At 41.8% G+C, this 143504-nt stretch overlaps 7 protein-coding genes across 14 annotated transcripts; 3 read left to right on the forward strand and 4 right to left on the reverse strand.

Annotated features, from left to right (window-relative positions):
- The first annotated feature begins 13977 nt into the window (after nt 1–13977).
- LOC148102905 (uncharacterized) lies at nt 13978–15865 on the forward strand. The gene has a single exon (XM_087840257.1). The coding sequence runs from the start codon at nt 14067–14069 to the stop codon at nt 15804–15806; it is 1740 nt and encodes a 579-aa protein (XP_087696383.1). The 5' UTR covers nt 13978–14066; the 3' UTR covers nt 15807–15865.
- Nucleotides 15866–20924: 5059 nt separating this feature from the next.
- Nucleotides 20925–28469, reverse strand: LOC102793778 (V-set domain-containing T-cell activation inhibitor 1-like). The gene is made up of 5 exons (XM_087840258.1): nt 28367–28469; nt 22965–23303; nt 22731–22766; nt 21204–21488; nt 20925–21082 (listed from the first exon to the last, which is right to left on the reverse strand). Exons 1-5 carry the CDS (start codon nt 28467–28469, stop codon nt 20925–20927), a joined length of 921 nt encoding a protein of 306 aa, XP_087696384.1.
- Nucleotides 28470–39194: 10725 nt separating this feature from the next.
- Nucleotides 39195–64182, reverse strand: usp7 (ubiquitin specific peptidase 7 (herpes virus-associated)). Of its 4 annotated transcripts, none has more exons than XM_006798033.3 (31): nt 63152–64182; nt 59156–59260; nt 58308–58506; nt 56251–56389; nt 55950–56038; nt 55716–55824; nt 54761–54891; nt 54554–54608; nt 54365–54445; nt 53917–54007; nt 53716–53798; nt 53271–53380; nt 52413–52569; nt 51576–51720; nt 51258–51388; nt 49893–50027; nt 49336–49437; nt 48729–48834; nt 47901–47993; nt 47710–47777; nt 47364–47464; nt 46845–46998; nt 46549–46616; nt 45486–45594; nt 44595–44672; nt 44403–44503; nt 43693–43792; nt 43225–43344; nt 43057–43128; nt 42854–42944; nt 39195–41199 (listed from the first exon to the last, which is right to left on the reverse strand). In XM_006798033.3, exons 1-31 carry the CDS (start codon nt 63237–63239, stop codon nt 41093–41095), a joined length of 3318 nt encoding a protein of 1105 aa, XP_006798096.1. In that variant the 5' UTR covers nt 63240–64182; the 3' UTR covers nt 39195–41092. The 4 variants fall into 4 exon arrangements, with proteins under 4 accessions (XP_006798096.1, XP_006798095.1, XP_006798094.1 ...); XM_006798032.3 differs by having other exon boundaries at nt 45486–45588; nt 52392–52569; XM_006798031.3 differs by having other exon boundaries at nt 52392–52569.
- A 2313-nt stretch (nt 64183–66495) lies between these two features.
- hapstr1a (HUWE1 associated protein modifying stress responses a) lies at nt 66496–74280 on the forward strand. Its single transcript, XM_006798035.3, has 5 exons — nt 66496–66943; nt 67974–68054; nt 68471–68538; nt 69251–69461; nt 70684–74280. The coding sequence occupies exons 1-5, from the start codon at nt 66748–66750 to the stop codon at nt 71001–71003; spliced, it is 876 nt and encodes a 291-aa protein (XP_006798098.1). The 5' UTR covers nt 66496–66747; the 3' UTR covers nt 71004–74280.
- A 1174-nt stretch (nt 74281–75454) lies between these two features.
- dctn5 (dynactin 5) lies at nt 75455–77936 on the reverse strand. The gene is made up of 6 exons (XM_006798036.2): nt 77770–77936; nt 77534–77602; nt 77326–77444; nt 77020–77131; nt 76326–76428; nt 75455–76217 (listed from the first exon to the last, which is right to left on the reverse strand). Exons 1-6 carry the CDS (start codon nt 77815–77817, stop codon nt 76120–76122), a joined length of 549 nt encoding a protein of 182 aa, XP_006798099.1. The 5' UTR covers nt 77818–77936; the 3' UTR covers nt 75455–76119.
- Nucleotides 77937–79126: 1190 nt separating this feature from the next.
- Nucleotides 79127–82172, forward strand: ndufab1b (NADH:ubiquinone oxidoreductase subunit AB1b). The gene is made up of 5 exons (XM_087840259.1): nt 79127–79371; nt 80161–80280; nt 80615–80702; nt 81785–81898; nt 81985–82172. Exons 1-4 carry the CDS (start codon nt 79201–79203, stop codon nt 81874–81876), a joined length of 471 nt encoding a protein of 156 aa, XP_087696385.1. The 5' UTR covers nt 79127–79200; the 3' UTR covers nt 81877–81898; nt 81985–82172.
- A 1372-nt stretch (nt 82173–83544) lies between these two features.
- Nucleotides 83545–120683, reverse strand: tnrc6a (trinucleotide repeat containing adaptor 6A). Of its 5 annotated transcripts, XM_006798037.3 has the most exons (28): nt 120517–120683; nt 119066–119115; nt 112014–112109; nt 103939–104225; nt 103212–103259; nt 100155–102092; nt 99858–100056; nt 99279–99751; nt 99037–99168; nt 98810–98833; nt 97962–98105; nt 95834–96028; nt 95528–95688; nt 95311–95388; nt 94144–94311; nt 93351–93500; nt 92441–92560; nt 92200–92328; nt 91981–92055; nt 91714–91888; nt 91340–91480; nt 90966–91136; nt 90741–90881; nt 90549–90656; nt 90205–90432; nt 89898–89968; nt 89640–89779; nt 83545–89305 (listed from the first exon to the last, which is right to left on the reverse strand). In XM_006798037.3, the coding sequence occupies exons 5-28, from the start codon at nt 103255–103257 to the stop codon at nt 88957–88959; spliced, it is 5556 nt and encodes a 1851-aa protein (XP_006798100.2). In that variant the 5' UTR covers nt 103258–103259; nt 103939–104225; nt 112014–112109; nt 119066–119115; nt 120517–120683; the 3' UTR covers nt 83545–88956. The 5 variants fall into 5 exon arrangements, with proteins under 5 accessions (XP_006798100.2, XP_035766722.2, XP_006798101.2 ...); XM_035910829.2 differs by lacking the exon at nt 103212–103259; XM_006798038.3 differs by lacking the exon at nt 93351–93500 and having other exon boundaries at nt 120517–120682.
- Nucleotides 120684–143504: the final 22821 nt, after the last annotated feature.

Here is a 143504-nt window from a genome sequence, read left to right on the forward strand (position 1 = left end):
TGAATCACTTCGAGCCCGGCTCCAGCATTATGAGAGGTTGCATAAGAATATCAGTGTTGTGCACAGATGGTGGAATTGACATTTAAAAGAAAATGTTCATTATTTCAGTCTCACGTCAATTTGTATCTCCTTTACATCACCGTATGAAGACATACCTGGAGAAAACTGGCCTTGGAGGTCAGTCTTTGATGGCTTCTCTCTGTATTATTTATGTATTATAGTTTTCAGTCACACTGTCTTACCTCAATATTTTTTGTGACTTCTTTTACAGAGACTGCCTCTCTGGCTGATCAGTTCAAATATGACTTGGTCCCAGATACAGGCTCAAAATATTGAGATCAAACTGAGCAAGGTGAGCTCAAACACTTCATGAAGTAGCATGACAAGAAGATTAGGAATCAGAAGACCACTCAGTTTTGTTTGTATGCATCGTAAAGAAAGCACTGTTAAAATAACTGTGTATCAAAGATCTCATAGTCAAGCACACTCAGGGTGTGGCTGTTCAACACATTTATAGGTTTGTAGTTGATGATGCACATGTGCAGTTATAATAGATCTATGACGGCAAATAAAAACGCTATCTTTAAAAAGCCCTACTTGTGCCTGACCTTCCTTTATTTTGCCTCTGTGATATAAAAGCTGTCATATAAAAGCTGAAGCCCCACATAAACAGACCGTACATACCCAACCTGGCCCATCCTGTGTCTGAGATCGGAGCCATAGCTACTGTACAAAATTCTTTACACAATAACACATCACCAAGATCATTCATGTGATATTCCCCAAACACCTGTGGAAAAAAGATTCTCCATATATCCAGATTTTCTATGAATAACAGTATAGCTATTATTCCAGACTGCTGCATTATGTGGTGTGAAATTGTGCCTATAAATCAATTTCCAGTAGACAAGAACCTGTTGATGAAAGTCAGAGAAAGTGGTTGGCAATCTATGAGATTCAAAGTCAAAGCGTACTTAAAAGTCTATTCCTCCAGAATTTAAAAATATTACATGAGGCATAATGAACCAGAATGACTGTTTGCTATAAGGAAAGGACTTTACCCATTTAAGCTTTAAAACACCATGACACCAAAATAACTTGTTAGTTGTATAGAGTGCTTTGAGTGCTCAGATACAGTAAAAAACAAAAAGCGCTATATGAGAACCAGACAATTTACCATAGATAAGCCCAGACAAACAGCACATCCTTGTCTTATCCCTTTTTGATTTCAAATATCGGACATGCTCCATGACCTAAAGCTACTGAGCTGTTGATACTGTTATATAGCATCCCAATTACCTGGTTTTAAGGAACAAGTGAATAAATCACTGTCGTCACGCAGATGAGAGGCTTTTTATTAATCTGTATGGATCAGGTAAAACTGCTCTTCTTCCCACCTTCTGTCCCCACACACCTAACTTCCTTTCAGATTTCCTCCACCAATCACAGGGCAGGGAACAGAATGCTACCAGGTGCTACTCCGTACATGAATAGGTGTATTTTTTTTCCATTACTGTCTTTGTTTGCCATATCTGTGCATCCTTCAAGTTTCCAAAAGCAGCTGTTCGATCAGCTTAGTACAATTCAATATGAGTCCTTAACTACTGCACTGCTGGTTCACAGAATGCAGGTGGTCGCCCTCTGGTGGACTGTGTGGGAACTGCATCTTGTAATTAGATTAACAAGAAAGACGCAAAGGAATAAAGCAGTGAGGTTTAAAATGTTGATGTTAATCTTCATTTTCTGACTTGTTTTTGATCCTGAACTTATATCTCATCTTAGCTGAAAAGAACTAAAATGGACCAGTGCCTGTGACATGCAAGAAGTAAAGCTGTTACTGGAGAATCATCCTTAACAAGCAAATCATCAGTGGAACAAAAAGAAAACAGAAGCAAATCCTTCATCTTTATCTGCTGTGATGATCAATATCTGAGCTACACAAACATAACAGCCAAACAAGTAGGATGTTGTTGTTGTTTTTTATTTAAAAGAAAGAATTACAATTTTTACATCATGAATTAGATCTTTTCTATTAATTCAGTAGTCAAAACATAATATAAATAAAACACACGGTTAAACATAATCAGCATTTTGATTGTAGCTTCGCTTTTAAATACATTTCATTAGCATTATCAGCTTTAAGAGTACAAAGATAATTCTGGAAGTCACCATTTCTATTGCTTACAATCTTTTTAAAGTCACTTTTACGAGTACAGACCAACTCTCCTCAAACAAGCTTAATCAACAGGAACACGAAAAACATAGTAAAGCAGAAATAAAAGAGAATCTGATCAGGAATGTGTTCAAGTTAAAATACAGTCACGGCAGTTTTGAGCAGCTTCTGGCTCATACAAATTGAGAAGCTGAGTGATACTGTAAGAACGAGCGGTAGCTGATTTTGTCTCCACTTTTTAAAAATCGGTACAGTCTGGTTCCCTTGGATGAAGACTCTCTGCTGCACTCGCGTTTAAACCCTCTCAGATCTATAAAAGTAGAATCTGTTACTTGTGCGGCATCACCATCACCTTCACTCCGGTCTCAGTCACTCATCAGGGCCTGATCAATCACCAATCAATGACTTTAAACCATTTTCAAAGAAAACAAACAGCTGCCATCACTAAAACATTTCATAAGCAGCCTTTGAGTGTTACAGGTTCACGTTCTGCTGATTTTAAGGCACTGTGTGGTGAATCCACAGCTCAAAGTCTCTCATGATTTCTCAGCGTTACTGTTGTCTGTGGTTTGAGTCCCTGAGCTTTTGGAGTTTAACACTTGGAGATAAATGGCTGCAAGTTTCTGAACTCACTGTTGTGGGTCTCACTCACCAGGTGAGATCTCTGTTCACTTGGAGAGTGTCCAGTGCTGCCTTACTGACTGCATGTTAAGCCCATCACCCCCCACTGGCCTGCCCCTGGTGCTGATGGGACACACCATTAGTGATCATTAGGGCTGCCACGATTAGTCAACTAGTCACAATTACGTCGACTATCAAAATCATCGAAGACTAATTTAACAGTCGACGCGTCGTTTGAAGCTTTGTAAGATCCCAAAAGACGCAGGAATAAGTAGTAGGATTTAAGAGTGTAATAACGGACTGAAACAGAAGATGGCAGCACTGCATGTACAAGGATGCCAGCTGCCGTTAAACCCCAAAGAAGAAGAAGTAGCTGTGCCCGCATTTGTAGTAGTGATGGGATTTGCGGCTCTTTTTAGAGAACGGGCTCTTTCGGCTCCGAACCGGCTCTTCAGGTTGTTTTGTTGCTTTAATTAATTTATTATTAACAATAATATAAAATTATGCACAAAAGGAATTACTAATGTAAAAAAAAAAAGTGGTTTTATTTATATATGTTTATATATAAATATATACGGTGGCCCCTAGACACAAACCACGTACAAACTCCAAAACACATTTCTAGCGTTAACTGAACTTCCAAAACAGAGCTACACAGATCACTTAAATTACACAGTTGAAAGCATATGTGTATTATTTGTGTATTTATACACAAGCACTCACCAACATGTTTGTCATGAAGTCTAATTCACTAGTGGTATTTTATTTTTATTCACATTTCACAAAGATCTCAGCTGCTTGCTTGTTTATCACAGTTTGAGCCCAAAGACACATGCTCACAGACTCCCTTCATTTACTCCAGCAGCATTTCATTTTACACTAGGGGCGATTCTAGGATCAGAGCTTTGTCCAGCCAGGCAAGATAAACTTTACTCGTCACGATGAGATTTCTTCCCTGTCTCTGTCAGTCCCTGCATCCCTAAATGTCTCCAGTTGTCCCGAGTTCTTTCTGACTGTCGCCTTGGTGCATTTAAACCCCTGTTCTGTCCACGTCGTCTGTCGTTTTCGTCTCCATGATCAGTCGTCATAATTTTACCATCTCTATTCAAGTCTACAAATTCCTTTATTAAATCATAAGCTTATTAAATCCATCAAGTCTCTCTGTGCCTGGCTCATCATCACAAAACATGACATCACTGTTCTGTACATTTTAACACAATTTAATCCCCACATTTGTGAAACAAAAGCAAATCACCTGAAAAACACCTGAAAAGTCTGTAACAAAACCATCAAATCTCATCAAGGTTATTTAAACGCTGCAAAAGAAGAATGGATTGGAATAAAAAAAATGAATATCCTAACCCTAATTACTGGGGGAGAATAATGAATGATGCTCATAGTGAGTTAAAAGTAAACTGAGGGCATTTTTTGGACAGAGATTCACTTTTAATGTGTATGTATAATATAATACAGATACATAAAAATACACTCCAAAATAGAAGAGTCCCTAAAACGTACAAAATATTACTTTTAAAAAAATATTTTAAAAAAATGGAGGCAACTTTGCCTATGGTACAATGTACACTATGTATGAAAAGATATTTATTACATTATTATTATTATATTATATTATTTTTTATTTTATTTTAACCTATTTCACCTCACCTTGAGGTTGGAAAATCTGTCTATCGCTTTTTGGTGGTCAACTCTCACAAACAGTTTAGCAGTTTCTGTTTTGCTGTCACTAGTCATTGTCAGTCCAAAGAGGGAGAGAGGAAAGAGGGGAGCATGAGGAGAAAGTGCAAGGTCAGGAAGCACCAGGTAAGAAAACAGACAAGGAACAGTGACAGGCAAAACAGAAATTGCTAAACTGTGTGTGAGAGTTGACCACCAAAAGTATTTGCCAACTTCAAGGTGAGGCGACACAGGTTAAAATGAAAGGAATAAATCTGCAGAGCCATAGTAGTATCTGCAGTAGAGATATTTTCATACATTGTACCATAGGCAAAGTTGCCTCCATTTTTATAATTTTTTTATCAACAATTTGTACATTTCAAGGACTCTATTTTTGGAGTCTATTTTCATATATCTGTATTGTATTATACATACAATGTAGCTTGTCATCACCAGTGTGTGAATGTGTGTGTGAATGGGTGGATGACTGGATGTGTAAAATGCTTGGGGGTCCTTAGGGACTAGTAAAGCGCTATACAAATACAGGCCATTTACCATTTACCATACACATTAAAAGTGAATCTCTGTCCAAAAAATGCACTCAGTTTACTTCTTACTCACTATGATCACCATTCATCATTTTCCCCCAGTAAAGTAATTAAGGTTAGGATGTGTGTTTTTTTGTTGTTGTTGTTTTAATTCCAATCCATTCTTCTTTTGCAGCGTTTAAATAACCTTGATCAGATTTGATGGTTTTGTTACAGACTTTTAAAAAAAGTGTTTTGCTTTTCTTTCACAAATGTGGGGATTAAGTTGTGTTAAAATGTACAAAACGATGTGTGACGAGGACCCAGGCACAGAGAGACTTGATGAATTTAAGAATCTTATGATTTAATAAAGAAATTTGCAGACTTGCATAGAGATGGTAAAATTATGATGACTGATAACAGAGATGAAGACAACAGACGATGAGGCCAGGGAGGAACAGGGGTTTAAATGCACCAAGGAGACAGTCAGAGGGAACTCAGGACAACTGGAGACATTTAAGGATGCAGGGACTGACAGAGACAGGGAAGAAGTCTCATCATGACGAGTAAAGTTTATCTTGCCTGGCTGAGCAGCTCTGGGTGCTCAGCACCCCGAAAGCTCTGATCCTAGAATCGCCCCTGCTGTATACATTTCAATCGGAGCAACAGGACGGTCAAATGTCGCTGATTTCACAGAGCAGGACGGATTGTAAGGTAGCAAAAATCGTCGGAAAACACGTTTTCAACACTGCAGGTTGCCTTGGTGTAATGTTTTACAGCTAAGAAGAAACATGGTCGGACTCCTACTGCTATATAAAGAGTAACTGCATTTTAAATGCAGCTAACATGTCCTGTTTTAAGCCAGGCACTCACACCTCCGCTCCGCTGCGTCACAGCCACGTCTCTGCTAATTCGGATTGAGGATTGAACCATTTAACATATAATATTGTTCTATTTTTGGTGCCTATAGACCTTGAGAATTTTAGTTTTGCAAACTTGAAAATTTGATGTGGGAAGTTTTATTCTTCCTGTAAAATGTTGGCTAAATCTTACAATAAAATACAATTTGTTTAGGTGAGATTTTACCTTTTGACTGTCACCGGACTTCCGGTAAGAAAAACGTTACTGCCAGTTGTTTACGGTGTGGTTGTCGTCAGGTTTCCGTGTGACAGCAGACTTTCAAGGCGTGTGTTACAAGCAGCAGCGCGTCTAGCCGGGCCCAAGCGGATAAATGAAGAGCGCGCACCCCGCGTTAGGTGTCGCGCAGAGACGGAGGAAAGGCAGAGTTGATGTTCGAATCTGTTGTTTAAAAGTACACAAGAAGCCGTGGAGCCGATGACGACACAGAACGTGCACGGTGACGTTTAATGACAATATTTTGTTTTCTTTGATGTCCCTAAACCCTTAAGTAGCGGTTCATTTGCGTATTGTTTATTGTATATCATTGTATAGTATTGTTACTGTTGGAGTGATACAGCATTTAAAAAGCAAAAATGAGTTCAAAACTTAAGAAAGAAAGGGATGTTAATATCTTTGTAGCAGTCCCCCGGACCAAGGAAGAAATAGAGAGAGCCTCGACGGGTGCAGTAATTTTTACTTTAAGATTCATTCAGAATCTAACAGTGCTGAGGTGCGCCAATGCACCGTGAAAACTAAACAGAAACACAAAATACATTTTCTTAGACGCTTATTACAAATATGAACTCAAATAAAGCAGAAAATACAACAAAATATCAACTAAGCAAACAAATACAACTTAAAACATGTACCTCGCTCCGCATTCCAAGGGCTGCAAATTGTTAACTTTGCTCGAGTCCGGTATCACGCTGCTTCACGCTTCATCGAGAGCTGCCTACTGGGACATGTGCGCCACAAAACCGGTCTGAGCTGGAAGTGCAGCTTGCCGCTAACTAAGCAACAGAGCCCTCTACTGGACACTACGCGTAGCTGTTCAGGCTTAGGTCAATAAACAAAACTGGACCTTTACACTCCCACCAAATCATGTATAACAAACAACATTCTTTACATGATTTCCAGCTTTAACATATGGACATTACTACAAGAACGAACACAATTTCAAGTACATCATCAATAAACTTTAGCAAAAATACGTCTGATGTGACAGTATTGATTGAAACATCAATTAGTTATTTTCTAATAGAACTACAAGCTTTTGAACAGGTCGCTCAACTATGTGAGGTTTGTGTGCTGTTCCCTGCTTCTTTATTAAGCCTCGATCGCCAACTTGAAGCTTGACTCTGCGGACCAAACCGTCATCTTCTTCTGGTGCTAAAACCACTCGAGCCAGTTGCCACTGATTTCTGGGAAGCATCTCTTCTTTGATAATGACTATGTCATTAACTTTAAGATTTCGACGTGGTACGTGCCATTTCTGTCTTATAGATATGTTCAGAAGGTACTCTCTTTTCCATCTACTCCAAAACTGCTCAGTGAGATACTGGACTCTGCGCCAACGTTTCCTTGCATATAAGTCCTCTTTCACAAACTTTCCCGGTGGAGGCAGTGCAACCTTTGATTTCATCAATATGAGGTGATTTGGAGTTAGAGGTTCAAGAGATTTAGGATCATTGATTCCATCGACGCTCAGTGGTCGGCCATTAACGATAAACATCGCCTCATAGAATAGAGTTCTTAGAGAGTTGTCATCCAGCCTGCCTTGGCATTGAGCAATGGTGGCATTGAGAACATTGCGGATGGTTCGAATCTGTCGTTCCCACACACCTCCGGCGTGGCTAGCAGATGGGGCATTGAAGACGAACTCACACTGTTTATTGGCAAGGAATGCTTCTAAGGCATCTGTGTCACATTGTTTAAGAGACTCTCTTAGCTCATTTTTGGCTCCAATAAAGTTCGTACCCTGGTCACTGTACAACTTACAAACAGCTCCTCTTAAGCTGATGAAACATCTCAGAGCGTTGATGAAAGAGTCAGTAGAAAGATCCTCAAGCATCTCAATGTGGACTGCACGTGAGGAAAGACATGTAAAGAGGAGTCCATATCTTTTATGCTCTTTGCGACCTTGTTTTGTGACAAATGGTCCGAAACAGTCCATTCCACAATACATGAAAGGATCTGAGATTTCAACTCGTTCCTTTGGAAGTTCAGACATGCGTTGTTCTTCTGGTGAACGTCTTAGTTTTCGACATTGAACACATTTGCTTATTAGTTTTGCAACTTCCTTGCTCCCACCAATCACCCAAAATCCGTTCGATCTGATTTCCATGAGAGTTTGGCTTCTACCTTGATGACAAATCTGTGCATGAAAATGAGCAATGATCAACTTTGTAATGTGATGGTCTTTCGGGAGGATGATGGGGTGCTTAAGTCCCTGACAGAGTGTTGACTTCTTCAATCTTCCTCCAACACGAAGAAGTCCTTGATCTAATACTGGATCTACTCTAAAGAGGGGACTTGAACTCGGAAGGTTATCTCCCACCTTCAACACTTCCATCTCTTGAGAAAAGGCCTGCTGCTGAAGGAGCTTTATTATTGTGTCACCAGCTGTTTTCCGTTCGTTTACTGTTACAAAGTTTCCATACTGAGCTTTGCTGGATCTCAATCTTTTTATCCTTGCAACCACTTTAAGGAGCATTGACCAACTTGAAAACCTTGACAAACGGCTGAGGATATTGTCTTGTTCACTTGTTTGAGTTGTGAGAGCTTTGACTGCTTTGACTTCTGGATCCCCTACTAACAACACAGCTGAGGGGCTGGGTGCATATGAAATGTCATGTTCCCACAGAAACTTTGGACCAGACAACCAACATGTTGACATGATTTCTGATGCACTGAGCCCTCTAGAGGCATAATCTGCAGGATTCTGAGCTGTGTCAATGTAGTGCCACTGTTTGGGATCTGTAGTTTGCCTAATTAACTGAACACGGTTGGCAACGAAGACGTGGAACCGTCGTGCCTCATTGTTAATATAGGCTAAGACTACTTGGGAGTCAGTCTAAAAGAACTCTTCATTAATGCACATCTGAAGCTCTGCTTTTAGCATGCTGCTCATTCTGGCTGATGTGACTGCGGCTGAGAGTTCTAATCGTGGGATACTTGTGACCTTGGTAGGTGCGACTCTTGCCTTACCCATAACAAGACTACAGTGGACCTTCTCGTTGCTGAGGTACCTAATATAGGAGCATGCACCATATCCTAAATCACTAGCATCGCAAAAGTGGTGCAGTTCCACCTTTACAATGTCTGTTAGTTCTGGTGGGTGGTAACATCTAGGCACTGCAACCAATTTTAGTCTTACCAAACCATCTTTCCAGTCCTCCCACCGTGAACGCAAGTTGTCAGGAAGGGGGTCATCCCATTCAGTGCCTCTGCGACACAGTTCCTGTAGGATACCTTTGCCTCTTAAGGTGAAGGGAGCTACAAACCCTAGTGGGTCGTACAGGGATGAGATCACTGACAGTATGCTCCGGCGAGTAGGAGGTTGGTCCTTAGTGTTTATTTTGAAACTGAAAGTGTCATTTTTGATTGACCACTGGATGCCGAGCACATGGCCTTCAGCTGTTGTGTCAGGTTTGAGATCGAGCGGTTCTGTGGTGTCTGCTCTGTCTGAGGGTTCCAGCTGGGAAAGCGCATCACTTTGGTTTGAGTTGAACTTGTGCAGATGTAGACCGCCAAGTCTACAAAGTGCTTGTGTTTCGGTGATGAGTTCTTGTGCCTCTTTGACTGATGGGACACTAGTTAGACCATCGTCTACATAAAAGTTCTGTTCAACAAACTCTGAGGCCTTATGATAGTCTGCTCTGTACTGTTGTGCTAAATATTTCAGGCCGAAATTAGCACATCCAGGGGATGAACTGGCACCGAATAGATGTACAGCCATTCTGTACTCCCTGGGTTCTTTGTCTAATTGTCCATCCTGCCACCACAGAAATCTCAGATAGTTGCGCATGTCTGGACAAACAGAGAACTGGTGGAACATTCTCTCAATATCACAGATTATGGCTACATTTTCCTTTCTGAAACGACAGAGTACCCCCACCAATGAGTTGATCATATCTGGACCTGTGAGAAGAGTGTCATTTAATGAGACACCGAGAAATTTTGCTGAACAGTCAAAGACGACTCTTAGCTTGGCTGGTTTTTTCGGGTGATATACCCCATGGTGTGGGATGTACCATGCAGTCTCACCGTCGGTCAAAGGAGGGGCTAATTCTGCATCACCACTGCTGATAATGTCTCTCATAAAGGAACAGTAATGTTCATGATATTGTTTATCAGCCTTTAGCCTTTTCTTCAGGTGTTGCAGTCGGACTGTGGCTAGCTTCTTATTGTTGGGAAGCGCTGGTGGATCGTTGCCCTTGAAGGGAAGCGGCATCTCATAGTGCCCATCTGGTCTTTGTTTTATTGTATCACTGAGGATTTGTATGAAGCGAACATCATCCTGTGATACATACTTATCCTCATAGTTTCTCTCATTAAAGTCAGACTCTAGGACTTTGAGTACATCTGTGGCTGATGGTATGGGCATTTCTTTGACTGTGATCCTGTGCACATAACTCTGGTTACCTTCTCTGTCTAGGTGAGGATTACCAGAACCAATAATACTCCATCCTAGTAGGGTTCTTTGTGCGAAAGGTTCGTTTATTTTGCCTGTGACGATCTCTAGGGGGGCTAGTGCTGATGGGCAGTCATAACCAATCAATAGACCTACTTCACAGTTCTGCAATGGCTGTAACTTGTTAGCTAAGCCTTCAAGGTGTGGCCACTGAAGTGCAGTTTCCTTGGTAGGGATATGAGACTTGTCAACTGGGATAAAGTCACGAGAGTAGACTTGTTCTATTCGGACACGAGTCTCAGAGTCAAACCCACGCACCTGTAAGTTGTTGGCAAGTTTACTTGCAACGACTGTGTCGACGGAAGTCATGGTGCTAAGCTTCAACTGCACTGGTTGGGCATCTACATTTAGTTCTGAGGCCAAATCCTCTAAAATAAAGGATGAGTCACTCTGGGTGTCAAGCAGGGCATATGTAAGTATTTCTTTCTCAGGCTCAGATGCAACTGACAGAAATACTGGTACTATGCTGGATGTGGAAGATGGTTTCCTTGTTAGTACATGAGTCATAACATTATGCACTTCCTTGTTTGCACCTTCATCTGGGGATTTAGAATCCTCAGTTTTCCTTTCTTTAGGTTCACTCACTCTTTCTGTGTGTAGACAGGTGGGGTGACGCCGACCACACTTACTACAGGAGTGACGTCCTCTGCATTCTTTGGTTACATGACCCCTTCTCAAACACCCAAAGCAGAGACGATTTTCTTGAATGAAAACTTTCTTGTCATCTCTAGTTTTCGCTGCAAAAGCAGGACACTTAGCTATGCCATGCGATTCTTCTTTGCAAAACAAACATGGGGGTTTAGGCCTAGAAGTAGATACTGGGATTGGTGGAGACTTTGGTTGGATGGTAGTACTGAGTGCCTTCGCTCTTTTAACGTGCCGCTCTTCTGATGCCCTTTCGTTCATTAGGAATGGTGAGGCAACAGGATTGCAAACTACTTTAGCTTCATTTTGTATGAACTTTGTAAAGCGAGAGAAGTTGGGGTAGTCTTGGCTTTTGTCTAGCTCCTCCACTACAATGCGGCTCCATCTCTGCACTATCCACTCAGGCAGTTTTCTTAGAAGCTTGTGATTTTCCTCACAATCATTAAGGATCTCTAGGCCTTTGACTTGAGGGATAGCCTCTGCACAGCTTTGGAGAAAATCTGCCAACTCCCTCAGTGCTATAGGATCATTGGCAGGTATTTTAGGCCATTTTGTGAGTTTAGCCCTAAAGGCTCTTTGGATAACAAATGGGCTACCATACCTTTCCTCTAGAACGCTCCAAATGCCTGCGTATGCCTGCTCACTGTTGCGGAAGAAATATCCCTCTACTGCCTTTCGTGCTTCACCTGCAAGATAGCTCTTTAGATACAACATTTTCTCACACACAGGTAAAGGTTTGTCACCAATTAGTGCCATAAAGGATACCTTCCAATCCATAAACTTTAAGGGGTCGCCACTAAAGATGGTGGGCTCAGGTACAGGAAGCCTGTTTAGGGTAAGAGAGCTTGCAAGAGCTTGAACTAAGCTAAGTTCTTCTCGTTCTGGAGTAGTATTGTGAGGTCTAAATGTCGGTGCTCGTGGATTTAAAGAGAGCCGTGGTGCGCTGTTGGGGAGATTTGCGGAATTTTCTAAGTTGTAGCAGGACACTTGATCATAGCTTTCAATGTCATTTTGAGCGCTAAGGGCTCTTACTCGTGCGGCTGCTACTTTCACTTCACTGTCTGCCTTTAACTGTTGAAGTTTAGTCTTTTCCTCCTCCAACTTTGCCTTTGTTTCCACTTCCTTTATTTTCCACTCATTTTCCATTTGGCTGATCTTGGTTTCCTGTGCCAATATTTCTTGTGTGGCCTTTGCTTGTTCCACTTTGGCTGCAAGTTCAGCTTCTGCTTCCACCTCACGACTGCCAGTAGAATCTGCCTTTGAGCGTGCGACTGAACCCTCTGGGAATGACGTTTCAGTTTTTGTATCACCAAACACAGAACCATAGTCCCCTTTGTTTAACATCACTCGTACTCTTTCCTTTTCAAGGCGATCGTTAAAGAGCTGATCGATATTTTCTTGTCGTTTAGCAATAACTTCACAAATGTCAGTTGTAAGCACTGCACAAGCATCCATTCGCTTAACAATGTCTGGCGTCATGGATTGGCTGCGGCGAATGGGTTCATAATGCTGTTGTACTACAGCGTGCTTGTCTCTTATGTCATGACTGGCATTGTTTAGCTCTTCAGGTGAGCAAAAAGTTTTCAGCTTTGTTCTGATTTCTTTAGCTGCCTTCTTCCAAGTGTCATAAGCTTTGTTAAATGCCTTCTCATTTTTCTTTGCCTCATATTCCTGCATTTCTTTACCTTTTTCAGTTAAATGCCTTTCACGATTGCTGGATCTTACTCCTTGTTGCTCTGAGTCATTGGCTTCTTCAGCAGGGTTCAACATTTTGTTACTGTTATGTGTATGTTGCTCTATGCGATAACGTCTGGACTTAAACTTACGTGAGTGTTACTTTTTGAAACAATGCTCACATCAGACGTTTACATCACATAAATAAACAGATTAGCACCCACATATTAGACAAAATGTAACTGTAAATACTGCTGATATACCATAACGTTACTTTCAAGAAGAATAAACCCATACAATTTAAAGATTGTAATTACTTAGTGCAATGCAGTATACCTTTAAAGCTGTAACCACAAAATATTTAAGGCAAGTAACTCTGAATTAGTGTGCAGACATTTTAACTTTGTTATCAGCAAAGTCCTTAATGGGCATAATACCTGCACCTCTGTAAAGTGACCATCAGAGTTCAAAGTGGAGGTAGGCGACGAAGCAAAGATGATCTTGACTGGTGTAGAAATCTCTCACAGCTGACACACGGACCCACCTCGTGGCACGGGCTGCACTCATCTGGCACGGGAGCTAGCAAGTAGCCTTCACTCAGCATCGAGTTTTCACTGTAGCAGTCCCCCGGACCAAGGAAGAAATAGAGAGAGCCTCGACGGGTGCAGTAATTTTTACTTTAAGATTCATTCAGAATCTAACAGTGCTGAGGTGCGCCAATGCACCGTGAAAACTAAACAGAAACACAAAATACATTTTCTTAGACGCTTATTACAAATATGAACTCAAATAAAGCAGAAAATACAACAAAATATCAACTAAGCAAACAAATACAACTTAAAACATGTACCTCGCTCCGCATTCCAAGGGCTGCAAATTGTTAACTTTGCTCGAGTCCGGTATCACGCTGCTTCACGCTTCATCGAGAGCTGCCTACTGGGACATGTGCGCCACAAAACCGGTCTGAGCTGGAAGTGCAGCTTGCCGCTAACTAAGCAACAGAGCCCTCTACTGGACACTACGCGTAGCTGTTCAGGCTTAGGTCAATAAACAAAACTGGACCTTTACAATCTTGAAAAAGACTGTTAACCGTTTAAAAGGCAAATCTCAAAAAGAAAAAAACACGTATGCCAGCCAGTTTGACCAAAGACTGCAACCAATGATTGATGAAGTTGAAAAGCTTAAAACAGAACTTGAATACTTAAAAAAACAGCACACAATCAAGAACAAGAAGAATCAAGAACAGATCGAGGATTTAACTAAAGAAAACAAAGAACTTTGGCAGATTAATAAGATGCTGTCTTCTGTCGGGGACGACAGGACCAGTATCTCTGACAGGTTGAACTCCATAAAAGATGACCACGAAGCTCTCATAAAGTTCCGCGCAGAGACGGAGAAAACTCTGGCTGAACTTAATAGGAAACATGAAGAAGATGTTGAAGTGCTGCAAGCACTGCTGGAAACGGAAAAAGAAAAAGTTGCGCGTCAGCAGTTTCACAACAGCCAAGTCGTTGACTTACTGGTGAAACGCCACAAAGAGGAGAAAAATCAGATGCAGCAATTTTATGACGAAAATGCATCAAAACTCACAGACAAAGCTTATGCTGCAGAAACAACGTTAAAAATCGTCATAGGCATTTATGATAAATATATTGCAAAGCTTGAGAAGAAAATGGAAATTGGCAAAACTGTGACAATCAATGCAATCAAAGAACGTGAGGAGGAACATCAATCCTCGCAGTTTTGGATCGAGGGCCTTTTGACACATAATGCAAAGTTACAGGACGAAAACGAATTAATGGGTAAAACTGTGAAAGATTTAACAGACGAGAAAGATCAAATGGGGAAGACCATCGACGAAAAAACGGCCCAGCAAATGGCGATGAAACAAAAATGTCAGAGAAACATTAGGGCTCTGGCCTTTGAAAAGAAAATGAAGGCTATGGTCGAAGAAGTAGTTGTTTCTCTGACAAAGAAAAATGAAGACCTAAAAAAGGGCATAAGCAAAGAGAAGGAAGAACACAGAAAGACAGCAGTGGACAGATATAAAGTGAAAACGGCACACAATCAGGCACTGGCTGAAAATATCTCGCTGGAAGAGCAACTGCGCTCCACAATAAAGCAAACAGAAATATTCACACAAAAAACGAATTGCCTGGAAAAGAAAGAGCGCCACTTCCAAGAGGAATTGTACCAGTGCGCTTTGTCCTTTGAAAAGGCATTTCCACATGCAGGTCACTTCATAGAAAAAGAAAAGGTGGAATTTAGGGATATGTTCCTCAACTTGAAAAAGAAATACGTAGACGGTGTGGAAGGCATCCCCTTTGTTGGAATAACGAAGGAGTTTCTTGAAAAACAGCTGACCTGTCTACGTACCAGATGCAAGGATCAAGATGCAGCTTTACTACATAAAACACGGGAGCTGGAATCATTTGAAAGGAAGTACAATAATATGGTAAAGTCTTCCGAATACGCTTTATTCAAACAAAAACAGGAGCTCATTGGACCAGTGAACCAGATGATCAAAAAGACTTGCAATGAAGAAAAAGAGATAGGTCATCTAAAATCTAGAGTGAAAGACGTTCAACTGGAGCTTAAATTAGAAAAACAGAAAGGCCAAAAGCTCGCATCGTTGGTCCATAGAAGCGTGATGGGGAGATGTTATGGGGAGACTCCGACTCCGTCTCAGATCTTTCCACAGATTAAACGTCATCCACCTCCAGTGCAAACTAAATTTATTCAAGTGCCTCCAAAACACCCTGGCAGACGTGTAAGAAGGCCTTCCCCAGTGTATCCCCCTGTAGAGTCTCCATCAACACCACCTTTCCTCAATTCTGATGATGGATTACCATCCATCTTAAGTTGCAGTCCGTTTGGCCTCTCAGGGCCACCGTACTAACCTGACAAAAATAGAAAAGAAAAAAATGAATGAATAAATAAAAATCCAAATCACAAAAACCTTCTGATTTCTGTTGTGTTTTATTGTGTTGTATGAAAGGACTTATATTGCAAGGTAAAATCCCCAATATATCAAAGCAGAAATCCCAACAATAGCAAGTCATTTCACACTTGCTAGAATTCCAAAAACGTCCAAATCTTTTGCGTCTGTGTGAGTTTTTGATACAATTTTATATCAGCTTCAAAAGAAACCGAGCGATAAAGTTTTTCTCTTGAGTTCTGCATCTCTCTGCCCTTTTACAACACTTTTGTTTTGGTGGCTGAGTGGCAATTTCGAAAGCTAGCATGTGATTGACAGTTTCCCATTGGCTGAAAGAAAAGATTTAAATTAAGTTTGACAAAACTTTATCTGGTTTACGATGTTTGTCTGTAGATCATAATTTATGCTGCTAGTTTGGTGAGTTAAAGTTTATGACGCACTCATCTGATAATTCATCGAGATAACTTTTGACTTCTTTATTATTATTATTATTATTATTATTATTATTATTATTATTATTATTATTATTATTATTTAAAGGAACCTATTTGATCTTTTTTGTAATGAAAATCAATCAATAGTAATTGTCAATAGAATGAAAGTCAAAATGGAATTTCTTTACAGATTTGTCATCAGCTCTTAAGGATTTACGTATTACATGATTTATGACTCATTACATTTTGGTTATGATTTATAATGTATGCATAATAATTTATTATAAAAACCTGCATTGAATTAAGTAGCAGAATGAAACTTTTGCAAATAAATTAAGTTTCAAAATTGAAGCACAGACTTCTTATTCAGCTACTCAGCACCCTTACCGTAATCTCGGTAATAAAGTAGCAACCTTATCCGTATGTCGTATGTGTATTTTGACTTTTGTTGCCACGATGCCAGGTTTCTCTTGGAAATGAGATTTTTAGGTTTAAAAAAAGGTTTAATAAAAAACAAATTCAAGGTGACTTTGGTAATTGCACTCAACAGACCAGCTTTTCTGACTTGACTTGACCTTTCTGGACTACACAGCCGGGGCTGAGCAGCCGCCTCCTTCTCAAAAATGCGTGTGCTTTTTTCCAGCTCGCTCCCGGCTTGTAACCAGCACGCTCTGCCGCATCATGTGCCAGAACCTTTTATTTAGAAAAAAAGGGCGCTTGGGGGATCCAAGAGGAAAGAGGCAGGTGCTCAAGCCCCCTCCACCCCCTCTATACGTGCCTGTACAGACTCCACTATGTTATCACTGGTGGTGTGCACAAAGTGTCCACCAATAGCTCATATTTTAAATATCTCACCTCTGACAAAGACCTAAAACGCTGGCTGTCAGCGTGCACACTTCCCAGGTTGGATATCAGCTGGAGGAGAAAGATAAATTGTGGAGTAAGTTTGATGAAGTAGTAGAGAGTGACCACAGTGGTAAGAGAAGGTTGATGGAGGTAGCATAGGATGACAGGTTGATGTATCATGGTGGGGATATGTATGATCATGTGGATTCAAGAAAATCAGAAATAAATTCAAACTTGTGCACACAGTCATTAAAGATGTATGCTCTTCCTCCCTAAGAAAAGTTCAGTTGAGAGAAATCATTAAAACTCCAAAAATGACCCTGACATTCAAGGGCATGATGGATGTAAACATCTGTCCACAGCTGTAGGTTATGTAATAACCAAACCCAGTGAGGAAAAGGGGGAAATAAGTAGCTTAACTTAGTTAAGCTACTTAAGTATAAAAGTTGATAATGACACTGGGGCTGCCATATTTGAATACACATTCTGCAGTTAACCTTCATTTTCCTTATTCTCAATGACACCTCTGTTCATTTCATCATATTGTTCCTGCCCCCACTGCACCAGTTCTCTAAAATAAACCACTTTGTGATTTATATCAAATAAAACAAAAAGAAGTAGACCAATGTTTTTATGTGTTTTTACATCTAATATATTTACTTATATTAGTAATCAGACTGTAGTGAACAGGATTTATGTAGGAGGTTGTATATAAAAAAAGAGAAATGACCTATTCTTGAAGTATCTTTATGACTTATCATGATTGTACTCATATTGTCATCAGTCCAGTCCTTTTTCGTCACTTCAAGTAAGTTCATAGAAGTGTGAGGTTATATTTTTTACAATTTCTGCTGCCCTCTTGGCTAGATCGATCTTGAAAAACACTTTTAAATGTTAATGACACTTTCTACCCAGATAAATAAAGGATATGTAAAAGTCACTTGTCATTTCTGGCTCTACATTACTTGATATTTTTCATGATATATGATACAGCTATTTTAGGACAGATTTGAGGTCAAGTCATTTATAACAGCTTAAATTTCTGCAGTAATTTTTTGGCAAATACCGGGAATCGCAGGTCGCACACTGGCATGGATAAGCAGCAGAGGTGTGTCTATTTGTTTTTATAGAAAATTTTTATTCAACATACATTTTCCAGCAAAAAGGCAATATACAGGAATAGTTGTCGTACACTGCTGCTACACTGAGGATTTTAAAGTGGAAAAGATCAAATTAAGGTGTGATTCTGCAGGTCATCTCTGTACTGCACTTCTTAACAAGACAAACCAATGCAGTTAGTTTTTAAAAGAAAAACAATCCAAATGTAACAGAGGGGGAAAAAACCTGTCAATGGTACATCTCTTTGGAGCTTTGTTGAAATGATCCAACCCTAGCCAGGGGCGCGGGTGGGACATGCTACCTGCACAGGAAGACACATCAGAGAGGCCATTAGGAGGAGTGACAGCGCCACCTGCAGTACAGAAACCACATGAACAGTAACAGGAGCAGTGGAAGTATTTCTGCAGCCCGCGTGACATCGACATTGCAAACTACAATGCAAAAGTTTTGCAATTTCTTTTGCAATTTATGACTGCGTTATTTTACGTACTCTTGTGTTTTACGTTATGATCAATCCTGTCCTGCTCAACAATTTTAAAAAGGTATCTAAGGAAGCTAAAGTTGAATCTTATGGAGGAATGTTCACATTCTCTAGGTCGAGATCATGAATATTTATAACACTTATTTATTTATAATGCTTTTAATTCAGCACTATCAGAATATTTGTATGAAGGTTTGTAATTTGATTAAAAGAAATACACTTGTATTTCCTCTTCAAGTAGCAATATTTCTAACCTAGATGATGCTAAAAGAAAAAAAAGTTCCATACATGTCAAAGCAATTAAAAAAAGACAAACTTAAGTATGTTCTGTAAAAATTATAAAAAGAAAAAGAAAAAAATATTGGGGGGAAAAGACAAAAAGGCGTATTTCTAATATCACAGTAAATCGAAATAGAACATAATACAATCATTAAAATAATGTATGTATCTGTATGGGAATTATCATTTGAATAAGATGGTACTGATTTAATTACACTTTGAATATCTGTGTCTGGAAAATTACAGAAAAATTAACAATTTTTTCCCCATTGTTAGATTAATCGTTCTTAGTGACACTGATGCTGTTACATCCAACCCTTTGCTACAACTAGTTGAAAGGAAAGAGCAGAACGGAAAGAAAAGGAGTCCTACAAGGCTGTGTGGACTGACTAACACTAAAACTACCACTTCATCCAAACAAACAATAAAAAAATAACCAAAACATCAAATCTCTTTCACCATGGATCAAACTCGCTCACACCTGTATGAACCTTTCTTCCTCTCAGCATCTTTCCCCACACACCAAACTTCCTTTCAAAATTCCTCCACTAATCACAAGGCAGAGAACAGAACGCTACTCCCTAGATGGATAGGTGTATTGTTTTTCCATTACTATCTACTGTCTTTGTTTGCTATATCTGTGTTTCCAAACCAGCTGTTAGCTTGGTACAATTGACTTCCTTATTTGCTGCACACCACAAAGTGCAGGTGGTGGTCTTCTGGTGGTCTATGTGGGAACTGAGAAGTGGTCTGCTGTCGTAAACTATAAAACTAGAAGGTTTTAGGATGTAGAACAAAGCAATAAATAAGTAAACAGCTAAAAAGGTGCATAGTCTGTGTGGAGCGGTCAGGGAGCCGTCTGGACGTGGCCGCGCCATCTTCCAAATCATCAGTGGATCAAAAAGAAAACAGACAGAAGCAAATCCTTCATCTTTATCTGCTGCGATGATCATTGGCGTGGCTAAAGGTCTGCGTGTCTGCAGAAGGTTTCTCACATTTCAAAATGAGTGAAGTGTGGAAATATCTGAGCTACACAAACATAACAGCCACGCAAATAGGATGTTTGGGGGCTTTTTATTTAAAAACTGCGATACAAATTTTTCATGTCGTGACTTAGATCTTTTCTATTAATTCAGTAGTCAAAACATAATAATGATTAAACACATGGTAAAATATAATCAGCATTTTGATTGTAGCATTGCAATTAAATACAAGTATGTCATTAGCATTATCAGCTTTAACAGCGCCAACATAATTCTGAAAGTCACCATTTTTATTGCTTGGAATCTTTTTAAAGTCACGTTTACAAATCCAGACAAACTCTCCACAAACAAACTTACTCAACAAAAAAAACAACAACAAAGTAAAGCAAAAATAAAAAGAGAATCTGATCAAGAATGTGTTCAAGTTAAAATACAATCACAGCAGTTTTACAGCTTTGAGCGGCTTCTGGCTCACACAAATTGAGAAGCTGAGCTGTAAGAATGAAAAGCAGCTGATTTTGTCTCCACCTTTTAAAGCTTTTTAAATTATGTACAGTCTGGTTCTCTTGGGTGAAGACTCATAAGCTGCCTTTGAGTGTTACAGGTTCACGTTCTGCTGATTTTAAGACACTGTGTGGTGAATCCACAGCCCAAAGTCTCTCATGGTTTACTGTTTTCTGTCTGTGGTTTGAGTCCCTGAGCTTTTGGAGTTTAACACTTGGTGATGATCACTAACCAGGTGAGACCCACAGTAGTTCACTGTGAGAGTGTCCATTGCTGCTTTACTGACTGACCCCAACCGGTCGTAGCAGATGTCCCCGCCCCTCCCTGAGCCTGGTTCTGCTGGAGGTTTCTTCCTGTTAAAAGGAAGTTTTTCCATAAAATCCATCCATAAAATACTGAGAATTTTACACCTCACACATACTGTATGTCAAAATTAATGCTGAATATGAAATCCATCATTATTCTCACCTCTCTGCCCTCTTCTAATGTACTTTATAACTACAAACAGAACTGCAGTACTCAGAGCTCCACCACAAAATGCTGCTACAACCACGCCCACTCCACAGCAGGACTTCAGCTCAGCTGTTTTCTCTGAAACACATTGAACAAAAAGTTAATGCAGCACAGAACAGTAGACAGAACTACTGTTAAACAGCGTCTATTTAAAACCTGAAAATTCCACCAAGGATGAGAACAGAAGAAGAAATCTTACCACAGTGAGGCACGTAGATCTCATCATCAGTAACATGGCTGATCTCCTGCTGTGTGGCTACACAGCGGAAGACGTTGGTGTCTGTCTTGGTCACAGCGATGAGGAGGGTGACGTAGTAGCGGTCTCCTCTGTACGACACCTGCGGCTCCTCAGCGGGAAGGATGTTTCCATTGCTGTCCTTCCACTCCACCGAAGGCTTTGGAAAAGCACCTGGAACCTCACACTTCAGCAGCGCCCCGTCCTCCGTGATGTTCAGGATCCCAACAAAAGGCTTTGGAGCTGCACCTGTGAGCACAGCATGAAGCTACAGCTGCAGCACAAGGTCACGGAGACTAATATACTGTTATATTATATACTCTGTAATGTTATTATAGTTTTCTTCCATGAAGGTGGATGAAAACAAAATCAGTTTATGAAATTTTACTTAAATTAATCACCATAAAAAACTAACTCACAGTCAATTAAACCAAAGTAAATTAAACAACAGAACTATAGTCCAGTACTACAGTATACTGCAGTTACAGTACTGTTACAGGTGAGTGTTATCACATGACCGTAACCCACAGCGTCTCAGACTAAAGACAGAGGTGGAGAAATCAACAGGCTGATGATGTCACTGATGTTTACATCTGCCTGTGTGCTACAACTCTGCACCCAGAGGCTGTGCACCATTCACTCATTTACACACAGAACTCTGAATAAAGCTTCAAATTCAGGTGTCACAGAGAGACAAGGCCACACAACAACCTGTTCACATTCTTCATGTTGCTGCTAACTGTGAGCTGTTCTGATTTGCAGATCTCACAAACCCATATTTCATTCCCAGCAGAACCCAGATTTGATCATTTTGAATTTGATGGCAGTTCCAGAAAATCTGAAGAAATCTCTGTGGGCAAGGGACCTCAATAGAGTAACATATTGTCCAGTCACAGGCCTCTTATACTGTACTTCTCCAAGATCATGCTAAACTGCACACTGGATCTATTAAAAAAAAACATGGCTTCGTAGTGGCAGAGTCTGAATACTGAACTTGGCAACATGCGGTGCAGATGTTTCACCAACATTCCTGTCACAAAGTCCAGCACATGCTCTCCTCAGCTCCCAGATGTTTATGGACCGCTGTTAAAAGAAGAGAGAATGCTGCACAAGGTAAACCTGACGCTGTCCTTCCATTTTGGAGACATGTTGCTGCCATCAAATTAAAAGACCCCCTTTTCTTTTCCTAAAATATAATTTTTTTGTCAGTTTAAACATCTGATATATTTTCTGTGTTCTATTCTGAATGAAATATTTAATGAGACCTGAAAGTCGTGGTATTTTATTTTTATTCATATTTAACACACATTGGGATTATAGATCAAAAACAGGTTTCAACACCGTTTCTCCTGATCTGTGTTTAACAGCAGAGCATCACAGACTCTGATTTACTGAACTGTTTATGCTGTTCAGTATCAACACTTCTCAAATGATGCTCAGGCCTGCAGAGCTGCAGCACACGTCACGGATATAAATGACATCATCACTCACCTGTGACGTCACCTGATCGGTCCTTAAAGACACGTTCTGAAAGGCAACAACAACACGTTTTCACTCTGCATCATCAGCTTATCTCCTGCTGTTTGCTTCGTAGTTACATTTGTACAATCTAACAGTGAGAGCCACCACATCATAAGTGCAGAACTCAGTACTTGCATTATTGGACTGATTAAAGCAGCGATCTTAGTCGTGTTTTCAGGATGTTTTCAAAAATGAAAAACTCACCAACGATGAGTTTAATGTTGAAACTTTGTTGCTTTGGCTGAAGATGTGGAATAATACAGGAGTATTCTCCACTGTCCACCAGCTTGGTGTTTCTGATGACTATGGAGGCGTTACCAAGCTTCAACTCTTCTGGGAAATGTGAGACCCGACCTTTGAACTGCTTGTCTTGTCCCGGACGTCCGTTATTGTATTCGTCGCCAGCAGAGTACAGGAACACCTCCTTCTGACCATCTTTCTTCCAGTCAAAGACCTCATGTTGAAGGCTCAGCTTGGTGCTGAGGGAGCAGGGTAAGATGGCATCTCTTCCTTCTGGGACCAAAACTGTGACAACTCCCCATCCTGAAGGATGAAGCATGTTTTAATTCTTATATTTCAATAAGTCAAAAGTCCTAAAACACATGTACGTAGCCTCCATTACTCTAAAAACACAGTTTATAAATATGAAAAAGATTTATTCAATGATTTCATGTCATACTTTCTGAAATGACCACGAGACTCGTTTAGTTTTGGTTTTGACAGGTCAGTGTGTCACAATCATCACACATTTTACACTTTTTAATATTGTGTGTTTTACTTGTGTTTACACAAGTCACTCATCAGTCCTACAACCTAGACCAATGTCTAAAAGACGTTTTTCAAAAGTAAAAAAGTAGATCCAAGATAATTCCAGTTTTTTAATATAAAACAATATTAAAAAAAAAAAACGATTCAATTTGTCGTCACAAAATTGAAAAAAAAATGTAAATCTACTCCTGAAGAGCAGCAGAGTCAGTCGTTAAAAAGATGCTTTTTGCGTTTTTCAGTTTGATGTAATTTCACTTTTTTTCTCAGTCACCTGCAGTGTTGGGTAAGTTACTTTAAAATAGTAACTTAGTTACATTACTAGTTACTTCTATCAAAAGTAACTCAGTTACTTCAAGTTACTCGTTACTTTCCCTAGTAACTAGTTACTAGGGAAAGTAACTTTGGTTTTACTCAGAATTCTCTTGTTAATGTGTTGCTTCCATAACTTTGCCAGTCTTCTAGCTTGCTTACTTGCCACAAGTGCACTGTGCCACCTACCAATAGAAAGGAAAAGATAATGTGCATATTTCCACGAGAGAAATCCCACGCCTGGACCGTCATTGACCGCTGCCATGATTCTAGCCTACGTCACAGCGTCATGTGTGCCTTTTACATCCAACACAAAAACTGCAGTTGTGGTGCTTTGATTGTACTCAGAACTCGGAAATTCTGCCTTCTGAATAGGAAGATGTAGGTAACACCAGACTGCAGATGAGCTGCATACAGGGCTGGACTGGGACAAAAAAATCGGCCTGGGCATTTTGACTAGAGACCGGCCCACCATTATAGGAAAGATCATAAAGCCTTTGAATGAAAACAAACGCTGTTGTGACAGTGATGTACACTGTTTTGATGGTATATATGCATCAATCTATCAATCCTTTGTTGTAAGACTCAGATAATTCTTTTTTAAAAGTGAGACATTTTAAATGAGAATAAGAAAGAAAAGTATTTCCTTGTGCCCCCCTCTCCCTGTTAATGCCCAACCTGGCCCCCCTGGCAAAACTTTGCTAGATCCGCACCTGCACAGTTACCAGCTGTCAGCTACCTAAAAAAGGATCCTGGGGTTATTTGTCTCTCAGAAACAGTTCATAACTTCCCTTCAACTCATTTATGTCACCTAAAAGGTAAACCTGTTTCTCCATCACCGGTTCAGCTCTGATGATTCAGTAAGGACATCTCCTGGTTTCATCTTCATGTTTCCCTCTCACCACATAACCAAACCGATATCATGACCAGCAGCTTTTTTGCAGCTGTGGCTCCAGCAAACATCAGCTGATAATAGAAATTAATATTAAATAAATTCTAACAACAGCTGATCAAGCTTAAACGTGCTGCTGTTGTTTAGCGCGACATTCGCTAGTTTCCTGTTTCTGGCGCAAAGTGGGCGATAAACAAGCAAGAGAGCCGATCAGCTGATCATTGATCAGTTTTCATGATTGAAGTAGAAACGGGAGAGGGAGGGGGGAGAATGAGAGAAGAAGAGGCAGCTGTGCAGCAAAGACACAGAATAACTCCAGCTTTGTGCCTTTTTCATTGTAGCTGAATTACGGGACAAACTGTTCCTTTTCACCTCAATAAGAAACGCGTAATATTTTCTCTGAATACCAGACGGGACGGTTGGCAACTCTAATAACTTATGAACAAAATAAAGTTCAACATCATTAACATCATAGCACCCACCCAGCTGTATAGAAACTCCGTCATGCTAGCTAGTACGCAGTACGGAAAAAGTCAGAATAACGAAAATAAACTCCACCTAAACTTGGTTTATATCTGACCCAGATAGACTGCAGGTCATAACTTCTTACCTGAAGTTCACACTTGGACCGGCGGCTGCCTCGGGTCTCTTTTCCTTCTGCGTCCCCTTTCCCTCATTCACCTGCTGGCCTCCACCAATTGCTAATGTTACAGAATCTGTGGAAGCTCCGCGATGCCGCCACACGAAGTAACGAGTAACGACCCTATCTAAATCCCAGTAACGACTAATCCTTCCTGATTTTGGCATAATAACTAGTTACCGTGCTCGTTACCACAATAATAACGTAGTTACTGTAACGCGTTACTTAATAACGCGTTAGTCCCAACACTGGTCACCTGGTTACCCAGCATGCCTCAGTGGTATAAATTTGTAATATGACATTTGTGTCTGTGGTTCTCCCTCATTCAGGACACAGCAGACTTGAGTGCAGAGGGTTGTTTGTTTGTTTGTTTGTTTCCTTCCACTGGCCAAGGGATGAGTTTCCTTCCTCTGACAGAAAGTATTTTTCTATAGTGGAAATACACAGGACTGATACAGTAAACTCTTAATTCACTTAATTCACAGTTAAATTTGTCCAGTTGTATATACTTCTATTATTACTACTACCAATACTACAACAACTAATAATAAGAAGAAGAAGAAGAAGAAGAAGAACCACTATCCTCTCTTTTCTCCCTAAAACAATAAAGAGAGCTGAGAAACGTTGGAAACTATAAAATCACACATATTGTTGTGGTTGATTAGCTGTTATAGTTTGTTCTTACCTATGCTGCTTCTTCTGACGTACAGTTTTCATTGTGGTTGAAAAGAAATGTTAAACCGCGAGTGAATTTAAGTAGTACAGACTTTACTTTGTTTTGGTCCACAGAATTACCACCACCTGTAGGTTGGAAAGGCAAAAACGTCCTCTTTCTGGCACTGTGGAGTGCCAGAAAGAGGTTCTGTGATATCCTAGGATTAAGGAACCACGGAGACCATGTTTAACTCACAGTTACTTCTTTATTAAGAGAACCGGGGCATGCGCCCCACAGACTGAAAACTCTCCAACAACTGTTGCCCCCTGGTGGATAAATCCCTGCCACAACATAACAGGTTCTATCCAATAATCTGAGTAATCCAGATTCCCTTATCTTTTATATTCTGGATTTATAAAATTAAAATTACACATTCGTAACATTTAGATTAACAGCACTGTATAAATTTAGCTGAAAATAAAATTTATGATTTTTATTTTGGCCAGCACAGGTGTCACTTTTGGCTTCCGACCAAATCGTCTGAGATTTTCCCTGGTGTGGAACATCTTGTATTTTTTAATAATACTTTGTACTGTAGCCACTGGAACTTGAAAACACTTAGATATGGCCTTGTAGCCCTTTCATGACTTTTGAGCAGCCACAATGCACAGCTGCAGATCCTCACTGAGAGCTGAGAAAAAAATTTTTTTCCACAATAATGCCTCTTGTACATTGTCTTATTATCTTTCGGGAGACACTTGTCATTTCCAGTCAAAACAAAACTTGCTGGTTGAATAAAAGTAATTTTAAGTCAAAATTTGCCATGGGTATGAATAATTATGAGCTTGACTGTTGTGTGTTTAATCATCGTGTTTGAAGTACAGAGTTTCTTCACTTCTGGTCAAGAGAAATAGCGCCCCCAATAGGTGTTCATTGCTTGTAAGAGGAAGTGCTTTGCATCCGGTGTGCGCACCGATGGAGGCACTTGTAGAACTTTGGCAAGCTCATCCGAGCCTTTTCGATGTGGCCTCACAAAATGATCACGACCACAACAACCGTGAAAATAGTTGGATAGACATTGCTGCTCAATCACAGCTGCCTGATCAATGTTTTTCATTAGCAATTTAGCAAAGTTGATGGTGGTGGTGTGCGTGTCTGTGTGAGTGAAAGACGGAGAGGGAGAGCGAGCGACAGAATTTCTGTTATAACCTTCATTGTATGGACGCACAGTGTGAGCACTCGGGTCGCATCAGAGCATCGGGTCGTATAGTGTGAGACCCTGCATCGTGACCTATGAACTTCTGTTACGTCAGCTTATATCACCTCTGAGGGTAATTGGTGGTCAACGAGGGCAGATGAGCAGCAGGTGTGCCCTAAAAGGAGAAGGCAGGGGCAGAGAGAGACAGGGGAGGGGCAGTAAAGAAGGAGGAGGAGAGGGAGAGGACAACACCACGCCCACACATTCCCGCAGCCTCACAGGGTGTAACAATTTCTAACCCCTGCGAGTCAATCGTACAGTTTGAGCAGGAGCATAAGCCCAGCATAACTCGCACACGCACGAAAGAAGACGCACTGCAAAAATCTGACCCAATAGGCTTATGTTATGTACTTATGTGCTCTCTTGGAAATTAGATTTTTATTCTCAGTTAGTTTTTTACCTAGATAAATAAAGGACTAATAAAACAAACAAACAAACAAACAAAAGCTGTCTTTTGAGTAATCCAGATTCCCCATTTTCCTCTACGATCTTTTATATTCTGGACTTGTAAAATCAAAATGACACATTTAAAACATTCAAATTTACACCACTGTATAAATTTTGCCGAAAATCGTATCCGTGTTTTTTATTTTAAATTTATCCGATCGCTAAATGAATGCTAAATGAATGCACCCCATGCATGTAGATGTTGCTGAACTGCAGAGCTCCTTCAGTGACAGACTGCTGCATCCTCGATGCATGAAGGACCATTTCCGCAGGTCCTTCCTCCCTGCAGCTGTCAGACTGTACAATCTGAACTGCTCCCAACAAACATAGATGTTTACATCAATGCTGTAACTGCAATAAGTTAGTTAATTAACCAATTCGCACTACAACCTGGTTTGCCTCTTACCTGTAATTATTTTTATTTAATTTAATAACTGTACAGTACTCTCTGTTTATAGTAACCATTGTCCTTAATGTAAATATGTAAGAAAAATTGTGTATGTTTCTGTTCCGTGTCCTGTGTACTGTTTGTAGTATATTTGTCTTTTTGGCTGCTGTTACAACCAAATTTCCCCTTGTGGGACAATTAAAGGATTATTCTATTCTTCTATCAGTTATTAAGCATGAGTCTTCTTACCGTTTTCATGTCCTTTCGCAGACGCAGTTACAAGAATAAGGCAGAAATACAGAAACTCCTGAATTTTCATCTTTTTAACAAGTCCATACAGTAAGATGCACATTTCACGAACTGGCGGCTCGCTCCGCAAATCGCTGAGTAAATGACTGGGCGCTGAAAGTGTGGAAAAAGTTCTGTTTCATAGCGTTCGTTTTGTGTCTCACAAAAACGGAGGGAGGGGCCAGTGCCTCCCTATATAATAGGCTGACATACCGTCAGATGTCATTCAAAAACCTCTTCTCGCTTCTCACAGAAGCCTGTAGACAACTGTGCTATTGGGTGCTAAAGCTAAACTGTCCACAGATTCGAGTTAACAACTCGGTCGCCGGGCGCTTTGTTCCCAGCTTTTCAGTTGTCCACTAGCAATACTGTTCGATAGCTAGTGCGGGTGCCATGCGGGTGCCAAGTAGCAATACTTTCACCCAGGGAAGTAGCAATACTTTCCGAAAGCGAAGTAGCAACACTTTGCTAATAAAGGTACCCCTAGCTTCACCATCAGGTAGCAATACCCTTCGACGCCAGCGGAGCTAGAAGAGGACATGACAACTAAACCAGATACCACAGTGTGGGAAGAAATCTGTGTTATAACTGACCACGTCCTCCGCCTCCACAAGGTAGCCATACAGGCTACTGGGAGAGCCATGGGCCTCATGGTTCTTCAGGAGCGAGCACGCTGGCTCGGGCTCACCAACCTGACGACCAAGGAAAAAGAGGAACTCCTCGACACCCCTGTCGTCCCTCAAGGTCTCTTCGGTGCGGCTGTTACATCCATGCAGAAGAGATGTGAGAAGAAAAAAAGAGACGATGAGGCTCTGAAACTCTGCCTGCCGAGGAGGGCCCAGCACGCCACCCCCAGCAGCACCGCAGTCATTCGCGCAGGCAGCGTCTCGCCCGGTCCCCGCTTTCAGGATTCCCAAAGTGCCTAAGACGCAGGCAGCCCCCGAGGCTGCCGGGACCCCTAAGAATCCATGGACTCGGAAGCAGTCTCCCCAGGCCAGACCTCAAGCGGTCCCTCCTCCTCCCCCCGCTGCCGCGATCGTGAGGAGGAAGAAGCGGCCGGCCTGACAGCCTCTCCTCTAGGCGGGAGCGAACCCAGTTTCCCCCCTTCATGGGCCGCCCTGCTGCCTCCCAGCTCCGTTCCAGAGCGAGTTCAACACACAGAGTGCTTAACTCGGGCCGGCGTTCCTGTCACCGGACCCGCCAGAGGGAAAGAGAGCCAGAGTTCACAGTATTGTTTCACTAGCACTTATTTCGTGCATTCTGTATTAAAAAAGCCCCGACACGCGCATCCAGGCAGTTTGCCGAGGGCGCTGTCGAGCGTTGCAAAACGCATGAAAAAAAAAATGTTGAAAAACAGCAACGTCTGCCATAACGCAGCCCGTGGAGACTCGCGTTTCCACGGCTGTGATGATGCAGATGAGCCCGTCACCTCGCTCGCCTGTGACAGAGGTGACGGGACGCCGAAATGGCGTATGGTTCGCGCTGCGTCCACAAGGGGCGCCAAAACGCCATCTTCGGTGGAGTGGCCAGTGAGCCCTCTGTCTCTCCACATGAAGAGCTGGGCCACCTGCACTCAGTCAGCATGGGTGCTGAGGACATTGGAATAGGGCTACAGGCTGCAATTCAGTGTCGCTCCACCACATTTCAAAGAAATCGTTTACTCTCGTGCTCTGGGCGAGTCAGCCAGTTTTCTCCTGGAGGAAATTTCCACCTTGAGAGACAAAGGAGCTATAAGAGTTGTCCCTCCCGAGGAAATGCACAGCGGGCAGTGGCCCCGCTCATGGAAAAGAGCACATTGACGCCAACTCAATGCATTACTTTCATAGGGCTCAGCCTAGACTCCATCTGGGTGAGGACTTTTCTGTCCCCGGAGAGAACAGCGGCCATACGGTCATCCCTAACACTGTTTCGCAGAGGCAACACAGTGAACCTCAAACAGTGCCAGAGGCTGCTCTGCCTGATGGCCTCTTCTCTAGTGGCGATAACACTGGGAGAGGCTTTCAGCGCTGGGTGGGCTTGCAGGGACTGGACCCTCACCAAGACAGCCACTGTCGCGTGAGAGTCTCTGCAGACTGTTCACTCGCTCTTCACTCGGGGAAGAGGCCAGGTTTCTTGTCTCAGGGTGTTGCCATGGGGGCAGTTTCAGCCAGGAAGGTGATTTCCACAGATGCCTCTCTTTCGGGCTGGGGAGCCAACCACGAGGGCAGAACAGTGAATGGGGAATGGGGCCCTCACATGCTCTCCACCCACATAAACTGTCTGGAACTGCTGGCGGTCCACCTGTCGCTAAAACACTTTCTCCCTTGGCTGAGGGATCATCATGTTTTAGTGAGGTCGGACAATTCCACCGTTGTGGCCTACATCAACAGACAGGGGGTTCTGGGGTCCCCCAAGTTACACACACTGGCACACAGACTGATAGTCTGGAGCAGTGTCCACCTGCTGTCACTGAGAGCAGTTCACGTGCCGGGGATCTTAAATTTTGGAGCAGATCTTCTCTCCAGGGGCAACCCGCTGTATGGGGACTGGAAGCTTCACCCAGAGGTGGTGAAGCAGATCTGGCTGCGATTCGGTCAGGCGACCGTGGACGTTTATGCATCCAGGGAGAATGCTCAGTGTCCCCTGTTTTACTCGCTGCACGATCAGAGAGCTCCACTCGGGGTGGATGCTCTAGCTCACGAGTGGCCGAGAACCCTCCTCTATACTTTTCCCCCAGTGGCCCTCATCTCTCCAACTCTGGCCAGAGTGAGGGAGAGAAGTCACTATATGATTCTGATAGCCCTGCACTGGCCAGGGAAGCACTGGCTGGCGGAGATTTTTCAGCAGCTGTGCAGCCCACCTTGGCCATTACCACTACGCAGAGACCTCCTGTCTCAGGTACAGGGGGTAATATTCCACCCCCACCCAGAGAGGCTAGCTCTATGGGCTTGGCCCGTGAGTGGTTTAACCTGAACACGGTGGGGCTCCCTCATAGTATTATTGACACTATTCAGTGTTCTAGAGCATCGTCTACTAGGGCGCTATATGAGCACAAGTGGCGTGTGTTTGAAAGCTGGTGCTTAGAATCACAGGCCATCCCTTTTCAGTGCTCTGTGGCTGTGATTCTGTCATTTCTTCAGGCCCTGATTGATAAGGGTAAAGCCTTCTCCACCATCAAGGTGTATCTGGCAGCAATTTCAGCCTGCCATATTGGTTTTGAGGGAAAGACTGTTGGCCAGCATCCCTTAATATGCCGTTTCATGAAGGATGCACGGCGTAAATTGCCTACGTCTAGGCCGTTGGCTCCATCGTGGGACCTTCCCACAGTATTGGCTGCGCTCTCCTGTTGCCCATTTGAACCCCTGGAACAGGTTGAGTTAAAATTTCTGTCCTTGAAGACGGCTCTATTAATTGCTTTAGCTTCTGCTAAACATGTGGGAGAGATCCACGCTCTCTCAGTGCATCAGTCATGCATTCAGTTCTCCTCGGATAATATGAGGGTCAGTATGCGGCTCAACCCTGCCTTTGTCCCGAAGGTTGTCGGCACATGTTCCCCTATAGAACTGCCGGCCTTTTGCCCACCGCCTTTCTCCTCAGAGGAGCAACAGCGGCTGCATACCTTGTGTCCAGTCCGTACTCTGTGCATTTACATGGACCAAACCCAGAGTGTCAGACAAAGTGACCAGCTGTTCGTGTCCTGGGCTAAACCACATATGGGAAAGCCTGCGTCTAAACAGCGCCTCTCCCATTGGATAGTAGGAGCAATTGCCCTGGCCTATACTAGCAGGGGCCTTCAGCCCCCTGCTGGCTTGCGTGCGCATTCCACTAGAGGTCTGGCAACCTCATGGGCTCTCTTTAGGGGAGTTTCTATTCAGGAGGTGTGTGCAGCTGCATGCTGGACCTCACCTCATACATTTGCTAGGTTTTACAGGTTAGATGTGACAGCGCCTAACCTAGCACATTCAGTCCTCAGTGCAGGTTCGTCCCGGGTGGGGGCCTCTCCCCTGTGAAGTGCTGTTGGGGACAGTTGTCTTCTTAACAGGCATGTCTGGCAATCCGGGAGTCAGTATTTCTCCCATAGTGAGACACGAAACGAATGCTATGAAAGAGAACTTAAGGTTATGTATATAACCCCGGTTCTCTGAGTAGCATGAGTGAGTTAGTGATGGGTCGTTCGCGAACGAAATGGCTCTTAGAGCCGACTCTTTGAAGTGAACGACGCGAGCCGGCTCCTGATTGGGAGCCGTGAGGTTTTTTTGGGGGGGTTTTTGTTTTTTTTCTCTTTCTCTCACCCTCTCTCTCGCCCTTTTTTCCGCTAAACTCCGCATGCGCGGCCTGTACTTTGCGCTGGGCAGAGGGGGGAGGGGCGTTAGTTACATTTGCAGTAGCACAGGAACAGAGCCAGAGAGAAAGAGAGTGAGGGACAACAACGTCACATTAGAAAGGTATAGTAATCATCCACTATTTTCAGTTGCAGATGATAAAGGATTCAGAAATCATGCAGGCTCATATGACAGAGAATGTGCGTCTTCTTTTTGTTTTAATATTTTAATTTATATTTAATTGTGTTGTGGTTTGCAGTGTTTTGTGTTGTTTCACGTTAAATTTGTTTAAAAGGAAAAAGCTGAAAATTTAAATAGTTAAAAGTTTAAAATGTAAATAGTTGTTTTTTGTATTATATGATTTATTTATTACTTTTTATGTGGAGTGAATAAATAAAGTATATTTATGGTGGACCTTAGAGACAAAGCACGTACAAACTCCAAAACACGTACAAACTCCAAAACGCGTAAAAATTCCAAAACACGTAAAAACTCCAAAACACGTAAAAACTCAGAAGCGCGTACAAACTCCAAAACACGTAAAAACTCAGAAGCACGTACAAACTCCAAAACGACAACAGAAGTGCTCCAGGTTTCTAGGGCGCAGTGTTGAGCTTTTGTTACCTAGTGGCTACACAAGCCAGGAAGTATCAACAACCGGATTTGGTGTGTGGTAGTAACAGGTAAATGAACTTTTTTTTTAAAATTATTTGAATAAATATGAGTGCTTGTCTATAAATACACAAACAATACACACATGCTTTCAATTGTGTAATTTAAGTGATCTGGGTAGCTCTGTTTTGGAAGTTCAGTAAACGCTAGAAATGTGTTTTGGAGTTTGTACGTGCTTTTTGGAGTTTGTATATGCTTTAGAGTTTGTACGTGCTTTGTCTCTAGGGGCCATATATAAACATATATAAATAAAACCACTTTTTTTACATTAGTAATTCCTTTTCTGCATAATTTTATATTATTGTTAATGATTAAATAATTAAAGCAACAAAACAACCTGAAGAGCCGGTTCGGAGCCGAAAGAGCCGGCTCTTTTTAGTGAGCCGAGCCGAAAGAGCCGGATCTCTAAAAAGAGCCGGAAATCCCATCACTAGAGTGAGTGTCTCACCAGACCGCCCTCCTTGCTATGGAAGCGAGGAAGAGGTGGGCTTGTTTTGAATGACATCTGACGCTATGTCAGCCTATTATATAGGGAGGCACTGGCCCCTCCTGACATGGGCGTCTAATGGTATTTGAGCTTCTGATGAGGTCACGCAGGAGGCGTTCCCATAGTGAGACACTCACTCATGCTACTCAGAGAACCGGGGTTATATACATAACCTTAGGTTCTCCTCCAGTGACTCAACTCGTGCTGGCTCCGTCGTCCCATCAGAGAGTTAATAAGAATCAAGATGTCTCTCTCAAGCCGGATGTTACTTTCTGAGTCTGTGAGTCCGCTCGGGTCGGAGTGATGACAATTTCGTCATTAAGCATTATGTCTCAAACCAGAGATCTCAAACCCGACGCGCTGCAAGTGCAGGGTGTGGGGCAGGGTGGCACACCCACATTAAGATCTTTTATTGTGGAAAGGGTTGTTGGAAAGATCCTGGCTGTGTCCGCACAGCGACCGCACGCTTCTTCTTTCTTTTCTTTTTTTTAACTTTATTGAGAACATGTATACAGAACATGTATACAACCAGAACAAAATTAACATATGCCAGGGGGTGTAAAACAAAGAATTACATACATTCAAATAATTTGTAATTACTACAAATAGTAATAGTTTTCATAGCCTTTTTGTTAAGTGATCCACGAATCAATTTTATGTAACATAAAACATCATTATAGTAATGTTTAAACTTAGGCTTTTGGTTACTGTATTTGCATTTGTGAAAATAAAATTTAGCTAAGATAACTAACAAGTTTATTATAAAGTAAACATCTTTTTTTTTTCTTGCCTTCGAAAGAAACAAAATACAACATTTTCCCATTTCACAGTAAAGTCTTTATAGAGATGTCCAGCAATGAATATACTGAAGTCTTTCCAAAATGTTCTAGCGTATGAACAGATCCTGAGGTGCTGCACAGTCTCAGGATGGCTTCCACAAAATCCACAGTTCACATTTATGTCCCTTTTGAACTTTGTCATATAATGATTAGCGGGATAAAATTTATGCAGTATTTTAAATGAGACTTCCTTCACTTTATTCGTTACCAGATACTTGTTTGGAATTGTCCATACTCTTTTCCAGTTAATGTCACTGACAAAGGAATTCCAATAAGAGACCACATGTGGAATTGTTAGAGATTCTGTCTGGAACAAAGCACAAATATTCTTATTACTTTTACTATGGTTTGTTTGACAGATTCTTCCTATGTGTGAATCCAAATGGTTGGAGAGAGAAACAGATGATATGCAAGGTTGAATACCTTTAAAAAGTATTATAATAGGTATTGCATCAAATAATATAGCATATTCTTTGGGTGTGGCTGGAAATGTATAGGTGTTTAAGAATTCTAAAATAAGACATAAGCTGCCCATTAGGATTAAACAGCTGATTCCTTGCTATCTGGGCCTCACTGTGTTTAACTACCATAATAATTCTTAGGGTACTGAGTGCATGCTTAATTAACATACTACTCCATTGCTATGTTTGACAGGCTGAAGTTGTCGGGTCACCTCCTAAATCAACCATCTTTTACAGGTGTTTTGTGCCAGAAAGGGAGTGTCCACTGAAGACTGAAAATATTGAATCTCTACGCCTTGCCATTGATCCCTCTTGTGCCTTCATCTAGACAAGAGACATTAACTTAACCACTCTCACATGCTCTGTACCTACATCACCTTCCCTGACAGTCGTAGTTTGGCTCATCTGAGGGTGAAATTATAAGAATGTGTTATTTTGCAAAGTGCTCTCTAGGTTTCCTAAATAAAATATGGCATTGAGGTCATTTCTTTTGAATTAATCCCTTCTTCTGAAATATAAGAACCTCTCCTGGTTTTAATGGCACTTTGGATTTACGTACTTTCTGTTCCACTCCCAACCCCAAATAGATGCTGACAAGCTGACACAGTAACATGGAAGAGGGAAAGAAGTTGGAAATGACTACTACAAATAAACCTAATGCCTAACAATGAAAAATGTAAAATAAGAACAATAATAATAATAAAGATAAAAGATGAAGTAACAAGTTTTTAGTTTTTTGTTTATTCCAAATGATCATCCAGATGTCTGTGACATGTGATGACAAACACCATAATGGAAGGCCTTTGTCATCACATGCTTAAACTCATCATATATTTTTGCATATGCTGAACAGTCAGTCAGACATGCTGTAACTGTGGGGTAGAAAACTGCATGAACACCATACGGCAGGGGTCTCAAACTCCAGTCCTCGAGGGCCGCTGCCCTGCAACTTTTCCATGTGTCCCTGTTGCAACACACCTAATGGGTCGTTAGCAAATATAGAACTTGACTACCTGCTGAGTTGGCAATTCAGCCATTTGATTCATGTTACAGCAGCTCATGAGTAAATGAACATGGTGCAATAAAAGTATTTTTAGAAGTATGTTTCCAAATACATACATTTACTTAAATTTACTTGAGTAGGATTAGGGGTTGCCGCCTCAGCATGCAGTCAAGTTCTATACTCTTGCTAATGACCTACTAATTGTATTCAGGTGTGTTGCACCAGGGACACATGGTGTCCCTGGTGCAATGACATGACACCGGCTCATGACACCGGCTCTTGAGGACTGGAGTTTAAGACCCCTGTCATACGAAATATGACAGGTGTGACTCTGAAGTTTCTCTTCTCTTCTGGCAGGACAGGAATGTAGCCTTGTCCTGTGAGCCACCGTAAGGATGTACTTAGAGTAGAACTGGACTGTCACCGGCCTCAGGCTCTTCACCTTTTCAAAGACAAAGCAGTCAATTAGATAAAATATTAGATATTGTTTACCTGTAAATGCACAAAGAGAATTTAAAAATGTGATTATTGTCAAGAGTGAACAAGCACTGATAGTGTAATCTACAGCTGTAGTCAAACATTTAGAGAATAAGAAGTGTTGTTTGTTTAGTTACAAAGTTTGCTGTTTCAGTGATAGTTGTATATCATATTATATCACTTCAAACAGAGGTGATCCAGTAATGCTGCACTAATGAATTAGACTAACTATTCACTTTAGCTAAAGTTATTAAGTTAGCTAAAGAGTTGGGATGCTGTGTAAGACATAAATAAAGCTAAAATACAAAGGTTTGGACACCGTTTTGCATGTTTCCCTACTGTAGGGGTCTCTGCAAGCATACAGGGCTCTGAGAGGGTACAAGATGACAACTTGGGAATTCTACTAGAAACAGTCGATCATATTTGTTTGTCAAAGCTGACTTAATATATTCTGAGGTAAGTTGATCTATAGTGTTACATCATATTCTATAAGGATGTTATGTGGTTTGACCCATTACCAGAAGTCAGCCTGTTTAAGGCTCTGATATCTATTCTGTATGACTGAAAGCAGTTATGACATGGTCTGATTTTCTCACCCAATAAAGGAATATTTCATATATCAGTCTACTCTTCATTCTGTCAGAAACAGTTATCACAGCTCGTACATTTTCTTTTTACACATATATGTAAGCACTGAGCCAAATGTAATAATGCCAACATAATAAACGAACAATATTTGTCTCTTATATATAATACATCTATAGATACACTGTCACAGATACTTGTCTTTGAGTGAAGATTTAAGGTGATAGCAAATATAAATAACTGCAACTTGAATGTTTACTGAAGCTCAGTATTTGACACAGAGTTCAAGTTCACTGCTGTAATAACTAATAATGTAAATATAATATTGGCCATATTATATTTACATTACCAAAGTGAGATGACTTTAGTCTCATGAACAACATTAGCTAATTGTTATTTACTAACTAATCCTAAAATGACTGTTCAGTACAGAAATGAAGCCCAACAATCATGTTTTACAGTCCTGTGGTCTCAGCCTCAGATACTTATCAAATCACACAAAGCTCATGTAGAAACAAACAAACAAAAAAACAAAATATGTTCTCCTTCATTTCTGTCACACAAAGCTGTATGAAATGTTTCCAGCGTTTGGTTTGGGCAGCGCGACAGAGGCTAGACCGTCCCATTTCACAAGCCTACAAGCCTCGCACTTCCCACTTCGGCCCTTGAGGACCGTTAAGGCTGCAGACCCTGAATTGGGATACAACCATGGTTACCAACCAGGAACAGCGCACTCTGTCTGCCTTTTTTAGAAAATGATTTCTGTGATGTTAATGTTCATAATGTGACTGATACAAGCCGTATCGTTTTATTAAGAAAAAATGTGATTAATAGTGTGATTAATATTTAAATGTTATTGTTGAGGGGCTCAGGCAGGACTCCACAAGCACACGCACATAAAAACAATACCTGAAGAAGAGGGAAATTGAGGGATCCAAGAGGAAAGAGGCAGGTGCTCAAGCCCCCTCCCCATCTGCCCATGCCCGCACAGACTCCACTGTGCTACCACTGGTGGTGTGTACAAAGTGATCACTAATAGCTCCTATTTTAAATATCTCACCTTTGACACAGACCTAAAACGCTTGCTCTCAACTTATATGCCTCACAGGTTGGATATCAGGTGGAGGAGAAAGATGAATTGTGGAGTAAGTTTGATGAAGTAGAGTGACCACAGTGGTGAGTGAAGTAGACTTCAGTGGACATGCATGAAGGGAACAGAGGCGAACATATGCTGCTTCTTCCCCGATCCTCTCACCCCACTGCCCTGTCCCAATAAAAGAAATGAGTACATCAGAGGGACAGCTCAGGTTGAGCACTATGGAGACAAACAGTCTCCTCATCATATTTCTAATATCCTCAATGACACCTCTGTTCATTTCATCATATTGTTCCTGCCCCCACTGCACCAGTTCTCTAAAACAAACCATTTTGTGATTTATATCAAATAAAACAAAAAGAAATAGACCAATGTTTTTATGTGTTTTTACATCTAATATATTTACTTATATTAGTAATCAGACTGTAGTGAACAGGATTTAGGTAGGAGGTTGTATATAAAAAAAGAGAAATGACCTATTTTTGAAGTATCTTTATGACTTTGCATGATTGTACTCATATTGTCATCAGTCCAGTCCTTTTTCATCACTTCAAGTAAGTTCATAGAAGTGTGAGGTTATATTTTTTAACAATTTCTGCTGCCCTCTTGGCTAGATCGATCTTGAAAAACACTTTTAAATGTTAATGACACTTTTTACCCAGAAAAAAATAAAGGATATGTAAAAGTCACTTGTCATTTCTGGCTCTACATTACTTGATATTCTTCATGAGAGATATGATTGACCCACTTTTTGACAGATTTGAGGTCAAGTCATTTATAACAGCTTAAATTTCTGCAATCATTTTTTGGCAAATACCGGGAATCGCAGGTCGCACACTGGCACGGATAAGCAGCAGAGGTGCGTCTATTTGTTTTTATAGAAAATTTTTATTCAACATACATTTTCCAGCAAAAAGGCAATATACAGGAATAGTTGTCGTACACTGCTGCTACACTGAGGATTTTAAAGTGGAAAAGATCAAATTAAGGTGTGATTCTGCAGGTCATCTCTGTACTGCACTTCTTAACAAGACAAACCAATGCAGTTAGTTTTTAAAAGAAAAACAATCCAAATGTAACAGAGGGGGGAAAAACCTGTCAATGGTACATCAGGAACGCAAAACAAACAAACAAACAAAAAAGAAACCTACACACAAGAAATATGAACACCTGGCTCCTTCTGTACCCAACAACAAAGGCGTGTGTTTCTCTTAAATTTTACACGTTCATATTTTTAAATATACAATTCTTAAATGTTGTCTGTACAGAGCCAGCTATGCGCTATTAGGGGTGCATTCCATCTGTGCTTTAAAAGAAAGAGAAGAAAACAAAACCTGAAATTAACAAAAGAAAAAAGAAATTCATAGGGCTTAAAGTGTTTCTTACAATGCTGGTTTTTTGTCTCCAAACAATCCTCAAACCAGTGGGGCTCTAAGTGTCTGCAGCTCCCTACCAAGCACAGCGCAGTTACTGCTCCCAACCACCAGGGGGCGACAGATTCAATCAAGAAAGAAGAGAGGTTGCAGCTTGTGTGTGTGTGTGTGTGTTTTACAAGAGGAATGACTGAGAGGAGGGGGGGGGGGGACAAACCTTTAGCAACCCCCCAGAAAACTAAAAAGGAAGTCATCAGGGAGGTAACACATATCTGTGCGTGTCTGTGTGTGTGAATGTTACCGAGCAACTCACAATCAGAAAAAAAAAGTACTTTTGCCAGACCTGAGAAACTTCTAAGATTAATTTCCAACGTTCAAGAGGAAATACAGACAAATCGTATTTTTCCCCATTTATTTTAAACAGATTCTGTTTTGCAGATTTTTTTGTTTTTAATAATACAAGGTTTGCAGAAAGAGACAAAAAAATTAATTTTTTTCCTCCAACCAAACTAAGTGGAAAAGAGAACTTGAATGTAAACTTGGAAATACTGATTTTTGTTGCTCTATAGGGATGGGAGCAGAAAATATAAGGAAACCTCATCATAAGAGCAAACCAGAGAACTTCAGGGTGGACGCCAGCCCGCAGCTGCTTTTGCAAAAATTATTAATAATTTTAAAACGACTGCATGTCTCCATCATTTTCTGCGAGTCAGTCCTCCAAACAGCACACTCATTGACCTCTGCGCACAGCAGTGTGATGCCCCTTTGAACAACTTTATTTAAAAACAACCCCACAAAAATTGTGAAGGGGGAAAAAAAGCTGTAAATGAGGTGGAAGTGAGAACTAAGCCTAGAAGTTCATATTTATATATGAAAATATTTATATATAGCATACATATTATATGCTATACTGTGTCGGGATTCCTCTTAATTTTTTTTTTTAAACCATAAAATCCAATTACACGTCTCCCATTTCTGAACAGGCAACAAAAAGCAGTCAACAGGCAGACAAGCCAGAAAAAATAACCGAACAGCCTCAAACGTGGAGGGAGACGATTTTTAAAAAAGGGGGAAAAAAGGGAAAAGAAATAAAATGTACAACAAAATAAACAGTCAGTGGTTGGTGCGGTTTATTTTGTGGTTGAATAATCCATCAGCTGCAGCAAGATCCCAATCACTGAAGACATAGTGCCGGTGTAGAGCTGTAGAGGTGTCCAGGCGGGGTGAAGTGATGAACACACACACTCTCTCTCAGTCTTTCTCACGCACAATCACACACACACACGGTTGTTGGTTACAGTCTGTGGTTATGGTTTGTTAAAGTAGGTAGGGATGAAGGCGGAGCAGGAGAGGATGAGGAGGACCAGGGGAGAAGGTGGGGGTGGGGGCTGCTTTAGTTGTGGATCTTGATTGCTTTCTCCAGGTAGGTGTAGCGACCTCTCTTTGGAGCTTTGTTGAAATGATCCAACCCTAGCCAGGGGCGCGGGTGGGACATGTTACCTGCACAGGAAGACACATCAGAGAGGCCATTAGGAGGAGTGACAGCGCCACCTGCAGTACAGAAATCACATGAACAGTAACAGGAGCAGTGGGAGTATTTCTGTAGCCCGCGTGACATCGACATTAATCTCAGGTGTCGCTGACACACCGGCCAATATTAGGAACGTGAAGAAAATAAAGTCCAGTTTTAATGATTCTGGTGACTGGGTTGGGCTACACACATCAAAACTATCGACTGCAGGGGAGCTTTTGGCCATTTTGATGCAGTTACATTACAAATAAGAACCAATCACTGCTGCAGTGAACAAAGCACCAGAGGTGCCGTGTCACACTTGTAGAAGAATCACTGGAAAGGCAGTGTGGTAAATACTAGAAATACACTTGCCAGCCGCTTTGTTAGGTACACCTGTGTAACTGTTTGTACACACACACACACACACACACACACACACACCTCTAATCAGTCAATCACATGACAGCAACTCAGTGCATTTTGCCATGCAGACATGATGAAGGTGACCTGCTGAGGTTCAAATTCAAAATCAGGGAAGAAAGGTGATTTAAGGGACTTTGAATGTAGCTTGGTTGTTGGTTTCAGACTGAGTGCTTCAGAAACTGTTGATTTGGTGGGATTTTCCCACACAACCATCGCTGGGGTTTAGAGAGGACGGTCCGAAAAAGTAAACAGGGGAGCAGTTCTCTCTCAAATAAGCACTCGTTACATCCAAGGTTACAGAAGAGCATCTCTGATTGTCATAGCCTGAAACAGATGGGCTACAGCAGCAGAAGACCAGCCCAGGTGGCACTCCTGTCAGCTAAGAACAGGAAACTGAGACTACAATTTGTAAAGGTTTGCAAAATTTGGACCACAAAAGATCAAACCGTCTTGTCTGAAGTTGATTTCTGCTGTGACATTCAGATGGTATAATGTGGCAAAAACAGAATAAAAGCATGGATCCATTCTGCCTTTTATCTACACTTCAGGCTGTTGGTAGGGGTTTAGTGGTGTGGGGGATATTAGTACCAAATTAGCATCATTTAAACACCACAGCCTCGCCAAGTATTGCTGCCGACCATGTTTATAACCATGTACTCGTCTTCTAATGGCTACTTCCAGCAGGACAGCAAATTATGTCACAAAACTCAAATCACCTCAAACTACTTTATTGAATGTGAATGAGTTCACTTTACTCAAATAACTCCCACAGTCACCAGATCTCAGTCCAGTAGAGCACCTTTGGGATGTGGTGGAACGGGAGAGTCACATCATGGATGTGCAGCCACAAATCTGCAGCAGCTGTGTGAAGCTGTCATGTCAATGTATCTGAGGAATATCTCCAGCACCTTGTTGAATCTGTGCCATAAAGAATGAAGGCAACTCTGATGGCAAAAGCAGATCCGACCCAGTACTAACACAAGGTGGCCAGTGAGTGTACATAAAAGGTCTTTAAAGTTCATTATTAGGTGGATAAACTTGTATAAATATGAGCAGCCGTGACATTGAAGTGGTGCACGACGAGGCACTGTCACAGTTTCATGCTTTTGTTTTATTTTTGTGTTTGGCTGTAGCCTGGTGTCGTTCAATCGGTGCAGTATCAGTAACAGCAGGAGTTACACTGGTATCGCTCCCAGTAGCACCGCAGGCAGTAAATACCTGGCTGTGGTTCAAAGTCCTTCAGGTTGACCTCGTACTCATCCTCATTGATGTACTGATGCCGACCCATCATCACAATTGCAAACTTGAACTGAAAACACACAGAGACACATCTGATGGTTAACTACCCCCCATGTTAACACTTTAATTATTTCAGCATCAGGAGAACGCTGTTAAGAAGAAGCAAACCAACGACGACCTACCTTCTCAAACTCTTTCTCCTGGATGTCCAGCATGGTCTGGATCCTCCTCATCACCTCCCGAAACGACTCACCCTGCACAGAGGAGAATGGGATGGCAGTGAGTCAAGAGGAAATAAAATAAATAATAATCCCCACATTATGTGGTACAAGTAAACAAAAAACACACACCTGTCTGATCTTGAGCAAGAAGGGAATCCCAAAGGTGCCAAAGACCTCCTTATGGAAGTGAGCAACAGGGATTAGCATTTCAGTGTCCTTATCCAAGTCCACCTGGTCCAAAGGAATCTCCTGAAAAAGCCAAGCAGCACAAGAGAGATGAAGGAAGAAAATAAGCTCAGATCAAACCACTGACTATAAAATTTAAAAATAAACCAACTGTTTTTACCGACACCTGGTGGTCAAAGTTTTTAACGTGATGTAATGACGCAAGAGCTACAGAGAAAACTGAGCCAGAAGCTTGGTATTTAACCTTTAACAAGCATGAAGAAGTCATACTTCTACTGCTAACTGACTGTCTGCGAGGGCAAAAATACAGTGTCGGCCTGACGGCGTGTTAAGTGGAAGTTAAGCGGTTAACATAAAATAAACGACATGGTGAAACGTGCTGAACAGGCAACGCCTCGCATAAACACTCACCTCTATTCTGAAGGTGCGGCTGGCAGCAGGAGATAAACATTCTAGCAGCTCGTCCTCCTGGTGAACTCCGATGATTTTATAGCTTACTATCTCTAACAGCCTGCAGAGGGAGAACGAGGGAGGAGGCATTAACGCTCTGCAGGAGCTTCTCAAATGCAGCAAAATCTGATTCGGACATCACACCAGGGAAAACAAGAAATTCAACAAAACTAAAGGGAAAGGTGCCAGTGCAGTCACAGAGAGCAGGTTTACAGAATGAAATGGGGCTGTGCAGGCTGCGGTTGCTGTGAGCGTTGTAATTGTCAGACTATAATTTTGTGAAAAGTGTTTAAAAAAAAAAAAAAAAAAAAAAGGAGAAGCAGCACACATTTTGCACGTGGTTAGGATTAGATTAAAAAAACCAAATCAAAGGGGTTAAACAAAAGCCAAAATGTTACCTGGATCAAGATGAGAGGAAAACTAAAGTGATAAACTTCACTACAGACGGTCTAGGCCACAACAACAAGCACTCAATCTCTAGTGATTTGCCCAGTGTCAAAGATGATGTTCAAAAAGCTAAAACGGACCATAGTGTGCTCGATTTTTTCATTTTAACTGAGTTTACCATCAGATGCAAACTCTCTGTACGGCAGAACAGCTGGAGCAGCTGTCAAAAAGTTCTGATTGCAACCACTGAGAGGAAGACAAGCAAGCCAAACACAGATGGATACCTGAGCTTCTCAGAGCCATTTTCAGACAGCTCCACAGCCTTTTTACATTCTTCCAAAAGGTCCCGCACACAGCCGTGCTTGTCAGGGTAAAGAGTAATCTCCTGCAACACAAGAAACAGTTTCATGTCTATGGTTGAATCACAGAAACATTTTTCCTCATGTAAAGGTTTTTGGGTTTTTTGAGTGTCGTACCTCCTCTCTGAACTGGCTGTTGAGCCATATGGATTTAAAACTCCTCCTGTTCTCAAAGTCTGTTATCTTCATCTTTAACTGGGAATACATAATGGAGAAAAAGAGAGAGATGAAAACAAAGTTACTCCTTTTGTGGACTCGTAGGATGTGGCCTTCGATTTTCTTCTGCTTATCTGGGGCCGGGTCACTGGGCCAGCAGCCTAAGCAGAGAAACCAAGACCTCCCTCTCCCCGAGCCACCTCCTCCAGCTCATCCAGGGGAACTCAAAAGCGTTCCCAGGCCAGTTGAGAAATGTGGTCTCCCCCGTGTGTTGTGGGTCTACCCTGTGTAACATGAACACCTCAATCTGACATCACAGTCAGATGCCCGAACCACCTCAACTAGCTCCTTTCAACATGGAGGAGCAGCGGCTCTATACCCGGTCCCTTTTAAATAGCTGAAACAAATTTTGCCTTTTGTATCTATGATCTAATTCTTTTGGTCACTACCCAAAGCTCGTGACGTAGGTGAGAGTAGGGACGTAGATCAAGATACAAATCCCCGTCGCTCATGAACAAGACACTGAGATAAGTCATCCACCTGAGGATGTAACTCGTTCCTGGTTTGCAGGAAAGATTTGAAATAAATAAGAAAGTTCTCACAACCGCTTGTGTGTTAAAAGTTCAGGTAGTCATAAAACATTTTTACCCCAATGACTTTGTTTTCTATCAGACAGCATTTTATATTTTATAACGGAGGAAAGACAAAAAGACATTTAAGATTACCAGAATTATTACCGGCACTATGAAACACTGAGCTCCTTTTCAGGGGAAACGGCAGTTATCTTACTCGAAAGAGAGAACAAAGAAACTTGAAATCCTGACACAGAAAAAGTAGACAAACCAGTCCTACCTGCTGGTAGTAGAGTTTCTTGGGCTGCCGAGGCTTGAAGAATTGCAGCAGGTCCCGCAGCGTTCCCTCATAGTTGTGTCTGAGAGGATTCCCTGGACCGTCCCTGTACCTGGCCACCACACCACCAGGCAGGGGGGGAGGACAACAAAGGGGAGGGAAGAAGGGTGGAAGGAGAAGAGAAAGAAAAATGGGAGGAAAAGAAGCAAAGAAGCAGAGGTGGAGGTGAACAGCAGAGCAAGACGAAAAAAAAAGAAGCACAGAGGGAGAGGGAAGAGTAGGAGGAAAAACAACAGAAGACAGGTGGAGGGGGGACAGGTTATGCAACATTTCTACTGACAACTGCAAGTAATCAAATCAAAGGCAAACCTGACAAAAGCTACGAGTCACAACACCATTCAAACGCGGTCTACATGTTCCTTTCTACATGTCAAACAGAATGACAGGATTTTGAGTTATTTAGGAAAAAGCAGCCTTGAAACAACACTGCATTATTCATTAAACTACAGGCCGTCTTTAGCAGATTTTCCTGGCTCCAAATGAGCCTTCTGGGAGATGACTACGCACGTCGGCGAGATCGATCAACGTACAGTGAAGGTGATGAGTCAGTTATTTGGCCCAAATCCATGTGGTTTCCTATTCTTTCTGACCATCAGATTAAGAAGCAACATAACACGATTCAGTAAATAAAACACCAAAAACAACGAAACCGGTCAGAAACATTTTGTCACAGTCCCTCTATGCAGGAAAAGCCTTTGTTTAGTATAACCTTTTTTTTGTCAAAACCACAAAAAAGGGATAATTATGCTACAGCAAAAGCATAATTACTCAGTTATGTGCAAAGCAAGAACTAAAGTTCTCTCCCTTGTAGTTGACTTCATGTTCAGTGTTGTTTCAAAGCCCTTAACTGCATTTTTCCTGACTATAAATGCCATATTTTGGCTTACAGTGAGAACAACGGCTTAAGAAGAAAAAAAAAAGAAAGACAATCACTATTATGCACTGTTATTGTTACTACATTTACGAAGAATGCAGTGTGTGTGTGTGGATGAGACAAGCCTCCTACCCCTGTGACTTGAAGAACTGCAGTAGCATGGGATCTGTGTTCAACCTCTGCGCTACAGTCTTAGCCACCTGACAAACACAAAAACAGACAGTTCATGACGGGCCTGTCAGATTTCACCTGTCAATCAAATTTCATGCTAGCAGGTGGAGGGGGTGGGGGGGCAGCAGAAATCCACTCCTGGATTAACAGTAGCAGCAAAAAATAAATAAATCAGTCTTCGTATAATGACTCGGCAGCTTCACGTGAGTATTTTTGAGTAAATCAATATTCATCCAAAGAACCTCAACCGATCGTACCTGAAAATAGTTCATGCGGTTCGACAGTGTGACCACAAAGCCGGGGTCATTGTGGATGGTCTTGTCGCAGAAAATGACGTCCACCCGGTGGTAGAGATCCCGGAAGTAGTCCTTGGCCGTAGGCAGCTCGCTGCTGTCGTTCTCTGGGTCGTCCCTGTGGTGTTGGAGAAAGGTTGGAAAGACAGTTTGAGGTACGGGTTGTGTTGTAATGACGGGAAAACGGAGATCAATGTGACAGAGGGAAGTGTGGGTGAAGTGAAGGTAGAGCTCAAGGACAGAAAGAGCAGGTCAAGAAGTAAATGAGGGCACAGACATAACAAGTAAAGCTAACAAGTTCTACAACAATTTCTCAACCAGAGCGTCATCAAAGAGAGACATTTAAAATGAAGGCAACGTGAAGTGTGTCGACCTCGGGAAGTTCTTATAATCTGGCAAAGCTCCCAATGTGAAACGCACCAAGATATCAATTTGGCAGATTTCTCAAAGCACAAGTGCCAAAACCCCCCCAAAACAACTTACTTCTGGAAGACAATGATGTCCCCGTCCATGAGCTCGTCCAGGGCCTTGTCCAGAGAGACATCATAGTCCTGTATCCGTTCTGTTAGATTGGGCTTTACTTCCTGTAACACACCAAGCATCGGGGGTTATGCAGTCAATTTATCTGCTAAGTGCAAGAGAGTATTTATTTTTGTGGCAGATGTATTAACACCAAGGCCTACATATGACAGTGTGCAAGTGTGCACAGGAGAGCCTGACACACAGCTTCTGTGCCAGATAGAGGAGCCTGAGAATGTGAGAGTGTGAGGTAGCAAGTGAGAAAGAGACAGGAGTGTGTCAGCGACTGGGCGTCACAGAAATAGATCACCTCATAGAGGATAAGGCTAGTTTCCTGCTGAAATCCTGCTCTCTCACACATGACTGGCAGCAGGTCTCCTGGTTAGAGGGCAAAAAGAGAAGCAGAGAAAAATCTCAAAATCTTTACGTTCACTGCAGACGAAGAATTCATACACTGCACCTTATGACAGGGTACTGAGGTTATAACAGAGTCAGGCTTACTTATTTTGCAGGATATAGGTGTGTAGATATGTCCACAATAATTTAAGCTTCTGGTTTTGGGGTCATACATCTTCAAGAACAACATGACATCATCTAGAAGAGAAAAACAAAACAAAACAGGGCAAGGTGAAATCAGCAGCTATACAACACGCCTGCCAAAGAAGTGGTTGAGGAGCAGTATAGCTTCAATTTGCATAAATATTGTTCAACTGAAACACTAAACAAAGCACAAAACGCCACTTATGGTTCTGCATTTGTGTCTGTTGGTGCAGTTCTCCAGCTATGCAAAGGAAAAGATTGAGCGAACTGAGAAACAAAGAGATACGTCCAAGCGTTTGCAGTTCTAGTATTTTTAACCTTTGGGTTCACTTAGTTCCACTATGAAAGGTGTTTTTCACAAACCACAAGGATCACCAACACCACGTAAACTACATTTGCGTTTTCCCCGCATGTTTCTGACGTTGAGCCCAAGTGGCAGCAGGCAGCTACAACATCGCACTACAAACAGTAGCATGCCAGAGCCTTTAATCAGCAGCCAAACACAGTGTTAATAATCATAAACACTCAGAACAGACTCATCAACATTCAAACCGATCAGTAACTATGTTATTGAGTAACTGGTACTCTATGTTTATGACTGTGACCTCTAAGGCATTGTGTCGATTATTCTTATCTACACTGTACCAACGCAGGGAGCTATGTAAGTGGAATCAGAGACTGACACCTGAAGAACAGGTTTTCTACAAAAATGATATTTTAAAAGTTTAGAAAAAAGAAAGCACTAAGACTCAAAGTCTGATGATGAGCGCCAATGGATGGAGAACTTACGGTCTTTATCAAACTTGGGTAACGTGGCCCCACTGGCTGCCATCTCTGGATCTACAGTCTCCAAAAATATTGTCCAGGGGTTCTCATTGTCACTCAAGTCGATCATCTGAAACACAAAAATGTTCAAATCTTTAAAATAAAAAAAGTTTCTTATGTTACATTTAACTGAGTCATAAACTCAGGGGTGGTCCCAGGAATTAAAGTGACATAAAACTGATGCATTATATGGAAAACTTGTAAAGAAAAAAAAGAGGATTTTTTTTAAATTTTATTTTATTTTTTTAAAAAGAGAGAGCTTTGACAGGTGATCCTATACATCGAGTAGTTATCCAGGGATTCAAATTAAACTCAATTTAGATAATGATTCATAAAAAAATAATTCAGGGAGTGATAGTTCCTTCTAGAAGGACCTTGTTTTCCCTGGCAGTTATGCAGTGCACTATTAAGGGATAAAAGCACACCCACGCTCTAAATCTTGCATATTTTTGAACTGATCTTAGCACAGTTGTTCTGGTCCACTGGCAGCTTTCTTTCATTGTTTTAATGCAAAAACTGGCTAAAGTATACAGGAATTTTTGAAGATGTGTGTCACGGCGCAAACACCTACCGACTTGTTGCAATCGGCCTCGTAGTCGAGCATGGCAGGTCGCTTGGTTCCGTTGCTACGGGCCTGCATGGGCCAGAGCCTCATCTGGTCCTGTGGAAAACCCTGCGGCACATCAATACACAAGTTTCAATTTGCGTATAAGATGTGGGAAAAGCAGAAACGTGTTGAGAAAACGACATCAAGACTAAAATTTCCAACTGGTATTTACTGATCAACCGCAGGGAGCCAGAATTTAAGCAAGTGTGTGTACACGTGTGCTCCGCACTGACAAGCTAACAAGCCCTCTCTTTCAGCCTGGGGTCAGAGCGTGAACCTGAGACGCAGCATGTGCGTGAATGCGGTTTCTTTCACAAATATTAAACTTCCACCTAGCACAAGTTACTTTGATGAAAGATAAGTTTACTGACTAAACATTTCATGCATCTTGAAATCTACAAACTAAAACTCTCCGCAGTTAATCTTAAATGGTTTATTTTATTCTTTAATAAAAAAAAGTTAGAAATTTCATCCAAATATCCATCACTATCAAAGAGCATACAGTCCCACAGATGCCTCACCATGGTCTGGGAGAGGTTCTGGACAAACTCTTGCAGCGTGGAGCTCTTCAGGACCTTGAAGACCGTGTACTTCACTTTCTCCTCGTCGTACATGTCGTTGCCCTGATGACCGCAAAACTGGTCCTCGGTCACCATCTGCCCAGAGAAGGAAGATGAACAGCATTAGTATAACTGGACCAACAACAAAAATGTGAAAAAAAGAGACTAAAGACTTCATGCAATGAAAACTCACTCCCCCACACCCAAGTTATCTCTAGATCTTGACAAAGCAAGAGCTTCATTCTTTGTATCCACACTGGTGGTGACATTTCACTGCAGCAGTCAGTAGCTAACAGCATCAAAAGTCTTTTAAGCTTTTGTCTAAGCAATCTGCTTGTCTCTCACACACACACACAAAAGAAATCATAATTATGTAGAGCTTTCTGTTTAGAGGGGTGCTCCACTGTTAAGACTTTTAATGAGGTGTCAGTTCTGATGGCTTACAGGCAAAGTGCAAAGCAAAGTTTCACACAGCCTCATTACAGCATTTAAATGTTACGCTTATCACCTCTTCAGAGGAAAATAATGAGCGTAATTAGCCTTTGTGCTGCTTTAATACTCGAACAAGTAAGTAAGTCAGAGCTGAAAAGGGTAAACCTTTATCATTTAACAAGCCATTTCCTCATTATCACTGACTGCTCTTCTCCCCCATCTCAACCACACAGAGACCGCCAAACCAGAGCAAGAACACCTGCAGTTGTGCGTGCCGCTTGTAGGTTACACAGAGTCCAACAAAACACTCGAACACTTTGCTTGACAGAAAGAAGAAGCTTCCGTTTTCCGGCCCGTCGTTAGCCCGACGATCCGATCCAACATAAATGTCTGAACGTCATCTACTCGTTTTAAAAAGGCAAAACAGTTCATTCTTATCGCACTGAAATCCAGCATTCATCCACCTATGAAACATATCTGCCCCGTCTAAAGGTGTACGATGTTATACTTTGCATAGCTTCTGACGAACTAAGCTGTTTGTGTCAGGCCTCTTATGGAGGTCGACTTTATTGGGTTCAAGTTCGAGCTTCAACAGAACAAATACACTGATTAATATGAATAAATAATCCTGCACCTTTACACACCTTAAGCAATAAACACCACACCATCCAGATTACAGTATGACGGTGTAAAATGGCACAGGCTGCTAGGTGTGGTGTTTCGACACAAATGTGGCTTTACCTGAAATCCACAAACACAGCTTCAATTTTCTCCTGTACTTCCTACACTGTAGGTTTCTCATGTGCTGTATACTAAATTATTCAGCCACCCAAGTATTTTGATCGCAAAGTATCAAAGCACCACAGAGCGCTTAAATAACCTCCGATTCCCTACCTGGACCTGCATGTAGAGGTGAGCCTCTTGGCGTTCCTTCCTTTTCTGTGCCTCCACCCTTTTCTCCTCCTGCAGACGCTCCACCAGTTGCTGGGGGATGTCCACATCGGTCATCGGCTGGAGCACCTCGCCTGAGTGTGGGTAAAACGGCAGAAGTGATCATTTAGTACAACAGTTATTCAGTACAGTCACCTCCATGTGAAAGAGGAATTTTATTTGCACTCATCAGCTCAGAGGAACCCTTCATGTGTTGCTGGGACAGTTTCTCATACCGATGTTTTTTAAATGACGAGTGAAGAAGGACGGATGTTTACTTACTGAGCTTGGACTCACGGATGTAGACCAACATGTACGCGTTGGTGCAGTGGCGGACGGAGAGGTCATCGTCGTGTCCGCCGTAGTTGTGTTCTATGGCCTCCTCCTTGGTGCATCGTGACACTACGTCATCATCAAACTTGCACCACTGCAGAAAGAGACAGAATGATAGATGGAGACAGATGGTGATTGCAGGATGGGGTCGTAGCCAGAGATGAGGAAGCCAGAGGAGGATGAGGAGCAGAGGGGAGGTAGGGGTGGGGCAACCACCAAGGATTGGAGTGGAGGGGATAAAAGAGAAAAACCAGAGAGCACTTAAGACAATCATTGTCACACAAACCCAAATGCAGAATTAAAGTAACATCACACTGATGTGTGCATATCAGAGGGGTTTACTCGATGAGTATGAGCTTAAGAGTCTGACCTGAGAGCTCGTGTTTACACTAACACATCTTTTCTGACAGCGTTTATTCCACTAAACATCTAAATTGTGAAACAACCCTTTTCTGACATTAAGTGATATCATCTCACCTGTCAGGAAGCTTGTGTGTTCTGTCATTTTCAGTATAATTATCACTGCAGACCTGGGAAGCACTTATTCTGACTCTCAACCCTTGAATCTTAATGCATGCAGCTGTATGTAATTAATAAACACTTAAGGTCAAGAGCCAAGATAACATAGCTCTGAATTCCTCCATAACATAAACTCATTTTTGTTCTTTACATTGAGTAGCATACAAACCCCAACAAATATGAATCCCAAAGCACACACCCCACAGCATTTTTGGTGAAAAGTGCAGAAAAAAAAATTGTTCTCACTATTGGATCCTTGACACTCACTTTGCCGTCTCCTTTGGGGTTAAGATAGACGACGTAGTGACCGCCATGGTTGTCCCCGCTGTGGACTAGCACAGCGTGGAGGATGTAGTTGGCTGGGTCCTTTGAGTCTGGCTTCTGGAGGAACTCATCCAGAGGTAACTGGTCTGGAAACTCAAATCTAATGAGCACAGAAAGATGGAGAGGCGTTAGAGACAAAAAAATTGAGAAGGAAAAAAAAAAGGATGAGGTAAGCAGCAGTATTTAAAAAAATGGAAAGGTAGAAATAAAAAACAAAAAATATGAAAAAACAATGTGTAGATTAATACAAAAAGGGTCAAATATCAGCCAAAAAGTAGCATAAAAATGGAAGAAATCAAGAGTAAACTTGAGCATATTCAAAACTATTGTCATTCCACACCCACACCTGTGTCTCCGTGTACGTATACAGAGCCCTCAGGATGCCAGTTGACTGTAGCATCATCACAAGGATGAGTCAGAGCTTATCGAAATGGCACAGCAGAAAGTTAAATGGTAGCGTTTGCGAAAAGTGTCACATTATTTCTGCTGGATTTTATTTTTAACACCATTAACTGTACACAGATTGATGGCACAGAAAACAATCTTGGTTCTTTTCTCACCGTCTGAATAAGCGAGGTCAGGGCAAGCTTTTCACGAGTGTAAAGCTCAAGTGACATTCCTCCTTTAACCTATGCTACAAAGGAGCAGACCTTCTCTAAAATTACATTCGAGCAGCACAGTTACTGTCTCATTGTGTGACGGGGAGTGATCTACTTTAAGCAGGGTGCGTTCTGCACAGTAATTCACAGGTAACCTTACTTCAAAAACTATTTTTAAAGCATCAGCTTGTTTTTTCCTTACCTGTCATTGATCTTGATGTTTTGGTCGGTCTGTGGGTCGTACATGAACCTCATCAGCTGCAGATGGAGGATCGGAGGGAAGGTAAGGAACTTCACTCCCTTTTCTGCTTCCTGCGACGCAAAACAAAAATGAGTCAGACATCTGGTGAGGACATCCCACTGACATTAATCCTGCCATTATAAACCCTTTCAGCTTTAGGCTGCTCATTTAAACCATATCAAAACAAGGCAGGTAAACAAGCTCCAGATCTTATTTTTAGAGCTACATATTTCTGTAGCTTGGCAAGAAAAACCGGAAACCTACTGATCCATTTGAGCACGTCTAATTTTTGGAACACCAAATATTTTTTCACAATGACATATAAAAACTAACATTTTAGTCCAATTTGCTTCAATACCAACAGCATGAAAGCAACAAGAGCCAACAAATTGCATAAATACTTCACCTGCAGCCCGTGTTCTCCTGCGTCATATTTGTTGTCTCCATCTAACTGCTCGGTTGCCACATAATCTTTGAATGACTCAAAGACTGGAAAGAAGCAAAGATTAAATTTAGAAAATCGCCGCTTTGATATGTGTGTGAAAATCATGATCATGCAGGACAAATGTGCCACTGATCAATAAAACACCACATTTATGCTACTCACTGTTCTTCTTTCCTTTTATGCTAAGCTGGATGTCATAGTAGTCCTCTATCCGCTCGGACCTGTAGTCCACATGCTTACACTGGATATATGACTGCAGAGTGACACACACACACACACACACACACACACACAGAGTCAGACTATACGATATGAGAGGCGAGTCAGAAACATTATTTCTCATCGGGTCATGTCTTGATTTACCCTCAGTCTATTCTTAAACTGGCCTTGTTCCAGGCTACATCCTGTGCTGTGTTAGCCTACATCATGTCGCTGTGTTTACAGAATCTACTGTGCGAGACGTGCTGCAGAGACATTACTGAGCAAAATAAACACTACAAATCTCCCCTCATAAGAACAATATTGCACAAAAGATATGCAAAATATGACCATAACTAAAAGGGCGAGTCAGCTAAGAGGAGGAAGAGACGGAGAAAGAGAGATGACATACCACCATCTTTCCTCTGAAGAGCTTTGGGATTGTTCCCTCAACACAAGTGCCTTTCATTTTGTTCTCTACGTTGTCCAGGAGCTGCAGTGCACACACACACACACACACACACACACAGAAACAGTAAATACTGTCAGCTGTTGTCCACCGTGCATACAGGACCTTTTTAAATGTGTATAGGAAACTCACCACTCTGCACAGCTCCTGCACATCATGTTGCATGAAGCTATCTAGTGTTTCCCACCTGCACGTAAAAACACAAACTCAAGTAAGAGAATACGACCAACCATCACAACACTTATTGTAAAATTCTGATGGTTGACCCACAAGTCAAGCATGCAAGGATCTAATAGTTTTGCTTACAACACATAATATTCTACGCAAGTCCTAACTTACCCAAAGGACTTCGTGAGCTTCTTGGTGCCAACCGGTTTGTCGCTGTGTTGCAGCTCGTAGAAAACCCTCTGCAGTGCCAGGGGGACGCTCTTAGAGGAGTCATCTCCTTCTGTGGGCATCATGTAGACCGCCTGGGAAGGATAAGGATGCTCCAGGATTACAACTTTTATATAAAACTAATCATCTTAGGCTGACTGGACTATTTTTGTGAAAACATTTACTATATTTAAACTTCGGATATGCTACTGGAAAATTTCAAGAACAGCACTTTGATCGTAGAATTAAAAGGGCCAGCATGGGAGCAATGAAACAAAAGCAGCAACTATAGTAGAACGTTACAAATAAATAAATAAATAAATATGCATGTCATAAATATATATATATTTTTCAATATGTAGACGATGACATTTGAAACTGTTTCAATGCTCATTTCCTCTAGTTTTAATACTGATTACATTGACGCCTTCTAACCCTCCGACTGTTGACACACACTGCGGTGCCCACAGCGTCGTCTTCTTCCCTTTACTCATCTCATTCGCCCTGGGTCAGTAGCATTTTCTTGGCAGTAGGAAGTTGGCAAGTGCAGAGCTTAACAACTGAGCTTGTTGGCTAAAGAAAACCGCAGGCATGTCTATTGGAAATATTTCGCATTTGGGGGAAATAAACACAAGAAAGCCGATATACAAGATCCACTCATTTAACCAAGCACCTGAAAGGTGGAACTACTATATCAAGAATTAAGAGCTTTGTTTACCTCATGTCATATTACAACCTGGTTATTCTTACTTGGATGAAAAATTTAAAGCTTTATGACCTTATTTAAAGTGGTGCTGAAAATCAGGGGGTTTAAAGGTATTTTAAATAATCAAATCTATTATGTTAAGAACCCTATAACAGATAAGAAAAACAGCCACAGCCACACACAGTCATTAGAAGCCACAAAACAAAACCTTACCCGTCGTAGCTGGTTGGTGAAGAAGAGTGTCTGTAGCAGGCTGTTCATGTAGCAGGTCGCTCCTTGGTTCTTAAGTCCAACATAGCCTGTGTGTTTCTTTGAATCCCAGCTGGTTACAGAGACGAAAAACTTCAGTTAGTTATAAATCATAAACCCTGAACAGAACAGAGAAAATGCACATGGGAAATAGTTTATAAAGACAAAAATAAACGGCTCAAATAGAACACAACATACGCCACTCCGTGTGGGGCATCTGCCTGGACGTAGACTTCAAATGTAACTTTGTCGTCGTCGATGAAGCCCCTCTCTGGATCGGTCACATCCTGAAATGCATCATTGCAAAACAGTTAATCTTTTTAAGAATAGCAATTTGTAGTAATGAAAGAATACAACCAGGCCCAAACAAACGGTTAAAAAAGTGGTAACTGCTGAGCGAGAAGAAAAAAGACCCCACCAACACTCACAGCAAAAATATTCCACTGTTTCTTTGACAAAAGTAACAGTACATTAATTTCTGACAGGTTTGTGTACTTACACTCCAGGACATAAAGTTGGAGAAACCCCAATCGTTCTCTTTGTGGAAGAACAGGTGACTGATCCTGCGGCTGAATGACTTCTCGTCGTCTTTGTGGTTAATGATCTTTAGCATGGCCTGTGCGTGGCAAGACCATGACCTGAAACACCAAAGACACGACACCTGAATACTAAAGAACTGTTTAAAAGTTGTATTATTTCCTCAGGAACATTTTGGCGGCACTGAAATCGGCACATTTAGAAAACTGCGTAGGCTGCGACGTTAAACATAGGAGAGCAGGACCGGCAACCTGTGCAAACTTATGAGCTAAGTAAGCCATCCAACACTGTTCCACTTCAGCTACTGAAAAACATAAAACAGTGTTGTGCACGGTAACAGGATAAAGCATCAGATGCTAATTTTACATCCTTCCACACCATTAACCAAGATATACCCAAATCACCAACAGCATCTATACATCTCTCAGAGTGGCGTTACAAACTCAATCAATCTATAAGCCTCACATTTACATCTGTGCCCTCCCACAGCCTTCAGTTTACACACCAAAGATATATTATGAAGAGAAAATATAAACCCAAACACACAAGGGTATTTAAAAACAACAACCCCCACCAGGGAAATAGGGCTGACAACACATTTTCTAAATGAAGTTATACAGCTGAGTTGCACAAAAAAAAAAAAAAAGAAAAGGGCAAAAAAAGTGACATTCGATTGTGAAAAATGATATTTAATTGTGGGAACTGGCAGCTGTTTGTCTCAAGAGCGGCACAGAAAACAAAAGCTGGGTTGCCACCAGAGCAGTGGTTAAAACCAGCAGCTGTGACCCCGTTAATGCAGCAATACCCAACCGCAACACAGGACGGCTGGGCTGTAATGTCGGAGCACGAAAGCTGTGCAGGTTTCAACTCCTACTACTTCACACAGGGAGCGACGGGAAAGTGGTGAAGGCTTTAGCCTGCCACAATCAGCTAATATGTATCGTCTCGACGACTCGATAACAATAATTCAACAACCACTGTGTGGCAATGATGGGAGAAGATTCCCAATCCAACTCTGCTCCAGTAATCAAAGAAAACCCCTCTTTACATGGATGCACCTACAGGAGCAGTTATGATTGTGGCATGATGTTTGGATTTTTGCAGCTATAACACAGTGAAATGGAGCAAAACCTGCGTCTTTTTCTTGAGGAATAATTTGCTATATGTTTTAAAGTATTTTGACAACACCAGTAAAAAAACAACAAAGATGTCATAGGTGTAAACCTTCAAACAGCGGGCTGCCTGCTGCTCTGGCAGGTATCCTTCTGTATAGGACACGAGTGAAGAAACAGAGCAGAATATTTAAAAGTGCTCTAATTGTGTAGTTAAGTTAACATTAAATACCAGAGCTTTGCTAGTCCCAGCTATTAAGCCGACTGGGAAAGAGGAAGATGCTGCTGAAAAACTAGACATATGGAAGAAGCTTTGACTGTCTAATATGAAGCTGAAAAGCACAGAAACGATGCAGCAGGATTGCCTCTTTACCTTTCACTAAATTAAAAACATAAATCCAGTTCTAATCTAATTTCACCGGCTCCAAACTTGACTGTGTGCAGTCTTAACAAATATGTTTTCCCATTAGCAGCTGCATTTTGCAAAACAGCAATAAAAAGCATTTCCACTGCAGTCTCACAGTATGGGATAACTGCGCCGAGCTGCTGCGGTCCTGCCAGGTACCAGAGACGACCACAACCACTGTGCGTCAGGCCTCCTGGCTACACACTAAAACCTCACTTTCACTTCACTCACTCAGAACATCATATATCATATGAGATACTTGAGAGTTTTTACTGCAGCTTCGGCACATCTCAATTCGGGGCTCTAGGTAAACTACATCCCTCGAAGCAGTGTAGTGGATAACACATCTGCAGGAAGTTCTTCACAGCACCACTGATCCCAACTTACAGTAGAAAAACCTACTGCAACTTTCAAAGCAGCAGAATTTCCAAGAGAGCATAAAGTGAGTTGATAATCACAGCTTATATCAAAAGGCCCACATCCCAAATCCCTCTTACGTACGTGGAATCTGACTCTGCATTACACTGCAGGAAGAAGCCCACGCTCTTCTGGTGTGGTCGGTCAGGATAGAAGCGCGGCATCACCATTATCTTCCAGGGAAGGTTCCGGACAAAGCAGGACGGGCTGAGCACTGACTCGCTCAGGCGGCTGAAGCGCTCCACCACGAACCGGAAGGTCGCCTCCGACCGCCAGCTAGTGTCTGTGAGAAGACGGGAGGGTGACGCGTTAAGAGGGGGATGAGAAGATTTGGTGTGTAACAGATTCCCTCTGATTCACTGAGAACTTTTAATGCGATACAGCACTTCTGCTTTATTTGCCCAGTGATCCAAATAATTGGGGTCAGAACTGTCATTATTCCTGAACACCTGCAATCCGACAACAGAAATTCGAGACAGAGTTCCACCCCACATGTTTTGGCAGTAGACGGTTGCTGCAGTCGAGCAGGGGTTAGCCTAAACTGCCCACTATGATGCAACAGTGGTGCAGCACGGTGCTGCGGCACCATTTGATTTTTATTGACCTCATAAGTTATGTTTAACTCACGCTAAAGAATGTAAAAGACATAATTACAAGTTACTTCAAACAACTTCTGAAAACTGGCAGAAGTAAGAGAGCTTACAATTAAATTAAGTTAGAGAAAATACTGTTTAAATTTAATTCATACACTGCCAATAAATAACAAGGACAAGAGTCTTTATGTTTTCCCACTGACAAGCTGTCATCATTTGAGTTACTACATATAAAGACATTAACTTCAGGTGTAATTTCAACCAGACGACCTACAGTTTCTTCTACTCGAAAAGCTTTAAAGAAACTAAAGCGTTTGCAGAGGTGCACATAATCCTCACCATCCTCCATGTCCTCCTCTGTATTGTTGTGTCCGTCTGCCATGGCCACGTTACCATTGATCACTGGGTTGGCGGGGATTCTTGGAGGATCATCTGTATCCCCAGCTACACAGGGAGAGATAAACAACATAATAAGGCTGCATGGATATGGCGTTCCTGGATAGATTAACATGCTAGAGACACTTTTTTTTTCCTTTACTTGGGGTAAATGTGGCTGAAAACTCTGCATTCCCAACTCGCAGGTGTCAAAAGGTCAGGAACATGCGATCGAAAATCCCTCTAGGATTAATAAAGCGTGGCAAGTACTTTTATATGTTCATTTTATAATTTTAAACCAAAATAACAAATCTGGACAATGTGAGTAGACAGAGAAGTACAACTTAAGCGTCCTCTTATTCTCCCATTAATGCCATTTTTAGTTTCAGGTTTGGGTCACAACTGATTTTATATTATATATATATATATATATATATATATATATATATATATATATATATATATATATATATATATATTGTGGGGGATCCTTCTTTTACCTTTTTCTTCACTTTAATGGGAAAACCCTGCTGACACGGGATTTTAAGCCTCCTTTCTCAGTCTGTGTATGACAGAGTGAGAGCAACAGAAAGCGAATGTGTGAGTGTGTATGTGTGTGTATGAGCATAACAAAGGCCCAGCAACACCAACAGTAGGCTGGGTAATTACGGATACAATGCAGGATTAAGCAGCAAGTCATCATTCAGACAAAACACACGCGTACAGGGGACAATAATTATCCCAGCTCGGCAGCTCGACGCACAGTCTAATTTACCAAAACACGCCGATGAGGGAATCAGATGCGCGCTGAATCGACTTCAAGGAGTGAGTGAAATCTGCCCGGATCCTGTGATGTCCCAAAATGGGTTGCTTTGTCACCTCGTCTCTCGCACAAAGTTTTGCGTGTGGCACTCCTCTGTGTCGGTCTACAGGTAACGCTGCTGACCGAATCCTCCAGGAGGCTGACCGAATCCTCCAGGAGACTGACCTCATTTACCCAAGCAGATTACACCATGCTATTGGGCTCCGTCAGTCAGCTCCATGACAACCTTTTGTCCCGCCCACTGTGTCAATCTATGCCGAAATGTATTTATTAATGGCTCTGTCACCAAAAACTGCAACAGTAAGAGCTGGGTGTTTTACTTATGGGACAAAAATCCACAAAGAGCAAGACTGCAGAGCTTACCCCGACTGGCTTAAACTATAAAGAGAATAAAAATGAACCCCTGTGATTTAGCTGAAGTCTCACTATAGCTGCAGTAACCCTCAAGTGAAAAGTTTTTAGAGAAAAAAAAATGCTAATCTTTTCCAATCTTATGAAGCTGAAATCCTTTGGACTAAAAGTAGCAAATGTTTGTCAATAATCACACTCAATCTTCTCCTCTAAAATACAAACTTTATGCTGAGCAAACGGAAAAAACACTCCAGATGTGTGGTTAACTCACACCAAAAAGGTTATAACTACACGGTTGATCTTGTTACAGTGACTTGGCACTAGGAGGCTACAATGCAGTTTGCTGCATCAGGCCACACTAAGCTGTGTTCCTGTACTTTGAGCAAACTGGCCCAAAATGCCCATGAACAATATTAAGTCATCACCATTGTGCCAATTGTACCCCTTAGTCTTGTATTTCTGAGAACCTTTTGAATATAAAGGCATCAAGATTGTTCAATATTAATTTTTAGAGGGACCCATTTAAAAGCTTGGCCAGCCATGTGACAGCAACAGCCCTGCTTTTAAATTAGAGTGCGGAGACACACAAAAAAACAAAAACACAAAAAAAGGCAAAATGACTTAGCTATGCCAAATGAGTGATGGTGGGGCTGCAACTGCATGGCGCCTCATACCATAACGGAAATGGAGTGTGGGAGTGTGTGTGTGTGGTGCTTCTGAGAGAAGTCAGAAGCACCAGTGAACAGTTTGTTATGTCAACTTGTCTTCACTGTCCTTGTAAGGCTTCAGTGCACCTAAGGATAAGGTATGATAGGTGAACTACCAAATAAAAGAGGGGGGTGGGGAAGTCCGCTAAATGCACCTGCTACTAGTGATTAGTGTTACAATGAATCATCAAACAATGCAAATGTTATGCCTGGTCATTTCTTTATTTACTCCACAGCATGCATGTAACTGCTTAAGGTCATTTGTATAATACGTGCTCCCAAATAACAAGCAAAAGCGTGTGAAAACATAGTAAAACTAAAATGTTTGAATGACGCAGTGAAAGTGTCCACTGGTCCCTATACTCAGCCCCAAGTTGACATCAGTGTAAACTTAATAAAAATGCTGGTAGTGCTGTGTGTGCAGACTGCTTAAATGACCGCCTCGGACTCCAAACTGGACCCCCAAAACGAAAAAAAAAAGAACAAGAAAAAAAAACAGATCATTAAAAATGGCGAGCTCCATGCCTTTTGGTCTTCCATACAATGAAGCAGCAAATCCCCGCGCTGCTTCTGTGCGGGCCTGGCTTACCGCAGCGGCGACTACCGTTACTTGCCAGCGCTGCTCCACGTTTCACGTAACGACACTAAATACCAGGATATAAATTAACATAAAACGGAATAATGTACGCTTGGTGTTCCACATTGTTATTATTTCAGCAGGATAGCTAAAAATGTAGTGTGTTAGCTAACACAGGATTGACGCATCTGCGTTCCCGTTAGCCACCTTAGCAAACACTAGCCACAGATTCACCTCAAGGCCTTTATTAGCCAACATTAGCTGGAGTCAAGAAGTACTAGCTATTGATGTAGATTTACTGTTAGAGGAATCATTTTACCCTCAGCTGCTAAATTATAATCGTGAGATAAAATTTAGACACAAGCTAAAAGCTCGGAGAAAAAAATTCAAGGCCCGGCTCTCGGGCAAAAGGCAAAATCTTAACGATGCAAAATACAAGCCACCATTTTGGAACGCCACACACCCCCTCCGTGCACTAGTTGGCTAGCTAGCTAGCATGCTAGCTAGAGAAAGAACGTAACGAGGTGCGCCTTGGAGCTAATTGACTAGCTCAATATTAGCAGCCGCGCTAGCACCGTTCTTCGCGTTTTACAAGGCGTAACGCGCAAAGTGGATGTTAGTGAAGCAGATACTCTGTTACAATATGGTAACATGTCAAACTTTGGAGATATACCTAACATATTTTTACCCAAATGGTCAACCGATCTCTTTAGCCATTTAGAAACCAGCATTTAATGTACGAGCAATCACACGATGCTAACGCACACGCTCTCTTTTAGAGGCTGAACCAACGTCACTTGTCGAACAACAACTAACAGACTAAAGTTTAACGTTATCAGTAAAAAATAAAAACATATATATCACTACTTTATTCGCGGGAGAAGTGATGAACGCAGCTAGCGATAGCTGTCAAAATCACCTCAAAAGCCCACACAGCCAAGTCAGAGCAGAGAGATTAATTTACCTTAGCGTTGGATCCGTGTTAATTGCAACACTAAGCAGACTGTTTACAAACACTTGGGCCACGAACAAGCATCGGGCCCGGAATTCTGTGAGTGCAAGCGGATTCTAGACGGCGGTGATTTGGCAATCTCGAAGCAACAAGCCGACGAACTGTTTATTTGGAGATACGGTTGCCGATCAGAATGAATGATTTATGCGGCTAATCTGCGACAATGTGCGGGGAAAATGCCACCGGTTCTGGATAAACCTGCAAACAGCTGAATATCGCAAGCAAACGAAGATCGTTAAGGACTCGGTTTGCTTGTAACGCAAAATGAGGTCAGCTGAATACAAGTATGCTGCATCGGACGCACAATCAGCAAAAAAAACCAACCGGCTATCTCTGCTAGCTGCAGGCCTCCGTGTTTACCGAGATGTTGGGCTCCGTTAATGCGGATAAAATTCCGTGCATTTCTCGTGCAAATGTTAACTTATGGCACAAACCTGGTAAAAAAAAGATTAAAAAAAGTCCGTTCACTTTACTCGGGGCCATTACTTACCTTCCATCTCCATGTCCTCCGGTTCACTGAGCTGCTGCTCGCCGGCTTTCTGTTGCTGCTGCTGCTGCGTGTGGTGATGGTGGTTCATGTTGGCAGGCGGCGGTGTTGTTGTTGTAGGTGTGATGCGGTGTTCCCTGTTTTCTCTGTTGCCCTCGACCTTGTCCAGGGTCGACTCGGTGGGGAACCGGGTTCTGGACTGCTGGTGAGGTGTAGTGGGATGCGGAGGTGGGGACAGGTCGAGCCTTGGCGGCCGGGCCTGCTCTGTTGCGAACTCGGCCTTGTCCGCTGTCAGCGCCGGGGAGTGAGGAGGGGAGGTCGGCGGGGGAGCGGGTAGAGAAACGCGGACGTATTTGCTCGCTATTCGCCCAATCTCGGCGCCTTTGGTGGGTGCGAGTCGCTGGTTGACGGCAGGGGTTGCGATGGATGTAATTAGGGGAGGGCGGGGGGACTCCGAAATCGGAGGCCCGCTGAAATTAGCTAAATCAATCCGGGTCTACCCCGGGAAATGTGGGGCAATAAGAGAACTCTGAGCACGACCTGCACCGTCAGGTACAAATACCCTGTTTCAAGCTAGCGCTAAGCTACCTGACACTAGGCAGCCAAATGGTATTAAAGGTACGACAATGAAAACAAAGGCTCATTTGCTATACACACACATTCAACAACTTTGCCTGCGATATCCCCAGTCTGTGTGCTCCTCCGATTGTCCCTCGTCTGGGGGAGAGCGGAGGAAAAAGCTATCCATTCAAACCAGCTTCCCAATACGGAATAGCACTGATGTTAACGTTAATTTAGAAGTTCACGGAGACGAGAGTTTGCGCGGCCCGACATAAACCAAAATCCTCCAAACCGCCCTAACACGACAGACGACGAAACGCTGCAGCAGCTCGTTGCATTTCTAGCTATTCCCCTCGCTTCTCGTGAAGAATGTGCCCGGTCATACAACGCTAGCCTGAGCTGTGCGGCTCCCTCAACCCGCTCCTCCCGTTTGGTTTGTGATGTCTGAGGTAAATCTCAAAATGGCGGTCGCGCTTTTCTCTGAAATGTCACATCCGCATGGAGATCCAAACACGGGCCCATCCCCGAGCCAGCTTCTCCATCCACGCGAAATCACACAGGCCGGGTCGTGTGTGTATTAAAGGGAGAGGAAATATAAGAGCTAACGACAATTATTACACGAGTGGGATTGGTTTAATGGCTGTACGTGGCGTGACATTGATTTGAATGGGAGAAATCGCTGAGCTGTGGGGCTAAACTGTGTAAATACGTGGTAATAGCGTGTGTGTGACGTTTAACCCAGCAAGGTGACAAAACCAAAAGTTTTCATTGAGCACTTCTGAACAGATTTACTTAAAAAAAATTAAATCCGTGCTTTCAGAAACATTGTATGGACACACAACATGATTCAGTCAATAAAACTGTAAAACCACGTGGTTTTCACTGGCATTAAAGACAGGAACCCATTTACACAAGCGGGACTTTTATTTTATAGTGAACACGAATATTTTTTTCCAACTATTGTGCCTGCACAGCTGTGTTAAATTAACTTTTAATATCACACCATGGACAGCTCGAGTCATTACCAGTTATTTTATTTATTCAATTTTGTATTTTAATTTGTGTTTACCTGGTTATCAGTTTCATTCAACATGTGTGTTAACTTTATGGACTTGGGTTTTCAAGAACTTGCGTGCACTTTCATGCTTGGATGCACTATATTACTTGAGATTTAACTAAAACAGAACAATTAAAAAAAAACTGAAATGGAAAAACAACAACTGCGCAATGTATTTAGAATATAATATCATATCCACCAAATAAAATCTACTGCCTTCCAAGGTTATTATAATAAGAAGTCCAAAGTAAACTCGATTCCAGTGAAACATTTTAGTTAACTAAAAGTATAAAATAAACTTTTGAATAAAAGTAACTAAAATCACATTTTAAAAAAATGAGGAAATATCCTTAGCTTTAATAGTTTGATTATAACAACAACAATACTACTACTAATAATAATAATAAAGACTCTTTGTTTATTCAGACTCTTGATGCCTGCAACAGTGGGTCAAATGAGTCAGATTTTCCTAGGTTGTGCCTGGCAGTTGCCCTTCATGCAATAGTAATGAAAAAAGACTAAAACTAACACTGAAACTAGTAAAAACTAAACTACAACGTAACATTTTCAAACAATAAAAACTAAACTGAAACAGGAAAATCAGCAGACGTGAACTAAATTGAATTTAAATAAAAGTCAAAAACTAATTGGAAAATACAATACTATAGTAAAACTGCTGCCTTCCCTCTCTAAGACCATGTGATTTACTTAAGAGCTGATCGCCTGCCGGGTCAGGAACGCGTTAATAAAGTAAACGCACATTTTGGATTAATTTCCAGATTTTACTATTAACAAGTATCTTTTCCTTCTTCTTCTTTTGGCTGCTTGCTTCTCCATCTCACCTGTAACCCCCATCATTCTCCTCCACCCATCTTCCTTTGTGACAGATATGATATGCACCAACCTTCTGCATATCATCCTTCACAACATCCACGAATCTTCTCTGAGGTTTTTCTCTTTTCCTCCATCTTCTATCCAAGGCATCCCAAACCCCCTCAGCCTTGGCTCTTTAACTTTGTCTTCTGTGCTCAATCTAGCATGTCCTCCTGATATACTCAACCAACCTATATTACAAACTATTACATTCTTTCAACAAATGAAAGAACATTGTCAAAAAGCAGCAATACTTTTAATGCACACATAACTGTGTGGGACAATACGGGTTCCACTAATCATACATTCTTTTTTTCTTGTAGCTGGTTCTTCTCAGAGCAGCAGGTCTGAAGAAGAGTTTCATAAAATGGCGCCATCTAGTGGACATATGTCAGTCCTACACTCAGCTTCGTCTAATGAACTTGAACGGGTTTAGAAAAGTCTATTTTTTGTTGTTGACGTATATATTTTAATATACTTGCAATGCAACAGTTCATATATTATAAGTCTGTAACTTATGCCTAGATTAATAGGTGATAATTCGCTATATCTAATGCTATAGAAATGATCAACTATAATATAATATAATATAATATAATATAATATAATATAATATAATATAATATAATATAATATAATATAATATAATGTGTTTGCTCTCTGAGCTCTGTGTCTCTTGCTAGCTTAATAAATTTGCCAGCGAGCACTTAAAGTAAGTGAATTTTCACTGAGCTTCTTTTGTGTCAGCGGTGTGAGGGACATGTCTGAAAGCCAATTAAACTGCGTGCACAGACCCAGAGCCCACCCTGCAGCGTTCATGTGGCCATTTGTCGCTGACATGTAGAGTAATGGGGCGGGAGGAAGTGCATAACAGGATAGTCTGTGGTGCATATATCCCGACGTCGGCAACTAGGAAAAATAGTTAGCTAGGTTTATGATGGCAGGAGTAGGTGGCGACGCAGTATCGTAGTACGAAATAGAAAAGAAAAAAAATAACAAAAACATAAAAGTACTCATGATTTCCCCTCATATAACTCTTTAGACGGCGTCGAAACGGCCATCTTTTCAAGCTAAAAATCGAATTTCCCTCGAGTTTTTGGCGTATTAAATGGAGGAGAAGAAGGAAGACGGCGACTCGGAGATACAGGAACACGGACCCGAGCACTGGTTCTCAAAATGGGAGCGACAGTGTTTGGCCGAAGCGGAGCAGAGGGAGCCGAGCGAGGAGGACGTCGACAACGAGCAGGATAAACTGTGGCATCTCTTCCAGAACTCCGCCACTGCCGTGGCACAGTTATACAAAGGTCCAGCCCAGCGCTCTCCTTTTTGCTTGTCCGTCTAACGGTGCCTGCATCCCCTTTGGCTTGTTTGTTAGCAGCCTGACTGTACGCCGAGCCCTATAAACTAACATTAACTGCAGTGTAGCTAGCTCTTTAGGAAACTCCTCGTCTAGCCGGGTACTGGGGAAACTATCGTTTACAGGTGAATTTTGCAATGCTACATTTTTTTCTAGCTAGTCCGGGCTAGCTGGTGACAAAGAATTGTGAGCTATAACCTGGCGTTGTGTAGTTACACCGAGCACCAAATAGCAGTGGCCACATCGACGAAGCGATGAGGTAGTTCGAGTTAACGCGAATACTTTGACACTAAAGTTTGACAGCCGCTATCGTCAGGTTAGCCAGGCTAGTTACAAAATGGCGATGGCAACAACAATCGTAGCTACGCGACATTCCCAGATGACAGTCTGCTGTGTGCTGTCAGTGTTAACATCTGCTACACCGGTATCGATTGGTTGTAGACGTTGTCCCCCAAACGCGTTGAAATAAGAGCCCGCACATACGTGTCCACTGGCTTTGTTTTGTTTTTTTAAACAGCCGACTAGCTGGCGAGTTGAGCCGATGCGAAACGTTATAATCACAAGATGGCGAGGATAATATTGGTTTGTCTACAATCTGCTGTAGCTTGGCTCTTATCGGTCGGGATAAATCCCCGGCACGTAGAAACAGGAGTTTGGCTTAAGTCTTTACCAGTGTGTGTGTTTGACTGGGCTCTGCAACTTTACTGCTGAGAGGGCAGTTAAGTTCGTGTGTCGGCACTCTCCTGCTAAACAAGCTGCTGCCAAGCTGGCCATCTAGCGCTGACTGCCAGTTATTTTTATGCCAAACCCTGTCCCCCTTGCAGTTGTAGATGCAAGACAAAATGGCGAATGAAAATGATCCTCAACTTCAACCCCTTTGCTGTCATTTGACCACCACTAGTATGGCACCATGGTATTTGCTTTAAATTACAAGTGTTTTTTTTTTTTTTTTATTTATTCCTCTCTCTCACCTTCAGACAGAGTATGCCATCAGCAGGGCCTGTCATTGTGGGTGCCATTTCAGAACGCTGCTACAGCAGTCACCAACCTTTACAAAGGTAACCAACCACATCCTCCTCCATCCTTGTTCCTTGACTACCAGGTTCTACACTTCCTGTTGTGTCTGTGCGTTAAGCCAGCGGTGTAGACTCTGGCTGTAACTTTGTTAGTTTTGGGAAAAGTTTTTGATCTGTCCCCCCACGTGAAAAGGTAAACAGAAGTGGTTATTATCGCTGATCAACTCTGTGTTGATCGGCTTGTCACATGGTTTAAGGGACCAAAAACAAACAAAAAACACACAGCACAATGTCAGATATTCACTAGTGAAACAAAGCCTGTCTCTTAGTAGAGCATCTCCACTTCTAAATACATAATAAATAGCGTACAACATGAGAAATGTTAAATAGAGATACATATTTGGTTGGCTTTGTTATATATAATAGTGAACAGCTGTTGTTGTCTTTCACTCTCACAGAGAGTGTCGAGGCCCATCAGAGAAGCTTCGATCGGGGCATCCAGATAGGACACCAACGTCGTAATAAGGTGGGTCTTGTTCCTCTTGCTTGTGACTAATTGTGACTTTACAGTTTCCTGTCATAGGCTGTCGTTTAGGAAACCAAAATTGGCTATGCACGACAGGGTCAATGAAGGGTATTACAAAAAAAAAAAAAGACTGGATTGGTGTTTGTTGATAACAGATGCCTGACTATAGAGCCTTCCCTACTCTAAGTGACCAACGTCTTTGCTGACATTTATGCTTTTACTGGTGCATTATGTGTTAATTACCATGCGATTGTCTCCCAGTGTTTTTGCAGTGGCACACATGATAGAGAGAAATTAAAATGTTGGGACTTTAACCCTCCTGGGTCCCCTTTCATTGTTAAACAAAGAGTAAACATTTGTCCCTGTATTTTTTCCACTTCTTTGTTGAAACTGTTGGAGTAGACCTGAGGGAATTGACTGTCTCCCTCCAGGAATTTACAGACATTTGTGAGTCCTTATATTGATGCTGCAATTAATATTCCTTATGTTGAGATGATGAGTGTTATTCTTACTGATAAGTTCAAAAACGCAATGGAAAAAGTAGCTGGAAATGTAACCGTACTGAACAATCTCAACAGTCGCCGCCTGCTTCAAGCTGACGTGTACTTAAATTTCTCGGGAGATGTGCGTCAGGTTGTGCTGTAGGGTTTCAGTATACGCTTCCTTTTGAAGCATAAATTCTCAACTTTTTATAATGTGCATTGGATTACAGGACATGTTGGCCTGGGTGAAAAAGCGCCGGAGAACCATCCGCAGGGAGGATCTGATCAGCTTTTTATGCGGTAAAGCACCACCGCACAGAAGTAGCAGGGCCAACCCTCGGCTGGCCATGGTGGCCCCCAGCCGCGCTAATTCACCAGCAGAGACTGGCTCATCTGTAGAAGCGGACCTCCAGCCCTTCAGGGAGGCCATAGCACTGCATGGTGAGGACATTTAAGTGCAAGGCTGACTCGAATGCCAACTCCATACCAAAGAATCAGAATTGACTTGCACCCCCTCAGTGGCAGCTACAATGTTAAATAACTTGTGTGTGTGTTATTTATGCTCGTAAACGTATGTGTGTGACATCCTGGTTCCTAAGTTTGATAGATAAATGGTTAATGTACCACAGTGACTGTGAGATGAGGTCTTTCATAGGAGACCTTTTAAACAGGTCTGTCATGTCTGAGCATTACAGTGCTGTGTTTAAGGCCTCTCATGTGTTCACGAGAGAGGCCTTCTGTGTTTACGCCTGTGAGAGATTGGAGGGTTGTCCTTCTGCTACATGTGGCTCAGAGATAAGGGTATTTTTGTGAAAGCACTTTTTTTTTCTCTTCCTTTTTTTCCCCCAGGTCAATTCCTGTCATTTGTGTTTGCAAGACACTATTTGACTAACCGAAAGACAGATTGTTTCCTATTACTCACCTTTCTATAATTAAGTTCCATTTGAATATGCTGGTATTTTTTGCTGTGCTGTACCACAAATAAATACTCAGAACTCGACGAGCGTCACATTGCGGGTGCATCTGAGGTCAGACTGGGTCAGATTACAGAAACGGAAGTCTATGACATTTCACAGTTCATCACGGTTTGTCACCTGTTTGTATTTTGCTGTGATCATCAGGCCTGATAGATTAACTTTAACTTGGTTGAAATTAGGGACATGGTGATTAACTGCAAGCCTTCTCTTTTTGTATATCTCTGTCAGATTGGATCATGCGCTATTGGTGTTTTTTTTTTTTTTTTAACATGAACAATGTGCTGAGTGTTTCGTTCCTTATTAAATAGATGAATTCAGCCTGAAATTATTTCATTTGTTGCATTAGAAATGAGAAAATGGCAATATTACTCAGTGCTGTCACCTTTCTCCTGAAATAGCTGCGTAATCAGGAGCTGGTAGTTAGAGGAGCTTCCTTTTGAGGGGAACAGATGCTGATGTGGTGTTTTTTTTTTTTTTTTTTGTTTGTTTTTTTTTTTATGTTGACTTTTATGAAAAATGAGTTTGTCCATCAACCATTTAAAAGATAAACAAAGTTGATTTTTTTTTAATTATTATTATTATTATTTTTTAATAAGCCTAATGGAAGCTTTCTTCTTATCAGAGGCTGTAAATGAGACGTAGAGGTCTACCTGCTGCTAAACTTCCTCCTTCGTCTCCTTCTTCAGGTCTGAGTGGTGCCATGGCGAGCATCAGCGTGCGCTCCGGTGCTCCGGGTTCTCCTACACATGTCAGTGGGAGTAGCAGTAACGGAGGTGGTGCGAGCGGAGGTGCTTCTTCCGGCTCTGGGCCGGTGTGCCGCAGCAGGCGTAACGGGCTCCAAGACGTCGACCTAAACACTTTCATCTCAGAGGAGATGGCGCTGCATCTGGACTCTACTGGCGCCGCCTCTGCCGGAGTGGGGGGAGGAACCAGGAAACGAAACTCCACCCAATGTAGTGATGTCATCACAGACTCCCCAACGCACAAACGCAACAGGATGATTTGATCTGCCCCCTGCCTACATGCGAGGCGAGGGGATGGTGGGTGGGTTAGCCTTCAAAGCCAAGGCTAGGAGAGGGGGCGGGGGGGTGGATGGGCTCGTGTGGGACATGTGCAGATGTACAGTCACGCGCACTCGGATGCTTCGGCTGAAGATGAAAACGAGGACTGAAAGCTCTCGAATTCTAGTCCTTGTCTCCTTTCCCAGCTCTTATACTACAAATCATCGATCTACAATCAAGAACACTTAACGAGTGGGCGTGAGTGTGCGCGCACGTGACCAGGAAGCCACATCGCACATTCCTCAAACACCGCCCTGGAAAGGAGACAACGAAGAAAGTTCCCGACTTATCCTGGGATTCACACAGTTCTTGAGGGGGGCAATAACGCTCCGTGCTGCTCGACAAGTAAAAGCCACTTTGATCTTTGACACATTTGTGCCCTTCCCTCCCTTAACCTCACTCATCCTCACCCGCCACCTTAATAAGGAAGTGAGGGCCATGATCAAATCGCTTCACTCAGTGGATTGTGTCGCTCGCCAAACGTTGGACCCGAGTCACCCCTGCGTTAACCCCACCCCCTTCTTTTTGTTACTTCATCATTGCAGCTCTTAGTTGGCGTAGCCTGTCAGTGGTGGAGCTAAATCGCCTAGTAGGAGTACGGGTGTGTGTTTGTGGCATCGCGCTGCCTCATCTGCCACTTTGTAAGCAGTTCAGTTTGTCTGGCTACTAGGTTGACGGCGTCTAACTACAACAGCAGGCTGTCAGTGTTTGGACATTCAGACTTTATTCTCTGCTAAGTGCTCTGCTTCTACGGTGGCTCCATTTGTACTTCAGGCCGTCACCTTTTCTTTGTTTTTAGTTTTTCAACCACCAGTGTTAAAATTCTAGGTTTGTTGCCACTGTTTGCAGCAGCTATAGCCAAGTTAATTTTCCGTTCTTTTTCCACTTTTTTTCCTGTTGTTGTTGCTGTTGAGGATAATGGAAAAGGAATTGTATTCTCTTTGTTTATGCAGCTTCTCCAACAGCCCCTTACCCCTCTGCTCTGGTCTTATTATGAAAGCAGCTGCTGTTTTCCCGTGGTCGTGGGATGATTCTGATGAGTTGCAATAAGGATTTTTTTGCACTTAGTTTTCACTTCTAACTCATGCAAATAAATCGGCTCTTCCATTTTTATTCCAGCTGTACCTTTGTCCGGCCCTAAACGTGCACACTTATGAGTTGTCCACACACTACATTCACCTCTTTTCTACAAATGGCGGTGCTGATCTAATCATGCATTTCAGCCAGGCGCCACAGCACCGCTCATCAAAATTAGAACCACTCGTGCTGATGGCAGTCGTCAGAATCTGTGTCCACCGTGCTTTTCAAGATGCTCGATAACATTTAGCCCTCTAACTTGATTGTAAACGTGGGCAGTTTCCCAGGAAAAACGGCTCGGCACCGCTTTTGCGGAATAGAGGTTTAAGTGTGGGGATGCTTAGAAATAAAACAGGAGCTCTCGCACTCACTTGATTTTTGTCACTTCTTCAAAATTATTTGAACACGTCGCAGAGACTGTTTGACATATGGTGTAAGATATTGGAAGAAAAAGCCGAACTTAATTTTTTAGGCTTTAGGAGTGGTGGCACGCTCAAAAACAACCACCAAACATGCCACCCGGCGCACACGAGGTAACTGGGCCAGCGTGTCGGATGGGAAGATGGATGCCGTCTGTATTTTGTGAAAGGGGTGTGTGCATTAATAAAATGTGGATGGGTTTGTTTTTTGTTTTGTTTTGTTTTTTAAACTTGGTACAGAACGAAGTAACATGGGGTTGAGTTTCATTCCTAAAATGGTTGTTTACTTCCAACATTCAGTGAGGGAGCAGAGCAGGAGACATTAATGGCACATGAGTCAATAAACGGGGTAAAACAAAGCAATATGAATCAGTTTGTTTTAGGATGTTAACGTGATGTTATCAGAGCTAAACCTGAGCATGTTTGTGGGTGTAAATGATTAAAGAAATCTTGAGTTGTCTCAGTATTAAACCAGCCCTGCCGTGTTAATGATACAGCGCGCTGTTCTACCTGTATTACGCACAGGAAGTGACCAGTGTGGTGTTAATGTTTCCTGCTTTCTTCTCCGTTTGTTCCTCATGTTGACTCCAGTTCTCTCCCTTTCACATTTTATGGCCTGTGAAGTGGCCTTTATTTAGTTGTATAAAGCATGCCAGTTTGGTTTTTTATTTTAGTTTTTGTTTTTTTAACTTAAATTCTGGTCACCGATTTCATTTTGCGTTTTCTTTTTTTGTGCTCTAGGTTGCCTTTTATGTTCCTATGATTTCAGGCTTTTCAGTAGGAAAAAGAACCCGGGTGATGTTTGGCAATCTGTCAAAGTCCTGGATCTGTGAAACCGCTGAGACTCAAAATGTAAGCTTGGTATTGAACACCTCAGCTTTGCCTGCAGAGGGCGGAGGGGAGGTGGGGTTTAAGTGTCTGGTAAGCTGAGCTGCTTCAGCCATCACTGATTCAGTGAATAATCTTAACATAGGACCCAACCTTGATTCTTGAACAGACAAATGTGCCGTAAAGTCACATTTCAGGTCGTGTGCAGTTAAACCTCTGGGTTTAACCTTTGGCAAAAAAAAAAAAAGTATTTAAATTTATTTTGTTTTAGGTGGTGTAGCTCCTGAGGACTGACTGGTCTGCTTGTCCACACGCTTTTCATTAAAGCAGAGGAATGCATTTTGAAATGTTCTAGTTTTCTTCTCTTAGACGCTTTGGCTCGCTGTTCTGTGTCTAACACTCCACTTCGGCAGTATTGTTTCTGAGACGAAACGAGGTGTTCGGCTACAAACTAGTAGCTTCACCCGCCTGCTGTTTCTGTTGCACGTCATGTCATTTACAGGGAAGTGTGTGTGTTGACAGGAAAAGCACTTAAAGATTGAGCCTATCAAAGGATGTCTCCTTCCCAAAGGTTTGACTGAAGAGTTTGATAAGAGCAGGATTGTGTCGTCTTTGCAGTCCCTGTTAAACCTGCGGAGTTGACCCCCGCTCCCCCTCCTCAGATCAGCTTGGGGTCACCCTGTGTTTTCTGTTTCTTCCCTGAGCCAGTCGCAGCCTTCATCCACATTGTTTCATCAGGGTGACTCATGCCACAAAGTCTCTGGAGCCAACACTATCATCAGCTGTTTCTTATTTGTTTAAAAAGGTAATAAATGGCTAATCTATATACTGAACATTTAATTGTTGGTATGATATATGTGGTTCACATTGTAAAGGAAATAAAACCATTGAATCGCAATCGGATTGGCTATGTTTCATTTTAAAAATAAGGACAGCGTTTTCAGAAAGAAGATGCTGTAAAATGGGAATAAAGACAAAACAAAAGTTAAAAACAGGCAGTAAGGCCTCTTTGTGCCATTTCCTGTTCTAAACAGTGTATTCTGTTTTAGTCACGTTTCACAGCAGCACAGCTCTTCTGCTTCAGATGATCTTCACGTCAAACTCATTGCTACTTTTCCCTGTCAGTTTGCAGTTCTTTAACTTCGTCAGTAAATAAGCAAAGTATCGATCTGTTTTTTTCTTCTCAAGCATAAATGAGGAGCAGGTTAACAGTATTAAAAGTTTGGAGACTTAGAAATGTTTCTGTTAACAAAGCTGCTGACATTTGACTAACTTGTCATTTAGCTCACCAGGTTGAGCAGATGACTTGCATGCTGTGAGAAATACGCAGCTACCAGGGTTAAAGTCCATGCTGGGTCATTTCCTGAATCTCTTCCTGCTTTCTTGTTTTAATAAAGCAATAATGACCAGAGGCGTCCCTGAAACTTCACGCCTAAAAAGCCACTGGATACAAACCACTACAGGCAGCCAGAGGTCAGCGGTAGAATAAACATTTCTACTAGATCAGTGACATCAAATAAATGATTACATCATATAGAGACAACTTTGATCCTGAGTGGGCTGAACTAGTGAAAACCTAAAAACTTCACATTTAATTTGTGAGATATCTTAATATAAGAAAAATAAGGCAATATTCAACAGTGTGTCTCAGTTTTTATACATGACAAAAAAGGCCTTTTTTAATTTAAAACTAAAAAGTATTTTTTATATTATAAACTGAAAAAGAGGAACTTGTCTGTAATGTAACCATTTATTGCTTAATTATGTTGTTGTAATATGAAAGAAAGCTGTAAAACTGATAGAAATACAGTCTAAAATGTATGCTCTCCTATGCATTTCCAAAGCAGTCCAGTGGGCCAGATTAGAGTCTTTGCTGGGCCAATCCCGACACCCAGGCCTTAAGTTTGACACCCCTGTTAATAGATGATCAGCAGGAAACCTTTGCAGATTCTAAATCAGCAGATTGCACATTCTCAGGAACATCAGTAAATAAATAACATTATTGTGGTAAAAAACTATTATCTTATAATCCAAAGTAAATGATCCTAGATAAAGTTAACACCTTTGAGACGTTTGTAGGGTTTTCAGTCATTTACATTTATTCATATGCTTCACTATGTCAGATTTTGTCTCACAGAAAACAGCAGAAGCGAAGCAATGAGGGCCGTCCCCCAAACATAAAAACAATATTAAATACTTGAACAGTTTACAATGTCCAGCAAGGGACAAAAAAAGCAAACAATGAAGAAAATTACAGCCATAGTAAAATGAATGTGTCTTCTGCTGATATGAATGATACGCACATTCAGCCAACATCCTCAAAGGACTAGTGTTGCTACTGTTTGGTCCGTGGGTGTTCAATATTAAAAGCCGTGTTCTTGCGTCCTTCGTAGCTCCTCCACCTCTTCATCCTCATCTGCAGCTGCTCTCAGAGAGCCATCGGGTAAAGACGGCGATGATCAGAGGCCACACAGGGGGTCCACGAGTTTTTCTCCGTGATGCAGTGACAGGGCAAAGCATCAGAATGACATCTAACGGGATTTCATTTTATTTCTCAGAAATTTGGAGCTGCCAACACATGGTAGCTTTGTGCAACTGAATCTGACTTTAACACGTGATGTTTTTTTCTTGGGAAATTAAACTCAAGGCCTCGGGTCGATGACAGATAAAAGGTGATCTCTTAAGAGTCTGATGAGAGCCCCCAACGTGTGGCTGGCTGAGAGTTTAAGAGTGCAACTCATATCTGGCTGAGGGGCATGAACTTCTGGTAGTAACTCTTGGTTACATCAATCATGAGGTCCTGTGTACACTCTGGGAGCTCTCCTGAAAACAGACCTGAGAGAGAGCGAGACAAACGCAGGTAAAGACCAGACAGCGAGGAGAACGAAGACAGAAAAGTAGAAAGATGCTGGTCTATTGATTAGTTGTGTGCGTTTTGCTCACCTGGGCATCCAGAGAAAACGGTGAAAGGTGGCACTACTGTCTCAGGAGGAAGCACAGTGTTGTCTAAGATCTTGCAGCAATCCTTTAGCACACAACGGCGACCCTGCACACATAATGGAAAAAAGAAATTTAAACATCATCAAACATCACAAAGTCATGCACTTTCATATATATCCATCTAGATAGATATATCCATCTATCCATCTAGATAGATATATCCATCTATCCATCTAGATAGATATATCCATCTATCCATCTAGATAGATATATCCATCTATCCATCTAGATAGATATATCCATCTATCCATCTAGATAGATATATCCATCTATCCATCTAGATAGATATATCCATCTATCCATCTAGATAGATATATCCATCTATCCATCTAGATAGATATATCCATCTATCCATCTAGATAGATATATCCATCTATCTATCTAGATATAGCTATATAGATTAAGTGAAGTCCCCATTTCTGTGATCCAAATCAACAGTCTGAAAAAAAATGCCAGCTTGTGTTTTTTGTTTATTAATTCAGCCCTCGACTGCCAGCAGAAGGTTGCATGACTGCCATGTGACTGGTTCACCACAGGCAATAAAGACTTTCTGTCTATACCCCCACCCCTTCACAGCGATGTCCTTTCACTGCCGAGGAGCTAGCTGTGTGCGTGTGTGAGATTTTATTTCACTCACTATGACACAGTTCTTCCCAATGTGGACGTAGGAACCAATCTGTGCTGCGTTGACCACGCAGTCCTCCTCAATGAAGACGTGGTCTCCAATGTGCAGCGGGAAGAAAGCCACCCTGCAGGGGGGGACAGGGCAGTGATGAGACAATATGCTTTTTCTACTTACCATATTCTCTCCTTTATTCATTTGTACAGTGACTTTAAATATATTGTGAGTGACAATAACTAAAAACAATCTCAAAGCATCTTCATCTTTATCTAGAACATAAAAGCACATGGCTGGCCTGAAAGTGTGTCAAAGATACTTTACCCTTTGCTGAACTTTTTGAAAGGTGGTCGAATAACACTCCGGCTTTTCACCACGCAGTGTCTGCCCACCCTGACGTTAGCCAGGTCCCCCCTGATGATGCAGTCATTCATAACAATAGTCTGCAAGAGAGAACATCCAAAGACTAAGCTTTAGCACAGATGGACACTTTCTATTCACAGTGTCAGTTCCAGGTGTGTGTTTTCCTTACTTTGCCGTTCAAGACTATGTTTTGACTCCCACATAGTACCGACTGTCTGCTCACTTTGTTGCCAGAAGCCTGAAATCAAACAACAACCACTGTTAATAATCGTGTCTGTGTCTGTCCACATAAATGAGCACAAACAACCGTCTCTGCTATCCGCCCAACGCCCCGTTCACTTTCTGCTCGGACAGATAGCAGGCTACGTTAGCTTAAGCAGCGGTGATTAAAATCCCACACAGTACCGTCTCAATGTACTCCGCTTTGTTGTACAGTATTTCAGACAACTCCATGGCTGGAAACCCACTGAACTATCAAACGGCGTTTACTATTCTGCGATACTATCTAAAGCATCGATACGGATTTTCTCTATGGGAAGCTCCTTCTCCTTCTTCTCGTCTTCTGCGCAAGCCCGGACGTGACGCCATCAAATAACTTTATTTAAAATATCAGAAATCGAACAAAAATCAGACATAATAAATGTGCGCGTGTAAAGCTAAAATAATAATAATAATAATAATAATAATAATAATAATAATAAGTAAAGATTTTATAAACCCTGGAATAATTGTCTGTATATTTTGTGATAGTGTCAGGGATGTTTTCTTTTTTGCTGTTTTTCTTCTTTTTTTAATGGTATGGACTAATCTTGTCTGACATTTTTAAAAATAGGGAGCCACAAATTGGTTCTTTGTAAAAAAAAAAAAACAACTTATGTATTATTATTTTATCATAGATATACATATCCATATGTAAGTTTTGTTGTGTTTTCTTTTTAATGAACCCTGAGACAAACAGAAAGGCGGCTCCTCTGTGAAACAGCTCCACGCCGTGGAGGATTGTGATAAAGACTCTGGAGTATCTTCAATGAGACTAAAGACACTGAGAGGGTTAAGCTGGGTTTAACTGAAGTGGTCGCATGAAAAGCTACATGCGCCGTGCAGCACTGATGAGCAAAGTTAAAAACAAGAGTTTTTTTAAGCAGCTGGAACATTTAGAGAGAGGAAGAGCACTTTGGTGTGATTGTGGACACTCGAGGGTTTTCGTCCGAGGATATGTTATTCAGGCAGGTGGGACGGATGTAGAAGAAACAGGAGGATGAAAAGGACTGTCGCTCTTACAAACTGAAGTGTAATCTGCCTGAAACCCTGGAGACATTACTGCTACCTGGATCTAGCAATCAAGCAGTCAAAACTACCCGAGGAGTCAGAGAAAAGGCCGACACAGGGAAAAACACAGAAACACAGCTTAATCCATGTCAGAGAAACTGAGAATAAAAGTTTGTCTTTGTCCATTTTTATTGTCTAATTTGTGTAGACTTTATAACTTCATTTTAGCAGGAGCTCTTATTGTACACCTAAAGGGCTGAAAGCAACATCTTCTATACTTGTTTTTGTTTCATATGCACAATCAATGTCTTGTTTTATGAATGTGAAAGTTCATTTTTATTTTCCAGTTAAATCAAAGTCATTGGCAGTTTCTCAATGCCCATGTGCTCGTGGTGAGAAATGGACGGTGTTTAAATAGTTTTGTTTTTTTTTTAAAGCGCAGATAAAGCGACAAATTAGAAATAAACACAAGGTTTGCACTGTGCGCATGCGCAATACGGAGCCCTTGACCCGCTTTTCTTCTTCTTCGCCTCGCACGCTGGTAGCTCTCAGTAACTGCTTTCCGTCATGGCGGCTCGTGTCCTGCAGCAGTGTGTCCGCTCCTTCGCTCGGCCCTCGCTGAGGCTTTGCTCCAGTAACCTCGCATTAAGAGTCACTGCCGTCCAGGCGGTGGCCGTCCACCGACCTCTCTCCTTAGCAGCAGACAGCCGGAGGACGCGGTGGCTCGTCCAGAGCCGGGTGAGTCTCCGGTAACATTGAACCATCGCGGCCTAGCCGCTGTGACCTACCGATGTCTTTCAGACCTGCGGGGCCAGCCTAGCCGGCTGAGAGTTCATGGTGTCACACGAGCAGCTTATTTCGCTTTGAACGACTCTCTGTTGTTGTGGCAGAGAAACACGAAACACGGAGGCGTTAGATTTTAAAAATGGGACAGCCATGTTTGCCCTGTTGGTTAGCTAGCTAGTTAGCAAAGTCGATGATTTCATTGACAGACTTGTGTTGTTGCACTTGCAACTTCATTCTCTAACTCGGCATTGCACGGCTGATTCTGGCTAAATATCGGGTACTAATGTGCAGAAAGGTAAAAGACTGTTGTAGTGCGGATGTTACGACAAGTGTGTTTGTATAACACAGAAAAAATGTTACAGGTGTTTTAGCAAGCTGTGTGCAGAGTTGTAAGTGAACACTAATGCGCTGATAAATGCGTTTAATTGCAAATTTAGTCAAATGAAACCATAACGCAGTAATTACAGATGAGATAGTAAAATCAGCCACACATTAAAAGCTTCAGAAGCAGCGTAGATTTCTTCTTGGTCAAAGTTCCGTAAGATTTAAGTTTTATTTTGAAACTTGGATAAACTTTTCCAGCCTTTACATCTGTACTGTTGCAGTGTACTGGAAGATATTGCATCTTTTCACACTGTAATACACACTCACTTGAGGAAAGCTAATGTACAGGCTGTATGATCACAACCCCCCACTCCCCTCTGCACTAATAAACTCTTCCTTCTTCTTGGCAATCCTTAGATCCCCTCGGTGGGTGTGCTGTGCCGACAGTACGGAGACCTGCCCCCCCTCACTCTAGAAACCATCAAAGAACGAGTCATGTATGTACTCAAGCTCTACGACAAGATCAACCCAGAGAAGGTGAGAACAACAAGAGACCTTCAGTGAATTCCAGCTGAAACACGTATGAATATAATACATTCGCAGGCATCTGTGAGGTGAAATTAGGCAATCGTGACTCATCCCTGTCCAGAATGGCTCATGGAAATTGAAAAGTTTACTGATTTTAATGTAGTGAATTTAATAACAATTAGATTTTTAACTTGGAAAAACAATCTAAAATTAATACTATCATTCCTCATGTAGATTTGGTTTTGTTTTTATTTTAAAGCACCCTCAAATGCCTGTAGTGTTTGTAAGTTTCTGTATAAGTAAGCTTGAATTTCTAACCCTCGGTTTGGTTTCTGTTCCACAGCTGCAGACGAGCTCTCACTTCATGAAAGATTTGGGTTTGGACAGCTTGGACCAGGTGGAGATCATCATGGCCATGGAAGATGAGTTTGGTGAGAGCAAACCTCTTTATACTGCATAGAAAACTATTCCAAACTGTGGCTCTAGGCATTAAGTCAGCAAAAGAGATGTTTCTGACTCCTACGATGCCTGAAGTGCGGAATGTGACTGCTGTTGTACAGCCACAGTGGGAGTATGTGGATATGAAACATCAGTCTTGCAGTCTTCCTGCCTGTTGAGCGTCTGCAGTGTCAAAGTGCTGTCAAGTTTGTCTTCAGAGGGTAAATGCGACACTCTGTGTGGACGTCCCACATAAAGCAGGATGTGCTCAGATTATATCCTGTGGTAGAAACACTGTAGTACACATCATTCTACAGCATTTATTTTTTGGATTTATTTTGAAAATTGATTGAGAAGGTTAATGAAGGTTGCAGTTTGTTGCTTTTTAATTTTTGACTTGTAATAATTCATCTGATTTATATAATCTGTTTGGGAAGTAAATTTTAAACAGGGGTGGCTGTGGATCAGGAGATGGAACAGGCATTCTGCTAATTAGTAGGTTAGTGGTTTGATCCGAAGCATCTTTGGGCAAGGTACTAAACCCGAAACTTCAGTGTGTTTATTGGAACGTGAATGAGGCGTGCTGTTGGTGCTTTGAGAGAGAAGAAGAGTGCTCTATAAGAATCAGTCCATTTAGCATGAGTGCTTGCAGGAGCGTCAGTGGTGACTTCTTAGTCAAATTGCAGATTTGATAACTACATCAGGACTAATGCACTTCCATACAAGGTCAGGTGTTCTTCAAGAGGTTACAGGAAGTCCTTTCAGAGCCTTTATTTGTCTAAACCTCTGATGTCCTGGGCGGGTCTGAAGTATGCTGAGAACAGGGTTCTTAGATCATTTTTGGCAGTTAGCAGAAAGTTTAAATCGGACTCAGAGGACTTTTTTTTCTTATTTTGATCAGTGAAGTTAATAGACTAACAGCTTTTAATATGTGTGACCTACAGTTGAGGACGTAGTACCAGCGAGATGTTTGTGACCATCTGTGCAGAAAGCTGCTCATTCATCCAGCATTATCGATGCATGTCACATGGCTACTTTAGCACACGCCGTAACCACTAACTTGTTTGTGCCGCAGGCTTTGAGATCCCAGATGCAGAAGCAGAGAAGTTGATGACTCCTGAGGAGATCGTACAGTACATCGCAGACAAGAAAGACGTTTATGAGTAATCTGCTCTGTAGCACACCAGAGGCAAGTCACCATCAGGCCCCGTTTTCTGTCTTTGGTCACACGTTGTTGTGTCGGTGCTCAATTTATATTCCTTTGTGCCCAGATAGGGTCACCTCCACCCACCCAACAGGAAGTTCTTGTGAAGCAGATGGGCGCCAAACAGTTTCCTACTTCAACTCGTGTCCATTATGGCGACGTTGGCTTCAGCTGTCTCGTGTTTGACTGTATTTAAATGAACATGTTCAGGAGAGCTTGGAGATAAAAAAAAAAATCAATATTAAACAAGATTATATCACTGGTTTGATTTATTGTTCTTATTTCAGCTCCGCCCTGTGGTCCCATGTACAATTTGTCATTAATAGATTAATAAAGACATATTGTACACTTCCGTGTCTGCTGTTACTCCGCTTTGGGTCCAGTAAAGAGGAAGGACCCAGATTCAGCTGCAGTTCTTTTAGTTGATGTTTCCACTGGGTGGGATTTGCGATAACTATCCATCTATTTTCATTTCTCATCTACTTTGGGTTGTAGGGAGACTGAAGCTTGATGCTGGGAGGCTCACCCACACCACCTGCATCCACTACTGACCTGTCAAAGGAAAAAAGCTCCCAAAAATACAGCTTAAGTATATAAGCCTGTGGTTTCTAGACTGTATATAAAGCTGAAATAGCGCCACATCATTAATCAGTAAATACTTTAAAGATACAAAGAGCTTTCATCTGCAGAACCAGAAGATTAATTTTAGCTCCATCCACCAGCAGCTCAAATAAATCTGTCTTCTCCAGGCCAGGGGTCTCCAACTCCAGTCCTCGAGAGCTACTGTCTGGAGACCCCTGTTCTATGCAATAACCCTGTTAGTGCACTGATTTAAAGGTAAGCTTCATGTTCCCTCACTCTTTACCTCGTAAGATGAGGACAAAACCAATAAAGACAATTCTTGAGTTTTAATCTTGTGTCCACACATGAAGAATGAGGTGCCATTGTTGCAGGATGTCCACACAGCTGGGACTGAAGTGTTTTTATTTCAGTACCCGACCTGAGCCCTAACAAATGCACCTTTACAAATATAAATAAAAAATGTAACCCTTTAAAACCTGGCCAATTAAATAATTGCCAGAAAATTCTATTGTGGGCTTTATATTTTCATTTTTCATCAGGTTTACAAAGTAAAAAAAAAAAAAAGTAATTTTATCATATTTGCTACATCGGGTATGTTTTTGTGGTGCAACTTTTTTTTTTTTTTTAAGGGAAAAAACAAAAATGTAGAAGTCTCAAAAACTTGCGTATAAAATATACTTTGGTTTAAAGGGTCAAAAATAAACTCACAACTAACACGTTTACACAATAATAAAATTAGCAAACCCAGCGTTGGAGTTTACCGAAACCGAATTCTTTCAATCTAAGACAGATTTCTATAAACCAGACCAAATTAAAAGCTTTTCTTTGAGTAACCAAAGCATTCAGAGGACTTTAAAATCCTGATTTCACAGGAAACATCACCTTGTCTTGAGAGGTTGTCCAAGCAAACAAAAGCAGCAGCTACTTTCAGCTGCTCCCTCATTTACAGCAGCATGTCTGTGTCTCCTGAAGTCAGAGATGTTGTTGGGAGCACGAAGCAGAAGTTTTCAGTCACACGGAGAGAAATAAAGACTCTGGGAGGCGGCCGCTGTGTATTAGTCTTTTATTGAGGGTTGTACCCAAGTTATACAGCTTTGTATGCTGGCTGCAGAAGCCAGCGGGTTACAAACAGTAATTCAGTATACGAGTACAGCCAACAGAAGACCTACTACTCACTACTCTACACCTTAGTACAGATTCTCTTAAGAGCAGTAAAATCCAGAAAGAAATAAAGAGGAAAAAAAATACAGAACAAACCAAGCAACAAAAGGAGAATAAAAGGATTAAAATGAAACCAAACAAGTAGACAGCATCAGAGGAGACATTCATTATTAGAGCACACTGGAGTTGGTTTTTTATACCATTAATATCAGGCGACTTCGTTTATTTTGTCAATTTTTATACCCATACAAATAAAGATTGTCCTTCAAAAAGTGCAGATTCCACCGAAGTTTAAAGATAAAATCCTTTGATGACCCGAGGAAGACGTTTGAAAATAAAAAGGTACTTCCTGTTTTTGTTTGCAAGAGAGGAAGACGCCCCCTCGTTGATTATAGACACTGTACGATTATATTCTCATATATATATTTTATATATAGTTTCAACAGTCTCCCAAAGCGATGTGCATAATAGGTTTACAGGTGATCCAACTACACACTGGATTGATAGAATCTCTATAAAAAGAAAAAAAAGCACTGTAGTCGTGTAAAATTTGCAGTTTCACCGGCCTCGCTCGAGCTGCGAGAAAAATCGACAAAAATGGACTTTTGCAAATCTTAACCTGTCCTCCTCCTCCTGCTACAACTGGCCCACCGTTTGCTAGGTAATAAAGGTTTTTCAGTTTGTATTATTATTATTATTATTAGTAGCTGTACTAGCTGTACAATTTAACGATGGCACGACACGTTTGAGGAATATTAGTGGGAATCCCATTTCAGCGGTGTTTACTCATTTTTTTGGGAATTTTTTTTTTTTGTTTTATTTAAAGACAGGGAAAAAAAGAAGAAGAAAAACCCAAGGTGGACATGTAAGCCTGGGTTCAAACACTCCACTGCATAGTCTCTCTGAGCGACACCCACCCCTTTCCCCTGATAAACCCACCCTTCCCTCCCCACCCGCCCACATCTTTGTGCTGGTTAGACTAAAGCTTTTCAGGGTTTGTTTGTGTGTTCATACTAAATGTAAAACGACAAAAAAAAAAAAGACAGCAGATTCTCACAGTTTTTGTATTTTTTCTATTTTGTTTGTTTTTTTGTTTGTTTTTTTCTGTTTTTCCTGTCAAAAAAATAAGCCTTAGCGCTTTTTGATCGACTGTAGGAGCCGTCAGGTGTGTTATGATATAATATAGCATTTACTCACAGGATATTTAAGTCAAGAGAAACACAAAAAAGTCACATTATTTTTTTTCTTAAACATTAAAAAGTAGTAGAGTATCACCAGCCAGCTTCCCTCCTGCCCGCTACTTCCTTTTCCTTTCCTTCCCCTCGTCTGGCCCTGTCGGGAAGCTGCTTGGCAGCCCTGGGGATTGTACATTGCTCGTGGTGGTTTTCACTTTACTAAAAAGGTTTTCCTCACATCATCCTTTTGCAAATGACTTTTTTAAATTTTTTTTTTTTTTTTTTTTTTAAATCTTCAAGCATTTAATATTGTCCAGCTTTTTAAGTACACGTATGCACACGTACACAACTACAACCAAACAACAACAATAAAGGATTTATCCCTTTCCTTCCCTCCCTCCTCGATTTGGCATGATGATGTATTCACTCACACACACACAAACACTCTCACAGTCTCACGCAGGCTGACAGTAGATACAAACACGATTATGGAACCAAAACAGTAACAACATTATTAAGAGGCGTTTTCCAGACGTTGCTTGTCCCTTCTCTAACAGCACAGCAATGCTGCCACCTGAGCTGCTGATCTGGGGTCAGCCTTTGTCCCGGTAATAGTTAAAAGAAAAAAGGATACTGAGGATGGACAAAGCTGCTCTCAAATCAGCGCCAGGAACGACAGCACTGCCAAAAATCAGAATGAACAAAGTGTAAAGTAATGTCATTGAGCAGTAAGGGAATATAGACAGTTTAGAGCCCACCCTCCCCTCCCCCCCGCCTCAGACCTCCTGTCAGTTATGAGTCTCCTCTCCCTGTAGTTAAGCTTAGGAGTTGGAGAGGAGGAGCTGATCCTGGATAAGCCGGCGAGGAGGCAAAAGTGCAACCCTTTATCCCTGAAAAGCCAGGAAGAAGCAGCCAATCGCGAGTCCCGTCCCCTCCTCGCCTCGTTTCAGTCAAGCGACACCACGGCAGCAGTGACTGCTGCTCAATTTCTCAAAAAAAAAAAAAAAAATTACAAATTTTTTTTGTTGCCCCTCATGCACATTTGAGGCTGCGCTGTCTTTTATACTTTTACAAACCGTTTCAGCTACATTCGGGCCCAGCTCAGAGCTGGAGGTTCACCAACCAAGGGAGACCAATAAAGCACCATCTTCTCGAATCACAGTACACACACACACACACACGCGTGCGTGCACACACTCTACCCTGTCGAATACTCACAGGCGCACCTTCTCCATCAGAGACCTGAAAATCTAAAGATCTGTCTCAGCTTTGCTTTCGGCCTTTTTCCTCTAGAATCCACCCAAGTGCAAAATCCAAGTCTCCTCAGTTCAACGTGTCAGACTAAAACTAACAACAACAACAAAAAAAAAGCTCAGATGTTCCACTTGATAACAACTGTTCAACACAACGACAACAAATACAAATAAGAGATATATGTAAGTATGTATTTATATATATATTTATAAGCAAAGAGATCTGGAATTAAGTAAACTAATTTTTTTTGTATGATTGAATTATTTGGTAGAGAGCGGTTCAATACTGGCACACATCACTGTCAAGTCTGGCTAATACTCAAGGTTCTGTCTCACTGCGTTTGCTTTGAAGTTGTTAAATATTCACGGGCTAAGCTTAAAAAATAAAAGACTAAAGCTTCTAGTACTTCTGAAATAAAAACCTACATGAGAGAAGAGAACTAGGGAGGAGGGGGGGGCGACATGCACAAACACGATGAAGAAAAGATAATTAAGGTCCATGGCTTCGCTAATGCTGACTCGTCGTTCATGCACCCCTCTGACACTTCTCTCCCCCCCCCATGACCCTAACAAACAAATTGTGCATCAAAGTAACTAAACAATCACTGGTAGATAAATCTGTTATTCTCTTGTTGTGAAGAAAAACGCCACTGGTGGATTTTACATTCACGCTGTTCTCACACAAAACCTCCACAATTCACATTCTCTCACACACACACACACACACGTACGTCAGGAACTTCAGATGAGTACCCCACCTTCCCCCCCTTTGCCCCAAAGGAAAGAAAATAAAACAGTACAATACAATCATATTCATTTTGTAAACAGGTAGAAGCCACTTGACTTGTTGTTGCATCTTCGGACACAATTAGGATCAAGGCAATGAAATGTGGACGACTTTTTTTTTACTGTTAAAATATTTTCTTCAACCAAAACGAGAGTTTTTTTGTTGTTTTTTTTCTGACTTTTGTTTTTGTTTTTCTCTTCGTTCCATTTTTTTTCAAAACACCATTTGTGGCAATGAGAGAAATTTAAAAAAAGGAAAAGCGAGTAATGTTTGTTAAACAGCTAAAACATTGTGACACATGGTCGAAGAGGGAGTAAAAAATAAAAAATAAACGCCTCTCAGTAGGCCATGTGAATGCGAGAGGCTACAGTATGCATAGATACAGAGTCGCCTTTCTCTTGGTTTATAAGTCTGACGAGACACGACGATTTCCCCGCTCACAGTCACGCGCTCACGCATTAAACGATCCCCACTCTTGATTTTTTTTTAAACATCAGTGGAGTGGAGGAGGAGGAAGAGTAGGAGGAGAGGGAATGCCGGGAGTGTCCTCGACCTCCCCCTCCCCGCACACCTTACCTCCCTCCCTCAAAAGACAGCATATTGAAAGCAGTGTGTTGAGCTTCTCCAGCTTAAAGCAGTTATTTGGCAGAGAGAGAGAGAGAGAGAGAGAAAGAGAGAGAACAAAAACAAAAACTTACAGACCTTTACATAGTTTTCAGTGCTAGAAGTTGTATTTTCCTTTCCTACAAGGAGTAGTAGTTTTTTTCTTTAATTCAAACTACAAGGGGGGAAAACTGGCTTGATTTCCTGAGAACCATTGCTGGTTATTTAGCAGACAAAAAGAGGAATAGTTCAAAATAACCAACGCCATGGCCAAAAAACACTGATCCGAATTCCCAGAGTTACAAAGCATCGTCTTCATCCTCAGTAAGAGTTGTTTGTTTTTTTAAAACTTTTTCTGTTTTTAAAAATTTTTTATCTTTGTTTTTTTTTAAAGCGTTTTTAAAATTTTTTTGTGCATTTTTTAAAATTTTATTCCATCTTCTCTTTAAAATGAAGAATGAACACACTTTCTGCCTCCCAAGTCTTGTAAACAAGAGGTTGCAGTGTGGCACCTCCAAAACATTGAAAGCCTATTCTGAAAGTGCTGTTCCCCCCCCTCCCCCCCACTAAAACCTGCCTGCCAGGGGGCTAATGAGAAAGGGAGGGAGGGGGAGGGGCTTGCTAGATATCCCCCGCCTCCCTATATTAGGGTGGGCGGGGCTTACTAGTCCCAGCTGCGGCTACAGTCCTTTGCACTGCAGAGCTCAACTTTCTTTAGTTTTAAAACAAAATTGGTGCAATACTTTTAATGTCACTTGAACTATCACCAGATAATCATCCTAAGTCAGGTTTAATTTTTTAACTATCTGTTGATCTTGAACTCCACGACAACGCAGTAAGGTAGGCGTGCCAAGGCAGAGAGGAGCGCACACGTACTCATTCACAGCTCGCGCACACACACACAGTAATTCTCACAAACACACACAGTAAGGACCTCAATGAGTAAACAGCTACACTGGAAAAAACTGGCTGCTCCCTCTATATTGCAGATTATACTGAGAAAAAAAACAACACATTCAGTGCAAAGTTAAAAAAGCTCATACTCCAACATTGTCAGCAAACAAATGCAAAAAAAAAAGTAAAACAAAAATAAAATGTTAAAAAGAATTGGAATTCAAATAAACATGACGAATGAAACAAAAATATATATAATAATAATGAGCTCGATTGAAGCTTTTTTTCGGTCTGAAAGAGCACTACCTGGAGGCAAATATCCATCCGTTCACATTATAGAATTGGCCTGCATGATTCAAGTATTCCGACTGATATGTTTTTGGGCTAAAACAAAGTGGACATATGTGCAGAGAGAGAAACGTAACTTGTTTTCCACAGGGGAGACCCCGTTTTGTTGAATATCTTGTAAATGAGAAAGAGTCCAACTAGTGCCATTGCATTTATAGAACTACATTTGTGTCTCTATTCTGCTGATTATTGATAATTCTCTACTGACCCTTCCCCGAGCCTGTTTCACTGGCAGGCAGCTCACATGGAGTCCCCGCCCCCTGTCAGGTGATCAACTGGGAGGAAGGAGGTGATTGGAGAAGGGCTGCTGATCCTCCCTGCCTCGGTGCCACTGGGGGTCCCCCACAGGCTACTGGAATAGTTGGGCCCACCCCAGAGGGAGGAGCTGTGGAGGTCGCTGCTGTTCCACTGGTTGGGTTCAGAAGCGCGGCTTGGAAAGGGGTGAGACTGATCCATTCTGCTCTGAGAGGAGCCGAGGGTCTGCCAGCCAGAGGAGGGAGTGGCCATTGACTGCCCTTGTGCAAAGAAACGGCTGATTTCCTCCTCGCTGGCAAACTCAGCCAGAATAGTAGTGTTCCCCAAAACACACCTGTAGAAACAGAGCAGGTTAGACAAGAGTGAGACTTTTTGTCTGTACACAACATCATATGGCTCTTTTTCCATCCATTTAAAAAGCCAACTGTCCACTACTGAAATTCCCCACTTAATTTTGGGAGTATTTTGGGGGGGTAATATGCCTGGAAGAATGCATGGGTTATCTGTAAAGGGGACATCTGACTGAGTGTCAAAAAAATCTGTGATTAATCTGTCTATGACAAGTTAATTTGGCATCAACAGCCTGTTTTTATTCAAGGTCATCTGCTCTAAGAGAAGCCGAATAAATAAAAGTAAGAAGTGCCCATATTTGCGTGTGATGGTCTTACATGTGCAGGCTCTTCTGGGCCTTAGCGGCCTCATCCTTGGAGCTGTAGCATACCACAGCGTTACCATGTGGCAGGTTGAGGTGGAATGTGATCAGAGGGCCGTGCTGCATGCACAGAGTCCTCAATGTAGAGCCGTCAATCTGGAAGGAGGGGAAAGAAAAGTTGAGTTAAACAGGGGAAGTGATAAGAGGTGAAAAATATGTGAAAAACATGGAAGTAATGATTGTGATAACGTTAACAGAATGAAAGTACAACTACCTGAGGTGTGAGATTTTTCAGAACGAGCCACTGGGTTCTCCCTGAGCTGCTGCTGTCACCCCAACTGGAACCTGTCAATACATACACCATAGAGTCAATCATCAGCTGGGATAGGATGCTAAAGCTGGTTTTGTTGTCAAATTGAGGCTGCACAGGAGAGGAGCCGTGCATTTTAAAATTTATCACAAGCTTCTCTATACAGTCTTGAAATCTTTTGAAAACAAACAAACAAAAAAAACAACAACCCCAAAGTCTGTTCTGCTCATTTCGCAGATGGAATTAAGGTTAAAGGGTGTGCTTCTCTTACCAGGCGTGTATCTGGACTCAGCGGTGCTCCAGCCCCCCAGCCTCAGGGCAGAGCCATCCCAGCCAGAGGAGGCGGGGCTGGGCTTCTGGCTGGTGAGGCCAGGCGGTGGTCTGGAGGGGGCCGCCACAGACAGCGCCTTGGGAGGCAGGGGGACCTTCCAAAGCTCATGAGCTAGGGAGGAGTTTGACACACTGCTGCCGGGAGACCACTTTGACTCACTGGGTCTGGCTGCAAGGTGAGAGCAGAAAAACAAAACCCGTTTAACAAATTTTTTCAAGTTTACAATAAATAAATAAGGTAAAGAAAAAATTTAAACTTCACTAAAGCAGAGCCAAACTACACACCTGAAGTGCTTTGTGCTGTACTGGTGAGGGAACCGCTGTGGCTGGAGGCACGAATGGATGACCAGGCACTGTTAGAAGGCATCGTGGTGTTCAGTGATGAGGATGGCCCTGGAAACATCAGCAGGAGGGGTCAGTGTGGGTCTGTGCTACCATTACAGTTATTGGGAGGGATCTGGCATGTGCGCAGCCTACCGTTGTTCCTGTCCCTGAGGTGGTCTGTGTCGCGGACGGTGTTGATGGAGAGGTTGTTGATGACACTGCCGGGGGTCACATAAGGGTCAGTCTCAGGGTCAATGTTGGGGTAACCTTTCCAAGGCTCCCCGGGCCGGAACTCTGAGAACAAAAAACACATGCAGACATCAGCAGGGTTCAAAGCAAACACTTCGGGGATTCTGGTGGATTTAAAGGCGTCTGTACCTGGGGGCCAGGTGACAGTGTTTCCATGGGGCGGGGGGGAGTTGGCACGAGGTGGCCAGCCATCGCCCACCGAGCCCATTGATTGGCCGGGAGGACTCAGGGGAGAGGGGCCAGGAGAAATTAAGTCATAGAAGGAGGAGTCCTCCAGACGCAGCCCAGACGACATAGCACCTGTGGGACAAACACAAACGTATAAACCATTAAAGCCAGAGTTTAAAGTATGCAGTGAGAAAAAGTGTGGGGATGCTTTAGTCACTTTAAAAAACAATGTTTTTTCACTGTTTACATAGTAAACACCTCATGGATACCTCCCCCAGAAAGCCAAACAATACCACAGCATGCAGTGTGACAAACTATAAATGCTTTGTCTGTACCAGGTTTGCTGGTCTGCTCCGGAGGGTCGGTAGCCCAAAGTTTCTTCAGTCTGGACTGGGGTGGCTCTTTATAGCTCACTCCACCACCACTACCACCACCAACACCCATGTCCAGGGGTACATTCAGGTTAGAATTCAAGTCTGAGAAACAGGACAGAAGAGTACATGTCAACAGATAATCAAGAACTCTCTGCATATTTTAAAAGGTAAAACTAAAATGTAATCCCCAAGATCTATCCTGCTCATGATCATCTTCTTACAAATCTGAGGTCTTAAGTGTAAAATAAAAAGTATCACTTCACTTCTCCACCCAGTCAAACTAGTTTATGATTAGGGTGCCTAATCTGTAATAACAGCAGTAGCAGTTGACTTACTTAAAGGGAAGTTGCTGAAGGATCCAAGAGTGGCAGCATCCTTCAGCATCTCAGGGGTGCTGTGGGACATGTAGTTATCCAGGTACGGCTTGAGGGGCGCGGCCGGCTTCAGCAGCGAGGGGTCCATGTGTCGTGGTGGCTGCATCGGTGATGGAGAGGAACCAATTGGACGTGTCTAAGGACAGAAGGTGCACGGTTAGAGAAAGCAACTAAGGAGCTAAGACCACTGGGACAACGAGTGCAATTTAGTAGCACCCAGACACACACCTGTTCAGTCTGACGTCCCATAGGCATGGGTCTCTGGCTTTGAACCTTCTGCTGTTGCTGCTGGAGGAGAAGACGCTGCAGAGAAATAGAATAATGTAAACCCATCATGTTGTTAATGTTACAGTTAGGAATTATGGCTCCATTTCTGTCATGTTGTTTTCATGTAAAAACTAGAAATAAAAATCTAAAGCTATACACTTCTTTTCTGCCGGTATTCACCTGTAATTGGTTGATCTGGTTGATCTGGTTTAGCTGTGACAGCTGGTTGAGAACAGCCATCTGCTGAGGGCCAAACAGAGGGTTCAGACCGCCATTGCCTCCCGGGTACTTCAACAGGGATGAAGGAACCTGAAAAACAACAATAATTTGGGACTGAGTGTTGGAAAACAATCAGGAGTAATAGAGGCAAGAACTCATTCTGAGTGTGACCTTTTGTGCGTTTTATTTTTATGTGGGGTACCTGAGCGGGCAGGATGGGTGGAGGCACTTGATTACGAAGATTGGGTTGAGGAGGGGGCTGGGACTGGGGGCCACCTCGGCCCTGTGCTACGGTGTTGCCGCCCAACATTGGGTTTACATTCTAATGGGGGGGGGGGAGACAAAAACAACAACAAAGAAGAAAAATGTAAAACAGTGTAGAAACAACCCTGATAAACAATGAGAATGAATCACACAAGGTTAGACGCTTGCGTGCAGTCAAAGCTTGCCATAAGAAAGAAAACAAACAAAAAACCTCCCCCTCCATTTGAATATCCCATGACGTCCACTAGAGGGCACACCATTACAACAAGAGAGCTATTTTTATGGATGAGGCTCAGAGCCAACATCAGTTTCTCTGGAGCAGAGTTAAAGTGGGAATTCTCCACCACTATTACCACGGTTGTTGAAATATTCCAGGCATAAATAGAGCCCATGCTGTGCATAAAGATAATTTTTAAACAGGCTACAATCGTTAAAGTTACTAATAAAGCAGCCTGCTGTGGGCATTTTCTTAACCATAACTGCCTGAAAAGGTAGTCACCCCCCAATCATCTCTCTCTCTGATGTCTTTGGTTAGGACTTCATCACACAGCTGTCCCACACCATAAGCAGTACTGCGGGAGAACAGAGCATCATTAACCCCCCAGCAGTGCTCAGTGTACACTTTTCTGGTGGAAACACAGCTTTGTATTCTTTGCTGCTCAAAAGGAAGACTGCCACCGGTAGTCTTGCCCCTACCTAAAAGTAATGGCAAAGCTTTAGTATTACCCATGTGACCAGGAGAAAATCACTGATTTAATTCTTTCTTCGCATCAAGTGAAAAATCTTAATATCAAACAGGGAATTTCTAACGTCTCAAGACAACTCTCTCTTCATTCTTCTTCACTCACCTGCCCAGCAGCCCCAGAACTAGAGTGGGAAGCAGACGGCCCAGAATTGAGACAAGAGACAGACCGAGCAGAATTGGAGGGGGAAAGGCTCATGCTTTGATTGGAGGAGAGTTCATCAGAAGCTGGGATATCGTAAGCAGAGGGTGAAAGCTGCAGAAGCAAGGCCAGGTGCACAGCAGATGGACGGTAAGCACACAGGGACAGGAAGCACACCAGCAGCAAAAGAAGCACAGAGAGGGAAGAAGAAAAAGAAGAAAGTTAATTTTTTTTTTTTTTCCGAAACCAAAGACAAGTTGAAGGTCGAGGAAAGAGAATCAAATGTGTGGAAACAAAGGAAATAATTGCAGGGAGTGGACAGTGTGGGGAGCAAAAGAGGTACGAGAAGAATGAGAAGCTAAAAATAAGGACGTGATGGTAGAAACGAGATAGCAGGATGAAATAAGAGTTAATAAGAAGGAGCACACTGTGCTAAAGGAAACGCAGCAAGCCAAACTGAGCGGGAACAGTTTGTACTGACATGTGCTTGCTTCTAGTGATAATGATACATGATGAGGAAAGAATCAAATAAAACACTAGTTTTAGACCAGCAAGCTGCACTGTATTAAAACCCCCACTGTGAGGCACTGTAGCGCCAGAGGCACACTTCATTCTACACCTACCCCACCATAACAGCAGACTAAGACATTGCCCAACCCTTTATGAGAATCAGTTATTTACCTCAAGCCTGCATATACAGCACAGCTCAGGAAAGAATACACCTTGTACATGTAACTCTGCTCATGCTTCTCCATACCTTGTCATAGTAAGAACTGCGATCCATGGTGGAGTCCTTGTGGAGGTGGTGCCGAGACCCAGAATTCTTCCCCATAACTCCATTGAAGTCCCCAATACTGCCCATGTCCATACGCTTGTCCTGCACCATCCCTGCTCCAGTCTTAATGGAGTCATCAGGGGAGTCCCTCTGCAAGAACAAAGCCAAGAAAATGTGATTACGGAGACGGAACAGCATAAATCTTGCATTCTTTGAATCAGGGCTTATTACATTTGAAAAACCAAACACTTCAGCATGCTTTAACGTAGACATGAGTCATCTGTAGGGCTGCTCGATGTAACAAGATATATCGGATGACGATATAAAAATGTCTATTGTTTCATTTTACGCTATCGTTTGTTTCGTGGTGTCGCAAAATAAACTGTTTACGGCAATATTTTTTCACCGTTTTGATGGTCACTGTAGTGGTTATATTAATTTCTTAAAGTTCTCTCTTTCTCTTATATTTAATATAACCACACTACAGACGGACAAGCGCCTGTTTTTATGCGTTGTGGTTAGCAACAACGACGGTAATGCCATTGTGTGTCCGCTTGTTTATGTTCCACATAAACCTTTCACAACAAAGCTCAAGATCCTGTTGAGACTTTTCAAAATAAACTGAATCACGTGAAAGAGCAGATTATTTACGGATGAAGTAAAAAAAGAGCCGCCAGGTGCTAAAAAAGAAACCTTAGACTCAAACGTTAGAACAGGCTTTTCCCTGCAGCACGCCGTGTAATAAATACTCACAAAGAAAACGGCGGCCTTTACAACTTATTTCTAAAAATGTGTAGTTTCATGCATCTGTTAAAACACTCGACTCCAGCTACATGACGTGCAGCTAGAAACACTTCCCGCAAGTCGAGCTGCCCGAGATTCACAGAATTTACAGAAAATGTTACATTTTTGTGATTGATATCGTTATCGGGACGATAGAATTCTTATATCTGGATATGAGATTTTGGTCATATCGCACAGCCCTAGTCATCTGGTGGAAAACTAACTTAACGAGTGTCTCATAGTGAATGGAAAGCATTCCTCTGTACTTACAGCACTACTTTCATTAAGAAAGTTATCAATAGCTCTGTGTGTGCTAGAGGGACACAAACACAGGGAATATTTAACTGACTGATTAATAATATTTACAGAGAAGTTCATGCTGCTGAACTGGCCGATGAAGGGTTTCATCCAGGGATCATCCTGTTTGTTGACTGGTTTGTTCATCTGAAACAGAGTGGACAGTGGGGAGCACTGTTAGGACGGCTTTAAAAACTTCTAAAAAAATAAATAAATAAAACTCCCTCCATTTATTAAATGGCCTCATTTCAAATAGAAAAAAAGTGCAAAGATGAGATAAATGTACCTTAGTAGAGCTTTTATGCTTGTAGTTCCAGGTGACTTGGTCATGGGATCTGCTGTCCTGTTGATTGTTGCTCCACATGCCGATCTCCACTTCCTCTTCCTGGTCCCAGCTATTTCCCATCTCGTCACTACACCAGGTGTCCATGCGCTTGGGACCTGGAGCTATCATGAAGGGAGGGAGAGATGTAGAAACTGATTATCAGCAAGTAAATTCACCTCTTTTCTGCCACACTTTAGTCACACCAGACTGCTTATTATTTACAGATGTTGCAATCAGATGTTTGTAGGGTTTGCTTTGTGCACATACCAGACTTATGCTGACTGCCCCATCCTGACCCAGACTCCCTGCTATCCCTGCTGTCCCTGCCGTCACTCCAACTGTAGTTCTTGTCATTGGGCTTTCCCCAGGCAGACGTCCCGTTGTCCACAGTCACAGGCGGAGCAGCACTAGGCTCCCCCCATGATGAGGATTCCTTCTGTTGGGGGTATGGCTCACCCCAACCTGAAGGAACAAAGGAGATGATCACTATGAGGGTACAGTTTCTGTGGTTTAATCTACTTGATGTACTTAAACACTATTTAACATTTGTACAATTCCAATGTTAGGCCAGTGGGAAAGTGGGCTGCATCACATTAAAGGTGGCGAGACCCAACCTGTTTTCCAAATGTAGAATAATGCTGCAATTCATATAGATTTCCCCCCACTTAGCTGAAACTGGAGACCAGAGCAACACTCCCTGGGGAACCCTATATCCACTCACTTATGTAAGCAGTGTTTTTCTTCCACGCTTGTGGATGTGCAGGTGTCATTGCAGGACATTATACCCTTTGAAATGTAACAGAATGCATGCTCAAGAAAGTAACGTATGAGTTCAAAAGGCTCTTGTTACAGCCGACCACCCAGGCCCGTTACTTTCTCCCTGCACAGGAGACGTTTGGGGAGATGCCAGGGATACCTCCCTGTAAAAATAGGACAGATCATGGGGTGGCCTCTGGCACTGATGTCCTGCATCTGACTTGGCTTGTTCACCACATATGCGCGTATACACACAAGAGGACAGAATGACACAAACAGGTAGATACATATAGCCACAAACGAGCACATCACACAAATACACACAAACTGCCAATCAATAACCCCCAATCTATCACTCCATCCCTGTCCACTTGAGTGCATCAGCTGACTCAAGGACCCAGAGAAAATTTTAACCACAGTGTGTGTTTGCAAGTGTGTATGAATAAGTCTGAGCATCTGTTTTTGTTTGATTACATGTACATTTTGCAACACCATGAAAGTCTAATTTAGCTACATTTATTGATCATTTCCTTTAAGTGACCCAGACTTTTTACTTCACTAGGTAATAACTGAAATTAAGATGAATCAAGGCCCATAAATTAATTTTCTCAATGCAGTAGCTAGGGAGAGGGTCCCACCCTTCCCAGACATCCACTTAGCGCCGCCAGTTAGCTCACTAAACCAGAAACCTTGAATAACCCTAACAGCCCCCTCCTTTTCTCCTCCTCCGGCCCCTTCCACAGAATAGCTCTCCTACTCGTTTTAGTTTTCCCATCTCACATTGGAACCTGTCCTATTTCCAAGTCAGCAGACCATCTCCTGTGCATGGTCTCTCTAACTCTCTTTTCCTGAAACCTATCAAAAGCCTGCGTTTCTACAGCAAGCACAATTGGCGGGTGAAAAAGAAGAGGAGGAGGGGGGAGGGAAGGGGGAAAAAAGGCGAATGAGAGAAGAGAAAAATCGATGCTCTTAGCATTCCAAAGAGATGACTCAACTGGCTTTTCAAAAAGCCTTCAACACAGACAACACTGTAGGGAAAATGGGAGGGAATGACTGTACGTGTTTGGTCTCCAGCCATGCTTCTGTGTAAATTGGTGTATGCCTTTGTATACATTTGTGAGTGCGTGTATTCACACTGGCTTTGCTTGCACTTTCTCAACCCTTTTAGGACTTCATTTCTATCCATCTTAAGGAGAGTCTGGGTTAGCCTTGCTCCTCTTACAGCCTCCATGACGAGGTTTGCACTTCTACCATTTTAAATACTGCCCCAGGCTCCTGACGTAGGTGTTAAATCACATTAATATATTTTTTTAAAAACTCTTCAGCATGCTTTAACAACAATCTGTGCAAGAATCTGCACAACATTTTGATGAGAAGTTTCCACTCTGGCTCAAATAAAGTGGAATATGTGATTAATAATACATGCTGTAACCTGGCAAACCACATTTTTGTGTGAATAGACGACACAATGAAAAAGTGCGAGTCTGTGGTGTACCGATGTTTCCACCTGTTTTAATGTTGTCTGGGCACGTGCATGCATTCTTCTATGCACAGTCCATTCCTGTTTTCACAGTCAGGAATATAAAAGCCACAACCGTGCGTGAGTATTCATACGGTGTGCAAACATTATCCAACCTACCAGAACCGGAGCTTTTGTCCTGGTTAACATGCTGCATTGACGTGTGGGTTGGGTGGGACTGGTGCTGAGGGGAGGGGCCCACAGCTTCCTGGTCTGGTTGACCAGTCCTGTTCCACATGTTGACAGACCCACCGCTGTATTTGCCTAGAAGGGAAAATAAATACAGTTTTATCAGCTGAATTTATTTTTTTATTTATTTTTAAGTTGAAACAAAGCTAAAGTCTCCGTTTCAACTTGTGTCAAAAGTGCAGACTTGAAACTATAAATCAGTTTAAATTGTGCTAAACCAGACTTGCGGCAAATAATTCCCATGGCAACACATGGCATTTGGTTGTTTAGGAAGAAGGGAAAGGTGTGGGAGCGAAAGAGCTATATCGATTTCGAGTGTTGAAATGTGAGATTTGTGACATTTTGAGTGTTTGGAGTGTACAGTTAGTGTGCATGTTCTGTGCTTGGTGTGTAGTCTACTTGTTTGATTTTGTTGTGCGTCAAAACAATGAGGCAACTACTAGATGTCACAGATGCTTGCCAAAAAGCCACCAAAGGCAGATTGAAGATAAGACACACCCTGGAACTGGATGGGAAATGTTTCTTTTGGAGTGGCACAAATAATTTGTGTGGCATGTTTTTTTGACACCTGGTTGTTTTGTAAATAGTTGTACACAACAACAAATGCCTGAGACACTGCCTGCAATTTAATGCAAATAGTTGCATTGAATTTTGTTATTTGCAAAATTTGTACACAAGTTTTTGAAATTTACTGTTTATATTTGAATTTCAAGTCATAAAAACAGATAAACATGCTTGTGGTTATTACAGTAAAAAAACAAAACAAACAAACAACTTACTTGGATTTTGTGTTTTTACTTGAGCTTTTAGGTCCAGGTTAGGATAGTGTCAAAAACAGAAAAACTACAGTTAGATGTGAGGTTTGATGAAAAGACTGATCACAAACAAGGGAAGTAAAACACTTTTAAAAGGTGAAATATAAATCTAACAATCAAAAGTAATCAGTCATCAATTATAGCCTCGAACCCAGCGGGTTGGGCAAACTTGCTGTAAAGTGAGTGTCTACCTGGGTCTCCCCAAGCTGCAGTTCCATCATCGATCTCCATTTTTCGGCGGATGGACTCTGGAGAAGGTTCTTCCCACCCAGTCGACACTTCCTCCTTCTGACCTACTGTGGGCATGGGGCCTCCCAGCCAGCCTGTGATACGAATAAATGAGTGAGTCATCAACCTTTGGTCCTTCCACTGAAAAGTCTTTTCTAAACAGTGTCAAATCTCTTCCAAAGTTAGCATTAGATGCGATAACTACCTGTGGGCTTGTTTTGACCTTGGCTGCCTCTGGACATGTTGGATTCAGGACCTTTTCCCCACTCGTTAGAGGGCTTAGGATTGGGCTCACCCCAGTTCTGGGCTCCAGTGTTGTTCTTCGATGGCTCAGCCCAGCCCTGATTGGTACTCTGAGGTTTGGGTTTGGGGACTGGCTCTCCCCAGGTGGAGCCTGGATTTGGAGTGCTCACGTCTGGAGTATTTGATCCACCGCTCCCCACCCAGGTGTTACTGCTGCTGGTGTTGGTACGGCTCGGCTCGCTCCAACATCCAGAACCAGACCGGTCACTGTCGCTATCCCAACCTACTGAGCCTGCGCTTTTTTGGGGCTCTCCCCAGTGGTTGTTGGAGCTTGGTCTGGTGGTTTCTCCACTGGCACCCCAGGTGTCACTTACATTTGCACTGCTGGAACCCCAGCCCTGCTGTGGTTTGGAGGTATTACTCCAGGTACTGGATCTAAAACAAACAAAAACATGGGTTTACCTAAAGCCTTTAAAAATATGCCAAGCTCTGAAGCTCCCTCGCTCTCCTTCTTGTATATTTATTTAATTTGATCAATTACCTGTCATCTTTGTTAATGTTGTTGCTCCAGGTGTTGCTGCTGCTGTTATTACCCTTGCAGCTGGCTCCATCATCCCAGCTGCTATGCCCAGCTCCTCCGTTCAGTGGGCTTTTGCTGTCCCAGCCAGAAGTTGGTTTCTGCTCTCCCCAGCCAGAACTTCCTGTATCTATGCCTGAGCTGCCTGGCCCACCACCCCAGCCTGCAAATACAGGAAAGATGCATCACTTTCTGTCCTTGTATTATCTAATTTTATTCTTAATAAGATTTTTTTTAAAAAAAACAATTCATGCAAATTACCTCCAGATGTCTGGGAGGGAGCTGCCGGTGTCGTTTTGCCCCAGCCGGAGCTTCCACTACTAAGCTTTCTTTCATCTCCCCTGGTGCCCTGGTTCTGATTGTTATTTGGAGAATTGACATCCCAGGCAGTGTTCTGCCGTATGGGCGTCTGTCCCCATCCAGTGTTGGACAGGACCCTCGGGTCCACTTCAGCCCGGACCAGAAGTGATAGTACTGATGCAGGATTGGGACTTTTTCTGCTCCTTCCCCCCTTTGTCTGGATGCTCTCTCTGTCTGAGCTAGAACGGCCTCCGGAGCTCTCACCGCTTCCCTCGCTTCCCCCAGAGCGACCCCAGCCTCCTGTGACACTCCCCAAGCCATGGCTTCCACTGCCTCCCACTGCTCCTCCCATTCCCATGGCGTCATCCTCCAGGCTTTTCCAGCCATTGTTAGAAGAACTTCCTTTGTGACTTCCAGCATCTGACGGGTTGTTACTAGGCGTTGTGGAAGACGACGATGAGGACAAGGACACACTGCTCCCCCAGGGGCGAGGTATTGCTGCTGGGGGCCCCATCGTCGTTTGGTTTCCATTTCCTGCTGTTTGGCCTGTAGAGCCAAGGATTTGATTTGAGCCAATGCCACAGGACAAGTTGCTCTGAGGCTGGTTTGGGGTGTTGGTGGGCCCCTGGTCCCAGCGTGGGGCCCCAGTGTTATTGTGGTTATTATTACTCTTATAAGCAGCAGTAGAGGGGATTTGGGGGTTCACAGTGTCTGCATTTGGGGGGCCCTTGTCTACAGGGTAGGTAGCTGCGCCCCAAGGCGTACCGAATGCCCCACTGCCCCCCAATTCTCCTTGGGGGTGCTGGGGTGCTGACGAGGGGTTTCCATTGGCCAGCGGACCCCCGGTCCCTCCTCCAATGGAACCCCAAGAACAATCCCCGCTGAGTTGGGGTGAGGCGGTAGAGTTTGGTGGACTAGAGGTCATTGTGGCATTAGTAGTAGTAGTAGTAGTATTCATTGTGATAGTGTTATTTGGTCCATTGGATTCAGTGTTAAGGTTGGTAGGCTTTAGGCCACCATTTCCACTGTTGCTGCTTAATGTACCATTATTCACCTCGGTGTCTTGCATCATACTGCTGTTGTCTGGAGCTGCCATGCCGCCCCAGCCCAGCAAGGGGGCCTGCTGGGGAACCATACCTAGTTTGGAACCTATCCCCTGAGCCTGTAGAGGCCGTTGGCCCTGGGATGCTGGATTTGGGATTGAATTTTGTGGCCAGGCACCATGGTTGGCATTTGGGTTTAAAGTGTTTGGGTTTAACCCTCCATTGATGCAGGGGGTGCTTCCGCCAGTGGGGATCACATTGCTGCCTGAAGGGGTGCCCCATACACTGCCGTTATTGACAAGCTTGTTGTTGTGGTTGCTCATGTTATTGCTGCCAATACTGTTGGACCCAGCCATGGAGTACTGTGAGGGCTCAGACATGTTATTTCCATTATTTGCACTGCTGATGGTTTCCATACCTGCGCCAACCACCTGATGACTGTTGCCATTGCCATCTCCGTTCATTGAAACGTTGACCATCATGGCAGCATTCCCCAAAGAAGAGGTGGGGGAAGAAGTTGCAGATGACGAAGAAGCATTTGCTGACATCATCATCACCGTTGTAGCAGCAAGATTCCTCTCTGAGCCGATTGAGGAACTAGAGTCTGCGTCCATGCATTCTGATGCCGACTCGGGGTCTGATCCTGATCCACAGCCAGAAGAGGAAGAAGAGGATGAGCAAGAAAAAGATGAGGGAGGCCAGACGGAAGAGCTGGTTGAAGAAGGGTTATTGGGGGTGTCGGTGCTTCCGTCTACTAGGGCTTTGCCCCAGTTGCTGTTGCCGTCACTGCTGCAGGGAGAGCCAGACGACCAGGGGGGAGGCTCATACTGCGAATCCAAGCCAGGATGATCCAGACCTGGTGAGAGATTGGAAACAGAAGATATTGTTTGAACATGGAAAAAAAAGTTAAAAACACAACATATGTAACATTTACTAAATTTAAAAAACTGAGGATAGTTAAATCCCTCAAAGTTGCCTATATATATATATATATTATTTATTTTAATTTCCCTCCAAGCTTTAGCTGCCCTACTGTTCTGGATGTGCTCACTGCCAGGGCTGAGCTTGGACACAGCTGCCACCATTTTGTAACCACAGCAGGACCCAAAAGCGTGCCAAAGCAATAAAACTTGGATTCAGTGAGGTGGAGGATGAGCATCAGCAGGAGAGAAGTGATGGAGGGAATAGGGGAGATGGCAACAGAGCGTGAAAAAAGGAAATATGGAGGAAGAAAGAGGGGAGCAGTTGGCAAAGGAAACGGAAGTGGTGGCAACTTCAATTATTCAGACTTTTAAACCCTTTTCTCACCCAAAATATAATAAAAAAATAAAATTAGACCTGGCATGTTTCTAAAATTAGACTGCATAGAAAAATGCTATACAGGTTTCTGTACAAACACCCATTGAGTCTCACATGCGAGTGGAAAAGCAACAGAAAGTAACTTTACTGTGCAAAGAAGTATCAAAGGAAAATTTTATTTAGACAGCCACAACCAGGCTACCACAGATTTTGCTCACATTTTTTTTTTTTGCGATGGCACGAGGCCCACGGCATCGGCTCAACGAGGCACCGTTTTACAATCTGAATCAAAGCTTACAACATTCTTCATTTAAAACAGCAGCTGCCCTTTTCTAGCCATGTTTCTTCACCAGATGCCTGAACCTAACCTGGTAATGTGCGAGTCTCTTTAACCACTTGGTCCCAACTTAAAAGTCTCTCACACATAAAATGGTTGCCAGCTCTCGCTGCTTATCGCATTTGCTTGCCAAGTCTTCTTTTCCACCCTTTGACACCCACTTTCTCTCTCATTCATCTCCCTCTCTGTCTCTCGTATGTTAGAAATAAAATTATCAGCCAAGGTCAAGTCAGACTGAGTCTAACTCATCTGATGACTGCTCAGAGACTAAAGAAGGTACTTGAAGGAGGACTGAATTGCAGAAGACTGAGAGTATCAAAGAAGACCATGTGTAGTCACCTGTTTGATTAGGGGAGTGGCTGACGGAATCCCGAATGGGAGCCATGCCTGGAAACAGAGAGGAAAGACTGTCAAAAAGGCTGAGGGGCAGAAAACAGAGCAGAGAAAATGTTAGAAACAGTCATGGCAAAAAAAGGAAAAAAAGAGAAGAGGCAAGCAAAGAGAAAAGAAAACAAGAGCGTGAAAGTAAGAGCTTAAAGACGAGTGCAGAGGGTTTAGTGGTGAGATGCTGTTTTCTGAATCTAAGTTAGCAGGTAAAGGTGGTTATCCAGCTCAAAGGAATTAAAAACCAATTAAAACTCCCCATTCAGCATCTTAACAAAGATAAGCAATTATTTTATTTTTTTTTAAATAATACTCAGGATGTTTTCCTTTTAGCGCTGGTAACAGAATGACTGCCGACCTCTAAGTAGCAACAAATAATCTTATAACATACATTTTTGTTGGATTATAACCATTTTTTAGAAATGAACCATCATTTGGGATGCAGATGAGGACAGCTGCCACTGTGAATCAATTATAGCCTCATACTAATTTCACAAATCCTCACTTTGGCAGAACAAGAGCTAAGACATCAGGAGCTATGAGCGAGAACATACCTACACGTTAATGTTCAGTGCCATTTAAATATAACAGCATAATCGTTTTCTTGCTTTATTTAAAAGTCAATGTTCTTGTGTGTTAAGCAAGTCACATCTGCTCCCTTTTCCTTCTCTTCACAGGTTACCTATAAGTGCCGCTGGTGGCTGTGACACCTGGCTGGGCAGGAGGGCGTCCCCGGGCTGACTGGAGAACAGGTGACCTCTGGATCCCAGGTCGAAACAGGGGAGGTCAAACGTCAGAGCTCAGAGAGCACAGCCTCAAGGGTCTGAGGTGAAGAGGCAGGGCTTGTCAGAGCGGGCAGCAGGCTGATCAGCCCCCCTTGGCATCGCTGAGGACTGTACGTGTGGGGAGGGGAAAAGGGGGGAGGTTGAGTAGAATAAGGACTCTGTCTTGACTTGGTATGCTCTGGCACTGCAGGAACAGAAAGAGAGAAGAGGAGAGAGAAAAATATGTGAATGCTACAGGATATATCCATTTTAAATCATTTCAAAAAGAGTCAGCAACTGGTAGGGATGGGAACCGATTATCAATATATTGATATGGTAAATTAGTCATTCAGATTTTATATCGATATCTATTTTTGATTGCCATTGGATTCTCATTGGCTCCTTTTTGAGAGTAACCACCATTGCAAAGCAGCAATAAAGAAATTCATGCACGTTAATTGCATGTTGTGGGTCAAATGTTTGTGCATGTTTGTTGAGCTACTCTTTGTTGTGATCAGTGATGGAGTCATTACTCAAAAAAGTAATTTTTACACATATTACACAGAACACTTTTCTTTAAAGTAAAAAGTTTATTTATTTACTCCCAGGCAAAAGCAATTAGTTACACTACTCGTTACATTACTTTCACATTACTCTGTAAAATAACAGAAACAGACCATCTCATATTTACCATTTAACAATATAAACCTGAGGCTCCAACCCCCCACATACACCGACAAAAATCCTTAATGAAGACACATCTCTAAGACCTTTCTCTGGGTTTTTGGCTAGCTTAGTGTTAGCATGCTTGGCAGATGCTTACAAAGAATTAAATTTGTGTTAGCAGCATAATGCGGTCGTTTCTGTCCGGGATGCAGTTTTCCACTCCATTATTTATCTTGTCCTGTTGTGCAATAAAAATAAGTGTCTGTATCTCTAGACTGCATCGCTATTTTCTGGGAACCGGTTTTCTACAAGAGCCTGTTCTCGATTCCCATGCCCACCAACCACTAAACCACAACTTAAGGCACATGATAACTACCAGAAATCCACTGCTCCTACAGTCAAAGCCTCAAGAGGTATCGTTTTGGTCAAGCACAGCTGTAGAGGAAACATGGTGGCTACCACTTTCCCTTGAGCCACTGTATTTACTTAAGGGATTGAATGAAGACTACTTTGTTTGGGTTCTGTGTCACTAACATATGAAGATGGCATTATCCTTTTCCTTTCTCTTGTCGAGAGACTATGGAGCAGGTGGAGTCAGCCAGGTTAGTCAGAAATTCACTACCAACAAGCAGACAAACACACACGCGCACCTTCTCTTGGTGAAGGGCGGGGTAGGGTGAACATCTACAGGGAAGACTAGATTAGGGTTATACAACAAGCTTAAAGCAGCTCTGCACTAGGACACCAAGGCAAGGAAAACCTCTTACCTCGAGCAAAGCAAAAGGACGAGTAAAGGGACAAATACAACACTAGACATTGAGATATGGGGATACAAATAAAGCCAGAAATCAACAAAGGGGAGTGGGACATAGGCAACCTTCATTGAAAAAAGCCCAGTGCATTTGACAGGAATAAGTAAAGTGTGTGTGCGTGTCTCCTGACCTTTTTCTTGGTGCAGGATAGAGTGCGTTAGCTTTCTGTATGCTGCAAGCAGTACACAGGTCTATTTATAAATCTCCAGTTCAAATAGCAACCAGTCTGTTCACAAGCCAACATGATAAAAGAACAAACAAACCCATGTGTGCACACGAGCAAATGCGCTGGCAAAAATGAAGCAATGGAAATACGTTTTTACAATTTAAGTATTCACTGGCAGCTGGGGTGCTTTTTGTGGCGAGAATAACCTCAAATAAGATGCATCCTACAGCAATTCACACCAGGAAAAAGATTCAACCAGACCAGCAACCAGTGTTCTGAGACAACACGCTGACCAGAAACACTTAGAGGCTTAATCCCACCTTTATTAACTCTCAGCTCACTAGTTTAAACTGGGCACACAGCCAGCATCTAGACATACACCCTGCCAGAAGCTGCTTAAGCACCCTCTGGAACCAATCAAAAACACATAAAACAATGATATCATGATTACCAAAACTCTTTCCCTTCTCCTTTCCCAGGAAAGTGACACAAAAATATTTTAAAGAGAGAGCGCTATCCAAAAGAGAGAACAAAGTTAAACAAAACAAGACAGAGCAGAAATACAGAGCCTTTACTGTGGAATAGACCTGCTCCCTCCGGCAGCCACGGCACTCAAAGGGCAAGATCCTTCCAGCAAACTGAGCTGTTTACTTCCCTGAGTCTTGGCTCAACCTTCCTACATGGAAAGACTTCTGTCAACTCCGAAGCATCTGCTTCAAAGCAGGTATGCAGGGAAAACCGCTTATATCCTTATAAGGCAGTGAAATCCAAATTAATGACATTGAACATCACTAACTGAGCTACTAGAACAATATTTTATCTATATATCCATTTATAAATATATTTATATATAAATTACACAACTTTTCATCAGATTATCCACAGTGTTGTTCATGTGTGCCAACATGTGCCTGGCTTTTGGTATCCACACACGCCTACTTATCTGTGTAAGGTATGAAAGCACTTTGCGTTTTTCTGAAATGCACGTCACCATTTTCTTTGAGACAGCTCACACTGTTTTGAAATCAGCTACATTGTTGAGGCGAATAGTTGCAATGACTAATGTTGTATAAATTCTCAAGACAACATAATGTAACCAGATGAATGTATAAAAGATGCCCGAAGCTTCCACGTGTGAAAAGCGGCTCAACCTTTCATTCTTTTTTATGGTCACCAGGGGCCGATGCCAGAAATCAGAAGCACTTCCCGCGAAATGCAACTGTACTTCAGGTCAGCGCAGTTCGCAATGACCGATTGGTGTGGAAATTTACAGCTTAAGGTTGAGAGGGGTGTCCAGATACATCATATATCACAGCGTCGATTTCCTGCTAAAGCATAATTCAGGCATAACTCTACCTATATAAAAACTGTTCTATAGCATTTTTACAGGAAGGAGGATTACCTGGTGTATGTTTGCTAAATTAGCAGGTCAGTGTGCGGATTCACAGTCAGACCCCCCCACCCCTCCCTCCTCTTCGTCATATCCATTTTCAAAAGACAAGGATAGCAACAGTAGAAACTTATCTCCAGGCTTCAAAACACAACTTTAGAAGTTAATGGGTGAGGTCATGGTGGCTACAGCCAATGTTTATACTGTCAAATTTAACAGATGTAACATTAGTAGGCATCTTGGTACCATTCCAACATTTGAGTCTGTTATGTTAATAAAAATAAAAAAAACACCATCATGACAGTGGGTTTAAACTTAGTTGGTTCCAGTTACAAATAAAGACTGGGAGAAACTGGTGAGGCACCTTTACTATTGTGTAATACTTTCTGACTTTACATCTAAAAGATCTGTAGATGAATATAATATATGCACGCCTCTAAATCCAAACCCTTTAATGCCAAGTAATTTTCTAAACTTGCAGTTTTCACTTATTAAAATGGCCTTTTCCCACTGTACCCAGTTTTATTTTTACTGGAAAAAACAAAACGTCAGCATCACCAAGGTGTATAAGCTTTGTTACTGCTGCTGCTCAGAACATCAAGTACAGTTTGTTCCTATTTGCTTCCATCTGAGTAAGGCTTTTGTAGGGGCCCCTGGAGTTGGCATCAACGTAAGTGCTGCTATCACCTTACAGACAGAAAGTTAAGAGGGGAGGAGAGTTTAGGGACAAGATACAGGATTAGAAAGAACTGAATAACACAATGAAAACCTTTTTTTTCTCAACGGTAAGGAGGAGAAAACAAAAGGCAGGAGAAGTGAAATTTGAGAGGCAGAAACCTGTCACTGAGGCTGATGGGCCAGGAATGCAGCTGCAGCTTCTAACATGTATGAGTAACTTCCTCAATTCAGCGGCACATGAATAGAGCACAGTGAACACGTTTGCTGCTTCACAGACAGAGCCAAATTAAACAATGTGAAAGAGACAATGAGGCCTTGAATGGAGAAGATCAGCAAAATCTACCAATTAATGCAAATACATTTAAAACATGAAGGAGAAGGGGATTAAAGCCAAGGGACATCTGAATATTTAAAAGCCTCCTTTTTTTCTTAATTTCTTTTTAAAAAGCAACACATTGTAATGAATCTGATGCTATTCGAAAGTCTTTTGTTTAATCCCAAATCGTTAAACTGCAGATGGGATAGTATAAATCTAAAACTAATAAAATGTTTTCCTGTAACATGTAAAACATTTAACTGGTTGTGAAATTCTGGAAGACCTAAATGTTAAGTCATCGCCAAAGTTCTGCATTTTTCTGACATGTTAGAGACGTTTATTAGCCTGAACGCATAGTTTTTTAGATGACTGCTCTGTGTTTAATTTGACTCTTGAGCGACTGTCAGCTCAACATTTCTTTTAACTAAAGGCCCTCTTCATGTGTCCTGCTGTTGCTATGCAACTGCAAATCTATTTGAAGCATGGTGCTTTGCTGCCAAAAGCGGACACATTTTTTAAACATCATCTGCATCCCAGTAAAGCACAACAGGCCCTCAGAAATAAAAGTTAAGATATTAATAGTTGCACTAAGAGGGTGGCGGGAGAGATACACACAGGTAGATATACATTGCAGGATGGATTCAACTATATAGCTTTGTCTAGTGTTAATAACTTGAGATGCACTAAAGGCTTTAGCACACTTCAATTCTGCCAGTGTATATCATATATCATTAGCTCATTTGATATTTGCTTTTATCAAACATGACAGACTAGCAGCTATCTGAGCTGTGACATCATCTGTGACCTCGCTGATGGGCATGCATCTCTCTCCAGCTGATATTTTGTTTTGGAAGCAACAACCCCTTGAGACTGTGCATCCTCATGTGGGGACATGACATTCTGGGTTTTCTGCATCTTATACATTATTAAGCAATGCTGACCTTCTTGTTTTCTTCTAAAATAAAGCGATTGTCCCACCATACGAGGACATACTTTTAAGTGTCCAACAACTACATACCAAAGCAAAGACTACCTACTTAAAGATATAGTAGTTTATATATTTGCGGTCCAACCAATCACAAATATGCAGTAGAGATGAAAATGCAAGCCAAACAAGTGCTCGGGTCACGAGAGGTTAAGATATGAGCACAAGTCTCTTTCACTCTTTAGAATTAGTATTGCTGAAAAGGGTCGATAGAGATCATTACTCTTAGCTTTGAGTGGTGTTCAGTGTCCCAGGCATGCTCTGCATTATCAGATACAACGAGCTGAGATTTGATTACAGAACGATAATTTCATTCATCTTGTTTAACAGCAGATGTAACATAAACACTACACGGTGCATTATTACAGACTGGAAAATAATTTTCCATTTGAAATCTGTGTTTAGGGATTATTTTCAGGTGAAATCCTCCCAAATTTCTTGGAGCTCAAAACTCTTCTGTTAGGGAAGACCCTGTTGTCGTGGCAACATTCTTCAAAACACTCCCAGTTCCTCTGGGCTTGTCCGAGCAAGATGACGCCAGTGCTGGGAGCACATGCCCTTGTCTCTCAACTCCCAACAGCCCTTGTTAATAAATAGCCTAGAGACCCAGCAAATGCAAGCGAGCGATCTGCATCTTTCCTGCTTCAATTCCCCCATTTGGCGTAAGGTAAGCATGACAGACGTGAGGTGAGGTGAGCATGAGAGGGACTGAGCAAATAAGTGCAGATGTGACTGAGTCGTGTTCGTCCATCTTTTTTTCAAAACAACATGTAGTGTGTGAGATTGCCATGTGCAGCAGGAGTGTGTGCAGAAGCAGATAAGGACAGTCGTCACAATCCACTAGTACTTCAACTTTGGGAGGAGTTTGGAGGGGCACCCACTCTCATCAAGGTCAGACCAACAGCAAACTAAAACAGCTTCAGGTTTTGCATATGACTCAGTCATTTTGTCCATAATTTAGTCATCCAATTGATTTTACTCTAACATATCCACCCACACCCAGGGTTTATCTACACTACAAACAGCATAAAATTAGTCAACAGTGTTTGATTTTCCCTTTCAAGCTCATGTTTGAACCTCGGCAGCGAGGAGACTTTCTTCAGTCTTCTGGAAGCTTGGCATGATTTGCTTTGTCATCTTGTGCCAAGTCGTGTCTCAAAACTAAACTCCTGCAGTGTTCTGAAACTGTAGGATCTTTGTCCATCTGGTGCAACAGCAGCCATTGCAATATACCAAAGAGCAATCATGGGCTTAATCATACCAATTACAATACTGTACTAGCATCTGGTTACATTTTCATGTCGATTATTACACAGGGTTTTTCCAGAGTTAAAATGGGCCTTTGGGAGCCACCAGACATGCAAACACGACTAGTTCATATTTAGTTAATTTAAAAAACTCTGTTAGCCTATATATTTTTCCTGTAATTTTTGGCTGCATTATAAACCAAAATGTATTTAAGCCTCAGTAAATCTGGTTAAAAACATTTAGTCACAGTACTGGTGATTTTTTTTTTGGGGGGGGGAACCAAAAACCACTGTTGTGGGTGGCACAATTTAAAAAAAAAAAAAAAATCTATCTATATATGCAGTAAAAAGCCTGTTATGAGAACTGGAAAGTGCTTAAGGTACGCAGTCAAACCACTAAACACAGGGTTACACACAATTAGCCCAAGCAACATGAGCACATGGCTAATTAGCATAACATTACATAAAGGCACTACCCAAGCTATTTTTCCCCAACCATTACAAAATAGTACAACCTATATTTAGCTTCACAACACACATACACAAAACTATAACACAAGACCTTGTCATTTATATTGTCATTTCAGCGACGTTACACCCCTGATATTTGGTGATTAACCTGGCAAGTCAGGGCCAGTCGTCCTACAGACTCCAGTTACAGCAAGGCAACGTGCTCAAAGTGAGTCCCCCCTCTCTGTGTCATCAACGCATGGCCTTTATTTAGGAACAACAAGTGGCGGCACCTTTACAGAGCATGTCATTACAGAGCTTAAATTCTGAACTAAATACTTTTTGTACTGCATCTACTATACAAAGAAACAGAGGGAACTACATATCCAGGATGGCAGAGGGGAGTGAAAACTAATAGAGAGAGACGCACTGATAAAGTGATAGTCAAGGTCACAGACTGACACTATCAAACTTCCTGCCTACAGTAGCCATGACAGTAGTTTTACTTGTAACAGTAGTAGACCCGTACTAACAGGAGTCAGTGGAAACTAAAAGCAATTCAAATGGAAAACACACCGACGTCACAAGTCAAAGTACACCAGCACTGTCACTGGAGTAAAGCACTACACAGCAAGGACAGAAAAACCTTTAGAACCCAGAGCAGGCAGGGAAATGTGGGGGAAATAAGGCTAAAATTTTATTATTAACTTTGAAACAATTTTAGAAATGAGTGGGTTAATAAGTGGGTTAGATCTTGTCTGAGCTGATATTTGCTTATTTCTATTATCTCCTGACAGGAGACAACCACAACCACACAGAACTGCAGCACTCGGGGTTGTGAAACTATTAAGTTTATGGTGAACCTTTTCTACTATCTGAAGTAGAATTCTGTTGATATGCAATATCAATCATACTACGCATAATTGCATTGGGTGCTTAGGAAAAATTTGCCTATTGAGCACAGAGAGCTTGCTTCTTTTTAATGGTACATTGCTCAATACAGATAAATGTCTCTATGCGAGCTTTCAGAAGAAGCAGGCACTGATAACTCACACATGGGCTCCTAACAGAGAACGTACTTCTGCAATATCAAATCAATACAAATTGGCCTGGCAGTGGCAAACTGCAATACTTTCAGTGGAAGTGTCTCGTAATTTTACAGATATCCTTTATACAAATGAATGATTAAGCAGACTGTAAATAAATTATCAGCTGGTTTTGGTTATTTTTATTTTGAAATCAATTTTTTAAAAAAGGAAAGAATTCCTGACACCATGCCTCACCTTTTGTCCAGTCCTGTACCTTATCCTCCTTCCTTTTCACACTCTCCGTCTCTCTCTCTCTTCCATCCACTGTTCTTCCCTCTGTGGGTGTGTTCCCTGTGGACAACAAAAGACATTGTTTCTCTGTCAATGATTTATTTAACACAAAAAAGGGTTATTTTATTACACAAAAATCTATAATCCCAGGTTCCCAAATGTACAAATAACAAAACTGTCATCCTTAGTTTTATATCACTTCAAAAGGATCATCTAAAAATAGAAACCCTGATGTTGGGACATCTTTTAATTAGTATAGTTTGTGTTGTAGTTTTGTAGTCAGCCTGGTTTCCTGCTCAGCGAGTGTTAAGTTAAGCAGCACTGGCCCTGGTGGGTGTGCCATTTAGGCCGCAGGAGAAAGCTACAGGCTTCAGTCTAATCCAATAATGAGATTAGCGCACAGCACTTACCTCCGCTTTACACAGACGGGCACACACAAACAAGACCGATGCATTGATATACAATATAGTTTGGCACCTCGTTTCCGATTTAATCGCAAATTTTTATAAAAGTGAAATCTGTAAAATAATTTAAAAAGCATTAAATCACCATGTTTACTACAAAAAAAATTGTAGATTTTCAGTTAAAGTATGTCACATTTACAGTGATGCCAAGCCCATTAAGGTATATTTTGTAATGTAATTTTGTGTGTGTGTATATATATATATATATATATATATATGATAGTTCAGTGACTGCTAACCAGCCACCACCACCTTCCAGTCTTGTGTCCCATGGTTGGACGTATTCCAATGCCACGGTCTTACACTGAAGTTGCTGACTGTAGCGTCCTACTGCAAGCCTGGGCCGCTCTAACCAGAAGCTGCAGCAGAAACTGGTACTGCTCTGCTGTAGCTTTCTGAGACTGCAAACCAAACTGTCTACCTTCCCCAGATGCGGTCCAACACGTTGGCGCTGGAGCTTTTCCATACGATGACACACTCATTGGAGATGTGACTGGTTCATTCTCCTTTATTTACTCTTGCCACGTATAGGCTATATGGTGTTATTTAATGTATGAAAGCGTGGGCGCACATGCACCTAGCCGCGCTACTACTGAGACCAATTCTGTGGCAAACACTGCTACTGCTGGGAGCAGAATCTGATCTGTATAACATCTTCATGACATGCACACAGTGTTGAGTGTTTTAGAGGCTGGTGTGGAATTACACTAGTCTGAACGGCATGTATTCATCTTGTACATGACAGAACTTCAAATCCTAAATGTGAGACTTCTCCTGAACTTTTCTTTTTAGCACATTTAAATGAAATCAATTGTCTACTCTAACCTTTTCTAATCAAGTTAACTGACCTAAGGATTTTGAGGGGGGTTGTGTTTGCTCCCATCTTCACCCACAACCCCTTCCTCTCTGCTCCCACACTTCCCCCTCTCCTTCCTTCACTTATTTCTAACCATCAAGTGCTTCAGCAGATGGCTCTAGGTTCAATAACAACAGCAGCAGCGGCGGCGCATGGTGGGGGCCCTCCTGGAGAGCACACATAGACCCTACAGACAGCATCTGTTTATGAATGGGCCAACAATTGCCCATCCCCCCCGACGGCTACAGCTGACAGAGGGAGGAGGCCCGACAAGTCACCAAATCAGAAGAAGAGATAAAGAAGAACAGGCAGTCAGAAGAAGAGGGGGGAAAGAAAAAGGCAAAAAGTTTGAACAAGATGTTTTATTAACATAGCAAAGACAACACAGACTGCATTCAAAGGCTGACACATTACCACAGAAACATTTCCTAAATGTTTTTCATTTTATTTGACCAATAGTGTAGAAACACGAGCCAAGTGAGGATTTAACAAAAAAAGAAAAAACAAACAACTTATTTCTGACTAACTGCAGCATTCTTCAGTTAGATCAGTCTTCCACAACAACTGCTGAGAAAATACCCTAATGTGTCATAAATTGCACCTCTTCCTTACTTCAGCACACTGACCACGTGCTTTCAGTTTCCTTTAATGAGTCTGTTAATGTAAAACTGTAATAAATCAGGACAGCTACAGGAGAACCATCCTCCTGTTGTTTTTGTCATCGGTCCATCTTTATAAAGTTAAGCATATGGAAACTGCAACTGGAATGATTTTAGGTGCTTGAAGAATTTTTTAAACTCTGTTTAATAAAGAAATTACTGGAAGGCTGTGAATAAGCCAGTCCAACTCATTCTGACTTGAAGGACTTCATACGCTATAATAAAACCACAATGTCAGGATTCTTTTGAGTCTGAAAAGATCAACATTTACTTTGTTTTGTCCACAAAATACACTTTAGAGCTATTTTCATTCTGTGCCACAAACAATTTCAGACAGAAAAGGCTCTAATTTTTACTGTAACGTACACGTCAGCCGACTGCTGAAGCAGGACTGCTCTCCCAAAATATCTGACCTCTAAATATGGTCTTTTTTTTGTTTTTTTTTCCCTTCAAGTGGATAAGATAAGTTGGAGAGCTCATTCCATTAATAAGCACACACTTTTCGTTTTTTCCATATTGAGAAAAACAAAGGAAGGAAGCCAAGAGATTAAAAAGTAGCAGTCAGATGAAAAGATGTACAAAACTGCAATAGCTGTAATTCAGTAACTAAAACAGATACCCGTTTTATTTAACTACGGAAATGTACACAAGACAGTGGAAGTGTTTGGTTTTTTTTGGTTTTTACTACATGTCCTTATTCAACTTCCATTTCATGAATTTCTCTGTTAACCATAAGAGGAAGTGCTACATTGAGTTGTTTTCAAAGGATAAAAGCCACTTTTACTCCTGTGAGCTTCACTGTAAAGCACAAATTTTGCTGCCACCCACTTGCCCTCACAGTGAACTCCTTCACGCCTGCTATCAAATAAAGCTGTAACACTAAAAATAATCAAACTATATCTGGGTTTTTGAAGAGGAAGAGATCAAAAATTGGATTTTAGCTTTAGACTACTGCATCCTAATATATGGTAGTCGTCACGCAGTAAAGTTGGAGTAGACAGTATTGAGTGCATGTGAAGCCTTAAAACAGCAGAGATGAATCCGAGCACACACCCACACCTCTGTCCCTTAAGAACAAAAGCCAGAAGGTGGTCGTGTGGCTAATTTACATGGACATCATTTGCATCAATTTGCATTAGTATGTTCTCACAGAGGCTCGACACTGGAGGCTCCCTGCAGGAAAACCATCACTCAATTAGGGAATGAAAATGAGCAAGTCTCCATCACAAACAGGCCAACTGCAGAGGCTTTGTGAGGGGGCCGGTGTGGCACTTCCAGCCGAGCTGATTTAAATCTGTAGTTTTATGCAGTCAAAATGAGGCCGGGTTCATTTCAGGTCACGGTAACTTGAGAGAGAGGAATATGATATTAAATCAAGCTGCTGGTAACGGGAGGGCGAGTTTCAGATTTAAGGGTTGTTTTTCATTGTAATCAGGCAAATATTTAAGTTTAAAATGAGAAAAACTGAATTCTTGCCTTTTTTGGAAATAGGTGAAATCAGTAAAACTGATCATTTCTAACTAATATATTAAGTTAAGGAATTTGGTTAGGAAGTTTTAAAAGCTCAAAGTGAGTCTAAAAATAAAATGAGACCAGCGGTTTTATAAAAACACTGTCTCGTTTCTAATAACCTACAATGCAAGTTATACTAGTGTGACTCAAACTTCACTGATGCAGCTCAACAGCTTGTTTATGTAAAACTGGCTTTGAGTGGCTGCCACCCTGTCTGAGCCTGCACGCGTCAAATTCATGAAATGCTCCGTTTCGGTCCTTTCGCTTCTCATGACCATCTACAGGTGTGGCTTTATTGCTCAGAGGTCCAATGGTCAACTACCTGAGCTTCCACCACTACAGCAACAATGTAGCAATGTTGCAACCTCATGGGACTTCATAGCTCTGCCATATTAAATTCCAAACATGACAGTCTAAACTTGGCCATTTCAGCAGTGACTCATTTTGAGCGCTCCCGCTTTAACACTTCTTAAACCTCTTGTGAAACTCTTTTAGACAACAGTGAAACATATTTATAGAATAACTTGGATAAGGGACCCAGACAGCCAAAAATAAAGAGAAGCGAGACAGCAGATCCAAAGGAAATAACACTACTCACAACCAATTACACATTGTGTTAAGATTACAAATACAAAAAAGGATAAATGCAGTGAGGTGGACTTATAAATATCCCAGACTTGTATGGGATGTCTGTGTATACAAACTCTCTCAGTCGAGTTATGCTCATACATAACTAAGGGGCTCTAAAGTGAAAGTGCTTCACAGTCTTTATTCAGTCTTTCCTTGAGGGATGTAATCCCCACCGGAGCCTCTAAAGTATCAACTGTTCATACTCCTCCTTTTCTTTCTAGAAAGAAAAATCCAACACCAGCTGTAAACTTGAGGCTATTGTTCAGGACATTGAAGCAAAACTGCCTTGACAAACACTCCTCAGTTGTTAAGTTAAAAGTTGACACCATTTTAAAGACGCTTAACAGGATCTTCGGTCCATGTAGATTCATTCAAATGAGCTTATATTTAAGTGGATTAATTATTTCCACTTCCATGCCTTCAGTAGGAGTCACTCCCACATACACAGCTGGAAAATATGCTTCACTGCTGGGAAAATGTGAAACATCATCAACGAGCTTTAGCAACCATCTCCAAACAATCCACCTAACAAAGCTATGAGACCATTGTGGAGGGTGGAGAATTTACAGTGTAAATGTAAAACAAGACGCCCCCAAACAAGACTTCAACCTAAAAAACAGAAAACATGAAGCACGGCCACTGGGACGCATTGATAAACCAGTTGTGGTCCACATCTCTATTGTGTGTCTGCATGTAGACCAGCACAATGAGCTGCACAAACACCTCTCCACACACAAAACATCGGGACTCTGGCTTCTCATTTAGCGATTTTAAAACAGCAAAGCTTACTCAGCACAATGCGGCCTAGACCAACCCAGACCCTCCAATTCAATTCAAACGGAACTGCATGTGCTTGCATAAGCACGAGCTGCCCATCCAGTGTCCCCCTGACCCACCCACCCATGCACAACCCGCTAATATCCCACCACACAGAGGTAGGACCTGTGTCATCCAAAGAGAAGTGCCTAGAAAGCCGACTAACCGTTACCCTTGCATTTGTACATTGAAACGATGCTTTCTAAAAAAAAAAAAAAAAAAGAAAAAAAAAAAGAAGAAAATGGAAAAAAAAATGAAAAAGCTAAAAGCACTTGTGTGATGGTCAGTGAACAGAGAGGCATTTACACTCACTTGCTGTGAATTCTGTTGACATTATACAAGACTTTGGGCCAGCAGTCTGAACAGACAATTAATGTCTGTTTAAATATACAGGTCCTTTATTTAGTGTCAAGAAACATGCAGGGATACACTGCAACCGTGAAAACAGCCCAATTCCCGCAATAAGTACACTTAAGAGGCCACACCTCCTAATCTTGGAATCCAGATGTTTCAGTCTCATTTCAACAGGCACATAAAAATCACGCACCTAGCTAGGGCTGTGCGATATGACCAAAATCTCATATCCCGATATAAAACATCTATCGTCCGATAACGATATAAATCACAAAACATTGAATATTTTCTGTAAATTCTGTGAATCTCGGGTAGGTGAAGTGTTTCCAGCTGGCCGTCGTGTACCTGGAGTCGAGTGTTTTAACCGATGCATGAAACTACTGATACTACTAATATTGCCGTAAACAGTTTATTTTGCGACACCACGAAACAAACGACAGCGTAAAATGAAACGATAGACGTTTTTATATCATCATCCGATATATATCGTTATACAGGGTAAAACTTTAAAGCTGCCACCAAATCTAGTTTTTAGATTATGTTTTGAGGGATTTTTTTTGGCATTTTGTGTGTACATCTAATGGCAAAGGTAGACTAATAGGATACATTAGCTATGGCTGTAGCATTTGTAATCTGGTGCTTGGGCCTAGCACAACTGGTTCAGTTTTGCACCTTTGATCCAGGAGGACGATATTTCGTCCCACTGTATATTGTTGAGTTGGCTATAAAACTATATTTGACTTGCACCGATGTCATGTCTCATTTTCCCTAAAAAGAGGTTTTGGATAGTAAGGCACTGATTATGGTTCCCATTTGCAAGTTCACACTGACTGATGTCAATTTTGTCATCAGACGGCGACTATGAGGGTCTGTGAGTATGCCTGAAGATTTTTATTACTACTATTATTTTTATTTTTTTTTATTTTTTTTAAACAGACCACATAGAGTTGTCCTTGAAGTATACATGACAATACAGCAACTGCACATGCACCCAGACAGTGGACTTTAACTAACATGACAGAGAAGACCACTCAAATGTTGTCTCTCATTGTTGTCGGGGAGAAGGCATAAGTTTACACTGTGTCTGTTTTCAGTTATTTTACTGCTAATTTACAGATTTTGGTAAGATGAGGTTTTCAGGGAAAAAAAAAAGAAAAAAGAAATATTTCTTGCTTTCAAATTTCACCACTTCGCCTGCTATACCAGTGCTGGTGTGAAGATTTCGCCTGAGTGGTGACACCTACAGTTCAGCAAAATACTGCTGCAGGTAGTCACCCCATCTACATTGGTGTAAAAGGTACGGCGCTGTGGCAATGTCGCAGTTTGTGTGCAAATGCGACCAACACAACGACCATAAATGGGCATTTCTACTTCAGCTTCTTTCATGAGTTAACCTTGAGCACTCCACGTGTTTAATGGGCAAATAAATGGCAGACCTGAACAGGATCAAAAATTCTCCTGTTAAGCTTTTGAACTGTCCTCATTTTCAGGCACTGTTTTGAGACACCCATTAATGTGTTTATATAGGGTATAAACGGTATTACACACAACATAAAACCATTCAACAGCACCATAAACTGAGAAAACACATTCAAAGAACACCCATTTATTTTCCATGCTTTCAAAATCCAAAGATCTTTATGATGTAGTTTTTATTGCAGGGCTATTATAATATACTTTACTGCAATTGAATATGAAATGTGTGTCTAAAGGTGCCACACTGACCTGTTAAGATGCTTCAGTTTCTTTGGTGGCAACAGCTTCCAATTCCGAATCTATGAAAGAGAGAGGAGAGATAAGAAAAGCCTAATCACTTGCACGCCATAGCCATAAAATAAACCCCCCAGCGACTGATAAAATCTAACCTGGATGTGTGTGCTGTGTTTGTGTTACAATTTGTTTATTATCAGTAAAGCAACAGCTTTAAAAGACAACATTAGGACGCTACCACAACAGGTCTGCGTCAGCCCTGAAAATGCAAACATTATTCAATTAAAGCCACAAACTTCAAACGACTATTTGGCACTAATCATATGAAAAGCATTTCAACTAGCTGATGTGGAAATGCAGGTCGAGCTGCATAACAAGGCGATGCATGGCCAGCCCCCCTCCCTCCGCCGCTCCACGAAGCTGGGGCCCCACTGGAGAACGTGTGAAAAAAGACAAACACACAAATTGTGTGTGGGTGTGCGCGCGCCTGTAGGTCAAAGTTGCACCTCGGGTCCTGATCGGCCATTATCTCAGCTGTTGCCCGACTTGCAGCTTAACCAACATGGCTTCTCTCGAGCCTGGTATTTTTCCAGTGCAACTCAAAACAACATCCCCGGCAGGGCATCAGATCACAGTCGATTCAGTTAAATCATAAAATGCTACTGTGCTGTTTGCAGTCTCGTTGTCGCAGTTGTAAAGCAAGGGGAATACGCCTGCAAAAACCAGCAGAGCTCAGGTCTACACTGGATTAGCTAACCAGCTGCTTTTGTCTGTCCACCGACAGAGGGGGTTAAAGGTTCCGATTGTAGCACAACTTTGCAGGTTTACCATTCCCCCCCACAATGTCAAATCAAAATTATTTATAACCACCTAGTTTCGGTTAATTTAGGTCACGGAGAAACCTGTGCAGAATATGCAAGTTCCTAAAATGTAAAACAACCCGTCCCGGTTACCGACGAGTAACCTGCGTCGTCAGATTAGCTCAGGTGCTAAAGCTAACGCTACGAAGCGGCTAGTTAACTTACACGGTCGTATTTCAGATGTAGCAATTATGGAAAAGCTTTTGTAAGAAACGGAAATTGTCCAGAAGCAATACCATAGAACCAAATGCTTACGCACAGCTGGCAAACTAGGGTTAATAAGTGCTACTAGTAGTTAGCGTTAGCACAAGGTTAAGCCGCCTACAAAGGCAAATTTTTGCCTGAAAGATTCTACGAAATGTTTTAGCCATCTACAGGCAAACATCAGCATTTATTTTTTTCCGTCGACGTTTTTACAAATTCAGCAAAATCGAGTCCCAAACGCCAGGAGTTAGAAAAGCTACCCCAGCTTAATCATTGCTAACTAAACAACAGCGTTTGCTCAACTTATCTCCACCAGCCGCCGTCGCTCTCCTAACTACCTACGCTAGCTCGACACAAACAAACGGTCGTCTGAGCACGAAAACAGCACAAAAACATCCGTACCTCATTGAAGTATAAAGTGCAACAGAGTGGAAAGGAAAGCCGACTGTAAGGCTAAAGAAATTCAACGCGTTTGCAGCATCTACGAGGGGAGGCATTCATCCTGCGTGATCGCCATTTTCTTCACTCGCCGCTGGCTGGCTAACCTTCTTTCGCTCGGCTCTCTGGTTTCCCCGTCGCTCTCTCACTCGCGCTCTCTCACTCGCGCTCTCTCTCTCTCTCTCTCTCTCTCTCTGCACACACACATCTCACCGTGTGTGTATGTGTGTGTTTGGAGGAGGGGCAGGAAACCCATTCACCACTTCCTCTGACTGAGAAGCCAAAACACAGTCAGATTGAGCTGATACAAAAAGAAACTCCGGTGTAAAAAGTATGCAAATGGTAACCAGGCCACGATAAGCGATGAATTCCCCGCAAATAAAACATCCAGCGAGAAATCTAGGCACACGCACCACAGATGCAAAGTGTAAAGTGTAGGATTTGTTTTGCTTGATTGATTAATTTATTCTAAATTTAGGAGTCATGGAGATATACATGTGATTATAAAGACACCAACTATTGAAGGTTATCCAGACAGGGAACAAAAAAAAGAAGAAGAAAAAAATCAAAGTTTAGCAGTAAAATTTTGAAACTATACGGAAGGCACAACAGATTCCTGGCTACTACTTGCTTGCATTTCGTGACATTTAATAGTTTAAATGCTACTTTTGAAAGGTTCAAATTATGTTTTAAAGATTTTGAGGAAGATTTCTGACACCTTTGCTTGTTTTTGCCCCCAAAGTTATCAAGTTATTTCTTTGTTAATTTCTCACACTGACCCTTAATTTCTTTTAGTAGATAATCATCTGGAATCAGAGCATCTTTGGCACTTATACAATAAATGGCTTAATTATTAATATGCGCATTAGCCTAACACCATCTTTTTAAGATATGAGACAAGCTGCGTTTTGTTTTAATGTAGCGCCAGACCAAAACCTGTAATTCCACGAAAGCTCACACAAGATAGGCCACCTTAGAAACCTAATGCTCTACGTGTTTCCTTGTAGCTGTAAACAGAATAGAAAGTGAAAATATCTATCGACCAGACAAAATAAAGAATGTGGAGAATCTCAGTATCTCTTTCTCTCTCCGCGTATGCCTTTGGTATTCAAGAAAACAACAAAGAAACAGGAAGAAAAAATAAATTAAAAAGGGGGGGGGGGGCGGAAAGAATGGAGAGAGATGGCCAAACTGCAGAGAAACAAATACAGTGTGGAATCTGCCAACGCTTCACCAGGAAACAAAAGCGGCCGCTGCACGCGAGAGACCAGCAGCGCGTGCGTGCAAAGCAATGACCATTGACCCACCGATGGCAAAAACAAGCCCCAGCCTTGTGCACAGATTACTGCCCTTATCTGTGTGTTTCACTCCGAGGCAGAGTGAGAGGCAGAGTTCGCCTACGGCCAAGTAATGATTTTATCAAAGACAACGACATTAGATTATACTGCATATAAACACTGGGTAAGCGCTGAACACTGGGCGGTGGGCTGTTGCCAAAGAACTACCCAAGCCTGGGCTATTCTATGAATTCCTGCTACTGATGCTGTAGTACTACTGTAATTCTACTGCTACTGACTGTCTGTAGAACTATTAAATATCTTACAAAATACCACTCACTTTCACCGTTGATTACTCTTTAATTTCTAGTTGAAGATTTCAGAAAACATTTCTTAACCACGAGTTCCTTTTAACTTCACATGTGTTTTGTTTTGTTTTTTGTCCTGCCTTCTTCTCCTCACCTCCAACTGATCACAGAAAATTGGCTAGAGGGTTCTTCGTGTTAAAAGGGAGTTTTTCCTTCCTGCTGTTGCCAAATGCTTGCTCAGAGGGGGTCGTTTAATTGCTGCTGCTGCTGCTGTTATTTGATGCTATATAAACACCACTGAATTCAAGTGAATTAACAAGTCTTCACAGAGCGAATGCAAGCTTGATAGCATGTTTCTATTTTAGTAGCTGGAAATTTGGGAGACTACAGGATGTAGTGACATTAAAGCTGGGGCATTTTGACTCATGCATGCTATCAGGCCCTGTAATGTCATGCTTTTTTTCTTTATTTTAAGCAAATACAGTCATATTGAAAGTTTTGGCAGTGAACAGCAACAGTGAAACTGCACCCAAAACTGTATGTCAGCGTTTGGTGAGGAAAACTTCTTTCTTGTTTTCCTTCATAAACGCCTCTGTTTCTAACCTTCAAATTAGGCCGAACGTGGCAGAGCCAGTTAAAAGAAACTAGGTCAAACTAATGTTTGGGACAAACATTCATGACATTAAGCTGGTAAGCCAGGGAGAGTCATAAGATGAACAAAGCCAGATTTAACAAAAAAAAGCAAATAAAGACTGAATAAAATAACGCAACTCGATGTTGATCAGATATGTGTCAGTGAAAAGGGTTTTATTTTATGTCCAAATCATAAGAAGTACTGCATTAAAATAGCAAAAAAAAAAGAAAGGTTTTGTGTTAATAAATGATGACGCTTTAATTTTAACACGCAGCTAATGTGCTTGTGTGTTTGAACAGTTTCAAAGAGGCATTGAAGTCACCTTGACAGACAGAGCAGTGTATACAGAGAGGCCGAGGTTTAATCATTCACACACAAGTTCAAATGCAGGAAACAGACCCTATTGGCTTGGGTAAACAACGCCAGCTTTGATAAAGTTACGCAATTCTGTACAAGTATATGCAATCCTCAAAATCTGCTCATATACATGGATACATTATACGGTTTTGGGGGGCCATGGGGGTTATAACGGATTCTAAGTTGCTCAGTTTGCCTTTTTAGTGGATTTAACTCGGCCACATCCAGACTGAGCGCACACGCACACCAGTCAGAGTGATCAATTGCAGCTGCAGGAGTGAGGCTTGGACAAACGGGGAGACCATTGTTCTGCAGAGAAAGGATGGGGCAAAGAAAATTGGACTGAAATGTGAATGTGTGGGAGGAAGAGGGAAAGTGAGCAGGGAGAAGCAGGGGGACGTAAAGTTTGCGAGGAGAGGAGGGAGAGATTATGTGGCGGGGGTGAGAGTGCGCGCGAGAGAGCCAGACTGACAGACAGAAGAAGGTCAGAAAAGAGATTTGCATGTCAAGTAGTAATAGGCTTGTCCCGAGTACAGCCGTGTATACTGCTAAGCTGCAGTGCTCATAGTGCTATAGTGTGTGCATGTAGACATGCAGGAGATTATTACTACAGCCTAAACTAGCTGTCACTATCACAATCACATTTGTATTTCAGTCTGACGATCGTGTTTCTGAAACTTATGTTTGTTTTATTGTTTTTTTAAATATACATATATATATATATATATATACATATATATATATATATATATATACATATATATATATATATATATATATATATATATATATATATATATATATATATATATATATATATATATATATATATACAGACAGACAAACAGACAGACAGACAGACAGACAGACGGATAGATAGATAGATAGATAGATAGATAGATAGATAGATAGATAGATAGATAGATAGATAGATAGATAGATGTGTTTTCACTCGGAGTGCAGCAGAAGTTGAAACTACAGTAGCTACAATCTGAATGATGACAGAAAACCACCTTGACATCTTTGACATATTGCACTGACACTTTTTTTTTTATTATTATTATTATTATTTTTAATTAGAATTATCTAAGCTGAAATAAATCCAAAGTAAAATAGTGGAGTGACTGGAAGAACTGAATACAGATTTTTGAAAAAGAAGAAGTCCAGTTTCAAAACTTTTAAGTCTGGCGTGGGACCTTTGATACATGTCCTTACAGGCCTCTCTCTCTTTCTACCTTGATCTCTGAACTGTGAGCTGATTGCATAGAGCTGCCAGAATAAAGTGTTCAAAAAAATCTGATTTTTGCTTCATCCAATGTAAGGCTTTCTGTCTATTACTCATTTCTCTCTGTCTCGGCTCTCCGGCAGGGTACCAGCTCTGAAATGGATTTGTTGAGGCTAAAATTACACCTGGTCTTCAACCAATTACCTGAACATTCATCCTCCCCTTCAAGCTCTCAGAGCGCTCACGCAGACATGCAAACACACACACACAACACAGCAATCTGAATACCAACCTAATCCATCAACTGTTTTGCAGCTTCACACAGATGACTTTCATTTACCCTTGCAGACTTTTGCATGCACAACACACAAGACACAGGTTATTGTGCAATATATAAAAGCAGGTACTTCTACATTATTTCCAGGCGATCTTTCCATTTTTGTCCCAACAATCCATCACCAGGCCCTAAATATGCAGATAGTCCTGATAAGTGTGCTGGATGACAGTATAAAACATTCAAATGTATCCCATTTATTTAAATTCCCCCTCATTTATATTCATATCACTGATCCAAAGCTGGCCTCTGTCCTTTACTGCCGCAGGAACTCATGCAGATCAGTGGTCACAGGAAATAGTGATTGACTCGTCTTATTGTCATTCATCTGGTGTACATGCTTTCTGTGCAGAGAGAGGGGACACAGGACCGAGATACAAACACGGTTGTAAACTTTGCCATATACATCTGCACACACATACAAAGTCCAGGGCTCTTGAACTTTGCGGACCTTTTATACGCACACAAAAAAAAAACTTAAAAAACAGACTGAAAGCAAGGGAAACACAAAAGCATTGTATGGCCTGTTTACTCTTTACAACCTGCCCTATGTCTATAAATCACTCAATCTCACTCAAGTAGATAAAGACAAAGACACCACTACACTATATTTACCTGTTAATGAGGTTAAGTGTCATTTTATAAGTCATGTCACAGCTGAGCTGAATAAAAGGTTAATCATTTTTGTATTTCGTTAAAAATAAGTGTTCCCCAAATGGTTGCCAAGTGGTTGCAGGCTTGTCATCTTCTATGCAAACTACAGAGAACTCCCATATTTAATTTATAATTTCAGCATACTTTAAAACAGCATAATGTCTAACTATCAATATTAAGTCAGTAATGCTTTACAAAATTTACACTGTAGTAAAACTGATGCAGAAAGTGAAGCTGGTGCGTGCTTTACATACCTGGATGTTTTGCAAAATTTGTGAGAGCCTTGTTCCTCTTAAAATGAATTCTATAATCTCCTTACTTTAGCAGTTACTTCTGAAATTAGAGACGTTCCCATTGTCCTTAGGCTTCAATCAACAGGCCCAGGCTGAGTCAGCAGGAACTAGTAGAAAACTCCTGGTTAGCGACTGTAGGGCAACCACTGGTTGCTAGAGAAAAATAAGTGTTCCCCAAATGGTTGCCAAGTGGTTGCAGGCAGTCATCTTCTATGCAGACTACAGAGAACTCCGGCATCCCGATAGTGAGCAAAGCAATCATAACGAGGTTTCTGGTGCTCCAGTCACTCTTGTGAGAGTGTTCAAAGAGTGACAGCCTGCAACCTCTTGCAACCACTTGCCAGTTGGTCAGCCAATGCACATGGAAGCTGTCAGGGGGTCGCCAACCAGTCCCTAAGCTTATGCGACTGAGGTCTTAGATGTTTAATGCCAATTATGACATGGTATCATGGAATCAGACCAAACTAGGATAATTATGGTTTATTATCAGGTTTAAAAAAGCTTATTGGGAATGTGATAATACCAATGTTGTGAACATGCAGCTTAAACCACTGATGTGCTTACAAGGTTCACAGAGAATACATGCTTAGATCAATATCTAAAATTTGTATTAGAGTTCTTGAAAGTACAGAACTTATAGATTTAAACTACAGATACAAACCTATGAGTTCCTACTAACCCCATCATTCTGCTACTCTTACAGAACATCAAAGGACGATCGCAGAGATTCACTCATTCACAAACACATTCACTTTAACCATCATCTATCACGCACTGGGCTCAGTATCTCGCCCAAGCGCATTTTGACATTGATTGGTAGACGACCCGCTCCAACTCCTGAGCCACAGCTGCATGAAAACAAAGGCACAGTGAAATGAATGTCAACAGCTGAGATATATTATGTTATTAATGAACAGTCAATTCTCCTAGCGAACACCTTGTATAGTGGAGAAACTGGCTAGTGTCAAGAGCTGAGCAGCTTTGATGAAACCTCGATGTGAATGATGGGTGTGGTGCTCCTGGTCAGCAATGGTGAACGCTTATCCTGCATTTTAGATACCTCAGAAGTTGGATGTCGGAACTGGGGAGTAATGTCACTCCCAAGTTTGATGTGTTGTAATAGTAAGTGAGAAAAGCTAGAAAAATCAGGATTTGTTTTGTTTCTTAGCAAAGATTAGCTTGCTGTGTGACTAGCAATACAGCATAACTGGGGGGTGGGTTTGCTACAGCACATTCATAGATACAGCCTGGTCAGTCCTCTGCATTTGGCTTATTTAGTGAGTTACAAATACCCAAAAGTGGCAGTACAGACTAATAGGTTTACAGTTTTACTACTGTTTACGTTCAGTGCCACCATCTTAGATTTTTAACTTGATAGAGCTGCTCCCACAAACCAAGGAAATCCGAGTTGAGGGAACATTCCAGATTAAAATTCTGATTGAGAAATTCCAACTTCCGTTTAATCTGGAAACTGCCAGTATTCCTTTTATGCCTAGTACAAAACTCCTCCTTTAACACCCCCTTGCTTCTCTGCTGTAGTTGTAGTTGTCGATTTTAACACTGAAAAATTAACTTAATTTTTGTTTTTACAGAAAAGGAAACAAAGGAACTTTTAATCAATTGCTAAAAAGAGTTGGATGGGTTAAATGCAAGGAGTTGGCTAGTCATGTAAAGTCATTGTTTAGTTCCTCTATTAGGGCACGATTCAGTGTGTGGCATGCAGGTTAAGCTGAAAACCATTGTCACGGATAGAGTCACTGCTGGTCTTTTGTTAATGCTGACAGAGAGAAAACGAGTCTGTGAAACTGCACTTCAAAGTGTGAATGACAAAGAGGAGAATGATGTGATGGGAGGGGGGAAAGTGACAGACGTAGTAGATAAAGGCGAGGGGGGCAAGAGAGCTGCAAAGAGCTCATTATGAGGGTAAATGATTTTAACTCTTTGAACACTGTTAGCGAAAGCTAATCCAACTCTGCTCTTTATTATGCACTGCTCTGTTGGAGAATGTAACCTTGTGGACCCTACAAAACCATAAACCCCTCAACAACCATTTTTTAAGCTCTAAAAGTCCCCAGAATAAAGAAATGTTTTCACTGTGATGATTGGCATCTGCGCACACTCCTCCAACCCCCATTCAGGGCCAGTCCAAGCAGTCCGAAGTGTGTGTGTGTGTGTGGGCTCAGAATATTCCAGCGCATGGTGAGGGAGGGGGAGGGGTCTGTGTGCACACTGTCCTGGCACGCTGCCAGTCTCTCGGTCTCTCATTACCACTGTGCGTATGTGTGTGTGTGTGTGTGCGAGTGTGTGTGTATAAGTGTGTATGTGTGTGTTTGAGTGTGCAACGGGAGCCTGTCAGCGTGACGGGCATTACCATGGCAACACCAGAGCAGGTTCCAGATGCAGTGCATCATATTTCTGCAGGACGGTGCACAAGCATACGCACACGCGCACTCCCATTAAATTGGCAGAAGACCTTTGGTTAGCCATGCAGATTAGTTTTATCGTGATGGACCAACTCATTTAAATATTCATTCCTCCTTTTATTCTCTTCGCTCTGAGATGGATGGTCGGCCGCCAGGATCCGGTGATCAGCACTGACCCACACAGACGCACAGTGCAGGTGATCTTTTACTTAGAAACCCTTGCCTTGGGGGAACATCAGTTTTTATATCCTCTACGACTCAAATTCCACCCAAAAAGTTGGGATGCTGCTTAAAATGTAAATTGAGCTGAGATATTGTAACATTTTAAGAAAAAAAAAAATCAGCTCAGTTTGAATTTGATGGCTGGAACAAAAAAAATGTTTTCCACTGTGTAACATCCTCTACTCTTAATAATAGCCTGTAAACATCTGGGAACTGAGGAGACCAGCTGCTGGACCTTTCAGAGGATTGCTGTCCCATCTTTGTCTGCATGATGCTCCAAATGTTTTCTGTTGGTAAGGTCTGGAGTGCTGGCAGGCCAGTTCGGCACCTGGACTCTTCCACTGCAAAGCCATGCTGCTGTTATAGTTGCCGTCTACAGTTTAGCATCATCTTGCTGAAATATGCAAGATGCCATCTTGATGGAAGCATATGTTGCTCTAAAACCTGTATAAACCTTTCAGCGTCCATCTGCCGGTTGCCTGGTCCAAAGGCACTAATGTACCCCCAAACCATCAGAGATGAAACCTTTTAGACTGAGTGACTCAGATTGAGGTTTTCTTCTCCAAAAATAATTTCTAATTTCTATTCCTCTGACCACAGAACAGTTTTCCACTTTGGCTCAGTGCATTTTAAATGAGCTTTGGCTCAGAGATGATGGATTGTGTTCACATATGGCTTCTTCTTCTTTGCATGATAGAGCTGTAAACTGCATTTGTGTCTGGCACAGTGAACTGTGTTCACAGACAATGATTTCTGGAAGTGATTTCCATGTTTTTTAATGCAGTACTGTCTGTGGGCTCAAAGATAGAGGTTTTTGGCTTTGTCCCTTGCACACAGAGATTTCTCCAGATTCTCTGAATCTTTTATCTTTTAATGTCAACAATGAGATATTCATAGTCTTCACCTTTTTTTTTGTCTTGAGGAACATTATTCAGAAATTATTCCACAATTTGTATACACCTTTTTTTCCAGATTGGTGAACCTCTGCCTCTCTAAGATGCTCTTTGGTACACCCAGTCACGTTACTGATCTGTTGCCAATTAACTCCTCCAGCTTTTCCTTTAAGTATCAGCCTTTTGTTACCCCCAACTTTTTTAGACCATTTCAAAAAGAGATCATACTTCTCATGAAATAGTAAAATATCTCAGTTCAAATATCTGATCTGTTCACTGTGTTCCATCACAACTGAGTTTGTCTTTACATGTCAGCTTAGCAGTTTGGCAGCTGTTTATTATTTGCTTCCTGGCAAAGCGTTAGAGGAGAGGAAAGACAAAGCTCATAGCTGCCTGTTAAACATGAAGTTGCCAGCAGTCTAAGCAAAAAGAACTAAACTGGACTAAAGATTAAAAATTAGCAGCTGAACTTCAGAGCTTCTGTTAGATATACTTTTTACTCCAGAGAGAGCAGGCCAGTTATTTCCCCTTACCAACTCCTGGCTACAGCTTCTTATTTATTGTACCGACACGGTATTGACCTTTTTCCTCAAACTCTCAGAAAAAATAATGTCCTTCATGAATCACTCTATGGGGGATTGTTTATTTTAAACTTAACCGAGAAGAGGCTTGTGGGTTTACTGGTTTGAAAGTGAAATGACTCATCCATGAGAAACTGCTTTGATTAAGTAAAAAAAGAAATACAGTGTGGTTGTAATGAACAATATCTCCCATTTCATTCCAGCCTTTTCTTTTCATTCTTCGTCAGTTCACCCCGTCCTATTTTACCCCCTTTCCTCCATCTTGAGTAGCCTTACAACAAAACCTCATTATTCACATTATTAATCCTCCACACTGTGAAGGCCCCTGTGTGTGTGTGTGTGTGTGTGTGACAATAAAAGTTTGTGTGTAGAAGAGGATGGAGGATATGTAGAAGTTTGAATCATTGAGTGTGTGTGTGTGTGTGTGTGTGTGTGACCTGACAGTAATTCTATGCCACTATGAATAAGTCATGCAGACAGAAACTCTACACACACACACACACACACACTCAAAGTGAGAAAGATCTCTGATGAAGATTTACAGGTATTTTTTCTGGATGTTGTTTATCTTCTCAAAATGACTAATTAAAAGACTTATTAGTATCTATATTTAGATCATTGTTGCTCTGACAGTTGAAATGATTAGCCCTGTGAGTGTACAGGTAAAACATGATTCTAAGCAATTAGAAAAAGACAGAGGAAACAGACTAACGCAGATACAGCAAATATACTTTGTGCATAAGGCTTGTGGATATACAGGGTTTTCTATAATCTAATGTCAGATCTAACATAATTGTTACAAATCATTTTGAAATAATTTGGCTTAAAAAAGAAAAAAGACAAAAAAGGTTACATTGTAATAATGTAACCATGATTAATGTTCTCAGGTTTTGAAAAGAAGAATGGATTAATTCTTAGCACAAACGTGTATCCACCTTCTGAAACAACGCTCCAGAAGCACAACACTGAACTAGTGCAGTATCTTCTAAACGTGTAAGATCACCTAAACAAGCAAACAGTTCACTGAAATAGTTTCATCCTCCTCCATAAATTTACTCTTTAGTCTTGCTGTAAGTAGGGATGGGTACCGGTATCCGGTGCCATTATGGCATAAACGGTAGTAACCAGACCGAAAAGCAGCGCACATTTCATTGCTTTTTTTTTTTTTCCTGAGATGTCATACACTTTGGATTCTAGCCAATCATTTTACCTTTGCAAGCGTAGTAGGCAGGCCCAGGTACGTACGTTTTTTTAGAGCAGAGCTACAGATTAAAAATGCCCAAGGCAAAGTGGTCAATAGTCTGGCTGTACTTCACAGCAAAAGATGCAAACTCAGCAGCCTGCAACAAGTGCTTTAAGCTGATACTGTGATACTGTGCAAATGAGGTAACACCTCGAATCTGATGAAACACCTGGCGACGCATAGCGTTTTTTTAAAAGCCGAGAAATGCACCGTATTTGATAGCTTGCTGAAGGACCTCACACCGAGCACATCTACTGTGGGTGTGGTGCCTGTTATCGGTCCCGGAGTTAGCAACATGAACCCAAAGAGTAGAGTCCTGGCCCCTTTCCCTGCCAGTGTAGCAGAAATGATGACGGATGATGATGGCAGCAACATTTTTTTCTGGGCGAGTAGCTTAATGTTGTTCGTGTGTAATTTACGTTGAGTAGGCTAACCACGTTATTAAATTAATGCATGTAAGGTGAACTAGCAAACACCGTCGTAGTTACATGCGGCTGTCTTCTTGTTTGATGGCAGGTACTCCCTTCACCCTGGCCAAAAAGGCTAAAATGACCAAAGAAAAAGTGGGAAACAGCTAAACTTGAGAGGTTTTTGGACAAAGTTGGTGTGTTTTTTCCATTGTTTAAGCACTGCTTCCAGCCAAGAGTGATACCATATATGCCCTATAGCTGAAGAAAAGGCTAACATTGTTATCTATTTACAAAAAACAGCTAAACATGAGAGGTTTTTGGACAAAGTTTGTGTTCTTCATTCTTTAAGCACTGGTTCGAGCACCGTTTAAGCACCGGCACCGTTTCAAAAGTACCGGTTTGGTACTGGTATCGGATAAAACCTAAACGATACCCATCCCTAGCTGTAAGAAGGAAACATCGCAGCACATGGTGAGCAGTATCTAAAATGCACCCACTTTATTAGGTACAGATTGTTAGTACTGAACCGATTTTTTCCTTCAGAACTGCATTAATTCTTTGTCTCATAGCGTTCCTCTGAGATTTTGATGATCGCATCGCACAACTGCTAGGTTTGTTGGCTGCACATCCATGATTTAAATCTCCTGCTCCTCCACATCCCAAAGGTGCTCTATTGGATTGAGTTTTGGCGACTGTTGAGGCCACTTGAGTACAGATCACTTACCGTCACTCTGTATGTTTAACGTGTTTGAGTTTTGTGACGTGCTATCCTGTTAGAAGCAGCTATTAGAAGCTGGGTACACTGTAGTCATAAAGTCATAATCCTACATTTGAACTACGCTCACTTGCTACTAAGGGACCCAAAGTGTGCCAAGAAAATATTCCCCACACCACTACACCGATAGATCCATGCTGACCATATCGTCTTAATGTCACAGCAGAAATTGAGACTCATCAGACCAGGTGAAATTTTTCTAACCTTCTATTGTCCAATTTTGGTGACCCCATGCAAACAGTTTTCGGTTTCTGTGTGGTCTTCTGCTGCTGTAGCCGGTCGGTTGTGTGTTCAGAGATGCTCTTCTGCATACCTTGATTGTAATAAGTGATTATTTGAGTTGCTTTTGTTTTCCTCTGACCTCTACAAACACTACAAACACTAATTTTAACATCATGTCGTCTGTTAGCACACTGAAAAAAAGGGACTGGCCAGCTCTTGGATTTATGTAAGCATATTGCGTTTTTTTAACACAAGTGTCTCATGCTTTAAAGTTAAGTGTAACTCTATAGTGTAGAAACTACATAATATGCAGAGCAGGTAGATTAAATTGTTGATATCATGTTTGAGTGAAGTAAGTCAATAATATAGCAATGTTAAATCTCGTGACATTGCACGGGATTTCAGTCTCGCACGCTTTGGATCGTGGTTTCAGGAAGGCATCCATCTCAGTCAAGTCGAGCAGCCGCCTCTACTTTTTTTGGTATACTGAAAAAAGTAAATTGGGGGTTTGTTACATTAAAAAAGTCTAACTTGTAATTTGAACACAATAATTTCATGTTTCTATGAATGTAATTGAATCATGAAGGATCTGTAAGAAATTCAACAACTTAATTTGTTCTTGTTGAGATGACATGATACAATCTAGTAAGAGTGGTTAGCTGCTGGACTCATGAAATTCACAAGATCGCACGAGATGTCAAACTGCAAGAAAATCACTGGCGTTATAAGAGGCAGACAACGACACACGCACCAGGTGTATGCTATTGCTTTTTACTGTGGTTTAACCTGTCAAGCACAAAAACATGGATTGGCGGTATGGTGGTTGGTGCTGTTGCTACACAGCAAGAGGGTCCTGGGTTCAAATCCACAATATGGCTAGTTTGCAGTGGTTTCTCTCTGGGATTTCTGGTTTCCTCTCACAGTTAAAAGTCATGGTAGTTATTTGAGTTAGGTTAATTGGTGATTCTAAATTACCCGTGAATGTGAACGCAAATGGTTGTTTGTTTCTATGTGATAGACTGGTGAGCTGTCCAGCGTGTACTCTGCCTTGTAACCTATCAATTCAGGGTTATTTCCCAGCCCCCCCTGCAACCAGGATAAAGATAGAGGGATGGTAGTTGTTGTAGATCCATTCAATTTTTATGGTAACCAGACTGTAGACTTTGTTGAACATTATGTAATATGAAGACAACATGTAGTATTTAAGTGACCAGGTAGTATTGGGGTAAAAGTTATTGAATAGTGTTGAAATAAAATGACAAAATTGTGAAGGATTAAAATATTCCAAGAGCTCAACTTACTTCATCTAAACATGTTTCAATCGTGTTTTATGAACACAAAATGCACAGGTTTGTGAATATGAAAAAGTTGTGTTGATTTAACTCAGTTGTTTACATTTCTGCCAAAGCAAAACATTTGTGTGCAACCAATGTCCACTACTGAATCAAGTAAATCCAACATGGCCTTTTTTTCAGTGCAGGGTCACGCACAGGCTTCTAGCTTGGGCTCAGTTTGAGCACGAAGAATCTACAGTCACGACCCCCCAATTTATGATTAACTGTAAGATGAAGAACAGAAGCGAGCAGAGAGTGTGAAAGTGGTCTGACACATTTGTGTGCTTGTTTATTATTATTTTTAAATATAAAAAGCACATGAAGATGAGAACTTCCACAGCTAAGCTAAAATTAGTCACCAGGTTGACGACAGAGAGGTTTCTGTCAGTCAGGCTCAAGATGGAGCGTTCCCGAGGAGCTGACTGAGGCCTCCACCTGACTGGTTGGTAATGAAATTGTGTAGGAGGTGTTGTGACACTGAACCTGAGACCTGTCAGAGATTTGTGTTTATTTATTATTCAGTAAACATTTCTGTGAATATGAACCCTGAGCTGTGAGAATCGGAATTTATAACAGGACGTTATATTAAAGGTATTCATGCTTTACACGAATAATGTTGATATAAATCGAGACCTGACTGGCAGATATGTACATAGAGTAGAAAGCTTTCTGATGTGTGTGCGTCTATGTGTGTGTTGCTTTTTCCATCTTGGCAGCTTTCTGGCTTGATGCCAAATGGCAGTTGGTAATTTCACCAGAAACAAAAGACCAGAAATGACAGTCGAGAGTGAGACAGAGGCAAAAAAGAAAGAAAAAAAAGAAAAACAGTGCATGAGGAAGGGAGAATTACAGGGGGAAGGGACTGTGCGGGTTTCACATCTCAGTGAGCACAGAGGACAAAATGAGTGCAGATTAGAAATGGAGACTGAAAGCGACAGAAAATAAGACACGGAGGAGAGAGGGTGAGATGAAGGTGAGGGTTTGTTAAGTTTACAATTTAAGCTGCTGAACTGAAAGAGGAGGAGAAGAGGAAGTTATTCATTTTCACTTGCGTTTGGAAATGCTACAAAAAGCACACATAACAGATAACTTAGCAAAGAAACAATTCTGAATTGTATTGTAAATTGTAAAATTGTAATTTATGCACTTTGTTACTGGCAGCCTGTTGTGAAATCATATAATTGGTTCCCATATTTGTAGTTGAATTATTTTTAAAAACCCAAAGATGACAGTTTGACAGGCATAAAAAATGCATTTTTGCACCAACAAAGTGAATCCCATACAGCTGTTAGCTGAAAATTTGGTCACTCCGGAGGTCAACATCCAGAAAGCAGAAGATCTATGGAGGAGAGGCACATTTGCCCTTTTATTCAACTATTACCTACTCAGCTCGACTTGACTTGGTTTCAGTCATTTTCTATTACAATTAAGTATAACTTACTGTGCAAGGGATCATTATAGATCTCATGGGTGAAAGTGTGGCCACATGCTTGTGATACAAACACAAGACTACAATGGAGGACGTTGAGGGGGGATGGCATACCTGCTGCTCACTCTATGGCTTTTTGTCAGTCTCGGGAGGACTGTTGGGTTTTGTGTAGGTTTCAAAAAAGGGGGTGTTGACTTTTCATGAAGGAGATGCTCTCATGACTCATCGAGTGACGCCAATGATTGGCCAATCAGTGGCATGCAGTCTGTTGATGTCACATTTTCAGAACAAATTTTCAGATTGCTTGGAATCCTGGCTGAGGAGTTACTTAAAAAAATACCTGGTACCAGGTATATTACCTAATGGAAAACCTCTAAAAACTGAGTTGAATTGAGCCGACCCGAGTAGCTACTAGTGAAAAAGGCCAATAGTGTCAGCAAAGACTAACCTCAACCATGAACTGCTCCTTCAATGGTATGATCTTCGCTTCAAGGTCATACAAGGTCAACAGTGGCATGGTGCTGGGCTTATGGTCTGCGCATTGGTTATGCTGTACACCAACTCTGACCGAGTTGCCCTGACAGCTTAGTTTAAGGTAGATTAATGCACATTAGATATGCGCTGCCTCCCAGTGTTATTCCAGCCAAGGATAAAAAAAGGTCAGGAAAATAGTATAAACTGCTATATTATATTATAAAAGAAAATATTCCTGTTGAATACAAACACACCAAAATGTTTAATAAAAAAAACAATGTCCTCTGTGTATGTGTGTGTGAGAGAGAAAGCACATGATTGTGTGTGTGTGTGTGTGTGTGTGTGAGAGAGAGAGAAAGCACATGATTGTGTGTGTGTCATAATGTTTTTGGACCATCTTTATTCTGATTACAAGACGGCACGCCAATTTACATAATTCCCACAACCTCCCTACTTCATCCCCTCCACAAGATAATGAGGTGTTGCCATGGACATACAAATTAAACAGAGTGCTGCACACTCACCCAATCAGGAGTACAGAGGAATGTACACATTAAACACACACACACACACATTACACTCAGGGGAAGAGCCTTTCACACTGGGCGATTTCTTTCAAGTGCACACACACACACACACACACGCACGCACACACACACACACACACACACACACACACACACACACTCACACACACACACACACACACACACACACACACACACACACACACACACACACACACCTAAAAATGGATGACAAGGGAGAACTCACAACACAAACTTTGGAGACTAGCCTGAACCCCTTCTATCTCTCTACAATCAGGAAGGAGAACACGTTGTACCTCAAAACTTGTGTTGTGCTCTGTTGTGAGCGCACACTGCCCCTCTCTCACTCTCTCACACTCACACAAACACACACAACCATAAATAAGGTGTCTAGACAGCACAGTTGTCAGTCTGCCCTCTGGTGTGTTGAACATACAAATCAACAACGTGACAAAAGACGGGTGGGGGGGGGGTTAATGCATATGCATGATGTGTGCACTCCTTCAGGAAAGACTGATTCATCCGATTACCTCGCCTTGCTGGGCCTTACACACACACACGCACACACACACACACACACACACACACACACACACACACACCTAAAGGTATTTAAACAGTCACCTACTATTTTCAACTCTCTTCCTCTTCCTTTCACGTGCACTTTTCAAACCATATTCTGCCTTTAAAAGAGTGCAAGCTGCGATCAACATCGGTGGCTGTTCTAAACTTTTAGGTCAATATGCTCAAGAAGTTGTTCTTGTGCGCTCGGAAAAAGAAATGTACATTTAAGCATTCAATAAAGGCTCCGAAGCAACTGATATCTTAACCATGAGGAGATATCATTTTGCATTAACTTTTTGATTCATCCACTGAGCATCTACTGGTTCTAGTTTGTTATAATAAAACAAATTCAGCAATTCCACTCCTCATCCCTGAGCTGTGAATATTCGAAGGCATCCTGAGAGCGAAACAGAAGCATTTTCATTAATTAAACCACGATATTCAATCATTTTTAAAGCAGCTTCAGTAACTCTGCATATCTGGGCTCAGTTTTCTGCATTTCTGTTTATATCAAAGCCCATGAACACATGACGATAAGTAGCATTAACACAACAGGAGTGGGAAAATAGCTCCAGTTTGCAAGTGTACCATGAATAAAAAAGCTCTTTCACAAAGCAAACTTGTGCACCTTTGAAAAACTTCAGCAGGTATTTATTACTGATGGGATGAAGCATGCAAAACAACATGTATTCTACATGCACTGCTCACATAGTCACACACTCTTGAATCAAAAGTGAGACCTTTCCACCGAAGGTCTCTGTGCATGCGTGTGAGGAGAAGAAAGGAGAGGTGGGATTTAAATCTCTTATTTAACTCAACAGGGCAACACCAGCTCTCGGCCAAGGGACCTACACACACACACACACACACACACAGAGTCTGGGTAGCCTGAGACTCTCATTGTTATTCTGCACACAGCTCTGGTCACAGATGGGGCCAGGCAGGAACGCAGACACACAAAAACACACAAACACTTGCGCAAGCACAGCGAGGCACAGGACACATTATAAATGACAAATAGCATACAGGCTTTACTCACAGAAATGTGCATGTACGCATAATTGCACACGGTGTTGCGCACAAATGCATTCCCCTACTGACGGCAAAAAAATCTGCCTTCATTAAACAGACAGAGGAAGGCACGACTAACCGATAAAAATAGAAAGTACAGACACATCAATTGAGAACTTTTAATGAACCGCCCTGACAGCCACATGTGTATTTTTGATTTATGCTTAACCTTTCACCACCATAAATCCACATGAAGGACAAGAGGGTCATCTGAGTGATAGTTTGTTTTGGGGGTTTTTAAGCTGCAACTCTCCACTAGATGCTATCAAACATGATGCCAGCGACTGGAAAAAGCACAGCTTCACCGACAGGAAAGTCCTGTAATAGCTGAAAGAAACCCTCTGTGCTCCTATCTTCTGGAGGCCAGTTGATCAGCGGCAACCTGTGAGGAGTCAAAGGGCCCACTCACTGTCTGGGTGTGTGTTTGTGTGATAATGAGCCTGAGTCCTTGTGCAAAGGCACAGAATTGCTGACAGTTTTTTGGAGCAGCTGACCAACCTCTCACCCCCCAGATATCATCGGTGTTTCCTCCACAATGCTCCACTTATTCCTTTCCTTCTCGTACAAAGTTCACTTAACAGCAAACCGCTTATGAATGATGTGCTTTCTTCTTGATTATGTGATCACGCACAGTAGATTAGAGCAGCTTGAGAGTTTCTGCTACTTTAAACACAGTACCATAATGCTTTGGTTTTGTTGTTTTCCTTTACTCTGGAAGGGACTAACAGACTGTGTTATTGATATAAACAACATACATATTTATCTCTGCCAGACTTTTCAGATTAGATTATGCACTATATTGTCAAAAATATCAGCCTTTACAAACATATGACCTTGAGTGAGATCACATTCTTAATCTATAGAGTTTATTATGATGTCGCCCCAGCGGATGCAGATATAAGTTCTACAAGGTTTAAGAGTGTTTATGGGAACTTGACCTTTCTTTCTTTCTTCCAGAAGCACATTTGTGAGGTCAGACACTGATGTTGGATGAGAAACCCCGGGTCTCCAGTCTAATTCATCCCAAAGATGTTCTGTTGGGTTGAGGTCAGGAGTCTGTGCAGGCCAGTCAAGTTCTTCCACACCAAACTTGCTCATTCATGTCTTTATGGACTGTGCAGGAAGGGACCATCCCCAAACTGTTTACACAAAGTTGGAACCATGAAATTGTCTAAAATGTCTTGGCAGTGTTGGGAAGGTTACTTTTAAAATGTATTCCATTACAGAATACAGAATACATGCCCCAAAATGTATTCTCTAACATATTCCGTTACGTTACTTAATGAGAGTAACGTATTCTAAATACTTTGGATTACTTAATATATTATCATGCTGTTTACAACTACATGAATGTACTATTGCTGTGATTTATTACTGTTACTGAAGGTCCGCGGCTCCGAACCGTAGTAAAGGGACCTCTGACTAATATGGTGGGTTCTGTGTCGGCTCGTAGCTGAAAACTAGCTTTACTTTGTTGTCTGGGTCAAGTTTACTAGCGAGAGACAGAGAGAGGCTTTGAAAGGCTGCTTCAACAGAACTTATTGTTTTTGGAGGAAAACACGAACACGGTGTACAGTCGAGTCTTAATAGCTTACTTACAACTGGGCTCGTCAGGCACTCTTCTTGGCTGCAGTGGTTATTATTATATTTACATGCTTCCAGCTCCCGTTTTTGCTCGATGACAGCTGTACTTTTCCTTTTTCTCCCTCCCTCGCTCACAGACACATAACGTGTATGGCAGTCCATTCTCCCTGCAGCACGGACTACACTGCCTATGATGCTACATTCTTTAGAGCTATACCTGTAGCATTCTGCCTATTAGCTTAGCACAACAACAACAGGCGCTCTCTCACCCAGGAAACACAGAGAGAGAGAGAGCGTCACCCTGTAACCATGGCAACCGTAACGCTGCCGCCTGGAACAACAGAACGTAGCTGTCAAACAAACCCAAACAGTCCTGACCCGCCACAATATGAAACAGGGAAGTACCGCCGTGTAATCCATTTATTTCAACAAAGTAACTGTATTCTAAATACCACCTTTTTAAATGGTAACTGTAACGGAATACAGTTACTCATATTTTGTATTTTAAATACGTAACGGCGGTACATGTATTCCGTTACTCCCCAACACTGCGTCTTGGTATGCTGAAGCATTGGGAGTTCATTTCAGTGAAACTAAGTGGCAAAACCCAACTCCTGAATAATAACCCCACACCGTTTAGAGTTGTAGTCAAGACCACCTAAACCGAGACCAAGACAAGACCAAGACCGAGACCAAGTAAGACGAGACCAAGACAAGACCAAGACCACGTAAAAGTGGTCTCGAGACCGAGACCGAGACCGGTCTTGAGACATCCAACTCTAACGCCGTAATCATCCCTTCACCAAACCTTACACTTGGTGGAGTACCGTTCTCCTGGCAAACCCTGACTCGTCCATCAGATTGCCAGATGGAGAAGTGCGATTCTTCAATTCAGAGAACACGTCTCCACTGCTCTACAGTCCAGTGGCAGCATGCTTTACATCACTGCATCCAATGCAAAGTATCCGATGCTTTGCACATAAAACCTTGAACATGATAAAATCTGAACATGAAAAACCTTGAAACATGGAGGCATGGAAACATAACATGAACTCAAAAGAATAAATGAAAACTCACAGACTATATACAGACGGGAGGTGATCAGGGGAAGTGTAAACACACGGGGAAATAGCTGATACAAATGAAGATGACGCCACAGGGAAGCAAAATTAAACACAATGAACATGGAACATGAGACTGTCAAAATAAAACAGAAAGGTCGAGGACTAAGACACACAGACTTGACATGGTGATAGTTAAGGAGAGGATGAGACGGGAACACGGAAGAGAGGGAGCGAGAACAAGAGGGACACGATGGGAGAGAAAGGGAGACAAAGAAATCACTGAGACACACAAAGGACGAGAGACTTAAACACAGGGGACTTGACAGACTCGCACACTGAAGACACGACACCCTAACCCACGTAATGGGGAAGACACAGACATGGGAGGAACCTAGACAGATAAGGAAACAGAACTCAATATCAACAGAACTCACTGAAGCCTAAACTATACAAACAACACAAAGAACATCATAATACAAAAAGGCATGAAACTCAAAATGCTGGATCAAAAGACTCCGTGACACTACCACTTAAAAGCCCGTCCACTTTGTTATAGAGCTCCTGAGAGCGACCCATTCATTCACTGATGTTTGCAGAAGCAGTCTGCATGCCTAGGTGCATGAGTTTATACACCTGTAGCCATGGAAGTGATTTGAACACCTGAATTCAATGATTTGAAAAGATGAACAAATACTTTCGGCATTATAGTTTATAAAACCTATACGTTTATGCATTGTCCTACAGGGTGACAACAATAGCCCATCACCCATTTACAGCTGAGAGGTAAAAAAAACACTTATTTGTATGAGCCGCTTGCCTGTATCAGAAATATCCCACACTCTTACTTCGCGTTTGCCCCATCCAACCTTGAAAGATAGGAAACTTGCTTCCTCACGCCTTAAAAAAAAAACATCTGTAGGTCAACATGATGTCCTTGTTGTCTTACCAATGTGCACAAAATATTTATAATCTGTGTACCACTTCTGTATAAGATACATGCCATGTATTTATTAAATGAAAGTCACTTTTTTTTTAAGTTAAAACTGACCTTTTCCCTCATTTTTAGTCACATATAGACGAGTTCAGTTACAATGTTCAAATTAAACATGGCAAGTGTTTCAAATAATGAGGAATCCCACAGGTCTTTTCTACTTGGAGGTATCCTTGAAGTTAATGACTTATATTTCTAATATGATCCACAAAGACACACAGCATGAAGCAAAGGAGTCAGTTTTGTCTGTAGGTTTGATTAACTGTCTGTGTGCTGCAGTAATGATGTTTAATTCAAATATTATGTTAAATAAATGTTGTGTTATCGGGTCACAAGTTGTACTGAAAGGAGGTATTTTGTTGTTTAGGAGTGTGGTTTGTTTTATGTTTCTTATGATGTTGTAAGCTACTTTCGCTCGTCTTTGGTCTGTTGCTGACCCCTTGGTTCAGCCTCTGCTGTAGAGAACAAAGAAGTTATGCATTCAAAGTTGCAGTGATGCGTAAAAAACAATTTTTTTTTACATCTTTGATTGTTTTTTGGTGCGTCTGCCTCTTTGCGCTGAACTCCACTGAAGTTCCCTTTTCTGCTTAAGCTGACATTTCAACCAATAAGCATTCTTCCTGCACAGTGTCATCGCTGTGGGTCTACGCACTGTTAGTTTTTTGGATTCTTCGAAATCTCTCCGCAAAGATGAAGACTTATCCAAAGTCTGTTTTAAAGGTAGGGTGGCTATAAAAGCTTGGTTTCCCACATGTAAAGGACCTATGATGGAAGTTATGGAGTTGCAAATGAGCACAACTTGGCAGGGATACATTCAGAGATGTATCCTTTCTAGTTGGCACAGTGGCTGCAATTTTGTGTTACTGCCTTCCATAAATATAGAGATTATTTATGAGACTTAAAACGATATTAAAACTAAAATAAAACTCGACAAAGAAACTGAACATTTTGCTTGGCAGTTCATTTAAAACAGCAAATTCCAGGAAAATCCTCACACTGCAGAGGCAATGAAGTACTACGAGAATTATAACATCACGCTGACTGCAAAGAGGGAATGTTTCACTTTTTTGCTTCATCTTCGCTTCGCTTTGTTTCTAAAAACTATTTATTTGCATTTCTCTGCTTAGTAAAGACTTAATTACATGAAAGTGTAGGCTGGCAGTGGGTCCTCTGCTCAATAGGCACATCCGTGTAACGCCACAAACAAGTGTTTACAGCTGCCGATGAACCAAAACAAGCCAATCTGTATACACCAACACACACACACACACGGGTACGCACAGCCTGGTCTTCATCCGGCAGTGCTGGCACAGCGCCCTGAGACGTCGGCACTCATCGCGGGCACAAAGGAGGGCAGGAAGCGCAGACGAAAGACAGAAAGAAACAAAGGAAAACAGCCAAAACAAAAAGAAAAGAAGCGCAGCAGACGGCGGGACGACGGAGAACTCAAGACTGCTGAGAAATAAATGTGAAAAAAAAAGCGTACCTCGGCTCTGATCCACGCCACGCTGGGAGAGGAGGAGCAGGATGTTGCTCTTGATTGCTACAGGGTCCACCTGTCTGTCTGTCTGTCTGTCCTTCTGCCTGCCTGGAGAGTTGTCTGTGTGTCTGTCTGGCATCAGCACCTCTAAGTCTGTCTCATGTCTCATTTTTTATGAGCCTTTATGCGCCGGTCACTTTCCTTTTTTCCTTACATCTTACTCTGCCACCCACTTTTTTGCTGCGTCTGTGTGAATCCTTGTGCGTCTGTCTTTTTGTCTCTCTCACCGTGCTGCTCTGTTTTTGTCTTTCTCACTGTCTGATGTGTCTCTCTGTGCATATGTCAGAGCGTCTGCTTTCTTCACGCACAGATGCAGTCTCACACCCCCCATTTTTGCAGACAAACGTGCACATTTTATATTTGGCGGTTAAAAAAAAGATGCACTGAAGTTTGACGGTTAATAAATGCAAACGCAGATGTTGCACACATGACAGCAGCCACCTTGGAGGTCATGCAGCAGCACACAACAAGCCAACAGAAGAGGACGTCTTCTCTTATGAAA

This window comes from Neolamprologus brichardi, chromosome 4 (genome assembly GCF_056152115.1).
Source record: "Neolamprologus brichardi isolate AB-2024 chromosome 4, ASM5615211v1, whole genome shotgun sequence".
NCBI lineage: Eukaryota > Metazoa > Chordata > Actinopteri > Cichliformes > Cichlidae > Neolamprologus > Neolamprologus brichardi.

Bases quoted from the DNA above. Each gene is read 5' to 3' on its own strand.
- ndufab1b (XM_087840259.1), top strand. From the start codon at position 79,201: ATGGCGGCTCGTGTCCTGCAGCAGTGTGTCCGCTCCTTCGCTCGGCCC. The intron at 80,281-80,614 runs GTGAGAACAACA...TCTGTTCCACAG, and splicing joins ACAAGATCAACCCAGAGAAG to CTGCAGACGAGCTCTCACTT. The intron at 80,703-81,784 runs GTGAGAGCAAAC...TTTGTGCCGCAG, and splicing joins GGCCATGGAAGATGAGTTTG to GCTTTGAGATCCCAGATGCA.
- hapstr1a (XM_006798035.3), top strand. From the start codon at position 66,748: ATGGAGGAGAAGAAGGAAGACGGCGACTCGGAGATACAGGAACACGGA. The intron at 66,944-67,973 runs GTCCAGCCCAGC...TCTCACCTTCAG, and splicing joins CGTGGCACAGTTATACAAAG to ACAGAGTATGCCATCAGCAG. The intron at 68,539-69,250 runs GTGGGTCTTGTT...ATTGGATTACAG, and splicing joins GACACCAACGTCGTAATAAG to GACATGTTGGCCTGGGTGAA.
- dctn5 (XM_006798036.2), bottom strand. From the start codon at position 77,817: ATGGAGTTGTCTGAAATACTGTACAACAAAGCGGAGTACATTGAGACG. The intron at 77,445-77,533 runs GTAAGGAAAACA...TCTCTCTTGCAG, and splicing joins ACATAGTCTTGAACGGCAAA to ACTATTGTTATGAATGACTG. The intron at 77,132-77,325 runs GTAAAGTATCTT...CCCCCCCTGCAG, and splicing joins TTCAAAAAGTTCAGCAAAGG to GGTGGCTTTCTTCCCGCTGC.
- LOC148102905 (XM_087840257.1), top strand. From the start codon at position 14,067: ATGATTGATGAAGTTGAAAAGCTTAAAACAGAACTTGAATACTTAAAA.
- LOC102793778 (XM_087840258.1), bottom strand. From the start codon at position 28,469: ATGTGCATCTTACTGTATGGACTTGTTAAAAAGATGAAAATTCAGGAG. The intron at 22,767-22,964 runs GTGAGTTTTTCA...GTTGCCTTTCAG, and splicing joins CAACATTAAACTCATCGTTG to AACGTGTCTTTAAGGACCGA. The intron at 21,083-21,203 runs GTAAGATTTCTT...AATGTGTTTCAG, and splicing joins GATCTACGTGCCTCACTGTG to AGAAAACAGCTGAGCTGAAG.
- tnrc6a (XM_006798037.3), bottom strand. From the start codon at position 103,257: ATGGCTCCCATTCGGGATTCCGTCAGCCACTCCCCTAATCAAACAG. The intron at 92,329-92,440 runs GTACCCCACATA...GTTGTTTTTCAG, and splicing joins CACCCATCCTGCCCGCTCAG to GTTCCTTCATCCCTGTTGAA. The intron at 91,137-91,339 runs GTACAGACAAAG...TTTGTCCCACAG, and splicing joins GGAGCAGACCAGCAAACCTG to GTGCTATGTCGTCTGGGCTG.
- usp7 (XM_006798031.3), bottom strand. From the start codon at position 63,239: ATGAACCACCATCACCACACGCAGCAGCAGCAGCAACAGAAAGCCGGC. The intron at 53,799-53,916 runs GTGAGTAGCATA...GCTTCTTTCCAG, and splicing joins CATAAAAGGAAAGAAGAACA to TCTTTGAGTCATTCAAAGAT. The intron at 45,595-46,548 runs GTAGGAGGCTTG...TGTGGTGGCCAG, and splicing joins CAGTTCTTCAAGTCACAGGG to GTACAGGGACGGTCCAGGGA.